Genomic DNA, 142,471 nt, shown 5'->3' on the forward strand with positions numbered 1-142,471 from the left:
AAGCCCAAGACAGCCACCTCCATTTTGTGAGCCTCATCATCTTCTGTATGTCCTGATACTGCCCAGTGTTCAAGGATTACAAAAGACCTAGCTGAGGAGCCCTGAGATTTTTCTGGGTAAATAGTATTATTTGTTCAAAAGTGTTTATTTCAGCTACATGTGTCTGTTTTACTGTGGACTCTCTGTGTTTCAGGCAGCCTCGCGTCTTTTAAAGTGGTGCTTTTTTAAAACTAGTTTTTGCCGTGATCCTGTGAATTGCCTTGCTAATTTGTGGCACATAACCCCCTCCCCTTTTCTCTTCTAAGTAAAAAGGCTACGTACATCTTGCAGAATGTGTTTTTAGGAGATTGTTTTAATCTCTTTCTGTGATTTAAATTGTGTTTAAAAACTGTCTGCCCCCTGTTTTTTGCCTTTAAAAATGCCTCATTTCAGAGTGCGCGCCCAGCAGTGCTCCAGTGTTTGTTTTTTTAAACAATCTCTACCTTACCTGGAAAGTAGACTCTGCTAGCTTGGAAGTGTGTATTAAGCCTGTCTGTATCCAAGGAGATTCTGAATAGAGCAGCAGCTGCCTTTCCCCCAGCCCACAGGGACTGGACTTAGCTGATTGGCTCTCTGAGTCCATGTTGCACCTGAGCCCTGCCCCCCCCACACATGCTCTGGCCCCTTAAGTTTGTGGAGGGAAGCCCAAGACAGCCACCTCCATTTTGTGAGCCTCAGCATCTTCCCTGTGTCCTGATACAGCCCAGTGTTCAAGGATTGCAAAAGACCTAGGTAAGGAGCCCTGAGATTTTTCTGGGTATATAGTATTATTTGTTCAAAAGTGTTTACTTCAGCTGCCTGTGTCTGCTTTACTGTGGACTCTCTGTGTTTCAGGCAGCATGGCCTTTTTTAAAGAGGTGTTTTTTTTTTATTTGTTTTTGCCGCGACTGTGTGAATTTCATTGCTAGTTTGTGGCACAGAACCTCCCCCCCCCCTTTATTCTTCTAAGTAAAAAGGCTACATACATCTTGCAGAGTGTGTTTTTAGGAGAGTGTTTTAATCTGCTTCTGTGATTTAAATTGTGTTTAAAAATTGGCTGACCCCTGTTTTTTGCCTTTAAAAAAGCCTGATTTGAGAGTGCGCGCCCAGCAGTATTCCAGTGTTTGTTTCTTAAACAATGTCTCCCTTACCTGGAAAGTAGACTCTGCTAGCTTGGAAGTGTGGATTCAGCCTGTTTGTATCCAAGGAGATTCTGAATAGAGCAGCAGCTGCCTTTCCCCCAGCCCACAGGGACTGGACTTAGCTGATTGGCTCTCTGAGTCCCTGTTGCACCTGAGCCCCGCCCCCCCACACCTGCTCTGGCCACTTAAGTTTGTGGAGGGAAGCCCAAAACATCCACCTCCTTTTTGAGAGCCTCAGCATCTTCCGTGTGTCCTGATACAGCCCAGTGTTCAAGGATTGCAAAAGACCTAGGTAAGGAGCCCTGAGGTTTTTCTGGGCAAATAGTATTATTTGTTCAAAAGTGTTTACTTCAGCTACCTGTGTCTGTTTTACTGTGGTCTCTCTGTGTTTCAGGCAGTCTGGCCTCTTTTAAAGTGGTGCTTTTTTTTTATTAGTTTTTGCCGTGACTGTGTGAATTGCCTTGCTAGTTTGTTGCACATAACACCCTCCCCTTTTCTCTTCTAAGTAAAAAGGCTACATACATCTTGCAGAGTGTGTTTTTAGGAGATTGTTTTAATCTGTTTCTGTGATTTTCAATTGTGTTTAAAAACTGTCTGCCCCCCTGTTTTTTGCCTTTAAAAATGCCTCATTTCAGAGTGCGCGCCCACCTGTGTTCCAATGTTTGTTTTTTAAACAATCTCTCCCTTTCCTGGAAAGTAGACTCTGCTAGCTTGGAAGTATGTATGAAGCCTGTCTGTATCCAAGGAGATTCTGAATAGAGCAGCAGCTGCCTTTCCCCCAGCCCACAGGGACTGGACTTAGCTGATTGGCTCTCTGAGTCCCGGTTCCACCTGAGCCCCCCACACCTGTTCTGGGCCCTTAAGTTTGTGGAGGGACACCCAAGACAGCCACCTCCATTTTGTGAGCCTCAGCATCTTCCCTGTGTCCTGATACAGCCCAGTATTCAAGCATTGCAAAAGAGCTAGGTAAGGAGCCCTGAGATTTTTCTGGGTAAATAGTATTATTTGTTCAAAAGTGTTTATTTCAGCTACCTGTGTCTGTTTCACTGCGGACTCTCTTTGTTTCAGGCAGCCTGGCCTCTTTTAAAGTGGTGTGTTTTTAAAATTCATTTTTGCTGTGAATGTGTGAATTGCCTTGGTAGTTTGTGGCACATAAACCCCCGATCTTTTATCTTCAAAGTAAAAAGGCTACATACATCTTGCAGAGTGTGTTTTTAGGAGACTGTTTTAATCTGTTTCTGTGATTTAAATTGTGTTTAAAAACTGTCTGCCCACCTGTTTTTTGCCTTTAAAATGCCCAATTTCAGAGTGCACGCCCAGCAGTGTTCCAGTGTTTGTTTTTTAAACAATCTCTCCCTTACCTGGAAAGTAGACTCTACCAGCTTGGAAGTGTGGATTCAGCATGTGTGTATCCAAGGAGATTCTGAATAGAGCAGCAGCTGCCTTTCCCCCTTCCCACAGGGACTGAACTTAGCTGATTGGCTCTCTGAGTCCCTGTTGCACCTGAGTCCCGTCCCCCACACCTGCTCTGACCCCTTACGTTTGTGGAGGGAAGCCAAGACAGCCACCTCCATTTTGTGAGCCTCAGCATCTTCCCTGTGTCCTGATACAACCCAGTGTTCAAGGATTGCAAAAGACCTAGGTAAGGAGCCGTGAGATTTTTCAGGGTAAATAGTATTATTTGTTCAAAAGTGTTTATTTCAGCTACCTTTGTCTGTTTTAATGTGGACTCTCTGTGTTTCAGGCAGCCTGGCATCTTTTAAAGTGGTGTTTTCTTCAAATTAGTTTTTGCTGTGACTCTATGAACTTCCTTGTTAGTTTGTGGCACATAAAACCCCCACCACCTCTTTACTTCTAAGTGAAAAGGCTACATACATCTTGCAGAGTGTGTTTTTATGAGACTCTTTTAATCTGTTTCTGTGATTTAAATTGTGTTTAAAAACTGTCTGCCCCCCCTGTTTATTGCCTTTAAAAAAGCCCGATTTCAGAGTGCGCGCCCAGCAGTGTTCCATTGTTTGTTTTTTAAACAATCTCTCCCTTACCTGGAAAGTAGCCTCTGCTAGCTTGGAAGTGTGGATTCAGCCTGTCTGTATCCAAGGAGATTCTGAATAGAGCAGCAGCTGCCTTTCCCCCTGCCCACAGGGACTGGACTTAGCTGACTGGCTCTCTGAGTCCATGTTGCACCTGAGCCCCGCCCACCCGCACCTGCTCTGGCCCCTTAAGTTTGTGGAGGGAAGCCCAAGACATCCACCTCCATTTTGTGAGCCTCAGCATCTTCCCTGTGTCCTGATACAGCACAGTGTTCAAGGATTGCAAAAGACCTAGGTAAGGAGCCCTGAGATTTCTCTGGGTAAATCATATTCTTTGTTCAAAAGTGTTTATTTCAGCTACCTGTGTCTGTTTTACCGTGTACTCTCTGTGTTTCATGCAGAATGGCCTCTTTTAAAGTGGTGGTTTTTTTTTATTTGTTTTTGCTGTGACTCTTGGAATTGCCTTGCTAGTTTGTGGCACATAGCCCCCCCCCCCTTTTCTCTTCTAAGTAAAAGGGCTACATACATCTTGCAAAGTGTGTTTTTAGGAGATTGTTTTAATCTGTTTCTGTGATTTAAATTGTGTTTAAAAACTGTCTGCCCCCCTTTTTTTTGCCTTTAAAAATGCACGATTTCAGAGTGCGCGCCCAGCAGTGTTCCATTGTTTGTTTTTTAAACAATCTCTCCCTTACCTGGAAAGTAGACTCTGCCAGCTTGGAAGTGTGTATTAAGCCTGTGTGTATCCAAGGAGATTCTGAATACAGCAGCAACTGCCTTTCTCCCTGCCCCAAGGGACTGGACGTAGCTGATTGGCTCTCTGTGTTCCTGTTGCACCTGAGCCCCGTCCCCCACAACTGCTCTGGCCCCTTAGGTTTGTGGAGGGAAGCCCAAGACAGCAACCTCCATTTTGTGAGCCTCAGCATCTTCCCTGTGTCCTGATACATCCCAGTGTTCAAGGATTTCAAAAGACCTAGGTAAGGAGTCCTGAGATTTTTCTGGGTAAATAGTATGATTTGTTCAAAAGTGTTTATTTCAGCTACCTGTGTCTGTTTTACTGTGGACTCTCTGTGTTTCTGGCAGCCTGGCCTGTTTTAAAGTCGTGTTTTTTTTTATTTGTTTTCGCTGCGACTGTGTGAATTGCCTTGCTAATTTGTGGCACATAAAACCCCCACCCCCTTTTTTCTTCTAAGTAAAATGGCTACATACATCTTGCAGAGTGTGTTTTTATGAGACTGTTTTAATCTGTTTCTGTGATTTAAATTGTGTTTAAAAACTGTCTGCCCCACCTGTTTTTTGCCTTTAAAAATGCCCGATTTCAGAGTGCGCGCCCAGAAGTGTTTGAGTGTTTGTTTTTTTAAACAATCTCTCCCTTACCTGGAAAGTAGATTCTGCTAGCTTGGAAGTGTGAATTCAGCCTGTCTGTATCCAAGGAGATTCTGAATAGAGCAGCAGCTGCCTTTCCCCCTTCCCACAGGGACTGAACTTAGCTGATTGGCTCTCTGAGTCCCTGTTGCACCTAAGTCCCGTCCCCCACACCTGCTCTGACCCCTTACGTTTGTGGAGGGAAGCCCAAGACAGCCACCTCCATTTTGTGAGCCTCAGCATCTTCCCTGTGTCCTGATACAACCCAGTGTTCAAGGATTTCAAAAGACCTAGGTAAGGAGTCCTGAGATTTTTCTGGGTAAATAGTATGATTTGTTCAAAAGTGTTTATTTCAGCTACCTGTGTCTGTTTTACTGTGGACTCTCTGTGTTTCTGGCAGCCTGGCCTGTTTTAAAGTCGTGTTTTTTTTTATTTGTTTTCGCTGCGACTGTGTGAATTGCCTTGCTAATTTGTGGCACATAAAACCCCCACCCCCTTTTTTCTTCTAAGTAAAATGGCTACATACATCTTGCAGAGTGTGTTTTTATGAGACTGTTTTAATCTGTTTCTGTGATTTAAATTGTGTTTAAAAACTGTCTGCCCCACCTGTTTTTTGCCTTTAAAAATGCCCGATTTCAGAGTGCGCGCCCAGAAGTGTTTGAGTGTTTGTTTTTTTAAACAATCTCTCCCTTACCTGGAAAGTAGATTCTGCTAGCTTGGAAGTGTGAATTCAGCCTGTCTGTATCCAAGGAGATTCTGAATAGAGCAGCAGCTGCCTTTCCCCCTTCCCACAGGGACTGAACTTAGCTGATTGGCTCTCTGAGTCCCTGTTGCACCTAAGTCCCGTCCCCCACACCTGCTCTGACCCCTTACGTTTGTGGAGGGAAGCCCAAGACAGCCACCTCCATTTTGTGAGCCTCAGCATCTTCCCTGTGTCCTGATACAACCCAGTGTTCAAGGATTGCAAAAGACCTAGGTAAGGAGCCGTGAGATTTTTCAGGGTAAATAGTATTATTTGTTCAAAAGTGTTTATTTCAGCTACCTTTGTCTGTTTTAATGTGGACTCTCTGTGTTTCAGGCAGCCTGGCCTCTTTTAAAGTGGTGTTTTTTTCAAATTAGTTTTTGCTGTGACTCTATGAATTGCCTTGTTAGTTTGTGGCACATAAAACCCCCACCACCTCTTTACTTCTAAGTGAAAAGGCTACATACATCTTGCAGAGTGTGTTTTTATGAGACTGTTTTAATCTGTTTCTGTGATTTAAATTGTGTTTAAAAACTGTCTGCCCCACCTGTTTTTTGCCTTTAAAAATGCCCGATTTCAGAGTGCGCGCCCAGAAGTGTTTGAGTGTTTGTTTTTTTAAACAATCTCTCCCTTACCTGGAAAGTAGATTCTGCTAGCTTGGAAGTGTGAATTCAGCCTGTCTGTATCCAAGGAGATTCTGAATAGAGCAGCAGCTGCCTTTCCCCTGTCCACAGGGACTGGACTTAGCTGATTGGAACTCTGAGTCCCAGTTCCACCTGAGCCCCCCACACCTGTTCTGGCCCCTTAAGTTTGTGGAGGGACGCCCAAGACAGCCACCTCCATTTTGTGAGCCTCAGCATCTTCCCTGTGTCCTGATACAGCCCAGTATTCAAGCATTGCAAAAGAGCTAGGTAAGGAGCCCTGAGATTTTTCTGGGTAAATAGTATTATTTGTTCAAAAGTGTTTATTTCAGCTACCTGTGTCTGTTTCACTGCGGACTCTCTGTGTTTCAGGCAGCCTGGCCTCTTTTAAAGTGGTGTGTTTTTAAAATTCATTTTTGCTGTGAATGTGTGAATTGCCTTGGTAGTTTGTGGCACATAAACCCCCGATCTTTTATCTTCAAAGTAAAAAGGCTACATACATCTTGCAGAGTGTGTTTTTAGGAGACTGTTTTAATCTGTTTCTGTGATTTAAATTGTGTTTAAAAACTGTCTGCCCACCTGTTTTTTGCCTTTAAAAAGCCTGATTTCAGAGTGCACGCCCAGCAGTGTTCCAGTGTTTGTTTTTTAAACAATCTCTTCCTTACCTGGAAAGTAGACTCTACCAGCTTGGAAGTGTGGATTCAGCATGTGTGTATACAAGGAGATTCTGAATAGAGCAGCAGCTGCCTTTCCCCCTTCCCACAGGGACTGAACTTAGCTGATTGGCTCTCTGAGTCCCTGTTGCACCTAAGTCCCGTCCCCCACACCTGCTCTGACCCCTTACGTTTGTGGAGGGAAGCCCAAGACAGCCACCTCCATTTTGTGAGCCTCAGCATCTTCCCTGTGTCCTGATACAACCCAGTGTTCAAGGATTGCAAAAGACCTAGGTAAGGAGCCGTGAGATTTTTCAGGGTAAATAGTATTATTTGTTCAAAAGTGTTTATTTCAGCTACCTTTGTCTGTTTTAATGTGGACTCTCTGTGTTTCAGGCAGCCTGGCCTCTTTTAAAGTGGTGTTTTTTTCAAATTAGTTTTTGCTGTGACTCTATGAATTGCCTTGTTAGTTTGTGGCACATAAAACCCCCACCACCTCTTTACTTCTAAGTGAAAAGGCTACATACATCTTGCAGAGTGTGTTTTTATGAGACTGTTTTAATCTGTTTCTGTGATTTAAATTGTGTTTAAAAACTGTCTGTCCCCCCTGTTTTTTGCCTTTAAAAAAGCCTGATTTCAGAGTGCGCGCCCAGCAGTGTTCCAGTGTTTGTTTTTTAAACAATCTCTCCCTTACCTGGAAAGTAGCCTCTGCTAGCTTGGAAGTGTGGATTCAGCCTGTCTGTATCCAAGGAGATTCTGAATAGAGCAGCAGCTGCCTTTCCCCCTGCCCACAGGGACTGGACTTAGCTGACTGGCTCTCTGAGTCCATGTTGCACCTGAGCCCCGCCCACCCGCACCTGCTCTGGCCCCTTAAGTTTGTGGAGGGAAGCCCAAGACATCCACCTCCATTTTGTGAGCCTCAGCATCTTCCCTGTGTCCTGATACAGCACAGTGTTAAAGGATTGCAAAAGACCTAGGTAAGGAGCCCTGAGATTTCTCTGGGTAAATCATAATATTTGTTCAAAAGTGTTTATTTCAGCTACCTGTGTCTGTTTTACCGTGTACTCTCTGTGTTTCATGCAGCCTGGCCTCTTTTAAAGTGGTGTTTTTTTTTAATTTGTTTTTGCTGTGACTCTTGGAATTGCCTTGCTAGTTTGTGGCACATAGCCCCCCCCCTTTTCTCTTCTAAGTAAAAGGGCTACATACATCTTGCAGAGTGTGTTTTTTGGAGATTGTTTTAATCTGTTTCTGTGATTTAAATTGTGTTTTAAAACTGTCTGCCCCCCTGTTTTTTGCCTTTAAAAATGCCCGATTTCAGAGCACGCGCCCAGCAGTGTTCCAGTGTTTGTTTTTTAAACAATCTCTCCCTTACCTGGAAAGTAGACTCTGCCAGCTTGGAAGTGTGTATTAAGCCTGTGTGTATCCAAGGAGATTCTGAATACAGCAGCAACTGCCTTTCTCCCTGCCCCAAGGGACTGGACGTAGCTGATTGGCTCTCTGTGTTCCTGTTGCACCTGAGCCCCGTCCCCCACACCTGCTCTGGCCCCTTAGGTTTGTGGAGGGAAGCCCAAGACAACAACCTCCATTTTGTGAGCATCAGCATCTTCCCTGTGTCCTGATACATCCCAGTGTTCAAGGATTTCAAAAGACCTAGGTAAGGAGTCCTGAGATTTTTCTGGGTAAATAGTATGATTTGTTCAAAAGTGTTTATTTCAGCTACCTGTGTCTGTTTTACTGTGGACTCTCTGTGTTTCTGGCAGCCTGGCTTCTTTTAAAGTGGTGTTTTTTTTTTATTTGTTTTTGCCGCGACTGTGTGAATTGCCTTGCTAATTTGTGGCACATAAAACCCCCACCCCCTTTTTTCTTCTAAGTAAAATGGCTACATACATCTTGCAGAGTGTGTTTTTATGAGACTGTTTTAATCTGTTTCTGTGATTTAAATTGTGTTTAAAAACTGTCTGCCCCCCCTGTTTTTTTGCCTTTAAAAATGCCCGATTTCAGAGTGCGCGCCCAGAAATATTCGAGTGTTTGTTTTTTTAAACAATCTCTCCCTTACCTGGAACGTAGATTCTGCTAGCTTGGAAGTGTGAATTCAGCCTGTCTGTATCCAAGGAGATTCTGAATAGAGCAGCAGCTGCCTTTCCCCTGTCCACAGGGACTGGACTTAGCTGATTGGATCTCTGAGTCCCGGTTCCACCTGAGCCCCCCACACCTGTTCTGGCCCCTTAAGTTTGTGGAGGGACGCCCAAGACAGCCACCTCCATTTTGTGAGCCTCAGCATCTTCCCTGTGTCCTGATACAGCCCAGTGTTCAAGGATTGCAAAAGACCTAGGTAAGGAGCCCTGAGATTTTTCTGGGTAAATAGTATTATTTGTTCAAAAGTGTTTATTTCAGCTACCTGTGTCTTTTTCACTGCGGACTCTCTGTGTTTCAGGCAGCTTGGCCTCTTTTAAAGTGGTGTGTTTTTAAAATTCATTTTTGCTGTGAATGTGTGAATTGCATTTGTAGTTTGTGGCACATAAACCCCGATCTTTTATCTTCAAAGTAAAAAGGCTACATACATCTTGCAGAGTGTGTTTTCAGGAGACTGTTTTAATCTGTTTCTGTGATTTAAATTGTATTTAAAAACTGTCTGCCCCCCTGCTTTTTGCCTTTAAAAAAGCCCGATTTCAGAGTGCGCGCCCAGCAGTGTTCCAGTGTTTGTTTTTTAAACAATCTCTCCCTTACCTGGAAAGTAGACTCTGCTAGCTTGGAAGTGTGAATTCAGCCGGTCTGTATCTAAGGAGATTCTGAAAAGAGCAGCACGGCCTTTCCCCCATCCCACAGGGACTGGACTTAGCTGATTGGCTCCCTGAGTCCCTGTTGCACCTGATCTCCGTCCCCCACACATGCTCTGGCCCCTTAAGTTTGTGGAGGGAAGCCCATAACAGCCACCTCCATTTTGTGAACCTCAGCATCTTCCCTGTGTCCTGATACAGCCGAATGTTCAAGGATTACAAAAGATCTAGGTGAGGAGCCCTGAGATTTTTCTGGGTAAATAGTATTATTTGTTCAAAAGTGTTTATTTCAGCTACCTTTGTCTGTTTTACTGTGGACTCTCTGTGTTTCAGCCAGCCTGGCCTCTTTTAAAGTGTTTTTTTTTTCAAATTAGTTTTTGCCGTGACTCTATGAATTGCCTTGTTAGTTTGTGGCACATAAAACCCCCACCACCTTTTTACTTCTAAGTAAAAAGGCTACATACATCTTGCAGAGTGTGTTTTTATGAGACTGTTTTAATCTGTTTCTGTGATTTAAATTGTGTTTAAAAACTGTCTGCCCCCCTGTTTTTTGCCTTTAAAAAAGCCGGATTTCAGAGTGCGCGCCCAGCAGTGTTCCAGTGTTTGTTTTTTAAACAATCTCTCCCTTTACGGGAAAGTAGACTCTGCTAGCTTGGAAGTGTGGATTCAGCCTGTCTGTATCCAAGGAGATTTTGAATAGAGCAGCAGCTGCCTTTCCCCCAGCCCACAGGGACTGGACTTAGCTGATTGGCTCTCTGAGTCCCTGTTGCACCTGAGCCTCCCCACACCTACTCTGGCCCCTTAGGTTTGTGGAGGGACGAGCAAGACAGCCACCTCCATTTTGTAAGCCTCAGCATCTTCCCTGTGTCCTGATACAGCCCAGTGTTCAAGGATTGCAAAAGACGTGGGTAAGGAGCCCTTAGATTTTTCTGGGTAAATAGTATTATTTGTTCAAAGGTGTATATTTCAGCTATCTGTGTCTGTTTTACTGTGGACTCTCTGTGTATTAAGCAGCCTGGCCTCTTTTAAAGTGGTGTTTTTTTTTTATTTGTTTTTGCCGCGACTGTGTGAATTGCCTTGCTAGTTTCTGGCACATAACCCCCCCCCCTTTATTCTTCTAAGTAAAAAGGCTACATACATCTTGCAGAGTGTGTTTTTAGGAGACTGTTTTAATCTGTTTCTGTGATTTAAATTGTGTTTAGAAACTGTCTGCCCCCCTGTTTTTTGCCTTTAAAAATGCCTGATTTCAGAGTGCGCGCCCAGCAGTGTTCCAGTGTTTGTTTTTTAAACAATCTCTCCCTTACCTGGAAAGTAGACTCTGCTAGCTTGGAAGTGTGGATTCAGCCTGTCTGTATCCAAGGAGATTCTGAATAGAACAGCAGCTGCCTTTCCCCCTGCCCACAGGGACTGGACTTAGCTGATTGGCTCTCTGAGTCCCTGTTGCACCTGAGCCCTGCCCCCCCACACCTGCTCTGGCCCCTTAAGTTTGTGGAGGGTAGCCCAAGACAGCCACCTCCATTTTGTGAGCCTCAGCATCTTCCCTGTGTCCTGATACAGCCCAGTGTTCAAGGATTGCAAAAGACCTAGAGAAGGAGCCCTGGGATTTTTCTGGGTAAATAGTGTTATTTGTTCAAAAGTGTTTACTTCAGCTACCTGTGTCTGTTTTACTGTGGACTCTCTGTGTTTCAGGCAGGCTGGCCTCTTTTATTTTTTTTTAATATTCAAATTTTTATTGTTTGAAGTAAATAAAACGTAACATCATATGCAACTTTCAACCAAGTGACATACAGTACTCTATAACGTCTTACCATGAAAAGGAAAAAAGAAGTAAGATCGGGTAGACTCACCTAAATTAAAATAAAGAAAGTAATGGGAGTGCTCCCAGTCCATGAGTGCTGAGTGGCGTTGGTTATAGGCGTTTGGGTTGTTCTAGTGTTGAAAGACCAGTTCTAAGCGAGGATTCAGCTTCCGGCTACTATACCTCACAGTAGTGGGAGATAGGTTTCTCGGGATCCCGGCACTTGACCGGGGGAGGGCTCAAGGTCCGTGCGGGTATGGACTCATTTGTGGGGTTGAAGTTTCAAATGTGTGTTAGGCTCTTCTATGCTCTAGTCACCCGTCAAAGCCTCCCATCCTCCCCAAATCTTATCGTATTTGCCCGGGCAGCCCCAGGCCTCATATACCAGTCTCTCCTGTTGTGCACACCAGTCTATTCCCTGCCTCCATTTGTTTAGGGATGGAACCCCTTCTGTCATCAATTTGGTCATAATATCTCTTTTTTCTACCAGGCATGCTATTCCCAGAAAGGTTCTTTTCGCTCTTCTTAGGTCAGTGTCCCCCATCACCCCCAATAGGAACAGAAGTGGGTCTGGCGTTAGATTAGTCTGTAGGGTTCTGGAGATCTGTGTTGCAATTGCTCTCCAGTAAGTCTCTATGACTGGGCATGACCATGTCATGTGATAGAAGTCTGCTTCCGGCTGGGGGCATCTTGGGCAGGTAGCCGTGGAGCGGAGACCTGCTTCGTGTAGTCTCTTGGGTGTCATGTATGCAGTGTGTAGAAAGTATGTCTGCACAAGACGGAGTTTGGTGGATATAGTTAGGGCTCCTGGCGCCACCAGGGCCTCTTCCAATCCTCCCTCTTCAATTTTCCCCACCCATCCCTCCCACCAGCCACAAAGTCTATCTAGAGGACTGGATGTGTTGGTTATTAGTGAGCGGTATATCTGCGAGATTCCTCCTCTGCCTAGGTTGTCCATTAGTACCTTCGCCTCCAATGGGAAGTGTTCTGGGACGAGCACGTCAGTTCGTAAGTGTGTCGCCAAGGCATGGCGGATCTGGAGGTACTTATAAAATTACACTTTGCTCCGGGAGAAGGTTCCTTGGAGATCTTCAAAGGACCTCACGTGTGATCCCTCCCAGACATCCCCCAGCGTGGAGATCCCGATGGCGTCCCATTTCTGGAACCCCTGTAGTCCTGTGACCTCGGCTAGAATGTTACCATACCACAGTGGGGGTTGTTTGGTAAGTCGTTTCCACCAACCGGTGATTCTCTGGGCGTCTCTCCACCCCAGTAGCGTCCCTTTAGTTACCTCAGGGGTGGAACTGGGAATTGGGCACCCGTAGAGGGTGTCGAATACTCCAGAGTAATTCAGTGTGCAGAGTTCTAGTCTGTAATCAGGATCTGACCAGCCGCCTCCGACCCAGTCATTGACAACGATAAGTTGCGTCACAAGGTGATAGTAGTGAAGGTTTGACATCACAAGACCTCCGTCGTGTATGCTTTGCTGGCACGTAGTGAGTGCCAGTCGAGGGTGGGACCCTTTCCATAGGAATTGGCAGATCGTTGAGTCAATGTTTTTAAACCATCTCTTGGGGATTGGGTGGGGGAAGTTCTGTAGCAGGTAGAGGAGTCTAGGGAGGACCATCATTTTGAAAAGTTCTATTCTCCCATGTAAGTTAAGAGGTAGGGTTTGGCAACGCTGGAGGTCGGCTTTGACTTTGGTTATGAGTGGCGTGACGTTGAGTTCCCATGTTAGTTCTGGTATGAGGGCAACAGAAACTCCTAAATACTTAAAACTGTTTCGACGGATGGGAATGGCCTGTTGCCAGTTGATGCAGTCCCTAGCAGAATGTATTGGGATCAGTAGGGATTTGCAGTGGTTTAAATTGAGGCCGGAGGCCTCTGAGAATAGGTCTAAGATCTGTACAATACGCGGGCCGCTTGCAGCCGGGTTAGCAATGTATAAGAGGACGTCGTCGGCGTAATGCGCCACGTGATCTTCTGGACCAGAGGGCCAGGACCATCCCTCGATCAGAGGGTCTTCCCTGAACAGTTTTGCAAGCAGTTCTATTACAAGCGCAAAGAGGAGTGGGTATAAAGGACAACCCTGGCGTGTGCCACGCCCTATGTGGAAAGGGTCCGACACAACTTCGTTTACCTGCACTCTGGCCGTTGGCTGGGAATACAGAAGTCCCACGAGTTTCCAAAATCTGGGACCTATCCCGTTCCTCTTTAGGACCTGGTGTGTCAAAGCCAAGCTCACCTGAGTCCTTGTTCAGTTCTGATGGAGGTTGAAGACAATCCGACCCCACCCTGAAACTGCTTGTTCCAGCACATTAGTTTTTAAAACAGTGCACTAAGAATAGAAGCTCAAGGGAAGGGGGGAAGTGGATAAAATAAAATAAAGAGACAACACCGTTCTTGCGTTTCCACTGTTGAAGTGCTGCACAAATCTGCGGCCCTCTCTGACTTCTGTAGAAACTGGTGCCTAATGAAACATAAACAAAGAACAGATAAGTACAACCTATTCCTAACTGGGTTCCTGACTATCCCTTTATTTATTAGAAATTTTCTTCTAAAAGTACCTCTTGGATCCTGGTCTCTAGTTTCCAGGTTTGGAATGTGTTACTGCTCTGGGATGTGCTTTCTATTACTCTAAAGCTTCTAAAACATTAAACAAATACCGTTATCAGAATTACCAATATCAAACATTCATCTTAATATAACTAAAGCCTAAATTCCCAATAGCAGACTCACTTTTCCCATATTTCCAGAATCTTTTATAAAACAAATACTGTACTTTTACGTCAAAATACAGCATGTAATTTGTGCAAGTCCTTGATTTACTGTTTGCCTTGCTGTTAATGGTTTCCACGGTTCGATTCTTAAAAGTTCCATAAAAAATGTTTGCTTCACAAAGTTCCGCAAAGTATTCTTGTAACAAAGAGTTTGAATCACAATGTTCGTGGAAGGTATCTTGTTTCCAGAAATTGTTGTCAAAGTTCTTTCAGGTAATAAAAGTTTTGCACTTACTTGTTGCTGGCAAGAGATACTGATCAGTCTAACCTTGTCTTCTTTCTCTTTTGCAGGTTGCTTGTAGGAGAGAGGCTGAGGCAAGGAGGAACCGGAAACCGGAAGAAGGAAGAGCCAGCAGCTGCGCCCACTGAAGCCAATGAAAGTCTGTAGAGAGCAGGAGTGCCAGCGCCGAGGGATCTGTCCTCAGGTAAGCGGGAGGTAGACGAGCACAAGCACTGGGTGAGGCTCGGGGGCTGCCTTTTATAGACAGGGCTGGGTGTGGTCCTCACATGCTGCACATGTTCTTGAAAGGTGTGCAGAGCTGGGTGTGGTTTGAAGAGCTGGGTGTGGTCCTCACATGCTGCACATGTTCTTGAAAGGTGTGCAGAGTTTCAGTTATTATGCAAATGAGTTAAATTAACACATGGCCTAGAGAGGAGTGTTTTAAAGAAGCCTTGGTAAAAGCAAGGCCCAATGTGTAAACAAAACAGCACATTAAACAACATACACAGAAGCCTAGGGGGGGGGGGAAGGTGAGATAACAAGAAAGGCTTTCAATAGAAGGTTTAAAAGGGAGCTATTACAGAACCCACTAGTGCAGTGAGAGGGGACATGCTCTTTGCTGTGCACAAACCCTAACAGTTGCCCCCCTCAAAGGCCCTCCTACAGGACGGGGTTTTCCTGGATTTTTTAAATAAAACCGTCTAATCAGCTGTGGGGCATGTACATATGATGCTGGTTCCCATGAATTCTCAGATTCATCATATCCTTTCCATTCTACTAAATAAAACAGACGTCCACTAATTCTTTTTGAGTCTTTTATGCTTTTCACTTCATATTCTAGATTTCCCTTAATTGGTGTGGGTGGAGGTGGTGGCTCAGGTCGGGTTTTTGGATTGTACGGCTTAAGCAAGGACACATGGAATGTAGTATGTACTGGATATTCTTTTGGTAAATCTAATTTTACTGTTACCGGGTTTACTATGGCAGTTATACTAAAGGGTCCAATGAAACGTGGTTGCAGCTTTCGGGATCCCTCTATGTTTAGGTTCTTTGTGGAGAGCCATACCTTGTCACCGATTTTATACATTGGGGCCTCAGATCTGTGTTTGTCTGCTTGTCTTTTCATGCTTTCCTTGTACTTTAATAAATGTTTCCTGGCTTTGTCTTGTATGTCACCTAACCTCGTTAGTCTATCCGTTACTGTAGGTAACAGAGAATCTTCTAACAAAATGGGTATAGCTCTTGGATGATACCCCTGCAAGAAATAGAATGGTGAGCAAAGTAGAGCTGAATGCTCAGTATTATTATAAACAAACTCCGCTACAGGGAGAGCTTCCAACCATTCACTAGAATAATCAGCCAATAAACAACGTAGCGTTTGAAGTAAGGTTTGGTTCAGTCGTTCAGTCTGTTCATCTGTCTCTGGGTGGAAAGCAGTGGATAATGCCACATCTATTTTCAGTTTTTTACATAATTTTTTCCAAAATTTAGAGTTGAACTGGCTCCCTCGGTCTGACACCACTTTGCTTGGCAAACCATGTAAACGCACAATTTCCCTTATAAAAATATCGGCAAATTCTGCCGCCGTGGGTAATTTCCGTAATGGTACAAAATGTGCCATTTTAGATAAAAAATCCACTATAACCAACACTGTTGTGAAAGATTTTACAGGTGGTAAACCTACAATAAAGTCTACGCTCACAGTGTGCCAAGGTTGCTTGGGTGTTGGCATTGGTATTAACAAGCCGTCAGGGGCCTTATGAGAAGATTTATGTCTTGCACAAATTGGACAGGTAGTGACAAATTGCTTAATGTCCCTTCTTATAGTGTCCCACCAAAAGTGTTTTTGCACATTTTCCAGGGTTTTTACCCAACCAGGATGACCTGCTAACGGTGAGGCGTGATGCCAAATTATCACCTGTGTTTGTAATTCAGAGGTGGGCACTAACAGCATGTTGTCGTGATACAATAAACATCGTTGTATTGTGTTATGGGAATCCTTTAACCAATCCTGAGGTGCTATTTGCATGTGTGCATTATATAGATCTGTGATGAAATCCTTCTGTTGTACTGGTGGCAAAAACTTTTGGGGAGGAATAATGGGTTCTCCTATTTTATCTTGTTTCATGTCTGAAGTATGTCCGTATCTAGATAACACATCAGATTGAATTTGTTGTGCACCTGGTCTATAGGTTATTTCAAAGTCAAATGTGCTAAAAAAAATTAACCAGCGCATCTGACGTGGTGTTAGTGCTTTAAGTGATCCAAAAAACTGTAGGTTCCTATGGTCAGAAAAGATTGTAACTGGGTACTTGGCTCCCATTAAATGGTGCCTCCATTCTGAAAAGGCTACTTTGATAGCTAGTAGTTCCCTTTCAGCCACAGTGTAATTTTGTTCAGCTGGTAATAACTTTTTGGGATAGAAGGCTATAGGATGTAACTGGCCATCTACTGCATCTCGTTGAGAGAGAACTCCTCCTAAAGCTACTTGTGAAGCATCCGCTTCAACAAAAAAAGGCAAGTCAGGATCAGGATGTTTCAGAATTGGGGCTGAAGTGAACTTTTGTTTTAGGAGTTGAAAGGCGTGTGCCGCCTCATCAGTCCAAAGAAATCGTTGCCCTTTCCGCAACAAGGTAGTTATTGGGGCCGCAATGTCTGCAAAATGTGCAATAAACCTCCTATAAAAATTGTCTAAACCCAGAAATTTCTGAATATCTTTTACAGAGGATGGTTCTGGCCAATCAGCAATAGCACTGATTTTCTTTACATCCATAGTTATTCCTTGAGGTAACAGGCAGTATCCTAAAAAGTCCACCTTGCTGACATTAAAAGTACACTTTTCTAACTTAGCAAAAAGATGATTTTCTTTTAACTTTGATAATACTGCACGAACATGTTGGGTATGTTCTTCTGAGGTCTTAGAGTAAATGAGGATGTCGTCTATGTATACTATGACACAAACGTCCAGGAATTCGTGTAGGACCTCATTTATAAAGAACTGAAAGGCCGCAGGGGCATTACATAACCCAAAGGGCATTACTGTGTACTCAAATAAACCAAACTTTGTCTTGAAAGCTGTCTTCCACTAATCCCCCTCTTTTACTCGGACCAGGTGGTAAGCTCCCCGCAGATCTAGTTTAGTGTATACAGTAGAATGTCTTAATTGATCCAACAACACAGGTATTAGAGGAAGAGGATATTTATTCTTTATTGTAGCCTTATTTAGTCCTCTATAATCGATACACGCGCGCAGGGATTTATCCGGCTTCGGGATAAAAAAGAGTGGAGATGACACCGGAGATGTGGAATGACGGATGAACCCAGACTGTAGTAGGTCATCTAGGTAGGTTCTTAAGTATTTGGTTTCTTCGTCAATCAAAGCATATACTCTGTTATTAGGTAAAGGGGCCCCTGGGATAAGATCTATACGACAGTCATAAGACCTATGTGGGGGCAGCACACTAGCCTTTACTGGATCAAAGACGTCTTTAAAGTCAGAATATTCAGGAGGGAGACTTGGTTTATCTTGTATAACACTAGCACAGTGTAATACTGTGCTCTGTTCTGTACCTGCTTCTTGATAGCAATTGGTTCTACAGAAAGAGGAATCCAAAGTAACATTTCTATTCACCCAATCAATTTTTGGGTTATGAGTTGTTAACCAGGGTAACCCGAGAATCAAACCAAAATTAGGAGTATCTATCAGATCAAAGCTAATCACCTCTGTGTGCCCGTTCTGACAGACCATAACAAGTGGACTTGTTTGTTTTGTGATTAATCCAGAGGTCAATTCTGACCCATCTACTGCACATACTGCTTCTGGACAAGGCTTTAGGCACATAGGAAGTCCTAAGTTTTCAGCTAACTTATTATCCACAAAATTTCCTGTTGCGCCTGAGTCCAGTAGGACAGGGAGAGAATGCCTCACTTGGGTAGTAACAATTAAAACGACCTGAATTATGAAATGTCTAGGTATGTGCGGTACCATGAAGGCTGCAGCATTAGAGGTTTGATTAAGATGTTTTCTCGAACAAGTAACCTCTCCCCTTGTCGAGCTTAATCGTTTCCCGATTCAGTTGAGGAGGTGGAGGAAACAGCACCCTTTCGTGGATTTTTAGGCTTTACTGGACATTCTCTGGCAAAGTGACCTGCCCTTCCACAATATAAACATAATTGAAGTTTTCTCCTTCTTTCTTTTTCCTCTGATGTGAGTGGACCTCTGAGTGTCCCTATTTGCATAGGCTCAGGTTCAGGGAGTTTATTATCTGGGTCTTTCTTCTCGTGTCTAATAAAAGTTAACCGTGATTCCAGTTTGTATTTATCTCCCTTTCTTTCTCCTAGTCTATGTTCTAATTTCACAACTAAATCTACAAAGTCCGAATAGTCTTCTGGCAAATCAACGATATGAGCCAGCGCGTCTTTTAACTCGTCTCTCAAACCTTTATAGAAAAGGGAGACACGCTTTTCTTCTGGCCACTGTGTCTCGGTGAGTAAACGATTAAAACTAGTGAGATAGGTCAATAAATCCTTGTTACCTTGTTTAAGATTTAAAAGCTCATTATCACTTGCCTGCATGAAAGTGTGTTTTGCAAAAAGGCTGGTCATGGTACGTTTAAATTGATTCCAATTATGGAGGATGGGATCATCTCTCTCCACGAAAGGAATTGACCAATTGGCTGCTGTGCCACCCAAATAAGACAAGACGAATGCCACTTTCGTAGCATCAGTAGGGAACTGTTGTGGCTTACAAACGAAGTGTAATTGACATTGATTGATAAAAACATGGAATTTGTTACTATCTCCATGAAAACGTTCAGGTGCTGCTAAGGGCACAGCATTAGGAACATTAACAGTGACCTCAACTGGGGGAGGCAAAGTTGTATGTTTTGATGGCGCCCCTGTCTCTGAGGAGGTTTTAAACAAAGGCGTAAAAGCTGTGTTCCACTGAGATACCCTAAATTTATACCTGCTTAAATCCTGTTTTAAAGAGGTATTCTCCATCTTTAATCTCTCTATTTCCTCTTGCATATGTTGCAAGATGCCAGACACTGATTCATTATGAGCCAAGTCCTCAATTAGGGCCTGCGCCATATCCGTGACGTCAATGCCCTCTATTTCTTCCCCGATATTCATCGTCCACCAGAACTGAATTTTTTTTTTTTTTTTTTTAAGGCTTGTGCTTCTGTCAAAGCCCAGTTCACCTGAGTCCTTGTTCAGTTCTGATGGAGGTTGAAGACAATCCGACCCCACCCTGAAACTGCTTGTTCCAGCACACTAGTTTTTAAAACAGTGCACTAAGAACAGAAGCTCAAGGGAAGGGGGGAAGTGGATAAAATAAAATAAAGAGACAACACCGTTCTTGCGTTTCCACTGTTGAAGTGCTGCACAAATCTGCGGCCCTCTCTGACTTCTGTAGAAACTGGTGCCTAATGAAACATAAACAAAGAACGGATAAGTACAACCTATTCCTAACTGGGCTCCTGACTATCCCTTTATTTATTAGAAATTTTCTTCTAAAAGTACCTCTTGGATCCTGGTCTCTAGTTTCCAGGTTTGGAATGTGTTACTGCTCTGGGATGTGCTTTCTATTACTCTAAAGCTTCTAAAACATTAAACAAATACCGTTATCAGAATTACCAATATCAAACATTCATCTTAATATAACTAAAGCCTAAATTCCCAATAGCAGACTCACTTTTCCCATATTTCCAGAATCTTTTATAAAACAAATACTGTACTTTTACGTCAAAATACAGCATGTAATTTGTGCACGTCCTTGATTTACTGTTTGCCTTGCTGTTAATGCTTTCCACGGTTCGATTCTTAAAAGTTCCATAAAAAATGTTTGCTTCACAAAGTTCCGCAAAGTATTCTTGTAACAAAGAGTTTGAATCACAATGTTCGTGGAAGGTATCTTGTTTCCAGAAATTGTTGTCAAAGTTCTTTCAGGTAATAAAAGTTTTGCACTTACTTGTTGCTGGCAAGAGATACTGATCAGTCTAACCTTGTCTTCTTTCTCTTTTGCAGGTTGCTTGTAGGAGAGAGGCTGAGGCAAGGAGGAACCGGAAACCGGAAGAAGGAAGAGCCAGCAGCTGCGCCCACTGAAGCCAATGAAAGTCTGTAGAGAGCAGGAGTGCCAGCGCCGAATGATCTGTCCTCAGGTAAGCGGGAGGTAGACGAGCACAAGCACTGGGTGAGGCTCGGGGGCTGCCTTTTATAGACAGGGCTGGGTGTGGTCCTCACATGCTGCACATGTTCTTGAAAGGTGTGCAGAGCTGGGTGTGGTTTGAAGAGCTGGGTGTGGTCCTCACATGCTGCACATGTTCTTGAAAGGTGTGCAGAGTTTCAGTTATTATGCAAATGAGTTAAATTAACACATGGCCTAGAGAGGAGTGTTTTAAAGAAGCCTTGGTAAAAGGAAGGCCCAATGTGTAAACAAAACAGCACATTAAACAACATACACAGAAGCCTAGGGGGGGGGAGGTGAGATAACAAGAAAGGCTTTCAATAGTAAGTTTAAAAGGGAGCTATTACAGAACCCACTAGTGCAGTGAGAGGGGACATGCTCTTTGCTGTGCACAAACCCTAACAGTGTGCAGGTATGACCAGTCCACAGTGTTGAATGCCTTTTCAAAGTCAAGGAGGAGTAGAGCTTTGGGTGACTCAGTTAGGGCACCACGGTGTGCCAGGGCCAAATGCAGGTGTCTAATGCAGTGCCTGGTGCTCCGGGAGGGCATAAAGCCACATTCATCAGGGTGGATTAATGGTGTGAGGGCGGGTTTTAATCTTGTTGCCAGAGTTGAGGAGAGTATCCTAACTTCAATATTCAAAAGGGAAATGGGCCGGTATTCCGCACAGTTTTGTGATGGAGGCTGGGTTTTAGTAATCACTGCAATTGTAGCTTGATCAATGCCTTGGGAAAAGTGTCCCGTATTCTCGGCTTCCTCATACATGTTAAGGAGGTGGTGCCCTATTATGTCGCTGCATCCCTTATATAGCTCTGTTGGAAAGCCGTCCGGGCCAGGGGTCTTTTCTGGGGCCAATGCAGCTATTGCAGTTGTTACCTCCCTTAGGGTTAACGGTTCATCGAGCATGTCTCTTATTATAGGAGACACTCTGGGGAGAGTGATTTCGCAGAGAAGGGGGGAGTCTCTCTCCACCTGGGGCCGAGGGCGTTCTTTGTATAGGTGCGCATAATAGGTCGCAAATCTCAGTGCAATGTCTTTAGGGGTTCTGGCGAGTGCTCCGGACTCATCCAAGATTTCGGATATGATTCTGTTGGCCATTGGCCGAATGGCCAGCTAATGCAGGACTTTTCCATTTTTGTCTCCCTACCCGTATATTTGGGCGGTGGAAGCCCTCCACATATGTTTGGCGGATTCCAGGGTGAGGGCTTTGATCTCCTCACACACCTTCAGGAGCCGGCAGAGCTCCTGGTTTGAGGGGGAGGCAAGGTGTCTGCGCTCTTGGAGCATTGCTTGTGATTCTAGTTCAGCTATTTGGGAGATACGGGTGCGTTCTCTCACTCGGATGAGATGCTTGGCATGACCTCTAACTGTCACCTTACATGCTGCCCAGATCGTGCCCAGAGATTGCACTGATCCTATGTTTTCATCAAAGTATTGTGTCAATCGAACTCTCACTGCTTCCCTGTATCCCTCATCCTGCAAGTACCAGGTGTTTAGTCTCCAAGTAGGTCTGCTAGTTGGCTCGGTTCCGCCCAGGCGTACCTGCATAGGTGAATGGTCGGAAACCCCATGGGGAAGGATCTTGACTCCCGTAACACTACCCATGTCTAACGCTGGGGAGAATATGAGCTTGATCTTAGCGTGTGACCCATGCGCAGCTGATGTGTGTGTGCATTGTCTGGTTCTGAGGTGCGAGGCTCTCCATACTTCGCACAGGCCGAGGCTGTCAGCCCAGTCCCTAAGTGTCGATGCTCTGGATGACCGGTTGGCTGTTCTATTTCCTGATATGTCCAACTCGGGGTGCAGTACTGCGTTGAAATTGCCTCCTATCAATGTGATACCTTGGGGGAGGTCCACTATGGTCTGCCCGAGAGAGGTCAGGAAAGTCTCTAGTCCTGCTAGGGGGGCGTATATGCTCACCAGGTTAAGGGGTCGTCCATGTAGAAGCCCAGTTACCACCATATATCTACCTAGTGGGTGGGCGTGTGTGGCCGTTATTGTTATAGGTAGTGAGCAGTGAAGTAAGATAGCTACTCCTGTGGAGCCTCTGGAGAAGCCCGCGTGGTAGACTCTGTCGTATCCCCCTCTGGCTAGCATGGGGCATTTGGTCCCAAGGAAATGTGTCTCCTGCAACAGGATCACAGCGGGCGTGTATCTGCGCAAAGTGTTATATATCGGTTATCTTTTAATTTTGTCCAGGAGGCCATTTACGTTCCAGGACAGAATTTTAATCATTGGGAGCAACACGTGGGAAGGGTAGCGTGTGTAGTAGCCGGGCCTCTCCCTGAATGTATCTGTCTAAGCACTTCACGTCATGGAGCAAGAAAGAAAGAGAAGAAGAAAAAGAAAAACCCTTATGTTTAAGAAAACCAGTGGATACATTAACTTGTAACTGAGATATAAACGTAGTTCCCCCCAACTCCCCCCACCCCATACTTCCACACAAGAAGCCTCTGTCGCCCTAATGCCCATTTTAACCAGTTTAACGACTAAAACTGGCTATATAGTGGAGTGGTGGACCCCTCCTGGTGCACGGATCTTCTGCAATATATGTTTGGAAAGTTAACCGTAATACACCCATTAAGCTTTGGGGCTTTGCCTCTAAGCGGTTGTTCAGCTCGCGCTCGTCTTGTCTGGATCGAGCCCAGTCCATCAGGGCTCGGCAGTTTAGTACGGGTCGGTTAGTTCTTGTCAGCCCAGTGTTGGGGACTGACTTAGACTGTCCTCCTTAGTTCCTTGTGTCAAGTCGGCATCACTTGGGGTGGCTCTCGGTGCTTCTCCCAAGTCGGTCCCCAGATCACCCTCTTGCCCCCGTGTGCTAAGTCTATGGGGTCCGCTCGATCCCGGCGCCTGGGTCCAGCGCATCTTCGGCTTCTTTTCCGCTCCCTTCAGGGGAGGGAATGGTCCCCTGCCGAGGTGTCCGTCTGTTCTCTGGGTTCTCTACGGTATTTCGGAGCCTCTTCCGTCAGCCAGGCCCATGCCTCCTCCGGGGTGTCGAAGAAGTAGGTCTTTCCAGTCATGATGACTTTTAGGCATGTGGGGAACAGCAACATATAGGAGAGCTGAATGGCTCTAAGCTTTTGTTTGACTCGCTCATAGGACCGACACCTGTTCTGCACTTCCCGGGTATAGTCAGGGAACACTACGATTTTGTGATTGTCCCAGAGGAGGTCGGCTGTGCGTCTGGCTTCTGCAAGGACTCTGTCCCGGTCTTTGAAGTTGATAAAGGGAGCGATCACTGGCCTGCGTGGGCACCCGGGAGGTGGTGTGGGGGCCAGTGACCGGTGTGCCCGTTCGATCGAGAACCATGGCGACAGTGTCTGGTCGGGCATCCAGGACTTGATCCAGATCTCTACGAATTTGAATGCTTTGTTCTCTTCCACTCACTCCGGGAAACCCACCAAGCGCAGGTTGTTTCTCCTGGAACGATTTTTAGCATCTTTGGCCCTTCGGTGGAGCTCGCCAGTCCGGGTTTGTAATTGGGATACCTTAGTTTTAAGTTCGGCGAGGTCGTCTTCTGTTTGTGAGACTGCGGTTTCCACCGCCGTTATGCGGCCCACTGCGTTTCTGAGGTCTTGTCTAATGAGGCCCATGTCCACGCGCACCTCTCCTATTTTAGATTCTACTGCCAGCTGCGAGGACTGGAAAGCCAGGAGGATTGCGTTTACTCTGTCAGGTGCGGAGGCTCCCAGCGGCACTGCGGCATCTCCCCGGGGGGTCGCGGGGATGGTGTATTGCTCGATTTTCTGTTGTGAGGCAGGGGGTTGCCTGGCAGCCTTGTCTTTTCCCATTGTGGCTCTGGACCCCCTCCGATCCGAGGGGGATGCCCACCGAAGCACCGGAGTTGAGGTGCCGCGCCGCACTGCGACGAAGGGCCAAGAAGGGGGGGAATGGGCCCCCTCTCCGGTCTGGCTTCTTTGGTCCGGGCACGCACCACTCCAGTGCGCAATCTGCGAGCGTGGCCCCAGGGGCCCCCACGGTAGGCCGGGTCCGATGTTTCTTGGTGTTGGGGCCCCCCCAAGGCACCCCCGGGGTAGGTGTAGTAGGGTCCACAACTCCTCAAAACCGAGTCGCTCGCACGATTCGTCAGCGGGATCCGGCGCAGCCCCTTCACATCTCCGGCTCCACCGGGACGAGATCCGGCCCCTCGCGGCAGGCACTCCCCTTCGCTCGCCGTCTGAACCGCTCAGCCTGACCCTACCCGGGGGGCGAGCTCTCTTGTGATCGCCTCTCTCTTATCTTGTCGGATCCAAGTTTTGGTCCAGCCCGTTTCTCCACGGGGTTGTGTCTGGTGAGCGCCGACACTGCCAGTCTCACAGCCCGGCCCCGGTCCGCCTCGGGCCGATTCCGGAGTTGGATTTTCTCCAGCTCTTCAGCTCTCAGTATAGCAGTGCCTACAGACCTCCGGAGGGTCATTTAATCTGTCTCTTCGGGTGTGGAACGGCTTGGCCTTCTAGGCGGATGACGGAGGGGTCCAGAGCACTCTGAGTGCGACCGCCATCTTGACGCCCGTGGCCATGCCCTCCACCTGGCCTCTTTTAAAGTGGTGTTTTTTTTTAATTTGTTTTTGCCGTGACTGTGTGAATTGCCTTGCTAGTTTGTGGAACATAAACCATCCCTCTTTTTTCTTGTAAGTAAAAAGGCTACATACATCTTGCAGAGTGTGTATTTAGGAGACTGTTTTAATCTATTTCTGTGATTTAAATTTTGTTTAAAAACTGTCTGCCCCCGTTTTTTGCCTTTAAAAAGCCCGATTTCAGAGTGCACGCCCAGCAGTGTTCCAGTGTTTGTTTTTTAAACAATCTCTCCCTTACCTGGAAAGTGGACTCTGGTAGCTTGGAAGTGTGTATTAGGCCTGTCTGTATCCAAGGAGATTCTGAATAGGGCAGCAGCTGCCTTTCCCCCTGCCCACAGGGACTGGACTTAGCTGATTGGCTCTCTGAGTCCCTGTTGCTCGTGAGCCCCCCCACACCTTCTCTGGCCCCTTAAGTTTGTGGAGGGACGCCCAAGACAGCCACCTCCATTTTGTGAGCCTCAGCATCTTCCCTGGGTCCTGATACAGCCCAGTGTTCAAGGATTGCAAAAGAACTAAGTAAGGAGCCCTGAGATTTTTCGGGGTAAATAGTATTATTTGTTCAAAAGTGTTTATTTCAGCTACCTGTGTCTGTTTTACTGTGGACTCTCTGTGTTTCATGCAGCCTGGCCTCTTTTAAAGTGGTGTTTTTTTTTTATTCGTTTTTGCCGTGATTCTTTGAATTGCCTTGCTAGTTTGTGGCATATAAAACCCCCACCCCCTTTTTTCTTCTAAGTTAAAAGGCTACATACATCTTGCAGAGTGTGTTTTTAAGAGACTGTTTTAATCTATTTCTGTGATTTCAATTGTGTTTAAAAACTGTCTGCCCCCCTGTTTTTTGCCTTTAAAAAAGCCCGATTTCAGAGTGCGCGCCCAGCAGTGTTCCATTGTTTGTTTTTTAAACAATCTCTACCTTACCTGGAAAGTAGACTCTGCAAGCTTGGAAGTGTGAATTCAGCCTGTCTGTATCCAAGGAGATTCTGAATAGAGCAGCAGCTGCCTTTCCCCCAGCACACAAGGACTGGACTTAGCTGATTGGCTCTCTGATTCCCTGTTGCACCTGAGCCCCCCAACACCTGCTCTTTTCCCTTAAGTTTGAGGAGGGACGAGCAAGACAGCCACCTCCATTTTGTGAGCCTCAGCATCTTCCCTGTGTCCTGATACAGCCCAGTGTTCAAGGATTGCAAATGACCTAGGAAAGGAGCCCTGAGATGTTTCTATGTAAATAGTATTATTTGTTCAAAAGTGTTTATTTCAGCTACCTGTGTCTGTTTTACTGTGGACTCTCTGTGTTTCATGCAGCCTGGCCTCTTTTAAAGTGGTGTTTTTTTTTATCTGATTTTGCCGTGACTGTGTGAATTGCCTTGCTAATTTGTGGCACATAAACCTCCCCCCCCCCCCCTTTTTTCTTCAAAGTAAAAAGGCTACATACATCTTGAAGAGTGTGTTTTTAGGAGACTGTTTTAATCTGTTTCTGTGATTTAAATTGTGTTTAAAATTGTCTGCCACCTTGTTTTTTGCCTTTAAAAAAGCCCGATTTCAGAGTGCGCGCCCAGCAGTATTCCAATATTTGTTTTTTAAACAATCTCTCCCTTACCTGGAAAGTAGCCTCCGCTAGCTTGGAAGTGTGGATTCAGCCTGTCTGTATCCAAGGAGATTCTGAATAGAGCAGCAGCTGCCTTTCGCCCTGCCCACAGGGACTGAACTTAGCTGATTGGCTCTCTGAGTCCCTGTTGCTCCTGAGCCTCGTCCCCCACACCTGCTCTGGCCCTTAAGTTTGTGGAGGGAAGCCCAAGACAGCCACCTCCATTTTGGAGCCTCAGCATCTTCCCTGTGTCCTGATACAGCCCAGTGTTCAAGGATTGCAAAAGAACTAGGAAAGGAGCCCTGAGATGTTTCTGGGAAAATAGTATTATTTGATCAAAAGTGTTTATTTCAGCTACCTGTGTCTGTTTTACTGCGGACTCTCTGTGTTTCATGCAGCCTGGCCTCTTTTAAAGTGGTGTTTTTTTCAAATGTGTTTTTGCCGTGACTGTGTGGATTGCCTTGGTAGTTTGTGGCACATAACCCCCCCTTTATTCTTCTAAGTAAAAAGGCTACATACATCTTGCAGAGTATGTTTTTAGGAGACTGTTTTAATCTATTTCTGTGATTTAAATTGTGTTTAAAAATAGTCTGCCTTGCTGTTTTTTCCCTTTAAAAAAGCCCGATGTCAGAGTACGCGCCCAGCAGAATTCCAATGTTTGTTTTTTAAACAATCTCTCCCTTACCTGGAAAGTAGCCTCTGCTAGCTTGGAAGTGTGGATTCAGCCTGTCTGTATCCAAGGAGATTCTGAATAGAACAGCAGCTGCTTTTCCCCCTTCCCACAGGGACTGGGCTTAGCTGATTGGCTCTCTGAGTCCCTGTTGCACCTGAGCGCCACCCCCCCCACAACTGCTCTGGCCTTTTAAGTTTGTGGAGGGAAGCCCACAACAGCCACCTCCATTTTGTGAGCCTCAGCATCTTCCCTGTGTCCCGATACAGCCCAGTGTTCAAGGATTGCAAAAACCTAGGTAAGGAGCCCTGAGATTTTTCTGGGTAAATAGTATTATTTGTTCAAAAATATATATTTCCGCTACCTGTGTCTGTTTTACTGTGGCTCTCTGTGTTTCAGGCAGCCTGGCCTCTATTAAAGTGTTTTTTTTTTTTAATTAGGTTTTGGTGCGACTGTGTGAATTGCCTTGCTAGTTTTTGGCACAAACCCCCCCCCCCTTTATTCTTCTAAGTAAAAAGGCTACATACATCTTGCAGAGTCTGTTTTTAGGAGACTGCTTTAATCTGTTTCTGTGATTTAAATTGTGTTTAAAAATTGTCTGCCTCGCTGTTTTTTCCCTTTAAAAAAGCCAGATTTCAGAGTGTGTGCCCAGCAGTATTCCAATGTTTGTTTTTTAAACAATCTCTGCCTTACCTGGAAAGTAGCCTCTGCTAGCTTGGAAGTGTGGATTCAGCCTGTCTGTATCCAAAGAGATTCTGAATAGAACAGCAGCTGCCTTTCCCCCTTCCCACAGGGACTCGACTTAGCTGATTGGCTCTCTGAGTCCCTGTTGCACCTGAGCGCTGCCCCCCCACACCTGCTCTGGCCCCTTAAGTTTGTGGAGGGAAGCCCAAGACAGCCACCTCCATTTTGTGAGCCTGAGTATCTTCTGTGTGTCCTGATACAGGCCAGTGTTCAAGGATTGCAAAAGACGTAGGTAAGGAGCCCTGAGATTTTTCTGGGTAAATAGTATTATTTGTTCAAAAGTATTTATTTCTGCTACCTGTGCCTGTTTTACTCTGGCTCTCTGTGTTTCAGGCAGCCTGGTATCTTTTAAAGTGGTGTTTTTTAAAAATGTGTTTTTGCCGCGACTGTGTGAATTGCCTTGTTAGTTTGTGGCACATAACCCCCCCTTTATTCTTCTAAGTAAAAAGGCTACATACATCTTGCAGAGTATGTTTTTAGGACACTGTTTTAAGCTGTTTCTGTGATTTAAATTGTGTTTAAAAATTGTCTGCCCCCTTGTTTTTTGCCTTTAAAAAAGCCCGATTTCAGAGTGCGCGCCCAGCAGTATTCCAATATTTGTTTTTTAAACAATCTCTCCCTTACCTGGAAAGTAGCCTCTGCTAGCTTGGAAGTGTGGATTCAGCCTGTCTGTATCCAAGGAGATTCTGAATAGAGCAGCAGCTGCCTTTCCCCCTGCCCACAGGGACTGGACTTAGCTGATTGGCTCTCTGAGTCCCTGTTGCACGTGTGCCCCGCCCCCCCACACCTGCTCTTGCCCCTTAAGTTTGTGGAGGGAAGCCCACAAAAGCCACCTCCATTTTGTGAGCCTCAGCATCTTCCCTGTGTCCTGATACAGCCCAGTGTTCAAGGATTGCAAAAGACCTAGGTAAGGAGCTGTGAGATTTTTCTGGGTAAATGGTATTATTTCTTCAAAAGTGTTTATTTCAGCTACCTTTGTCTGTTTTACTGTGGACTCTCTGTGTTTCAGGCAGCCTGGCCTCTTTGAAAGTGGTGTTTTTCTCAAATTTGTTTTTGCTATGACTCTATGAATTGCCTTGCTAGTTTGTGGCACATAAAACCCCAACCACCTTTTTACTTCTAAGTAAAAAGGCTACATACATCTTGCAGAGTGTGTTTTTATGAGACTGTTTTAATCTGTTTCTGTGCTTTAAATTGTGTTTAAAAACTGTCTGCCCCCCTGTTTTTTGCCTTTAAAAAAGCCCGATTTCAGAGTGCGCCCCCAGCAGTATTCCAGTGTTTGTTTTTTTAAACAATCTCTCCCTTACCTGGAAAGTAGCCTCTGCTAGCTTGGAAGTGTGGATTCAGCCTGCCTGTATCCAAGGAGATTCTGAATAGAGCAGCAGCTGCCTTTCCCCCAGCCCACAAGGACTGGATTTAGCTGATTGGCTCTCTCATTCCCTGTTGCACCTGAGCCCCCCCAACACCTGCTCTGGCTCCTTAAGTTTGTGGAGGGACGAGCAAGACAGCCACCTCCATTTTGTGAGCCTCAGCATCTTCCCTGTGTCCTGATACAGCCCAGTGTTAAAGGATTCCAAAAGACCTAGGTAAGGAGCCATGAGATTTTTCTGGGTAAATGGTATTATTTGTTCAAAAGTGTTTATTTCAGCCACGTTTATCTGTTTTACTGTGGACTCTCTATTTCAGGCAGCCTGGCCTCTTTTGAAGTGGTGTTTTTCTCAAATTTGTTTTTGCTGTGACTCTATGAATTACCTTGCTAGTTTGTGGCACATAAAACCCCCACCACCTTTTACTTCTAAGTAAAAAGGCTACATACATCTTGCAGAGTGTGTTTTTATGAGACTGTTTTAATCTGTTTCTGTGATTTAAATTGTGTTTAAAAACTGTCTGCCCCCTGTTTTTTGCCTTTAAAAAAGCCCAATTTCAGAGTGCGCGCCCAGCAGTATTCCAATGTTTGTTTTTTAAACAATCTCTCCCTTACCTGGAAAGTAGCCTCTGCTAGCTTGGAAGTGTGGATTCAGCCTGTCTGTATCCAAGGAGATTCTGAATAGAACAGCAGCTGCCTTTCCCCCTTCCCACAGGGACTGGACTTAGCTGATTGGCTCTCTAAGTCCCTGTTGCACCTGAGCGCCGCCCCCCCACACCTTCTCTGGCCCCTTACGTTTGTGGAGGGAAGCTCAAGACAGCCACCTCCATTTTGTGAGCCTCAGCATCTTCCGTGTGTCCTGATGCAGCCCAGTGTTCAAGGATTGCAAAAGACCTAGGTAAGGAGCCCTGAGATTTTTATGGGTAAATAGTATTATTTGTTCAAACGTGTTTACTTCAGCTACCTGTGTCTGTTTTACTGTGGACTCTGTGTTTCAGGCAGCCTGGCCTCTTTTAAAGTGGTGTTTTTTTTAAATTTGTTTTTGCCGTGACTGTGTGAATTGCCTTGCTAGTTTGTGGCACATAATCCTCCCCCCCTTATGCTTCTAAGTAAAAAGGCTACATACATCTTGCAGAGTTTGATTTTAGGAGACTGTTTTAATCTGTTTCTGTGATTTAAATTGTGTTTAAAAATTGTCGGCCCCCTGTTTTTTTACTTTAAAAAAGCCCGATTTCAGAGTGCGTGCCCAGCAGTATTCCAATATTTGTTTTTTAAACAATCTCTCCCTTACCTGGAAAGTAGCCTCTGCTAGCTTGGAAGTGTGGATTCAGCCTGTCAGTATCCAAGGAGATTCTGAATAGAGCAGAAGCTGCCTTTCCCCCTGCCCACAGGGACTGACTTAGCTGATTGGCTCTCTGAGTCCCTGTTGCACCTGAGCCCTCCGGCCCCCACACCTGCTCTTGCCCCTTAAGTTTGTGGAGGGAATCCCACAACAGCCACCTCCATTTTGTGAGCCTCAGCATCTTCCCTGTGTCCTGATACATCCCAGTGTTAAAGGATTGCAAAAGACCTAGGTAAGGAGCCATGAGATTTTTCTAGGTAAGTGGTATTATTTGTTCAAAAGTGTTTACTTCAGCTACCTGTGTCTGTTTTACTGTGGACTCTCTGTGTTCCAGGCAGCCTGGCCTCTTTTAAAGTGGTGTTTTTTTTTATTTGTTTTTGCCGTGACTGTTTGAATTGCCTTGCTAGTTTGTGGCACATAACCCTCCCCTTTTCTCTTCCAAGTAAAAAGGTTACATATATCTTGCAGAGTGTGTTTTTAGGAGATTGTTTTAATATGTTTTTGTGATTTAAATTTTGTTTAAAACCTGTCTGCCCCCCTGTTTTTTGCCTTTAAAAAAAGCCCGATTTCAGAGTGCGCCCCCAGCAGTATTCCAGTGTTTGTTTTTTTAAACAATCTCTCCCTTACCTGGAAAGTAGCCTCTGCTAGCTTGGAAGTGTGGATTCAGCCTGTCAGTATCCAAGGAGATTCTGAATAGAGCAGCAGCTGCCTTTCCCCCAGCCCACAAGGACTGGACTTAGCTGATTGGCTCTCTCATTCCCTGTTGCACCTGAGCCCCCCCAACACCTGCTCTGGCTCCTTAAGTTTGTGGAGGGACGAGCAAGACAGCCACCTCCATTTTGTGAGCCTCAGCATATTCCCTGTGTCCTGATACAGCCCAGTGTTAAAGGATTGCAAAAGACCTAGGTAAGGAGCCATGAGATTTTTCTGGGTAAATGGTATTATTTGTTCAAAAGTGTTTATTTCAGCCACGTTTATCTGTTTTACTGTGGACTCTCTATTTCAGGCAGCCTGGCCTCTTTTGAAGTGGTGTTTTTCTCAAATTTGTTTTTGCTGTGACTCTATGAATTACCTTGCTAGTTTGTGGCACATAAAACCTCCACCACCTTTTACTTCTAAGTAAAAAGGCTACATACATCTTGCAGAGTGTGTTTTTATGAGACTGTTTTAATCTGTTTCTGTGATTTAAATTGTGTTTAAAAACTGTCTGCCCCCTGTTTTTTGCCTTTAAAAAAGCCCAATTTCAGAGTGCGCGCCCAGCAGTATTCCAATGTTTGTTTTTTAAACAATCTCTCCCTTACCTGGAAAGTAGCCTCTGCTAGCTTGGAAGTGTGGATTCAGCCTGTCTGTATCCAAGGAGATTCTGAATAGAACAGCAGCTGCCTTTCCCCCTTCCCACAGGGACTGGACTTAGCTGATTGGCTCTCTAAGTCCCTGTTGCACCTGAGCGCCGCCCCCCCACACCTGCTCTGGCCCCTTACGTTTGTGGAGGGGAGCCCAAGACAGCCACCTCCATTTTGTGAGCCTCAGCATCTTCCGTGTGTCCTGATGCAGCCAAGTGTTCAAGGATTGCAAAAGACCTAGGTAAGGAGCCCTGAGATTTTTATGGGTAAATAGTATTATTTGTTCAAACGTGTTTACTTCAGCTACCTGTGTCTGTTTTACTGTGGACTCTGTGTTTCAGGCAGCCTGGCCTCTTTTAAAGTGGTGTTTTTTTTTTATTTGTTTTTGCCGTGACTGTGTGAATTGCCTTGCTAGTTTGTGGCACATAATCCACCCCCCCTTATGCTTTTAAGTAAAAAGGCTACATACATCTTGCAGAGTTTGATTTTAGGAGACTGTTTTAATCTGTTTCTGTAATTTAAATTGTGTTTAAAAATTGTCTGCCCCCCTGTTTTTTTACTTTAAAGAAGCCCGATTTCAGAGTGCGTGCCCAGCAGTATTCCAATATTTGTTTTTTAAACAATCTCTCCCTTACCTGGAAAGTAGCCTCTGCTAGCTTGGAAGTGTGGATTCAGCCTGTCAGTATCCAAGGAGATTCTGAATAGAGCAGAAGCTGCCTTTCCCCCTGCCCACAGGGACTGACTTAGCTGATTGGCTCTCTGAGTCCCTGTTGCACCTGAGCCCCCAGCCCCCCACACCTGCTCTTGCCCCTTAATTTTGTGGAGGGAATCCCACAACAGCCACCTCCATTTTGTGAGCCTCAGCATCTTCCCTGTGTCCTGAAACAGCCCAGTGTTAAAGGATTGCAAAAGACCTAGGTAAGGAGCCATGAGATTTTTCTGGGTAAGTGGTATTATTTGTTCAAAAGTGTTTACTTCAGCTACCTGTGTCTGTTTTACTGTGGACTCTCTGTGTTCCAGGCAGCCTGGCCTCTTTTAAAGTGGTGTTTTTTTTAAATTTGTTTTTGCCGTGACTGTTTGAATTGCCTTGCTAGTTTGTGGCACATAACCCTCCCCTTTTCTCTTCCAAGTAAAAAGGTTACATATATCTTGCAGAGTGTGTTTTTAGGAGATTGTTTTAATATGTTTTTGTGATTTAAATTTTGTTTAAAACCTGTCTGCCCCCATGTTTTTTGCCTTTAAAAATGCCCAATTTCAGAGTGCGCGCCCAGCAGTGTTCCAGTGTTTGTTTTTTAAACAATCTCTCCCTTACCTGGAAAGTAGACTCTGCTAGCTTGGAAGTGTGGATTCAGCCTGTCTGTATCCAAGGAGATTCTGAATAAAGCAGCAGCTGTATTTCCCCCTGCCCAGAGGGACTGGACTTAGCTGATTGGCTATCTGAGTCCCTGTTGCACCTGAGCCCAGCCCCCCACAACTGTTTTGTCCCTGAAGTTTGTGGAGGGAAGCCCACAACAGCCACCTCCATTTTGTGAAGCTCAGCATCTTCCCTTTGTCCTGATACAGCCCATTATTCAAGGATTGCAAAAGACCTAGGTAAGGAGCCCTGAGATTTTTCTGGGTAAATAGTATTATTTGTTCACAAGTGTTAAATTCAGCTACCTGTGTCTGTTTTACTGTGGACTCTCTCTGTTTCAAGCAGCATGACCTTTTTTAAAGAGGTGTTTTTTTTAATTTGTTTTTGCCGTGTATGTGTGAATTTCCTTGCTAGTTTGTGGCACATACCCACCCCCCACCTTTATTCTTCTAAGTAAAAAAGGATACATACATCTTGCAGAGTGTGTTTTTAGGAGAGTGTTTTAATCTGTTTCTGTGATTTAAATTGTGTTTAAAAATTGTCTGCCCCCATGTTTTTTGCCTTTTAAAAAAGCCCGATTTCAGAGTGTGCGCCCAGCAGTATTCCAGTGATTGTTTCTTAAACAATCTCTCCCTTACCTGGAAAGTAGACTCTGCTAGCTTAGAAGTGTGGATTTATCCTGTCTGTATCCAAGGAGATTCTGAATAGAGCAGCAGCTGCCTTTCGCCCTGCCCACAGGGACTGAAATTAGCTGATTGGCTCTCTGAGTCCTTGTTGCTCCTGAGCCTCGTCCCCCACACCTGCTCTGGCCCCTTGAGTTTGTGAAGGGAAGCGCAAGACAGCGACCTCCATTTTGGGAGCCTCAGAATCTTCCCTGTGTCCTGATACAGCCCAGTGTTCAAGGAATGCAAAAGACCTAGGTAAGGAGCCATGAGATTTTTCTGGGTAAATAGTATTATTTCTTCACAAGTGTTTATATCAGCTACCTGTGTCTGTTTTACTGTGGACTCCCTGTGTTTCATGCAGCCTGGCCTTTTTTAAAGTGGTGTTTTTTTTTAATTCATTTTTGCCGTGAATGTGTGAATTGCCTTGGTAGTTTGGGGCACATAACCCCCAACCTTTTCTCTTCAAACTAAAAAGGCTACATACATCTTGCAGAGTGTGTTTTTAGGAGAATGTTTTAATCTGTTTCTGTGATTTAAATTGTGTTTAAAAACTGTCTGCCCATTCCCGTTTTTTGCTTTAAAAAAAATCCCGATTTCAGACCGCACGCCCAGCAGTATTCCAGTGTTTGTTTTTTAAACAATCTCTCCCTTACCTGGAAAGTAGACTCTGCAAGCTTGGAAGTGTGGATTCAGCCTGTCTATATCCAAGGAGATTCTGAATAGAGCAGCAACTGCCTTTCGCCCTGCCCACAGGGACTGAACTTAGCTGATTGGCTCTCTGAGTCCTTGTTGCCCCTGAGCCTTGTCCCCCACACCTCCTCTGGCCCCTTAAGTTTGTGGAGGGAAACCCAAGACAGCCACCTCCATTTTCGGAGCCTCAGCATCTTCCCTGTGCCCTGATACAGCCCAGTGTTCAAGGATTGCAAAAGACCTAGGTAAGGAGCCATGAGATTTTTCTGGGTAAATAGTATTATTTCTTCACGAGTGTTTATTTCAGCTACCTGTGTCTGTTTTACTGTGGACTCTCTGTGTTTCATGCAGCCTGGCCTCTTTTAAAGTGGTGTTTTTTATTTTTCATTTTTGCCGTGAATGTGTGAATTGCCTTGGTAGTTTGGGGCACATAAACCCCGATCTTTTCTCTTCAAAGTAAAAAGGCTACATACATCTTGCAGAGTGTGTTTTTAGGAGACTATTTTGATCTGTTTCTGTGATTTGAATTGTGTTTAAAAATTGTCTGCCCCCTGTTTTTTGCATTTAAAAAAGCCCGATTTCAGAGTGCGCACCCAGGAGTATTCCAATATTTGTTTTTTAAACAATCTCTCCCTTACCTGGAAAGTAGCCTCTGCTAGCTTGCCAGTGTGGATTCAGCCTGTCTGTATCCAAGGAGATTCTGAAGAGAGCAGAAGCTGCCTTTGCCCCTGCCCACAGGGACTGGACTTAGCTGATTGGCTCTCTGAGTCCCTATTGCACCTGAGCCCCACCCCCCACACCTGCTCTTGCCCCTTAAGTTTGTGGAGGGAAGCCCACAACAACCACCTCCATTTTGTGAGCCTCAGCATCTTCCCTGTGTCCTGATACAGCCCAGTGTTCAAGGATTGAAAAAGACCTAGGTAAAAAGCCCTGAGATTTTTCTGGGTGAATAGTATTATTTGTTCAAAAGTGCTTATTTCAGCTACCTTATTTCTGTTTTAGTGTGGACTATGTGTGTTTCATGTAGCCTGGCCTCTTTTCAAGTGGTGTTTTATTTTTTATTCGTTTTTGCCTTGACTCTGTAAATTGCCTTGCTAGTTTGTGGCATATAAACCCCCCCCCTTTTCTCTTCTAAGTAAAAAGGCTCCATACATCTTGCAGAGTGTGCTTTTAGGAGACTGTTTAATCTGTTTCTGTGATTTAAATTGTGTTTAAGAACTGTCTTCCCCCCTGTTTTTTGCATTTAAAAATGCCCGATTTCAGAGTACGCGCCCAGCAGTGTTCCAGTGTTTGTTTTTTAAACATTCTCTCCCTAACCTGGAAAGTAGACTCTGCTAGCTTGGAAGTGTGTATTAGGCCTGTCTGTATCCAAGTAGATTCTGAATAGAGAAGCAGCTGCCTTTCCCCCTGCCCACAGGGACTGGACTTAGCTGATTGGCTCTCTGAGTCCCCTGTTGCACCTGAGCCCCCCCACACCTTCTCTGGCCCCTTATGTTTGTGGAGGGAAGCCCAAGACAGCCACCTCCATTTTGTGAGCCTCAGCATCTTCCGTGTGTCCTGATAGAGCCCAGTGTTCAAGGAATGCAAAAGACCTAGGTAAGGAGCCCTGAGATTTTTCTGGGTAAATAGTATTATTTGCTCAAAAGTGTTTATTTAAGCTACCTGTGTCTGTTTTACTGTGGAATCTCTGTGTTTCAGACAGCCTGGCCTCTTTTAAAGTGGTGCTTTTTTTAAATTAGTTTGTGCCGTGACTGTGTAAATTGCCTTCCTAGTTTGTAGCACATAAACCTCCCCCCCTTTTTTCTTCAAAGTAAAAAGGCTACATACATCTTGCAGAGTGTGTTTTTAGGAGATGGTTTTAATCTGTTTCTGTGATTTAAATTGTGTTTAAAAACTGTCTGCCCCCTGTCTTTTGCCTTTAAAAATGCCCGATATCAGAGTGCGCGCCCACCAGTGTTCCAGTGTTTGTTTTTTAAACAATCTCTCCCTTACCTGGAAAGTAGACTCTGCTAGCTTGGAAGTGTGTATGAAGCCTGTCTGTATCCAAGGAGATTCTGAATAGAACAGCAGCGGCCTTTCCCCCAGCCCACAGGGACTGGACTTAGCTGATTGGCTCTCTGAGTCCCTGTTCCACCTAAGCCCCGCCCTCCCACACCTGCTCTGGCCCCTTAAGTTTGTGGAGGGAAGCCCACAACAGCCACCTCCATTTTGTGAGTCTCAGCATCTTCCCTATGTCATGATACAGCCCAGTGTTCAAGGATTGCAAAAGACGTAGGTAAGGAGCCCTGAGTGTTTTCTGGGTAAATAGTATTATTTGTTCAAAAGTATTTATTTCAGCTACCTGTGTCTGTTTTACTGTGGACTCTCTGTGTTTCACGCAGCCTGGCCTCTTTTAAAGTGGTGTTTTTTTTATATATTTTTTTACTGCGACTCTGTGAATTCCCTTGCTAGTTTGTGGCACATACCCCCCCTTTTTTCTTCTAAGTAAAAAGGCTACATACATCTTGCAGAGTGTGTTTTTAGGAGACTGTTTTAATCAGTTTCTGTGATTTAAATTGTGTTTAAATAAATTGTCTGCCCCCGTGTTTTTTGCCTTTAAAAAATCCGACTTCAGATTCCGCGCCCAGCAGTATTCCAATGTTGGTTTCTTAAACAATCTCTCCCTTACCTGGAACGTAGCCTCTGCTAGCTTGGAAGTGTGGATTCAGCCTGTCTGTATCCAGGGAGATTCTGAATAGAACAGCAGCTGCCTTTCCCCCTGCGCACTTGGACTGGACTTAGCTGATTGGCTCTCTGAGTCCATGTTGCACCTGAGCCCCCCCCCCCCCACACCTGCTCTGGCCCCCTAAGTTTGAGGAGGGAAGCCCAAGACATCCACCTCCATTTTGTGAGCCTCAGCATCTTCCGTGTGTCCTGATACAGCCCAGTGTTCAAGGATTGCAAAAGACCCTGGTAAGGAGCCCTGAGATTTTTCTGGGTAAATAGTATTAATTGTTCAAAAATGTTTATTTCAGCTACCTGTGTCTTTTGTACTGTGGACTCTCTGTGTTTCAGGCAGCCTGGCCACTTTTAAAGTGGTGTTTTTTATTAATTCATTTTTGCCGTGACTCTATGAATTGCCTTGTTAGTTTGTGGCACATAAACCTCCCCCCCCCCTTTATTCTTCTAAGGAAAAAGGCCACATACATCTCGCAGAGTCTGTTTTTAGGAGACTGTTTTAATCTGTTTCTGTGATTTAAATTGTGTTTAAGAACTGTCTGCCCCCCTGTTTTTTGCCTTTAAAACATCCGATTTCAGATTGCGCGCCCAACAGTATTCCAATGTTGGTTTCTAAAACAATCTCTCCCTTACCTGGAACGTAGCCTCTGCTAGCTTGGAAGTGTGGATTCAGCCTGTCTGTTTCCAGGGAGATTCTGAATAGAACAGCAGCTGCCTTTCTCCCTGCCCACTTGGACTGGACTTAGCTGATTGGCTCTCTGAGTCCCTGTTGCACCTGAGCCCCACCCCCCCACACCTGCTCTGGCCCCTTAGGTTTGTGGAGGGAAGCCCAAGACATCCACCTCCATTTTGTGAGCCTCAGCATCTTCCGTGTGTCCTGATACAGCCCAGTGTTCAAGGATTGCAAAAGACCTAGGTAAGGAGCCCTGAGATTTTTCTGGGTAAATCGTATTATTTGTTCAAAAGTGTTTATTTCAGCTACCTGTGTCTGTTTTACTGTGGACTCTCTGTGTTTCATGCACCCTGGCCTCTTTTAAAGTGTTTTTTTTTTAAATTCATTTTTGCTGTGAATGTGTGAATTGCATTGGTAGTTTGTAGCACATAATCCACTGATCTTTTATCTTCTTACTAAAAAGGCCACATACATCTTCCAGAGTGTTTTTTTTTAGGAGACTGTTTTAATCTGTTTCTGTGCTTTAAATTGTGTTTAAAAATTGTCTGTCCCCTCTTTTTTTTCCTTTAAAAAAGCCAGATTTCAGAGTGCACGACCAGCAGTATTCCAGTGTTTCTTTTTTAAACAATCTCTCCCTTACCTGGAAAGTAGACTCTGCAAGCTTAAAAGTGTGGATTCAGCCTGTCTGTATCCAAGGAGATTCTGAATAGAGCAGCAGCTGCCTTTCCCCCTGCCCACAGGGACTGAACTCAGCTGATTGGCTCTCTGAGTCCCTGTTGCACCTGAGCTCTGTCCCCCACACCTGCTCTGACCCCTTACGTTTGTGGAGGGAAGCCCAAGACAGCCACCTCCATTTTGTGAGCCTCAGCATCTTCCCTGTGTCCTGATATAGCCCAGTGCTCAAGGATTGCAAAAGACCAAGGGAAGGAGCCCAGAGATTTTTCTGGGTAAATAGTATTATTTGTTCAAAAGTATTTATTTCAGCTACTTGTGTCTCTTTTACTGTGGACTCTCTATGTTTTATGCAGCCTGGCCTTTTTTAAAGTGGTGTTTTTTTTTTTAATGTGTTTTTGCCGTGACTGTGTGAATTGCCTTGCTAGTTTATGGCACATAAACCTCCCCCCACTTTTTCTTCCAAGTAAAAAGGCTACATACATCTTGCAAAGTGAGTTTTTAGGAGACTGTTTCAATCTGTTTCTGTGATTTAAATTGTGTTTAAAAATTGTCTGCCCTCCTGTTTTTTGCCTTTAAAAAAGCCCGATTTCAGAGTGCGCACCCAGCATTATTCCAATATTAGTTTTTTAAACAATCTCTCCCTTACCTGGGAAGCAGCCTCTGCTAGCTTGGAAGTGTGTATGAAGCCTGTCTGTATCCAAGGAGATTCTGAATGGAGCAGCAGCTGCCTTTCCCCCTGCCCACAGGGACTGGACTTAGTTGATTGGCTCTCTGAGTCCCTGTTACACCTGAGCCCAGCCCACCCACACCTGCTCTGGCCCCTTAAGTTTGTGGAGGGAAGCCCACAACAGCCACCTCCATTTTATGAGCCTAAGCATCTTCCCTGTGTCCAGATACAGCACAGTGTTCAAGGATTGCAAAAGACCTAGGTAAGGAGCCGTGAGATTTTTCTGGGTAAATAGTATTATTTGTTCAATAATATTTATTTCCGCTACCTGTGTCTGTTTTACTGTGGCTCTCTGTGTTTCAGGCAGCCTGGCATCTTTTAAAGTGGTGTTTTTTTCTAAATTCATTTTTGCTGCTACTGTGTGAATTGCCTTGCTAGTTTGTGGCACATAACCCCCCCTTTATTCTTCTAAGTAAAAAGGCTACATACATCTTGCAGAGTATGTTTTTAGGAGACTGTTTTAATCTGTTTCTGTGATTTAAATTGTGTTTAAAAATTGTCTGCCCCACTGTTTTTTCCCTTTAAAAAAGCCCGATTTCAGAGTGCGCGCCCAGCAGTATTCCAATGTTTGTTTTTTAAACAATCTCTCCCTTACCTGGAAAGTAGCCTCTGCTAGCTTGGAAGTGTGCATTCAGCCTGTCTGCATCCAAGGAGATTCTGAATAGAACAGCAGCTTCCTTTCCCCCTTCCCACAGGGACTGGACTTAGCTGATTGGCTCTCTGAGTCCCTGTTGCACCTGAGCCCCGCCCCCCCACACCTGCTCTGGCCCCTTATGTTTGTGGAGGGGAGCCCAAGACAGCCACCTCCATTTTGTGAGCCTCAGCATCTTCCCTGTGTCCTGATACACCCCAGTGTTCAAGGATTGCAAAAGACCTAGGTAAGGCGCCCTGAGATGTTTCTGGGTAAATAGTATTATTTGTTCAAAAGTGTTTATTTCAGCTACCTGTGTCTGTTTTATTGTGGACTCTCTGTGTTTCAGGCAGCCTGGCCTCTTTTAAAGTGGTGCTTTTTTAAAATTAGTTTTTGCCGTGACTGTGTGAATTGTCTTGCTAGTTTGTGGCACATAACCCCCTCCCCTTTTCTCTTCTAAGTAAAAAGGCTACATACATCTTGCAGAGTGTGTTTTTAGGAGACTGTTTTAATCTGTTTCTGTGATTTAAATTGTGTTTAAAAATTGTCTGCCCCCCTGTTTTTTGCCTTTAAAAAATCCGATTTCAGATTGCGCGCCCAGCAGTATTCCAATGTTGGTTTCCTAAACAATCTCTCCCTTACCTGGAACGTAGCCTCTGCTAGCTTGGAAGTGTAGATTCAGCCTGTGTGTATCCAAGGAGATTCTGAATAGAACAGCAGCTGCCTTTCCCCATTCCCACAGGGACTGGACTTAGCTGATTGGCTCTCTGAGTCCCTGTTGCACCTGAGCGCTGCCCCCCCACACCTGCTCTTGTCCCTTATGTTTGTGCAGGGAAGCCCAAGACAGCCACCTCCATTTTGTGAGCCTCAGCATCTTCCGTGTGTCCTGATACAGCCCAGTGTTCAAGGATTGCAAAACACCTAGGTAAGGAGCCCTGAGATTTTTCTGGGTAAATCGTATTATTTGTTCAAAAGTGTTTATTTCAGCTAGCTGTGTCTGTTTTACTGTGGACTCTCTGTGTTTCATGCACCCTGGCCTCTTTTAAAGTGGTTTTTTTAAATTCATTTTTGCCGTGAATGTGTGAATTGCATTTGTAGTTTGTAGCACATAAACCACTGATCTTTTATCTTCTTAGTAAAAAGGCCACATACATCTTCCAGAGTGTTTTTTTTAGGAGACTGTTTTAATCTGTTTCTGTACTTTAAATTGTGTTTAAAAATTGCCTGCCCCCTCTTTTTTTTCCTTTAAAAAAGCCCGATTTCAGAGTGCACGCCCAGCAGTATTCCAATATTTGTTTTTTAAACAATCTCTCCCTTACCTGGAAAGTAGCCTCTGCTAGCTTGGAAGTGTTGATTCAGCCTGTCAGTATCCAAGGAGATTCTGAATAGAGCAGCAGCTGCCTTTCCCCCTGCCCACAGGGACTGAACTTAGCTGATTGGCTCTCTGAGTCCCTGTTGCACCTGAGCCCTGTCCCCCACACCTGCTCTGACCCCTTACGTTTGTGGAAGGAAGCCCAAGACAGCCACCTCCATTTTGTGAGCCTCAGCATCTTCCCTGTGTCCTGATATAGCCCAGTGCTCAAGGATTGCAAAAGACCCAGGGAAGGAGCCCAGAGATTTTTCTGGGTAAATAGTATTATTTGTTCAAAAGTGTTTATTTCAGCTACCTGTGTCTCTTTTACTGTGGACTCTCTATGTTTCATGCAGCCTGGCCTCTTTTAAAGTGGTGTTTTTTTTTTAATGTGTTTTTGCCGTGACTGTGTGAATTGAGTTGCTAATTTATGGCACATAAACCTCCCCCCACTTTTTCTTCCAAGTAAAAAGGCTACATACATCTTGCAAAGTGAGTTTTTAGGAGACTGTTTCAATCTGTTTCTGTGATTTAAATTGTGTTTAAAAATGGTCTGCCCCCCTGTTTTTTCCCTTTAAAAAAGCCCGATTTCAGAGTGCGTGCCCAGCAGTATTCCAATATTTGATTTTAAAACAATCTCTCCCTTACCTGGAAAGTAGCCTCTGCTAGCTTGGAAGTGTGGATTCAGCCTGTCTGTATCCATGGAGATTCTGAATGGAGCAGCAGCTGCCTTTCCCCCTGCTCACAGGGACTGGACTTAGCTGATTGGCTCTCTGAGTCCCTGTGGCACCTGAGCCCCGCCCACCCACACCTGCTCTGGCCCCTTAGGTTTGTGGAGGGAAGCCCACAACAGCCACCTCCATTTTGTGAGCCTCAGCATCTTCCCGGTGGCCTGATACAGCCCAGTGTTCAAGGATTGCAAAAGACCAAGGTAAGGAGCTGTGAGATTGTTCTGGGTAAATGGTATTATTTGTTCAAAGGTGTTTATTTCAGCTACCTTTATCTGTTTTACTGTGGACTCTCTGTGTTTCAGGCAGCCTGGCCTCTTTTAAAGTGGTGTTTTTCTCAAATTCATTTTTGCCGTGACTCTATGAATTGCCTTGCTAGTTTGTGGCACATAAAACCCCCACCACCTTTTTAGTTCTAAGTAAAAAGGCTGCATACATCTTGCAGAGTGTGTTTTTATGAGGCTGTTTTAATCTGTTTCTGTGATTTAAATTGTGTTTAGAAACTGTCTGCCCCCCTGTTTTTTGCCTTTAAAAAAGCTCGATTTCAGAGTGCGCGCCCAGCAGTATTCCAATGTTTGTTTTTTAAACAATCTCTCCCTTACCTGGAAAGTAGCCTCTGCTAGCTTGGAAGTGTGGATTCAGCCTGTCTGTATCCAAGGACTTTCTGAATAGAACAGCAGCTTCCTTTCCCCCTTCCCACAGGGACTGGACTTTGCTGATTGGCTCTCTGAGTCCCTGTTGCACCTGAACCCCGCCCCCCCACACCTGCTCTGGCCCCTTATGTTTGTGGAGGGGAGCCCAAGACAGCCACCTCCATTTTGTTAGCCTCAGCATCTTCCGTGTGTCCTGATAGAGCCCAGTGTTCCAGGATTGCAAAAGACCTAGGTAAGGAGCCCTGAGATGTTTCTGGGTAAATAGTATTATTTGTTCAAAAGTGTTTATTTCAGCTTCCTGTGTCTGTTTTACTGTGGACTCTCTGTGTTTCAGGCAGCCTGGCCTCTTTTAAAGTGGTGCTTTTTTAAAATTAGTTTTTGCAGTGACTGTGTGAATTGTCTTGCAAGTTTGTGGCACATAACCCCCTCCCCTTTTCTCTTCTAAGTAAAAAGGCTACATACATCTTGCAGAGTGTGTTTTTATGAGACTGTTTTAATCTGTTTCTGTGATTTAAATTGTGTTTAAAAATTGTCTGCCCCCCTGCTTTTTTCCTTTAAAAAAGCCCAATTTCAGAGTGCGCGCCCAGCAGTATTCCAGTATTTGTTTCTTAAACAATCTCTCCCTTACCTGGAAAGTAGACTCTGCTAGCTTGGAAGTGTGGATTCAGCCTGTCTGTATCCAAGGAGATTCTGAATAGAGCAGCAGCTGCCTTTCCCCCAGCCCACAGGGACTGGACTTAGCTGATTGGCTCTCTAAGTCCCTGTTGCACCTGAGCCCCGCCCACCCGCACCTGCTTTTGCCCCTTAAGTTTGTGGACGGAAGCCCAAGACAGTCACCTCCATTTTGTGAGCCTCAGCATCTTCCCTGTGTCCTGATACAGCCCAGTGTTCAAGGATTGCAAAGGACCTAGGTATGGAGCCCTGAGATCTTTCTGAGTAAATAGTATTATTTGTTCAGAAGTGTTTATTTCAGCTGCCTGTGTCTGTTTTACTGTGGACTCTCTGTGTTTCAGGCAGCCTGGCCTCTTTTAAAGTGGTGCTTTTTTAAAATTAGTTTTTGCAGTGACTGTGTGAATTGTCTTGTTAGTTTGTGGCACATAACCCCCTCCCCTTTTCTCTTCTAAGTAAAAAGGCTACATACATCTTGCAGAGTGTGTTTTTAGGAGACTGTTTTAATCTGTTTCTGTGATTTAAATTGTGTTTAAAAATTGTCTGCCCCCCTGTTTTTTGCCTTTAAAAAATCCAATTTCAGATTGCGGGCCCAGCAGTATTCCAATGTTGGTTTCTTAAACAATCTCTCCCTTACCTGGAACGTAGCCTCTGCTAGCTTGGAAGTGTAGATTCCGCCTGTGTGTATCCAAGGAGATTCTGAATAGAACAGCAGCTGCCTTTCCCCATTCCCACAGGGACTGAACTTAGCTGATTGGCTCTCTGAGTCCCTGTTGCACCTGAGCGCTGCCCCCCCCCCACACCTGCTCTTGCCCCTTATGTTTGCGGAGGGAAGCCCAAGACAGCCACCTCCATTTTGTGAGCCTCAGCATCTTCCGTGTGTCCTGATAGAGCCCAGTGTTCGAGGATTGCAAAAGACCTAGGTAAGGAGCCCTGAGATTTTTCTGGGTAAATAGTATTATTTGTTCAAAAGTGTTTATTTCAGCTTCCTGTGTCTGTTTTACTGTGGACTCTCTGTGTTTCAGGCAGCCTGGCCTCTTTTAAAGTGGTGCTTTTTTAAAATTAGTTTTTGCAGTGACTGTGTGAATTGTCTTGTTAGTTTGTGGCACATAACCCCCTCCCCTTTTCTCTTCTAAGTAAAAAGGCTACATACATCTTGCAGAGTGTGTTTTTAGGAGACTGTTTTAATCTGTTTCTGTGATTTAAATTGTGTTTAAAAATTGTCTGCCCCCCTGTTTTTTGCCTTTAAAAAATCCAATTTCAGATTGCGGGCCCAGCAGTATTCCAATGTTGGTTTCTTAAACAATCTCTCCCTTACCTGGAACGTAGCCTCTGCTAGCTTGGAAGTGTAGATTCCGCCTGTGTGTATCCAAGGAGATTCTGAATAGAACAGCAGCTGCCTTTCCCCATTCCCACAGGGACTGAACTTAGCTGATTGGCTCTCTGAGTCCCTGTTGCACCTGAGCGCTGCCCCCCCCCACACCTGCTCTTGCCCCTTATGTTTGCGGAGGGAAGCCCAAGACAGCCACCTCCATTTTGTGAGCCTCAGCATCTTCCGTGTGTCCTGATAGAGCCCAGTGTTCGAGGATTGCAAAAGACCTAGGTAAGGAGCCCTGAGATTTTTCTGGGTAAATAGTATTATTTGCTCAAAAGTGTTTATTTCAGCTACCTGTGTCTGTTTTACTGTGGACTATCTTTGTTTCAGACAGCCTGGCCTCTTTTAAAGTGGTGCTTTTTTAAAATTAGTTTGTGCCGTGACTGTGTCAATTGCCTTGGTAGTTTGTAGCACATAAACCCCCCCCTTTTTTCTTCAAAGTAAAAAGGCTACATACATCTTGCAGAGTGTGTTTTTAGGAGATGGTTTTAATCTGTTTCTGTGATTTAAATTGTGTTTGAAAACTGTCTGCCCCCATGTTTTTTGCCTTTAAAAATGCCGATGTCAGAGTGCTCGCCCACCAGTGTTCCAGTGTTTGTTTTTTAAACAATCTCTCCCTTACCTGGAAAGTAGACTCTGCTAGCTTGGAAGTGTGTATGAAGCCTGTCTGAATCCAAGGAGATTCTGAATAGAACAGCAGCGGCCTTTCCCCCAGCCCACAGGGACTGGATTTAGCTGATTGGCTCTCTGAGTCCCTGTTGCACCTAAGCCCCGCCCTCCCACACCTGCTCTGGCCCCTTAAGTTTGTGGAGGGAAGCCCACAACAGCCACCTCTATTTTGTGAGTCTCAGCATCTTCCCTATGTCATGATACAGCCCAGTGTTCAAGGATTGCAAAAGACGTGGGTAAGGAGCCCTGAGTTTTTTCTGGGTAAATAGTATTATTTGTTCAAAAGTATTTATTTCAGCTACCTGTGTCTGTTTTACTGCGGACTCTCTGTGTTTCACGCAGCCTGGCCTCTTTTAAAGTGGTGTTTTTTTATATTTTTTTTTACTGCGACTGTGAATTGCCTTGCTAGTTTGTGGCACATACCCCCCCTTTTTTCTTCTAAGTATAAAGGCTACATACATCTTGCAGAGTGTGTTTTTAGGAGACTGTTTTAATCCCTTTCTGTGATTTAAATTGTGTTTAAAAATTGTCTGCCCCCGTGTTTTTTGCCTTTAAAAAATCCGACTTCAGATTGCGCGCCCAGCAGTATTCCAATGTTGGTATCTTAAACAATCTCTCCCTTACCTGGAAAGTAGACTCTGCTATCTTGGAAGTGTGGATTCAGCCTGTCTGTATCCAGGGAGATACTGAATAGAACAGCAGCTGCCTTTCTCCCTGCCTACAGGGACTGGACTTAGCTGATTGGCTCTCTGAGTCCCTGGTGAACCTGAGCCCCACCCCCCCACACCTGCTCTCGCCCCTTAAGTTTGAGGAGGGAAGCCCAAGACATCCACCTCCATTTTGTGAGCCTCAGCATCTTCCGTGTGTCCTGATACAGCCCAGTGTTCAAGGATTGCAAAAGACCCAGGTAAGGAGCCCTGAGATTTTTCTGGGTAAATAGTATTATTTCTTCAAAAATGTTTATTTCAGCTACCTGTGTCTTTTTTACTGTGGACTCTCTGTGTTTCAGGGAGCCTGGCCTCTTTTAAAGTGGTGTTTTTTATTAATTCGTTTTTGCCGTGACTCTATTAATTGCCTTGCTAATTTGTGGCCATAAAACCCCCACCCCCTTTTTTCTTCTATGTAAAAAGGCTACATACATCTTGCAGAGTGTGTTTTAATGAGACTGTTTTAATCTGTTTCTGTGATTTAAATTGTGTTTAAAAACTGTCTGTCCCCCTGTTTTTTTACTTCAAAAAAGCCCGATTTCAGAGTGCACACCCAGCAGTGTTCCAGTGTTTGTTTTCTAAACAATCTCTCCCTTACCTGGAAAGTAGACTCTGCTAGCTTGGAAGTGTGAATTCAGCCTGTCTCCATCCAAGGAGATTCTGAATAGAGCAGCAGCTGCCTTTCCCCCTGCCCACAGGGACTGGACTTAGCTGATTTTCTCTCTGAGTCCCTGTTGCACCTGAGCTCCCCCCACACCTTCTCTGGCCCCTTAGGTTTGTGGGGGGAGGCCCAAGACAGCCACCTCCATTTTGTGAGCCTCAGCATCTTCCCTGTGTCCTAATACAGGCCATTGTTCAAGGATTGCAAAAGACCTAGGTAAAGAGCCCTGTGATTTTTCTGGATAAATAGTATTATTTGTTCAAAAGTGTTTATTTCAGCTACCTGTGTCTGTTTTACTGTGGACTCTCTATGTTTCATGCAGCCTGGCCTCTTTTAAGGTGGTGTTTTTTTTAAATGTGTTTTTGCCGTGACTTTGTGAATTGCCTTGCTAGTTTGTGGCACATAAACCTCCCCCCCCCCCTTTATTCTTCTAAGTTAAAAGGCTACATACATCTCGCAGAGTGTGTTTTTAGGAGACTGTTTTAATCTGTTTCTGTGATTTAAATTGTGTTTAAAAATTGTCTGCCCCCCTGTTTTTTGCCTTTAAAAAAGCCCGATTTCATAGTGCGCGCCCAGCATTATTCCAATATTTGTTTTTTAAACAATCTCCCCCTTACCTGGGAAGTAGCCTCTGCTAGCTTGGAAGTGTGTATGAAGCCTGTCTGTATCCAAGGAGATTCTGAATGGAGCAGCAGCTGCCTTTCCCCCTGCCCACAGGGACTGGACTTAGCTGATTGGCTCTCTGAGTCCCTGTTGCACCTGAGCCCCGCCCACCCACACCTGCTCTGGCCCCTTAAGTTTGTGGAGGGAAGCCCACAACAGCCACCTCCATTTTATGACCCTAAGCAACTTCCCTGTGTACAGATAAAGCCTAGTGTTCAAGGATTGCAAAAGACCTAGGTAAGGAGCCCTGAGATTTTTCTGGGAAAATAGTATTATTTGTTCAAAAATATTTATTTCCACTACCTGTGTCTGTTTTACTGTGGCTCTCTGTGTTTCAGGCAGCCTGGCATCTTTTAAAGTGGTGTTTTTTCAAAATTAGTTTTTGCTGCGAATGTGTGAATTGCCTTGCTAGTTTGTGGCACATAACCCCCCCTTTATTCTTCTAAGTAAAAAGGCTACATACATCTTGCAGAGTATGTTTTAAGGAGACTGTTTTAATCTGTTTCTGTGATTTAAATTGTGTTTAAAAATTGTCTGCCCCACTGTTTTTTCCCTTTAAAAAAGCCCGATTTCAGAGTGCGCGCCCAGCAGTATTCCAATGTTTGTTTTTTAAACAATCTCTCCCTTACCTGGAAAGTAGCCTCTGCTAGCTTGGAAGTGTGGATTCAGCCTGTCTGTATCCAAGGGGATTCTGAATAGAGCAGCAGCTGCCTTTCCCCCAGCCCAACAATCTCTCCCTTACCTGGAACGTAGCCTCTGCTAGCTTGGAGGTGTAGATTCAGCCTGTATGTATCCAAGGAGATTCTGAATAGAACAGCAGCTGCCTTTCCCCATTCCCACAGGGACTGGACTTAGCTGATTGGCTCTCTGAGTCCCTGTTGCACCTGAGCGCTGCCCCCCACACCTGCTCTGGACCCTTATCTTTGTGGAGGGAAGCCCAAGACAGCCACCTCCATTTTGTGAGCCTCAGCATCTTCCGTGTGTCCTGATAGAGCCCAGTGTTCAAGGATGCAAAAGACCTAGGGAAGGAGCCTCTGAGATGTTTCTGGGTAAATAGTATTATTTGTTCAAAAGTGTTTATTTCAGCTACCTGTGTCTGTCTTTCTGTGGACTCTCTGTGTTTCAGGCAGCCCGGCCTCTTTTAAAGTGGTGCTTTTTTTTCATTCATTTTTGCCGTGACTGTGTGAATTGCCTTGCTAGTTTGTGGCATATAACCCCCTCCCCTTTTCTCTTCTAAGTAAAAAGGCTACATACATCTTGCCGAGTGTGTTTTTAGGAGATTGTTTTAATCTGTTTCTGTGATTTAAATTGTGTTTGAAAATTGTCTCCCCCCCCTGTTTTTTGCCTTTAAAAAAGCCCAATTTCAGAGTGCGCCCCCAGCAGTATTCCAGTATTTTTTTCTTAAACAATCTCACCCTTACCTGGAAAGTAGACTCTGCTAGCTTGGAAGTGTGGATTCAGCCTGTCTGTATCCAAAGAGATTCTGAATAGAGCAGCAGATGCCTTTTCCCCAGCCCACAGGGACTGGACTTAGCTGATTGGCTCTCTAAGCCTGGCCTCTTTTAAAGTGGTGTTTTTCTCAAATTCATTTTTGCCGTGACTCTATGAATTGCCTTGCTAGTTTGTGGCACATAAAACCCCCACCACCTTTTTAGTTCTAAGTAAAAAGGCTGCATACATCTTGCAGAGTGTGTTTTTATGAGGCTGTTTTAATCTGTTTCTGTGATTTAAATTGTGTTTAGAAACTGTCTGCCCCCCTGTTTTCTGCCTTTAAAAAAGCCCGATTTCAGAGTGCGCGCCCAGCAGTATTCCAATGTTTGTTTTTTAAACAATCTCTCCCTTACCTGGAAAGTAGCCTCTGCTAGCTTGGAAGTGTGGATTCAGCCTGTCTGTATCCAAGGACTTTCTGAATAGAACAGCAGCTTCCTCTCCCCCTTCCCACAGGGACTGGACTTAGCTGATTGGCTCTCTGAGTCCCTGTTGCACCTGAGCCCCGCCCCCCCCCACACCTGATCTGGCCCCTTATGTTTGTGGAGGGAAGCCCAAGACAGCCACCTCCATTTTGTGAGCCTCAGCATCTTCCGTGTGTCCTGATAGAGCCCAGTGTTCAAGGATTGCAAAAGACCTAGGGAAGGAGCCCAGAGATGTTTCTGGGTAAATAGTATTATTTGTTCAAAAGTGTTTATTTCAGCTACCTGTGTCTGTTTTACTGTGGACTCTTTGTGTTTCATGCAGCCTGGCCTCTTTTAAGGTGGTGTTTTTTAAAAATGTGTTTTTGCCATGACTTTGTGAATTGCCTTGCTAGTTTGTGGCACATAAACCTCCCACCCTTTATTTTTCTAAGTAAAAATGCTACATACATCTCGCAGAGTGTCTTTTTAGGAGACTGTTTTAATCTGTTTCTGTGATTTAAATTGTGTTTAAAAATTGTCTGCCCCCCTGTGTTTTGCCTTTAAAAAATCCGATTTCAGATTGCCCGCCCAGCAGTATTCCAATGTTGGTTTCTTAAACAATCTCTCCCTTACCTGGAACGTAGCCACTGCTAGCTTGGAAGTGTGGATTCAGCCTGTGTGTATCCAAGAAGATTCTGAATAGAACAGCAGCTGCCTTTCCCCATTCCCACAGGGACTGGACTTAGCTGATTGGCTCTCTAAGTCCCTGTTGCACCTGAGCCCCGCCCACCCGCACCTGCTCTGGCCCCTTAAGTTTGTGGATGGAAGCCCAAGACAGTCACCTCCATTTTGTGAGCCTCAGCATCTTCCGTGTGTCCTGATAGAGCCCAGTGTTGAAGGATTGCAAAAGACCTAGGTAAGGAGCCCTGAGATGTTTCTGGGTAAATAGTATTATTTGTTCAAAAGTGTTTATTTCAGCTACCTGTGTCTGTTTTACTGTGGACTCTCTGTGTTTCAGGCAGCCTGGCCTCTTTTAAAGTGGTGCTTTTTTAAAATTAGTTTTTGCAGTGACTGTGTGAATTGTCTTGCTAGTTTGTGGCACATAACCCCCTCCCCTTTTCTCTTCTAAGTAAAAAGGCTACATACATCTTGCAGAGTATGTTTTTAGGAGACTGTTTTAATCTGTTTCTGTGATTTAAATTGTGTTTAAAAATTGTCTGCCCCCCTGTTTTTTGCCTTTAAAAACTCCGATTTCAGATTGCGCGCCCAGCAGTATTCCAATGTTGGTTTCTTAAACAATCTCTCCCTTACCTGGAACGTAGCCTCTGCTAGCTTGGAAGTGTGGATTCAGCCTGTGTGTATCCAAGGAGATTTTGAATAGAACAGCAGCTGCCTTTCCCCATTGCCACAGGGACTGGACTTAGCTGATTGGCTCTCTGAGACCCTGTTGCACCTGAGCACCGCCCCCCCCCCCCACACCTGCTCTGGCCCCTTATGTTTGTGGAGGGAAGCCAAAGGCAGCCACCTCCATTTTGTGAGCCTCAGCATCTTCCGTGTGTCCTGATAGAGCCCAGTGTTCAAGGATTGCAAAAGACCTAGGGAAGGAGCCCAGAGATGTTTCTGGGTAAATAGTATTATTTGTTCAAAAGTGTTTATTTCAGCTACCTGTGTCTGTTTTACTGTGGACTCTCTGTGTTTCATGCAGCCTGGCCTCTTTTAAGGTGGTGTCTTTTTTAAATGTGTTTTTGCCGTGACTTTGTGAATTGCCTTGCTAGTTTGTGGCACATAAACCTCCCCCCCTTTATTTTTCTAAGTAAAAAGGCTACATACATCTCGCAGAGTGTGTTTTTAGGATACTGTTTTAATCTGTTTCTGTGATTTAAATAGTGTTTAAAAATTGTCTGCCCCCCTGTTTTTTGCCTTTAAAAAATCCGATTTCAGATTGCTCGCCCAACAGTATTCCAATGTTGGTTTCTTAAACAATCTCTCCCTTACCTGGAACGTAGCCTCTGCTAGCTTGGAAGTGTGGATTCAGCCTGTCTATATCCGGGGAGATTCTGAATAGAACAGCAGCTGCCTTTCTCCCTGCCCACTTGGATTGGACTTAGCTGATTGGCTCTCTGAGTCCCTGTTGCACCTGAGCCCCACCCCCCCACACCTGCTCTGGCCCCTTAACTTTGTGGAGGGAAGCCCAAGACATCCACCTCCATTTTGTGAGCCTCAGCATCTTCCGTGTGTCCTGATACAGCCCAGTGTTCAAGGATTGCAAAAGACCTAGGTAAGGAGCCCTGAGATTTTTCTGGGTAAATCGTATTATTTTTTCAAAAGTGTTTATTTCTGCTACCTGTGTCTGTTTTACTATGGACTCTCTGTGTTTCATGCACCCTGGCCTCTTTTAAAGTGGTGTTTTTTTTAAATTCATTTTTGCCGTGAATGTGTGAATTGCATTGGTAGTTTGTAGCACATAAACCCCCAATCTTTTATCTTCTTAGTAAAAAGGTCACATACATCTTGCAAAGTGAGTTTTTAGGAGACTGTTTCAATATGTTTCTGTGATTTAAATTGTGTTTAAAAATTGTCTGCCCCCCCTGTTTTTTGCCTTTAAAAAAGCCCGATTTCAGAGTGCGCGCCCAGCATTATTCCAATATTTGTTTTTTAAACAATCTCTCCCTTACCTGGGAAGTAGCCTCTGCTAGCTTGGAAGTGTGTATGAAGCCTGTCTGTATCCAAGGAGATTCTGAATGGAGCAGCAGCTGCCTTTCCCCCTGCCCCCAGGGACTGGACTTAGCTGATTGGCTCTCTGAGTCCCTGTTGCACCTGAGCCCCGCCCACCCACACCTGCTCTGGCCCCTTAAGTTTGTGGAGGGAAGCCCACAACAGCCACCTCCATTTTATGAGCCTAAGCATCTTCCCTGTGTCCAGTTACAGCCCAGTGTTCAAGGATTGTAAAAGACCTAGGTAAGTAGCCCTGAGATTTTTGTGGGTAAATAGTATTATTTGTTCAAAAATATTTATTTCCGCTACCTGTGTCTGTTTTTACTGTGGCTCTCTGTGTTTCAGGCAGCCTGGCATCTTTTAAAGTGGTGTTTTTTCAAAATTTGTTTTTGCTGCAAATGTGTGAATTGCCTTGCTAGTTTGTGGCACATAACCCCCCCTTTATTCTTCTAAGTAAAAAGGCTACATACATCTTGCAGAGTATGTTTTTAGGAGACTGTTTTAATCTGTTTCTGTGAATTAAATTGTGTTTAAAAATTGTCTGCCCCACTGTTTTTTCCCTTTAAAAAAGCCCGATTTCAGAGTGCGCGCCCAGCAGTATTCCAATGTTTGTTTTTTAAACAATCTCTCCCTTACCTGGAAAGTAGCCTCTGCTAGCTTGGAAGTGTGGATTCAGCCTGTCTGTATCCAAGGAGATTCTGAATAGAGCAGCTGCTGCCTTTCCCCCAGCCCAACAATCTCTCCCTTACCTGGAACGTAGCCTCTGCTAGCTTGGAAGTGTAGATTCAGCCTGTGTGTATCCAAGGAGATTCTGAATAGAACAGCAGCTGCCTTTCCCCATTCCCACAGGGACTGGACTTAGCTGATTGGCTCTCTGAGTCCCTGTTGCACCTGAGCGCTGCCCCCCCACACCTGCTCTTGCCACTTATGTTTGTGGAGGCAAGCCCAAGACAGCCACCTCCATTTTGTGAGCCTCAGCATCTTCCGTGTGTCCTAATAGAGCCCAGTGTTCAAGGATGCAAAAGACCTAGGGAAGGAGCCTCTGAGATGTTTCTGGGTAAATAGTATTATTTGTTCAAAAGTGTTTATTTCAGCTACCTGTGTCTGTTTTACTGTGGACTCTCTGTGTTTCAAGCATCCCAGCCTCTTTTAAAGTGGTGCTTTTTTTTAATTCATTTTTGCCGTGACTGTGTGAATTGCCTTGCTAGTTTGTGGCATATAACCCCCTCCCCTTTTCTCTTCTAAGTAAAAAGGCTACATACATCTTGCAGAGTGTGTTTTTAGGAGATTCTTTTAATCTGTTTCTGTGATTTAAATTGTGTTTGAAAATTGTCTGGCCCCCCCTGTTTTTTGCCTTTAAAAAAGCCCAATTTCAGAGTGCGCGCCCAGCAGTATTCCAGTATTTGTTTCTTAAACAATCTCACCCTTACCTGGAAAGTAGACTCTGCTAGCTTGGAAGTGTGGATTCAGCCTGTCTGTATCCAAGGACTTTCTGAATAGAACAGCAGCTTCCTTTCCCCCTTCCCACAGGGACTGGACTTAGCTGATTGGCTCTCTGAATCCCTGTTGCACCTGAGCCCCGCCCCCCCACACCTGCTCTGGCCCCTTATGTTTGTGGAGGGGAGCCCAAGACAGCCACCTCCATTTTGTGAGCCTCCGCATCTTCTGTGTGTCCTGATAGAGCCCAGTGTTCAAGGATTGCAAAAGACCTAGGTAAGGAGCCCTGAGATGTTTCTGGGTAAATAGTATTATTTGTTCAAAAGTGTTTATTTCAGCTACCTGTGTCTGTTTTACTGTGGACTCTCTGTGTTTCAGGCAGCCTGGCCTCTTTTAAAGTGGTGCTTTTTTAAAATTAGTTTTTGCAGTGACTGTGTGAATTGTCTTGCTAGTTTGTGGCACATAACCCCCTCCCCTTTTCTCTTCTAAGTAAAAAGGCTACATACATCTTGCAGAGTGTGTTTTTAGGAGACTGTTTTAATCTGTTTCTGTGATTTAAATTGTGTTTAAAAATTGTCTGCCCCCCTGTTTTCGCCTTTAAAAAATCCAATTTCAGATTGCGCGCCCAGCAGTATTCCAATGTTGGTTTCTTAAACAATCTCTCCCTTACCTGGAACGTAGCCTCTGCTAGCTTGGAAGTGTGAATTCAGCCTCTGTGTATCCAAGAAGATTCTGAATAGAACAGCAGCTGCCTTTCCCCATTCCCACAGGGACTGGACTTAGCTGATTGGCTCTCTAAGTCCCTGTTGCACCTGAGCCCTGCCCACCCGCACCTGCTCTGGCCCCTTAAGTTTGTGGATGGAAGCCCAAGACAGTCACCTCCATTTTGTGAGCCTCAGCATCTTCTGTGTGTCCTGATAGAACCCAGTGTTCAAGGATTGCAAAAGACCTAGGTAAGGAGCCCTGAGATGTTTCTGGGTAAATAGTATTATTTGTTCAAAAGTGTTTATTTCAGCTACCTGTGTCTGTTTTACTGTGGACTCTCTGTGTTTCAGGCAGCCTGGCCTCTTTTAAAGTGGTGTTTTTTTTAATTAGTTTTTGCAGTGACTGTGTGAATTGCCTTGCTGGTTTGTGGCACATAACCCTCCCCTTTTCTCTTCCAAGTAAAAGCCTACATACATCTTGCAGAGTGTGTTTTTAGGAGACTGTTTTAATCTGTTTCTGTGATTTAAATTGTGTTTAAAAATTGTCTGCCCCCCTGTTTTTTTCCTTTAAAAAAATCCGATTTCAGATTGCGCGCTCAGAAGTATTCCAATGTTGGTTTCTTAAACAATCTCTCCCTTACCTGGAACTAGCTAGCCTCTGCTAGCTTGGAAGTGTGGATTCAGCCTGTGTGTATCCAAGAAGATTCTGAATAGAACAGCAGCTGCCTTTCCCCATTTCCACAGGGACTGGACTTAGATGATTGGCTCTCTAAGTCCCTGTTGCAACTGAGCCCCACCCACCTGCACCTGCTTCGGCCCCTTAAGTTTGTGGATGGAAGCCCAAGACAGTCACCTCCATTTTGTGAGCCTCAGCATCTTCCCTGTGTCCTGATACAGCCCAGTGTTCAAGGATTGCAAAAGACCTAGGTTGGAGCCCTGGGATCTTTCTGAGTAAATAGTATTATTTGTTCAGAAGTGTATATTTCAGCTACCTGTGTCTCTTTTAATGTGGACTCTCTGTGTTTCAGGCAGCCTGGCCTCTTTTAAAGTGGTGTTTTTCTCAAATTCATTTTTGCCGTGACTCTATGAATTGCCTTGCTAGTTTGTGGCACATAAAACCAACACCACTTTTTTAGTTCTAAGTAAAAAGGCTGCATACATCTTGCAGAGTGTGTTTTTATGAGACTGTTTTAATCTGTTTCTGTGATTTAAATTGTGTTTAGAGACTGTCTGCCCCCCTGTTTTTTGCCTTTAAAAAAGCCCGATTTCAGAGTGCGCGCCCAGCAGTGTTCCAGTGTTTGTTTTTTAAACAATCTCTCCCTTACCTGGAAAGTAGACTCTGCTAGCTTGGAAGTGTGAATTCAGCCTGTCTGTATCCAAGGAGATTCTGAATAGAGCAGCAGCTGCCTTTCCCCCAGCCAACAAGGACCGGACTTAGCTGATGGCTCTCTGACTCCCTGTTGCACCTTAGCCCCCCTCACACCTGCTCTGGCCCCTTAAGTTTATGGAGGGAAGCCCAAGACAGTCACCTCCATTTTGTGAGCCTCAGCATCTTCCGTGTGTCCTGATAGAGCCCAGTATTCAAGGATTGCAAAAGACCTAGGTAAGGAGCCCTGAGATGTTTCTGGGTAAATAGTATTATTTGTTCAAAAGTGTTTATTTCAGCTACCTGTGTCTGTTTTACTGTGGACTCTCTGTGTTTCATGCAGCCTGGCCTCTTTTAAAGTGGTGTTTTTTTTTTAATGTGTTTTTGCCGTGACTGTGTGAATTACCTTGCTAGTTTGTGGCACATAAACCTCACCACCCCCCCCCCCCCCTTTTTCTTCAAAGTAAAAAGGCTACAGACATCTTGCAGAGTGTGTTTTTAGGGGACTGTTTTAATCTGTTTCTGTGATTTAAATTGTGTTTAAAAACTGTCTGCCCCCGTTTTTTGTCTTTAAAAAAGCCAGATTTCAGAGTGCGCTCCCAGCAGTATTCCAGTGTTTGTTTTTTGAACAATCTCTCCCTTACCTGGAAAGTAGAATCTGCTAGCTTGGAAGTGTGGATTAAGCCTGTCTGTATCCAAGGAGATTCTTAATAGAGCAGCAGCTGCCTTCCGCCCTGTCCACAGGGACTGAAGTTAGCTGATTGGCTCTCTGAGTCCCTGTTGCTCCTGAGCCTCGTCCGCCACACCTGCTCTGGCCCCTTAACTTTGTGGAGGGAAGCCCACAACAGCCACCTCCATTTTGTGAGCCTCAGCATCTTCCCTGTGTCCTGATACATCATATTGTTCAAGGATTGCAAAAGACCTAGGTAAGGAGCCATGACGTTTTTCTGGGTAAATACTATTATTTCTTCAGAAGTGTTTATTTCAGCTACCTGTGTCTGTTTTACTGTGGACTCTCTGTGTTTCATGCAGCCTGGCCTCTTTTGAAGTGGTGTTTTTTTTAATTCATTTTTGCCGTGAATGTGTGAATTGCCTTGGTAGTTTGGGGCACATAAACCCCCGATCTTTTCTCTTCAAAGTAAAAAGGCTACATACATCTTGCAGAGTGTGTTTTTAGGAGACTGTTTTAATCTGTTTCTGGGATTTAAATTGTGTTTAAGAACTGTCTGCCCCCCTGTTTTTTGCCTTTAAAAAAGCCCGATTTCAGAGTGCGCGCCCAGCAGTGTTCCAGTGTTTGTTTTTTAAACAATCTCTCCCTTACCTGGAAAGTAGACTCTGCCAGCTTGGAAGTGTGGATTCAGCCAGTCTGTATCCAAGGAGATTCTGAATAGAGCAACAGCTGCCTTTCCCCCTCCCCACAGAAACTGGACTTAGCTGATTGTCTCTCTAAGTCCCTGTTGCACCTGAGCCCCGCCCACCCACACCTGTTCTGGCCCCTTAATTTGTGGAGGGAAGCCCACAACAGCCACCTCCATTTTGTGAGCCTCAGCATCTTTCCTGTGTCCAGATACAGCACAGTGTTCAAGGATTGCAAAAGACCTAGGTAAGGAGCCCTGAGATTTTTCCGGGTAAATAGTATTATTTGTTCAAAAATATTTATTTCCGCTACCTGCGTCTGTTTTACTGTGGCTGTCTGTGTTTCAGGCAGCCTGGCCTCTTTTAAAGTGGTGTTTTTTTTTTAATTTGTTTTTGCTGCGACTGTATGAATTGCCTTGCTACTTTGTGGCACATAACCCCCCCCCCTTTATTCTTCTAAGTAAAAAGACTACATACATCTTGCAGAGTATGTTTTTAGGAGACTGTTTTAATCTGTTTCTGTGATTTAAATTGTGTTTAAAATTGTCTGCCCCACTGTTTTTTCCCTTTATAAAAACCTAATTTCAGAGTGCGCGCACAGCAGTATTCCAATGTTTGTTTTTTAAACAATCTCTCCCTTACCTGGAAGTAGCCTCTGCTAGCTTGGAAGTGTGGATTCAGCGTGGCTGTATCCAAGGAGATTCTGAATAGAACAGCAGCTGCCTTTCCCCCTTCCCACAGGAACTGGACTTAGCTGATTGGCTCTCTGAGTCCCTGTCGCACCTTTTTGCCGCCCCCCACACCTGCTCTGGTCCCTTAAGTTTGTGGAGGGAAGCCCAAGACAGCCACCTCCATTTTATGAGACTCAGCATCTTCCGTATGTCCTCATACAGCCCAGTGTTCAAGGATTGCAAAAGACCTAGGTAAGGAGCCCTGAGATTTTTCTGGGTAACTAGTATTATTTGTTCAAAAGTGTTTACTTCAGCTACCTGTGTCTGATTTACTGTGGACTCTCTTGGTTTCAGGCAGCCTGGCCTCTTTTAAAGTGGTGTTTTTTTTTATTTATTTTTTCTGTGACTGTGTGGATTGCCTTGCTAGTTTGTGGCACATAACCCCCCCCCCCCTTTTTTCTTCAAATTAAAAAGGCTACATACATCTTGGAGAGTGTGTTTTTAGGAGACTGTTTTAATCTGTTTCTGTGATTTAAATTGTGTTTAAAAATTGTCTGCCCCCCTGTTTTTGCCTTTAGAAAAGCCTGATTTCAGAGTGCGTGCCCACCAGTATTCCAATATTTGTTTTTTAAACAATCTCTCCCTTACCTGGAAAGCAGCCTCTGCTACCTTGGAAGTGTGGATTCAACCTGTCTGTGTTCAAGGAGATCCTGAATAGAGCAGCAGCTGCCTTCCCCCCTGCCCACAGGGACTGGACTTAGGTGATTGGCTCTCTGAGTCCCTGTTGCACCTGAGCCCCGCCCCCCACACCTGCTCTGGCCCCTTAAGTTTATGGAGGGACGAGCAAGACAGCCACCTCCATTTTGTGAGCCTCAGCATCTTCCCTGTGTCCTGATACAGCCCAGTGTTCAAGGATTGCAAAAGACCTAGGTAAGGAGCCCTGAGATTTTTCTGGGTAAATAGTATTATTTGTTCAAAAGTGTTTATTTCAGCTACCTGTGTCTGTTTTACTGTGGACTCTCTGTGTTTCAGGCAACCTGGCCTCTTTTAAAGTGGTGCTTTTTTAAAATTAGTTTTTGCCGGGAGTGTGTGAATTGCCTTTCTAGTTTGTGGCACATAACCCCCTCCCCTTTTCTCTTCTAAGTAAAAAGGCTACATACATCTTGCAGAGTGTGTTTTTAGGAGTTTCTTTTAATCTGTTTCTGTGATTTAAATTGTGTTTAAAAACTGTCTGCCCCCTGTTTTTTGCCTTTAAAAATGCCCGATTTCAGAGTGCGCGTCCACCAGTGTTCCAGTGTTTGTTTTTTAAACAATCTCTCCCTCACCTGGAAAGTAGACTCTGCTAGCTTGGAAGTGTGTATAAAGCCTGTCTGTATCCAAGGAGATTCTGAATAGAGCAGCAACGGCCTTTCCCCCTGCCCACAGGGACTGGACTTTCTCTCTGAGACCCTGTTGCACCTAAGCCCCGCCCCCAACACCTGCTCTGGCTCCTTAAGTTTGTTGAGGGAAGCCCACTGCAGCCACCTCCATTTTGTGAGCCTCAGCATCTTCCCTGTGTCCTGATACATCCCAGTGTTCAAGGATTGCAAAAGACGTAGGTAAGGAGCCCTGAGATTTTTCTGGGTACATAGTATTATTTGTTCAAAAGTATTTATTTCTACTACCTGTGTCTGTTTTACTCTGGCTCTCTGTGTTTCAGGCAGCCTGGCCTCTTTTAAAGTTGTGTTTTTTTAAAATTTGTTTTTGCTGTGACTGTGTGAATTGCCTTGCTAGTTTGTGGCACATGCCCCCCTCTTTTTACTTCTAAGTAAAAAGGCTACATACATCTTTCAGAGTGTGTTTTTAGGAGACTGTTTTAATCTGTTTCTGTGATTTAAATTGTGTTTAAAAATTGTCTGCCCCCCTGTTTTTTGCCTTTAAAAAAGCCCGATTTCAGATTGCGCGCCCAGCAGTATTGCAATGTTGGTTTCTTAAACAATCTCTCCCTTACCTGGAACGTAGCCTCTGCTAGCTTGGGTGTGTGGATTCAGCCTGTCTGTATCCAGGGAGATTCTGAATAGAACAGCAGCTGCCTTTCCCCCTGCCCACAGGGACTGGACTAAGCTGATTGGCTCTCTGAGTCTCTGTTGCACCTGAGCCCCACCCCCTACACCTGCTCTGGCCCCTTAAGTTTGTGGAGGGAAGATCAAGACATCCACCTCCTTTTTGTGAGTCTCATCATCTTCCGTGTGTCCTGATACAGCCCAGTGTTCAAGGATTGCAAAAGACCTAGGTAAGGAGCCCTGAGATTTTTCTGGGTAAATCCTATTATTTGTTCAAAAGTGTTTATTTCAGCTACCTGTGTCTGTTTTACAGTGGACTCTCTGTGTTTCATGCAGCCAGGCCTCTTTTAAAGTGGTGTTTTTCTTTTAATTCGTTTTTGCTGTGACTCTTTGAATTGCCTTGCTAGTTTGTGGCACATAACCCCCCACCCCTTTTCTCTTCTAAGTAAAAAGGCTACATGCATCTTGCAGAGTGTGTTTTTAGGAGATTGTTTTAATCTGTTTCTGTGATTTAAATTGTGTTTAAAAACTGTCTGTCCCTCTGTTTTTTGCCTTTAAAAATGCCTGATTTCAGAATGCGCGCCCAGCAGTGTTCCAGTGTTTGTTTTTTAAACAATCTCTCCCTTACCTGGAAAGTAGTTTCTGCTAGCTTGGAAGTGTGTATTAAGCCTCTCTGTATCCAAGGAGATTCGGAATAGAGCAGCAGCTGCCTTTCACCCTGCCCACAGGGACTGGACTTAGCTGATTTGCTCTCTGAGTCCCTGTTGCACCTGAGTCCCGCCCCCCACACCTGCTCTGGCCACTTAAGTTTGTTGAGGGAAGACCACTACAGCCACCTCCATTTTGTGAGCCTCAGCATCTTCCCTGTGTCCTGATACAGCCCAGTGTTCAAGGATTGCAAAAGACGTAGGTAAGGAGCCCTGAGATTTTTCTGGGTAAATAGTATTATTTGTTCAAAAGTATTTATTTCTGCTACCTGTGTCTGTTTTATTCTGGCTCTCTGTGTTTCAGGCAGCCTGGCCTCTTTTAAAGTGGTGTTTTAAAAAAAATAGTTTTTGGCGTGACTGTGTGATTTGCCTTGCAAGTTTGTGGCACATAACCCCCCCCCCTTATTCTTCTAAGTAAAAAGGCTACATACATCTTGCAGAGTATGTTTTTAGCAGACTGTTTTAATCTGTTTCTGACCCCCTGTTTTTTGCCTTTGAAAAAGCCCGATTTCAGATTGCGCGCCCAGCAGTATTCCAATGTTGGTTTCTTAAACAATCTCTCCCTTACCTGGAACGTAGCCTCTGCTAGCTTGGAAGTGTGGATTCAGCCTGTCTGTATCCAGGGAGATACTGAATAGAACAGCAGCTGCCTTTCCCCCTCCCCACAGGGACTGCACTTAGCTGATTGGCTCTCTGAGTCCCTGTTGCACCACAGCCCCACCCCCCCACACCTGCTCTGGCCCCGTAAGTTTGTGGAGGGAAGTCCAAGACATCTACCTCCATTGTGTGACCCTCAGCATCTTCCGTGTGTCCTGATACAGCCCAGTGTTCAAGGATTGCAAAAGACCTAAGTAAGGAGCCCTGAGATTTTTCTGGGTAAATCCTATTATTTGTTCAAAATTGTTTATTTCAGCTACCTGTGTCTGTTTTACTGTGGACTCTCTGTGTTTCATGCAGCCAGGCCTCTTTTAAAGTGGTGTTTTTTTAAAATGTGTGTTTGCTGTGACTCTTTGAATTGCCTTGCTAGTTTGTGGCACATACTCCTCCCCCTTTTCTCTTCTAAGTAAAAAGGCTACATTCATCTTGCAGAGTGTGTTTTTAGGAGATTGTTTTAAACTGTTTCTCTGATTTAAATGGTGTTTAAAAACTGTCTGCCCCTCTGTTTTTTGCCTTTAAAAAAGCCCGATTTCAGAGTGCGCGCCCAGCAGTTTTCCAATGTTTGTTTTTTAAACAATCTCTCCCTTACCTGGAAAGTAGTGTCTGCTAGCTTGGAAGTGTGGATTCAGCCTGCCTGTATCCAAGGAGATTCTGAATAGAACACCAGCTGCCTTACCCCCTGCCCACAGGTACTGGACTTAGCTGATTGGCTCTCTGAGTCCCTGTTGCACCTGAGCCCCCCCACACCTGCTCTGGCCCCTTAAGTTTGTTGAGGGAAGCCCACTACAGCCACCTCCATTTTGTGAGCCTCAGCATCTTCCCTGTGTCCTGATACAGCCCAGTGTTCAAGGATTGCAAAAGACGTAGGTAAGGAGCCCTGAGATTTTTCTGGGTAAATAGTATTATTTGTTCAAAAGTATTTATTTCTGCTACCTATGTCTGTTTTATTCTGGCTCTCTGTGTTTCAGGCAGCCTGGCCTCTTTTAAGGTGGTGTTTTTAAAAAAATCATTTTTGGCGTGACTGTGTGAATTGCCTTGCTAGTTTGTGGCACATAACCCCCCCCCCTTATTCTTCTAAGTAAAAAGGCTACATACATCTTGCAGAGTATTTTTTTAGCAGACTGTTTTAATCTGTTTCTGTGATTTAAATTGTGTTTAAAAATTGTCTGCCCCCCTGTTTTGTGCCTTTAAAAAAGCCCGATTTCAGATTGCGCGCCCAGCAGTATTCCAATGTTGGTTTCTTAAACAATCTCTGCCTTACCTGGAACGTAGCCTCTGCTAGCTTGGAAGTGTGGATTCAGCCTGTCTGTATCCAGGGAGATACTGAATAGAACAGCAGCTGCCTTTCCCCCTGCCCACATGGACTGGACTTAGCTGACTGGCTCTCTGAGTCCCTGTTGCACCTGAGCCCCACCCCCCACACCTGCTCTGGCCCCTTAGGTTTGTGGAGGGAAGTCCAAGACATCCACCTCCATTTTGTGACCCTCAGCATCTTCCGTGTGTCCTGATACAGCCCAGTGTTCAAGGATTGCAAAAGACGTAGGTAAGGAGCCCTGAGATTGTTCTGGGTAAATCCTATTATTTGTTCAGAAGTATGTATTTCTGCTACCTGTGTCTGTTTTACTCTGGCTCTCTATGTTTGAGGCAGCCTGGCCTATTTTAAAGTGTTTTTTTTTTTTAATTTGTTTTTGGCGCGACTGTGTGAATTGCCTTGCTAGTTTGTGACACATAACCCTCACCCCTTTATTCTTCTAAGAAAAACGGCTACATACATCTTGCAGAGTATGTTTTTAGGAGACTGTTTTAATATGTTTCTTTGATTTAAATTGTGTTTAAAAATTCTCTGCCCCCCTGTTTTTTGCAATAAAAGAAGCCGGATTTCAGAGTGCGGGCACAGCAGTATTCCAATGTTGGTTTCTTAAACAATCTCTGCCTTACCTGGAACGTAGCCTCTGCTAGCTTGGAAGTGTGGATTCAGCCTGTCTGTATCCAGGGAGATACTGAATAGAACAGCAGCTGCCTTTCCCCCTGCCCACAGGAACTGGACTTAGCTGATTGGCTCTCTGAGTCCCTGTTGCACCTGAGCCCCGCCCCCCACACCTGCTCTGGCTCCTTAAGTTTGTTGAGGGAAGCCCACTGCAGCCACCTCCATTTTGTGAGCCTCAGCATCTTCCCTGTGTCCTGATACAGCCCAGTGTTCAAGGATTGCAAAAGACGTAGGTAAGGAGCCCTGAGATTTTTCTGGGTATATAGTATTATTTGTTCAAAAGTATGTATTTCTGCTACCTGTGTCTGTCTTACTCTGTCTCTCTGTGTTTCAGGCAGCCTGGCCTCTTTTAAAGTGTTGGTTTTTTTTTATTTGTTTTTGCTGCGACTGTGTGAATTGCCTTTCTAGTTTGTGGCACATACCCCCCCCCCTTTTTTCTTCTAAGTAAAAAGGCTACATACATCTTGCAGAGTGTGTTTTTAGGAGACTGTTTTAATCTGTTTCTGTGATTTAAATTGTGTTTAAAAATTGTCTGCCCCCCTGTTTTTTGCCTTTAAAAAAGCCTGATTTCAGATTGGGCGCCCAGCAGTATTCCAATGTTGGTTTCTTAAACAATCTCTCCCTTACCTGGACCGTAGCCTCTGCTAGCTTGGAAGTGTGGATTCAGCCTGTCTGTATCCAGGGAGATTCTGAATAGAACAGCAGCTGCCTTTCCCCCTGCCCACAGGGACTGGTCTTAGCTGATTGGCTCTCTGAGTCCCTGTTGCACCTGAGCCCCACCCCCCACACCTGCTCTGGCCCCTTAACTTTGTGGAGTGAAGATCAAGACATCAACCTCCTTTCTGTGAGCCTCATCATCTTCCGTGTGTCCTGATACAGCCCAGTGTTCAAGGATTACAAAAGACCTAGGTAAGGAGCCCTGAGATTTTTCTGGGTAAATCCTATTATGTGTTCAAAAGTGTTTATTTCAGCTACCTGTTTCTGTTTTACAGTGGACTCTCTGTGTTTCATGCAGTCAGGCCTCTTTTAAAGTGGTGTTTTTTTTTTAATTCGTTTTTGCTGTGACTCTTTGAATTGCCTTGCTAGTTTGTGGCACAGAACCCCCCCCCCCTTTTCTCTTCTAAGTAAAAAGGCTACATACATCTTGCAGAGTGTGTTTTTAGGAGATTGTTTTAGTCTGTTTCTGTGATTTAAATTGTGTTTAAAAACTGTCTGTCCCTCTGTTTTTTGCCTTTAAAAATGCCTGATTTCAGAATCCGCGCCCAGCAGTGTTCAGGTGTTTGTTTTTTAAACAATCTCTCCCTTACCTGGAAAGTAGTTTCTGCTAGCTTGGAAGTGTGTATTAAGCCTCTCTGTATCCAAGGAGATTCTGAATAGAGCAGCAGCTGCCTTTCCCCCTGCCCACAGGGACTGGACTTAGCTGATTTGCTCTCTGAGTCCCTGTTGCACCTGAGCCCTGCCCCCCACACCTGCTCTGGCCACTTAAGTTTGTTGAGGCAAGACCACTACAGCCACCTCCATTTTGTGAGCCTCAGCATCTTTCCTGTGTCCTGATACAGCCCAGTGTTCAAGGATTGCAAAAGACGTAGGTAAGGAGCCCTGAGATTTTTCTGGGTAAATAGTATTATTTGTTCAAAAGTATTTATTTCTGCTACCTATGCCTGTTTTATTCTGGCTCTCTGTGTTTCAGGCAGCCTGGCCTCTTTTAAAGTGGTGTTTTTAAAAAAATCGTTTTTGGCGTGACTGTGTGAATTGCCTTGCTAGTTTGTGGCACATAACCCCCCCCCCCCCCTTTATTCTTCTAAGTAAAAAGGCTACATACATCTTGCAGAGTATGTTTTTAGCAGACTGTTTTAATCTGTTTCTGTGATTTAAATTGTGTTTAAAAATTGTCTGCCCCCCTGTTTTTTGCCTTTAAAAAAGCCCGATTTCAGAGTGCGGGCCCAGCAGTATTCCAATGTTGGTTTCTTAAACAATCTCTCCCTTACCTGGAACGTAGCCTCTGCTAGCTTGGAAGTGTGGATTCAGCCTGTCTGTATCCAGGGAGATACTGAATAGAACAGCAGCTGCCTTTCCCCCTGCCCACAGGGACTGGACTTAGCTGATTGGCTCTCTGAGTCCCTGTTGCACCTGAGCCCCACCCCCCCACACCTGCTCTGGCCTCTTAAGTTTGTGGAGGGAAGTCCAAGACATCCACCTCCATTTTGTGACCCTCAGCATCTTCCGTGTGTCCTGATACAGCCCAGTGTTCAAGGATTGCAAAAGACCTAGGTAAGGAGCCCTGAGATATTTCTGGGTAAATCCTATTATTTGTTCAAAATTGTTTATTTCAGCTACCTGTGTCTGTTTTACTGTGGACTCTCTGTGTTTCATGCAGCCAGGCCTCTTTTAAAGTGGTGTTTTTTTAAAATGTGTTTTTGCTGTGACTCTTTGAATTGCCTTGCTAGTTTGTGGCACATACTCCTCCCCCTTTTCTCTTCTAAGTAAAAAGGAAACATACATCTTGCAGAGTGTGTTTTTAGGAGATTGTTTTAATCTGTTTCTGTGATTTAAATGGTGTTTAAAAACTGTCTGCCCCTCTGTTTTTTGCCTTTAAAAAAGCCCGATTTCAGAGTGCTCGCCCAGCAGTTTTCCAATGTTTCTTTTTTAAACAATCTCTCCCTTACCTGGAAAGTAGTGTCTGCTAGCTTGGAAGTGTGAATTCAGCCTGTCTGTATCCAAGGAGATTCTGAATAGAGCAGCAGTTGTCACGGTTTTCAATGGGCTTACCGTCGAAGTTGAGAAGAGTTGGGGAACGGCCCCGGTTCCGGCAGGTTCTGCTTTGGCCGAGGTAGGGGCGACCCCTTCCTGTAGCCACGGTGCTGTTTGACAATAGCAAGCCACTACAGTCCGTGCCCTCCAGAAGGAGTCCCAGAGGAAAAACCCCAATAGGGTAAAAAACCTCCAACAGGAACTCCCTGAAATAGAAGGAAGACACCAAGGCGTTAGAGCTGAAGATCCGGAGTACAGGAAGACTGGAAAACGAAAACAGGTCAGGAAATACTGGATTCACAGGAAGAAACCAGTCAAAGTGTGACTACCACCAAGGTGACTACCACCAGTCAAAGTGTGACTACCACCAAGGTATGTAGCCTTTTTACTTAGAAGTAAAAAGGTGGTGGGGGTTTTATGTGCCACAAACTAGCAAGGCAATTCATAGAGTCACGGCAAAAACGAATTTGAGAAAAACACCACTTTAAAAGAGGCCAGGCTGCCTGAAATACAGAGAGTCCACAGTAAAACAGACAAAGGTAGCTGAAATAAACACTTTTGAACAAATAATACTATTCTAGACGGGCATATTCGGACTTGACTTGGTCTAGGAAAGTCTGTACTACTCCAATGATCTTGTTATTGTCAAATAGGTTCTGTACAGTAGAATCGCTGCACTCAGGGTAACGTCGGGACAAGGCATCCGCCAGGATGTTCTGAGAACCAGGGATGTAAGTGATATAGAAGTCGTATTGGCTGAAAAAGAAAGCCCATCGAGCCTGCCGGCTATTTTGACACTGAAAGTTTCTTAAGCACTGTAGATTTCTCTGGTCTGTCCGTGCTTCAAAAGGTTCCTTTGAGCCCATCAAAAATTGTCTCCATTCTGTGCAAGCGGTTTTTAAGGCGAGTAATTCACGTTCTAACATGGAATAGTTCCGTTCAGAATCGGATAAATTGTGTGACAGGTAGAATACAGGGTGTTCTAAATCATCATCGTCTTGTCTTTGCAATAAGGCAGCCCCAATGGCTCTTTCTGAGGCGTCTGCGACAACAATGAATTGTTTGCTTGTGTCTGGGTGTCGTAGAATAGGGGCTTGAATAAAAGCTGTCTTTAAATCCTGAAAGGCTAACTCTGCGTCTTGTGTCCAACAAAAGCCCTTCTTTAGATGTTCTTTTTTAAGGGTTTGAGTAATGTAGCTGGTTCTCTGAGCAAAGTCTGCTATGAATTTTCGATAGAAGTTGGCTAATCCCAAAAAACATTGAGTCTCCTTGATAGAAGAAGAAGATGGCCAATTCAATATAGCTTGCACCTTGTCTGAATCCATGGCGACTCCAGTTTGGTTTATGCAATATCCCAAGTATTTTACTTCCGACTGATCAAACTCGCACTTTTCAGGTTTACAGAATAAATGGTGTTGTCGGAGTCTCTCTAAAACTTGGTGAACATGCTTAGAGTGTTCCTCTGGATGAACGGAAAAGATTAAAATGTCGTAGAGATACACCACTACTGTTTGTTGCAAAAGATCAGAAAAGATAGAATCCATGAACCTTTGAAAAATGGAAGGGGCATTGGTGAGTCCGAATGGCATTACTCTATATTCATAGTGACCAAAGGGTGTTCTAAAAGCGGTCTTCCACTCATCACCCTTTTTAATTCTTAGAAGATGATAGGCTCCTCGGAGATCCAGCTTAGTGAAACTTTTTGCCCCTCTGACTGCTTCTAGGATGTCCTTTATGAGGGGTAGCGGGTACCAATCTTTAATAGTGATCTTGTTTAATCCTCTGAAATCGATACAGGGACGCAAATCTTTAGTTTTCTTAGGCACAAAGAAGAGAGGATCCCCAGCAGGTGAAGAAGAGGGAGCAATCAACCCGCTTTGTAGGTTCTCATCAAGGTATTCTTTAAGAATCTGCTTCTCCGGTTCTGTGAGAGAGTACATTCGCCCGAAAGGAACCACTGTATCTGGTTCTAAAGGAATGGCGTAATCGTATTCTCTATGGGGTGGCAGTTCAGGTTTTTCTGGCTTCTGGAATACATCGGCATATTCCTGATAATGCCTGGGAACTCCATGCAGGACGTTAATAGAGCATCCCACCTTATGGGGTGCTGCGAAAAGACCTTTTGGGGACCAATAATCCCCTGCGAGATAGCAGTGGTGTTGGCAAAAGTGAGAGGATAAGGAAATAGTTCTTGTTTCCCAGTTGATGTAAGGGTTGTGCTGTGTGAGCCATGGAATTCCCAGGATCATGACATGGTGTGGTGATGAAATTAAATCAAACGAAAGATTTTCTTGGTGTTTCCCAAACTCTAGACAGAAGGTAGGGGTGGTATATTGTACGGGTCCTGAGGCCAAGAGTGATCCATCCACCGTGTGTACTTGTTCTGGTACTTCCTTAGGTATTTGTGCTATCTGTCGTTCTTTTGCCAATGCTTCATCTAAGTAGATACCACTGGCTCCGCAGTCCAATAAGGCCAAGGTTCTTTCTTCCCGGCCATCAGTTAAATGAAGGATAACTGGTAAAAGAAAAAGAGCAGTTCCTTCCTCCCTGGAAGAACAAATGGAAGGTATTTCACGATATCCCGTCCTGACCCTTCTCACTGAGGACGGGAGTTGGCGTTTCCCAAGGGCTTGGTTGGGCGAATGGGGCAGGTGCGAATTAGGTGACTAGCTGCACCACAATATAGACAAAGCCCCTTTCTTCGTCTATGTTCTCTTTCACTAGCTGATAAAGGTCCTCGAGCCATGTCAATTTGCATTGGTTCTTCCTCAGTATTCCCCTTAGGTTCAGGACGGACTTCCTCGGTACGATGAGAGAAGGTGCGAGACGTCACTGAGTGAGATGGCAAACGACTCTTCTTTTTCTCCATTCGGCGTTCGTTCAACCGATATTCTATCGTCAGAGTCTGATCCATCAATCCTTTAAGGTTCTCTATTCTAGCAGAGTGCACCAATTCGTCCTTAATGTCCTCTCTGAGACCTCTACGGAACAGTGTCACCAAGGTACGTTCCACCCAGGACGTTTCTGCTGTTAATTGTCTGAATCAGGTGATGTATTGTAATACATCTTGATTCCCTTGTTGGATTTCGCAAAGAGCTTCTTCTGCTGACGCCTCGAGTCCAGGACGTTCAAACATCTGTTTAAAAGTAGTGATAAAGGTGGAATAATTAGACAGGCAAGGATCATTTCTTGTCACTAAGGGAGTGGCCCAAGCCAATGCTGACCCCGATAAGGCGCTAATCAAATACCCCACCTTGGTCTTGTCTTGTATAAATTGCGAGGGGCGAAAGGCAAAATAAACCGTCAAGGCATCCAGGAATTCCTTTAATTTGTTAGGATCCCCGGAGAAATGAGGTGTAGTGGCAGCTACTGAGGGTACATCTGTGGACCTGGATGCAAAGGCTTGTCGATAGACGGTATTTTCAGTACGTAGCTGTTGGAGTTCTTGAGCCTGTTGTTGTATCGTCATAAGCAGGGTCTGGCTCGTAGGTTCCGTATTTGCCACTGGATTATCCATGGTACCGGACTGCAACTGGAGTTTTGGGCGTTGCAATCTGTCACGGTTTTCCATGGGCTTACCGTCGAAGTTGAGAAGAGTTGGGGAACGGCCCCGGTTCTGGCAGGTTCTGCTTTGGCCGAGGTAGGGGCGACCCCTTCCGGTAGCCACAGTGCTGTTTGACAATAGCAAGCCACTACAGTCCGTGCCCTCCAGAAGGAGTCCCAGAGGAAAACCCCCAATAGGGTAAAAAACCTCCAACAGGAACTCCCTGAAATAGAAGGAGGACACCAAGGCGTTAGAGCTGAAGATCCGGAGTACAGGAAGACTGGAAAACAAAAACAGGTCAGGAAATACTGGATTCACAGGAAGAAACCAGTCAGAGCGTGACTACCACCAAGGAGTGTTGCAACGCAATGAACAAGCAGCTGAATTCCCCTTATATACCTCTAGACAGGAAGTAGGAAACAGGAAGTAGAAACACCACCATCTTGGATTGGGGAAAAGAGTGTAATAGTGAATCAGGTACATGCGTCCAAACAAGAGAAACAATGCATGCTGGGAAGAGAGGAAGTGGGTAGCATGCTGGGAAAGGAAAAGGCAGGCATAAAAACACCACCATGTGCAAGGGTTCGGCTTTTGCCTGGAAACATTGGTAAGTGGTGAGCAGATGTTAATTTCAGTAATACAGGAAGACTGGATGTAAAGCGCACTAAATGCACTATGCGCGGTCAGGCCTGAAACCCACTCGGGGTCTCAAGCCCTGCCGTGTCTGCCTTTAACTTAAAGAAAGGGGTGCGGCGAGTGCCGCGACCCCTGACCAGGCCCCTTGATCTTCCCGCGGCTTCTCCCGCGGCCTGCGCGCCAGCCGCGGCCCCTCCCGCGGCTCGCACACAGGCCGCGGCATGAAGGGAATGCTGCGCCGCGGCGACCCGAGCCCGCGGCTGCGGCCGCCGTAAGAGCCGCGGCGGCCGTGGCGTGACAGCAGTTGCCTTTCCCCCTGCCCACAGGGACTGGACTTAGCTGATTGGCTCTCTGAGTCCCGGTTGCACCTGAGCCCCCCACACTTGTTCTGGCCCCTTAAGTTTGTGTAGGGTCGCCCAAGACAGCCACCTCCATTTTGTGAGCATCAGCATCTTCCCTGTGTCCTGATACAGCCCAGTGTTCAAGGATTGCAAAAGACGTAGGTAAGGAGCCCTGAGATTTTTCTGGGTAAATAGTTTTATTTGTTCAAAAGTATTTATTTCTGCTACCTATGTCTGTTTTATTCTGGCTCTCTGTGTTTCAGGCAGCCTGGCCTCTTTTAAAGTGGTGTTTTTAAAAAAATCGTTTTTGGCGTGACTGTGTGAATTGCCTTGCTAGTTTGTGGCACATAAACCTCCCCCCCTTTTTTCTTCAAAGTAAAAAGGCTACATACATCTTGCAGAGTGTGTTTTTAGGAGACTGTTTTAATCTGTTTCTGTGATTTAATTGTGTTTAAAAACTGTCTGCCCCCCTGTTTTTTGCCCTTAAAAAAGCCTGATTTCAGAGTGCACGCCCAGCAGTATTCCATTGTTTGTTTTTTAAACAATCTCTCCCTTACCTGGAAAGTAGACTCTGCCAGCTTGGAAGCGTGGATTCAGCCTGTCTGTATCCAAGGAGATTCTGAATAGAGCAGGAGCTGCCTTTCCCCCTGCCCACAGGGACTGGACTTAGCTGATTGGCTCTCTGGGTCCCTGTTGTACCTGAGCCCCGCCCCCCCACACCTGCTCTGGCCCCTTAAGTTTGTGAAGGGAAGCCCACAACAGCCACCTCCGTTTTGTGGGCCTCAGCATCTTCCCTGTGTCCTGATACAGCCCAGTGTTCAAGGATTGCAAAAGACGTAGGTAAGGAACCCTGAGATTTTTCTGGGTAAATAGTATTATTTGTTCAAAAGTATTTATTTCTGCTACCTGTGTCTGTTTTACTGTGGCTCACTGTGTTTCAGGCAGCCTGACCTCTTTTAAAGTGGTGTTTTTTAAAAGTTCGTTTTTGCCGCAACTGTGTGAATTGCCTTGCTAGTTTGTGGCACATAACCCCCCCTTTATTCTTCTATGTAAAAAGGCTACATACATCTTGCAGAGAATGTTTTTAGGAGACTGTTTTAATCTGTTTCTGTGATTTAAATTGTGTTTAAAAATTGTCTGCCCCCCTGTTTTTTGCCTTTAAAAAAGCCCGATTTCAGAGTGCGCGCCCAGCAGTATTCCAATGTTTGTTTTTAAACAATCTCTCCCTTACCTAGAAAGTAGCGTCTGCTAGCTTGGAAGTGTGTATTAAGCCTGTCTGTATCCAAGGAGATTCTGAATAGAACAGCAGCTGCCTTTCACCCTGCCCACAGGGACTGGACTTAGCTGATTGGCTCTCTGAGTCCCTGTTGCACCTGAGCCCCGCCCCCGAAGTTTGTGAAGGGAAGCCCACAACAGCCACCTCCATTTTGTGAGCCTCAGCATCTTCCCTTTGTCCTGATACAGCCCAGTGTTCAAGGATTGCAAAAAAACATCTCTTGGGGATTGGGTGGGGTAAGTTCTGTAGCAGGTAGAGGAGTCTAGGGAGGACCATCATTTTGAAAAGTTCTATTCTCCCAAGTAAGTTAAAAGGCAGGGTTTGCCAACGCTGGAGGTCGGCTTTGACTTTGGTTATGAGTGGTGTGACGTTGAGTTCCCATGTTAGTTCTGGTATGAGGGCAACAGAAACTCCCAAATACTTAAAACAGTTTTGACGGATGGGAATGGTCTGTTGCAGTTGGTGCAGTCCCTAGCAGGATGTATTGGGGTCAGTAGGGATTTGCAGTGGTTTAAAGTGAGGCCGGAGACCTCTGAGAATAGGTCTAAGATCTGTAGAATACATGGGACGCTTGCAGCCAGGTTAGCAACGTATAAGAGGACGTCGTCGGCGTAAAGCGCCACGCGATCTTCTGGACTAGAGGGCCAGGACCATCCCTCAATCAGAGGGTCTTCCCTGAACAGTTTTGCAAGCAGTTCTATTACAAGCGCAAAGAGGAGTGGGGATAAAGGACAACCCTGGCATGTGCCACGCCCTATGTGAAAAGGGTCCGACACAACTCCGTTTACCTGCACTCTGGCCGTTGGCTGGGAGTACAGAAGTCCCACGAGTTTCCAAAATCTGGGACCTATCCCGTTCCTCTTTAGGACCTGGTGCAGGTATGACCAGTCCATAGTGTTGAATGCCTTTTCAAAGTCAAGGAGGAGTAGAGCTTTGGGTGACTCAGTTAGGGCACCACGGTGTGCCAGGGCCAAGTGCAGGCGCCTAATGCAGTGCCTGGTGCTCCAGGAGGGCATAAAGCCACATTGATCGGGGTGGATTAATGGTGTGAGGGCGGGTTTTAATCTTGTTGCCAGGATTGAGGAGAGTATCTTCACTTCAATATTCAAAAGGGAAATGGGCAGTATTCCGCACAGTTTCGTGATGGAGGCTGGGTTTAAGGAATCACTGCAATTGTAGCTTGATCAATGCCTGGGGGGAAGTGTCCGGTACTCTCGGCTTCCTCATACATGTTAAGGAGGTGTTGCCCTATTAAGTTGCTACATTCCTTACATAGCTCTGTTGGAAAGCAGTCTGGGCCAGCGGTCTTGTCTGGGCCCAATGCACCTATTGCAGTTGTTACCTCCCTTAGGGTTAACGGTTCATGCCTGGGGCTGAGTGCGTTCTTTGTATAGGTGCGCATAATAGGTCGCAAAGCTCCGTGCAATGTCTTTAGGGGTTCTGGCGAGTGCTCCGGACTCATCCGAGATTTCGGATGTGATTCTGTTTCCCATTGGCCGCATGGCCAGCCAATGCAGGAGTTTTCCATTTTTGTCTCCCCACCAGTATATTTGGGCAGTGGAAGCCCTCCACATATGTTTGGTGAATTCCAGGGTGAGGGCTTTCATCTCCTCATGCACCTTCAGGAGCTGGCAGAGGTCCTGGGTTGAGGGGGAGGCAAGGTGTCTGCACTCTTGGAGCATTGCTTGTGATTCTAGTTCAGCTATTTGGGAGATACGGGCGCATTCTCTCACTCGGATGAGATGCTTGGCATGACCTCTAACTGTCGCCTTACATGCTGCCCAGATCGTGCCCAGAGATTGCACTGAGCTTATGTTTTCTTCAAAGTATTGTGTCAATCAAACTCTCACTGCTTCCCTGTATCCCTCATCCTGCAAGTACCAGGCGTTTAGTCTCCAAGTAGGTCTGCTAGTTGGGTCGGTTCCGCCCAGGCGTACCTGCATTGGTGTATGGTCGGAAACCCCATGGGGAAGGATCTCGACTCCCGTAACACTAGCTATGTCTAATGCTGGGGCGAATAGGAGCTCGATCTTAGCGTGTGACCCATGCGCAGTTGATGTGTGTGTGTATTGTCTGGTTCTGAGGTGCCAGGCTCTCCATACTTCGCACAGACCGAGGCTGTCAGCCCAGTCCCTAAGTGTCAACGCTTTGGATGACCGGTTGGCCGTTCTATTTCCTGATATGTCCAACTCGGGGTGCAGCACTGCGTTGAAATTGTCTCCTATCAATGTGATACCTTGGGGGAGGTCCGCTATGGTCTGCCCGAGAGAGGTCAGGAAAGTCTCTAGTCCTGCTAGGGGGGCATATATGCTCACCAGGTTAAGGGGTCGTCCGTGTAGTAGCCCAGTTACCACCATATATCTACATAGTGGGTGGGCGTGTGTGGCCGTTATTGTTATGGGTAGTGAGCAGTGAAGTAAGATAGCTACTCCTCTGGAGCCTCTGGAGAAGTCCGCGTGGTAGACTCTGTCGTATCCCCCTCTGGCTGGCATGGGGCATTTGGTCCCAAAAGGGATGTGTCTCCTGCAACAGGATCGCAGGGGGCGTGTATCTGCACAAAGTGTTATATATCGATGATCTTTTAATTTTGTCCAGGAGGCCATTTACGTTCCAGGACAGAATTTTAATCATTGGGAGCAACACGTGGGAAGGGTAGCGTGTGTAGTAGCCGGGCCTCTCCCCGAGTGTATCTGTCTAAGCACTTCACGTCATGGAGCAAGAAAGAACGAGAAGAAGAAAAAGAAAAACCCTTATGTTTAAGAAAACCTATGAATACATTAACTTGTAACTGAGATATAAACGTAGTTCCCCCACACTCCCCCACCCCATACTTCCACCCAAGAAGCATCTGTCGCCCTAATGCCCATTTTAACCAGTTTAACTACTAGAGCTGGCTCTAAACTGGAGTGGTGGACCCCTCCTGGTGCACAGATCTTCTGCAATGTATGTTTGGAAAGTTAACCGTAATACACCCATTAAGCTTTGGGGCTCTGCCTCGAAGCGGGCGTTCAGCTCGCGCTCGTCTTGTCTGGATTGAGCCCAGTCCATCAGGGCTCGGCAATTTGGTACGGGTCGGGTAGTTCTTGTCAGCCCAGTGTTGGGGACTGACTTAGACTGTCCTCCTTAGTTCCTTTTGTCGAGTCGCCACCACTTGGGTTGGCTCTCGGTGCTTCTCCCAAGTCGGTCCACGGATCACCCTCTTGCCCCGTGTGCTAAGTCTATGGGGTCCGCTCGATACCGGCGCAAGGGTCCAGCGCGTCTTCAGCTTCTTTTCCGCTGCCTTCGGGGGAGGGAATGGTCCCCCGCCGAGGTGTCCGTCTGTTCTCTAGGTTCTCTACGGGATTTCGGAGCCTCTTCTGTCAGCCAGGCCCATGCCTCCTCCGGGGTGTCGAAGAAGTAGGTCTTTCCAGTCATGATGACTTTTAGGCGTGCCGGGAACAGCAACATATAGGAGAGCTGCATGGCTCTAAACTTTTGTTTGACTCGCTCGTAGGACCGACGCCTGTTCTGCACCTCCCGGGTGTAGTCAGGGAACACTACGATTTTGTGATTGTCCCAGAGGAGGTCGGCTGTGCATCTGGCCTCTGCAAGGACTCTGTCCTGGTCTTTGAAGTTGATAAAGCGAGCGATCACCGGCCTGCGTGGGCCCCCGGGAGGTGGTCGGGGGCCAGTGACCGGTGTGCCCGTTCGATCGAGAACCATGGCGACAGTGTCTGGTCGGGCATCAGGACTTTATCCGGCTCTCTAGGAATTCAGACGCTTTGTTCTCTTCCACTCCCTCCGGGAAACCCACGAAGCGCAGGTTGTTTCTCCTGGAACGATTTTCAGCGTCTTCGGCCCTTCGGTGGAGCTCGCCACTCCGGGTTTGTAATTGGGATACCCCAGTTTTAAGTTCGGCGAGGTCGTCTTCTGTTTGTGAGACTCCGCTTTCCACCTCCGTTATGCGGCCCACTGCGTTTCTGAGGTCTTGTCTAATGAGGCCAATGTCCACGCGCACCTCTCCTATTTTAGATTCTACTGCCAGCTGCGAGGACTGCATAGCCAGGAGGATTGTGTTTACTCTGTCAGGTGCGGAGGCCCCCAGCGGCACGGCGGCATCCCCCCGGGGGGTCGCGGGGATGGTGTATTACTCGATTTTCTGTTGTGAGGCAGGGGGTTGCCTAGCAGCCCTGTCTTTTCCCTTTGTGGCTCCGGACCCCCTCCGATCCGAGGGGGATGCCCCCGAAGCACCGGATCTCAGGTGCCGTACCGCACTGCGGTGAAGGGCCAAGAAGGGGGGGAATGGGCCCCCAATCCATTCTGGCTTCTTTGGCCGGGCACGCAACACTCCGGTGCGCAATCTGCGAGCGTGGCCCCAGGGGCCCCCACATTAGGCCGGGTCCGATGTTTCTTGGTGTTGGGGCTCACCCAAGGCACCCCCGGGGTAGGTGTAGTAGGGCCCACAGCTCCTCAAAACCGAGTCGCACGCACGATTCGTCAGCGGCATCCAGCGCAGCCCCTTCACATCTCTGGCTCCACCGGGACAAGATCCGGCCCCTCGCGGCAGGCGCTCCCCCTTGCTCGGCATCTGAACTGCTCAGCCCGAACCCACCCGGGGGGCGAGCTCTCTTGTGTTCGCCTTTCTCTTATCTTGTCGGATCCAAGTTTTGGTCCAGCCCGTTTCTCCACGGGGTTGCGTCTGATGAGCGCCGACACTGCCAGTCTCACAGCTCCCGTCCGATTCCGGAGTTGGATTTTCGCCAGCTCTTCAGCTCTCAGTCTAGCAGCGCCTACAGACCTCCGGAGGGTCATTTAATCTGTTTCTTCGGGTGTGGAATGGCTTGGCCTGCTAGGCGGATGACGGAGGGGACCAGAGCACTCTGAGTACGACCGCCATCTTGACGCCCGTGGCCATGCCCTCCGCCTGGCCTCTTTTAAGTGGTGGATTTTTTTTATTTGTTTTTGCCGTGACTGTGTGAATTGCCTTGCTAGTTTGTGGCACATAAACCATCCCCCTTTCTTCTTGTGAGTAAAAAGGCTACATACATCTTGCAGAGTGTGTTTTTAGGAGACTGTTTTAATCTGTTTCTGTGATTTAAATTGTGTTTAAAAACTGTCTGCCACCCTGTTTTTTGCCTTTAAAAAACCCAATTTCAGAGTGCGCGCCCAGCAGTGTTCCAATGTTTGTTTTTTAAACAATCTCTCCCTTACCTGGAATGTAGACTCTGCTAGCTTGGAAGTGTGAATTCAGCCTGTCTGTATCGAAGGAGATTCTGAATAGAGCAGCAGCTGCCTTTCCCCCAGCCCACAGGGACTGGACTTAGCTTATTGGCTCTCTGAGTCCCTGTTGCTCCTGAGCCCCCCCACACCTGCTCTGGCCCATTAAGTTTGTGGAGGGACGAGCAAGACAGCCACCTCCATTTTGTGAGCCTCAGCATCTTCCCTGTGTTCCGATACAGCCCAGTGTTCAAGGATTGCAAAAGACCTAGGTAAGGAGCCCTGAGATTTTTCTGAGTAAATAGTATTATTTGTTCAAAAGTGTTTATTTCAGCTACCTGTGTCTGTTTTACTGTGGACTTTCTGTGTTCCAGGCAGCCTGGGCTCTTTTGTTGTGGTGTTTTTTTTTAATGTATTTTTGTCTCAACTGTGTGAATTGCCTTGCTACTTTGTGGCACATAACCCCCCCTTTATTCTTCTAAGTAAAAAGGCTATATACATCTTGCAGAGTGTGTTTTAAGGAGACTGTTTTAATCTGTTTCTGTGATTTAAATTGTGTTTAAAAATTGTCTGCCCCCCTGTTTTTTGCCTTTAAAAAAGCCAGATTTCAGAGTGCGCGCTCAGCAGTATTCCAGTGCTTGTTTTTTAAACAATCTCTCCCTTACCTGGAAAGTAGACTCTGCTAGCTTGGAAGTGTTTATTAAGCCTGTCTGTATCCAAGGAGATTCTGAATAGAGCAGCAGCTGCCTTTCCCCCAGCCCACAGGGACTGGACTTAGCTGATTGGCTCTCTGAGTCCCTGCTGCACCTGAGCGCCGCCCCCCCACCTGCTCTGGCCCCTTAAGTTTGTGGAGGGAAGCCCAAGACAGCCACCTCCATTTTGTGAGCCTTAGCATCTTCCGTGTGTCCTGATACAGCCAAGTGTTCAAGGATTGCAAAAGACCTAGGTAAGGAGCCCTGAGATTTTTCTGGGTAAATAGTATTATTTGTTCAATAGTGTTTATTTCAGCTACCTGTGTCTGTTTTACTGTGGACTCTCTGTGTTTCAGGCAGTCTGGCCTCTTTTAAAGTGGTGCTTTTTTAAAATTCGTTTTTGCCGTGACTGTGTGAATTGCCTTGCTAGTTTGTGGCACATGATCCCCTCCCCTTTTCTCTTCTAAGTAAAAAGGCTACATACATCTTGCAGAGTGTGTTTTTAGGAGACTGTTTTAATCTGTTTCTGTGATTTAAATTGTGTTTAAAAATTGTCTGCCCAACTGTTTTTTGCCTTTAAAAAAGCCCGATTTCAGAGTGCGCTCCCAGCAGTATTCCAGTGTTTGTTTTTTAAACAATCTCTCCATTACCTGGAAAGTAGACTCTGCTAGCTTGGAAGTGTGTATTAAGCCTGTCTGTATCCAAGGAGATTCTGAATAGAGCAGCAGCTGGGACTGGACTTAGCTGATTGGTTCTCTGAGTCCCTGTTGCACCTGAGCGCCACTCCCCCACACCTGCTCTTGCCCCTTACGTTTGTGGAGGGAAGCCCAAGACAGCCACCTCCATTTTGTGAGCCTCAGCATCTTCCCTGTGTCCTGATACAGCCCAGTGGTCAAGGATTGCAAAAGACCTAGGGAAGGAGCCGTGAGATTTTTCTGGGTAAATAGTATTATTTGTTCTAAAGTGTTTATTTCAACTACCTTTGTCTGTTTTACTGTGGACTCTCTGTGTTTCAGGCAGCCTGGCCTCTTTTAAAGTGGTGTTTTTTTTAAATGTGTTTTTGCCGCAACTGTGTGAATTGCACTGCTAGTTTGTGGCATATAACCCCCCCCCTTTATTCTTCTAAGTAAAAAGGTTATATACATCATGCAGAGTGTGTTTTTAGGAGACTGTTTTAATCTATTTCTGTGATTTAAAGCGTGTTTAAAAATTGTCTGCCCCCCTGTTTTTTGCCTTTAAAAAAGCCCGATTTCAGAGTGCGCGCCCAGCAGTATTCCAATATTTGTTTTTTAAACAATCTCTCCCTTACCTGGAAAGTAGCCTCTGCTAGCTTGGAAGTGTGGATTGAGCCTGTCTGTATCCAAGGAGATTCTAAATAGAGCAGCAGCTGCCTTTCCCCCTGCCCACAGGGACTGGACTTAACTGATTGGCTCTCTGAGTCCCTGTTGCACCTAAGCCCCGCTCTCCCACACCTGCTCTGGCCCCTTAAGTTTGTGGAGGGAAGCCCACTACAGCCACCTCCATTTTGGGAGCCTCAGCATCTTCCCTATGTCCCGATACAGCCCAGTGTTCAAGGATTGCAAAAGATCTAGGTAAGGAGCCCTGAGATTTTTCTGGGTAAATAGTATTATTCATTCAAAAGTGTTTATTTCAGCTACCTATGTCTGTTTTACTGCGGACTCTCTGTGATTCAGGTAGCCTGGCCTCTTTTAAAGTGGTGTGTTTTTTTTAATTCATTTTTGCTGTGACTGTGTGAATTGCCTTGGCAGTTTGTGGCACATAAACCCCCGATCTTTTCTCTTCAAAGTAAAAAGGCTACATATATCTTGCAGAGTGTGTTTTTAGGAGACTGTTTTATTCCGTTTCTGTGATTTAAATTGTGTATAAAAACTGTCTGCCCCCCCGTTTTTTGCCTCTAAAAAATCCAGATTTCAGAGTGCATGCCCAGCAGTATTCCAGTGTTTGTTTTTTAAACAATCTCTCCCTTACCTGGAAAGTAGCCTCTGCTAGCTTGGAAGTGTGGATTCAGCCTGTCTGTATCCAAGGAGATTCTGAATAGAGCAGCAGCTGCCTTTCACCTTGCCCACAGGGACTGGACTTAGCTGATTGGCTCTCTGAGTCCCTGTTGCACCTGAGCGCCACCCCCCCCACCTGCTCTGGCCCCTTAAGTTTGTGGAGGGAAGCCCAAGACAGCCACCTCCATTTTGTGAGCCTTAGCATCTTCCGTGTGTCCTGATACAGCCAAGTGTTCAAGGATTGCAAAAGACCTAGGTAAGGAGCCCTGAGATTTTTCTGGGTAAATAGTATTATTTGTTCAATAGTGTTTATTTCAGCTACCTGTGTCTGTTTTACTGTGGACTCTCTGTGTTTCAGGCAGTCTGGCCTCTTTTAAAGTGGTGCTTTTTTAAAATTCGTTTTTGCCGTGACTGTGTGAATTGCCTTGCTAGTTTGTGGCACATGATCCCCTCCCCTTTTCTCTTCTAAGTAAAAAGGCTACATACATCTTGCAGAGTGTGTTTTTAGGAGACTGTTTTAATCTGTTTCTGTGATTTAAATTGTGTTTAAAAATTGTCTGCCCAACTGTTTTTTGCCTTTAAAAAAGCCCGATTTCAGAGTGCGCTCCCAGCAGTATTCCAGTGTTTGTTTTTTAAACAATCTCTCCATTACCTGGAAAGTAGACTCTGCTAGCTTGGAAGTGTGTATTAAGCCTGTCTGTATCCAAGGAGATTCTGAATAGAGCAGCAGCTGGGACTGGACTTAGCTGATTGGTTCTCTGAGTCCCTGTTGCACCTGAGCGCCACTCCCCCACACCTGCTCTTGCCCCTTACGTTTGTGGAGGGAAGCCCAAGACAGCCACCTCCATTTTGTGAGCCTCAGCATCTTCCCTGTGTCCTGATACAGCCCAGTGGTCAAGGATTGCAAAAGACCTAGGGAAGGAGCCGTGAGATTTTTCTGGGTAAATAGTATTATTTGTTCTAAAGTGTTTATTTCAACTACCTTTGTCTGTTTTACTGTGGACTCTCTGTGTTTCAGGCAGCCTGGCCTCTTTTAAAGTGGTGTTTTTTTAAAATGTGTTTTTGCCGCAACTGTGTGAATTGCACTGCTAGTTTGTGGCATATAACCCCCCCTTTATTCTTCTAAGTAAAAAGGTTATATACATCTTGCAGAGTGTGTTTTTAGGAGACTGTTTTAATCTATTTCTGTGATTTAAAGCGTGTTTAAAAACTGTCTGCCCCCCTGTTTTTTGCCTTTAAAAATGCCCGATTTCAGAGTGCGCGCCCAGCAGTGTTCCAGTGTTTGTTTTTTAAACAATCTCTCCCTTACCTGGAAAGTAGACTCTGCTAGCTTGGAAGTGTGAATTCGGCCTGTCTGTATCCAAGGAGATTCTGAATAGAGCAGCAGCTGCCTTTCCCCCAGCCCACAGGGACTGGACTTAGCTGATTGGCTCTCTGAGTCCCTGTTGCACCTGAGCCCCCTCCCCCACACCTACTCTGGCCCCTTAAGTTTGTGGAGGGAAGCCCAAGACAGCCACCTCTATTTTGTGGGCCTCAGCATCTTCCCTGTGTCCTGATACAGCCCAGTGTTCAAGGATTTCAAAAGACCTAGATAAGGAGTCCTGAGATTTTTCTGGGTAAATAGTATGATTTGTTCAAAAGTGTTTACTTTAGCTACCTGTGTCTGTTTTACTGTGGACTCTCTGTGTTTCTGACAGCCTGGTCTCTTTTAAAGTGCTGTTTTTTTTTTATTTGTTTTTGCCGCGACTGTGTGAATTGCTTTGCTAGTTTGTGGCACATAGCCCCCCCCCCCTTATTCTTCTAAGTAAAAAGGCTATATACATTTTGCAGAGTGTGTTTTTAGGAGATTCTTTTAATCTGTTTCTGTGATTTAAATTGTGTTTAAAAATTGTCTGCCCCCCTGTTTTTTGCCTTTAAAAAAGCCCGATTTCAGAGTGCGGGCCCAGCAGTATTCCAATATTTGTTTTTTAAACAATCTCTCCCTTACCTGGAAAGTAGCCTCTGCTAGCTTGGAAGTGTGGATTCAGCCTGTCTGTATCCAAGAAGATTCTAAATAGAGCAGCAGCTGCCTTTCCCCCTGCCCACAGGGACTGGACTTAGCTGATTGGCTCTCTGAGTCCCTGTTGCACCTAAGCCCCGCTCTCCCACACCTGCTCTGGCCCCTTCAGTTTGTGGAGGGAAGCCCACTACAGCCACCTCCATTTTGGGAGCCTCAGCATCTTCCCTATGTCCCGATACAGCCCAGTGTTCAAGGATTGCAAAAGATCTAGGTAAGGAGCCCTGAGATTTTTCTGGGTAAATAGTATTATTCATTCAAAAGTGTTTATTTCAGCTACCTATGTCTGTTTTACTGCGGACTCTCTGTGATTCAGGTAGCCTGGCCTCTTTTAAAGTGGTGTGTTTTTTTAAATTCATTTTTGCTGTGACTGTGTGAATTGCCTTGGCAGTTTGTGGCACATAAACCCCCGATCTTTTCTCTTCAAAGTAAAAAGGCTACATATATCTTGCAGAGTGTGTTTTTAGGAGACTGTTTTATTCAGTTTCTGTGATTTAAATTGTGTATAAAAACTGTCTGCCCCCCCGTTTTTTGCCTCCAAAAAATCCAGATTTCAGAGTGCATGCCCAGCAGTATTCCAGTGTTTGTTTTTTAAACAATCTCTCCCTTACCTGGAAAGTAGCCTCTGCTAGCTTGGAAGTGTGGATTCAGCCTGTCTGTATCCAAGGAGATTCTGAATAGAGCAGCAGCTGCCTTTCACCTTGCCCACAGGGACTGGACTTAGCTGATTGGCTCTCTGAGTCCCTGTTGCACCTGAGCCCCGCCCCCCACACCTGCTCTTGCCCCTTAAGTTTGTGGAGGGAAGCCCACAACAGCCACCTCCATTTTGTGAGCCTCAGCATTTTCCCTGTCTCCTGATACAGCCCAGTGTTCAAGGATTGCAAAGACCTAGGTATGGAGCCGTGAGATTCTTCTGGGTAAATTGTATTATTTGTTCAAAAGTGTTTATTTCAGCTACCTGTGTCTGTTTTAATGCGGACTCTCTGTATTTCAGGCAGCCTGACCTCTTTTAAAGTGGTGTTTTTTTAGATGTGTCTTTGCCGTGACTGTGTGAATTGCCTTGCTATTTTGTGGCACATAAACCTCCCCCGCCTTTTTTCGTCAAAGTAAAAAGGCTACATACATCTTGCAGAGTGTGTTTTTATGAGACTGCTTTAATCTGTTTCTGTGATTTAAATTGTGTTAAAAAACTGTCTGCCCCCCTGTTTTTTGCCTTTAAAAAAGCCCGATTTCAGAGTGCGCGCCCAGCAGTGTTCCAGTGTTTTTTTTTTTAAACAATGTCTCCCTTACCTGGAAAGTAGACTCTGATAGCTTGGAAGTGTGAATTCAGCCTGTCTGTACCCAAGGAGATTCTCAATAGAGCAGCAGCTGCCTTTCCCCCTGCCCACAGGGACTGAACTTAGATGATTAGCTCTCTGAGTCCCGGTAGCACCTGAGGCCACCACACTTGCTCTGGCCCCTTCAGTTTGTGGAGGGACGCCCAAAACAGCCACCTCCATTTTGTGAGCCTCAGCATCTTCCCTGTGTCCTGATACAGCCCAGTCCTCAAGGATTACAAAAGACCTATGTAAGGAGACTGTTTATATCTGTTTCTGTGATTGAAATTGTGTTTAAAAACTGTCTGCCCCCCTGTTTTTTGCTTTAAAAAAAACAATTTCAGAGTGCGCGCCCAGCAGTGTTCCAATGTTTGTATTTAAACCATATCTCCCTTACCTGGAAAGTAGACTCTGCTAGCTTGGAAGTGTGTATTAAGCCTGTCTGTATCCAAGGAGATTCTGAATAGAGCAGCAGCTGCCTTTCCCACTGCCCACAGGGACTGGAGTTAGCTGATTGGCTCTCTGAGTCCCTGTTGCGCATGAGCGCCGCCCCCCCCTAATCTGCTCTGGCCCCTTAAGATTGTGGAGGGAAGCCCAAGACAGCCACCTCCATTTTGTGAGCCTCAGCGTCTTCCCTGTGTCCTGATACAGCCCAGTGTTCAAGGATTGCAAAAGACCCAGGGAAGGAGCCCAGAGATTTTTCTGGGTAAATAGTATTATTTGTTCAAAAGTATTTATTTCAGCTACCTGTGTCTGTTTTACTGTTGACTCTCTGTGTTTCATGCAGCCTGGCCTCTTTTAAAGAGGTGTTTTTCTCAAATTCGTTTTTGCTGTATCTCTATGAATTGCCTTGCTAGTTTGTGGCACATGAAAACCCCCACCACCTTTTTACTTCTAAGTAAAAAGGTTACATACATCTTTCAGTGTGTTTTTATGAGACTGTTTTAATCTGTTTCTGTGATTTAAATTGTGTTTAAAAACTGTCTGCCCCCCTGTTTTTTGCTTTTAAAAGAGCCCGATTTCAGAGTGTGCGCCCAGCAGTTTTCCAGTGTTTGTTTTTTAAACAATCTCTCTCTTACCTAGAAAGTAGACTCTGCTAGCTTAGAAGTGTGTATTACGCCTGTGTGTATCCAAGGAGATTCTGAATACAGCAGCAGATGCCTTTCCCCCAGCCCACAGGGACTGGACTTAGCTGATTGGCTCTCTGAGTCCCTGTTGAACCTGAGCCCTGTCCCCCACACCTGCTCTGACCCCTTACATTTGTGGAGGGAAGCCCAAGACAGCCACCTCCATTTTGTGAGCCTCAGCATCTTCCCTGTGTCCTGATACAGCCCAGTGTTCTAGGATTTTAAAAAACTTAGGTAAGGAGTCCTGAGATTGTTCTGGGTAAATAGTAGAATGTGTTCAAAAGTGTTTACTTCACATACCTGTGTCTGTTTTACTGTGGACTCTCTGTGTTTCAGGCAGCCTGGCCTCTTTTAAAGTGATGTTTTTTTTTAAATGTGTTTTTGCTGCGACTGTGTGAATTGCCTTGCTAGTTTGTGGCACATAAACCTCCCCCCTTTTTTTCTTCAAAGTAAAAAGGCTACATACATCTTGCAGAGTGTGTTTTTAGGAGACCGTTTTAATCTGTTTCTGTGATTTAAATTGTGTTTAAAAACTGTCTGCCCCTCTGTTTTTTGCATTTGAAAAAGACCGATTTCAGAGTGCGCGCCCATCAGTATTCAAGTGTTTGTTTTTTAAACAATCTCTCCCTTACCTGGAAAGTAGACTCTGCTAGCTTGGAAGTGTGGATTCAGCCTGTCTGTGTCCAAGGAGATTCTGAATAAAGCAGCAGCTGCCTCTCCCCCTGCCCAGAGGGACTGGACTTAGCTGATTGGCTATCTGAGTCCCTGTTGCACCTGAGCCCCGCCCCCCACAACTGCTTTGTCCCTGAAGTTTGTGGAGGGAAGCCCACAACAGCCACCTCCATTTTGTTAGCCTCAGCATCTTCCATGTGTCCTGATACAGCCCATTGTTCAAGGATTGCAAAAGACCTAGGTAAGGAGCCCTGAGATTTTTCTGGGTAAATAGTGGAATTTGTTCACAAGTGTTAAATTTAGCTACCTGTGTCTGCTTTACTGTGGACTCTCTGTGTTTCAAGCAGCATGGCCTTTTTTAAAGAGGTGTTTTTTTTTAATTTGTTTTTGCCGCAACAGTGTGAATTGCGTTGCTAGTTTGTGGCACATAACCGCCCCCCTTTATTCTTCTAAGTAAAAAGGCTACATACATCTTGCAGAGAATGTTTTTAGGAGACTGTTTTAATCTGTTTCTGTGATTTAAATTGTGTTTAAAAATTGTCTGCCCCTCTGTTTTTTGCCTTTAAAAAAGCCCAATTTCAGAGTGCGCGCCCAGCAGTATTCCAATGTTTGTTTTTTAAACAATCTCTACCTTACCTGGAAAGTAGGTTCTGCTAGCTTGGAAGTATGGATTCAGCCTGTCTGTATCCACGGAGATTCTGAATAGAACAGCAGCTGCCTTTCGCCCTGCCCACAGGTACTGGACTTAGCTGATTGGCTTTCTGAGTCCCTGTTGCACCTGAGCCCCACCCCCCTACACCTGCTCTGGCCCCTTAAGTTTGTGGAGGGACGAGCAAGACAGCCACCTCCATTTTGTAAGCCTCAGCATCTTCCCTGTGTCCTGATACAGCCCAGTGTTCAAGGATTACAAAAGACCTAGCTGAGGAGCCCTGAGATTTTTCTGGGTAAATAGTATTATTTGTTAAAAAGTGTTTTTTTCAGCTACCTGTGTCTGTTTTACTGTGGACTCTCTGTGTTTCAACCAGCCTGGCCTCTTTTAAAGTGGTGTTTTTTTCAAATTAGTTTTTGCCGTGACTCTATGAATTGTCTTGTTAGTTTGTGGCATATAAAACCCCCACCACCTTTTTACTTCTAGGTAAAAAGGCTACATACATCTTGCAGAGTGTGCTTTTATGAGACTGTTTTAATCTGTTTCTGTGATTTAAATTGTGTTTAAAAACTGTCTGTCCCCCTGTTTTTTGCCTTTAAAAAAGCCCGATTTCAGAGTGCACGCCCAGCACTATTCCAGTGTTTGTTTTTTAAACAATCTCTCCCTTACGTGGAAAGTAGACCTTGCTAGCTTAGAAGTGTGAATTCAGCCTGTCTGTATCCAAGGAGATTCTGAATAGATCAGCAGCTGCCTTTCCAGCAGCCCACAGGGACTGGACTTAGCTGATTGGCTCTCTGAGTTCCTATTGCACCTGAGCCTCCCCTACACCTGCTCTGGCCCCTTAAGTTTGTGGAGGGACGAGCAAGACAGACACCTCCATTTTGTAAGCCTCAGCATCTTCCCTGTGTCCTGATACAGCCCGGTGTTCAAGGATTGCAAAAGACGTAGGTAAGGAGCCCTGAGATTTTACTGGGAAAATAGTATTATTTGTTCAAAAGTGTATATTTCAGATACCTGTGTCTGTTTTACTGTGGACTCTCTCTATGTTTCAGGCAGCCTGCCCTCTTTTAAAGTGGTGTTTTTTTTTTATTTGTTTTTGCCGCGACTGTGTGAATTGCCCTGCTAGTTTGTGGCACATAACCCCCCCTTTATTCTTCTAAGTAAAAAGGCTATATACATTTTGCAGAGTGTGTTTTTAGGAGACTGTTTTAATCTGTTTCCGTGATTTAAATTGTGTTTAAAAATTGTCTGCCCCCCTGTTTTTTGCCTTTAAAAAAGCCCGATTTCACAGTGCGCGCCCAGCAGTATTCCAGTGTTTGTTTTTTAAACAATCTCTCCCTTACCTGGAAAGTAGACTCTGCTAGTTCGGAAGTGTGTATTAAGGCTGTCTGGATCCAGGGAGATTCTGAATAGAGCAGCAGCTGCCTTTCCCACTGCCCTCAGGGACTGGACTTAGCTGATTGGCTCTCTGAGTCCCGGTTCCACCTGAGGCCCCCCACACCTGCTCTGGCCCCTTAAGTTTGTGGAGGGACGAGCAAGACAGCCACCTCCATTTTGTGAGCCTCAGCATCTTCCCTGTGTCCTGATACAGCCCAGTGTTCAAGGATTACAAAAGATCTAGATAAGGAGCCCTGAGATTTTTCTGGGTAAATAGTACTATTTCTTCAAAAGTGTTTATTTCAGCTACCTTTGTCTGTTTTACTGTGGACTCTCTGTGTTTCAGCCAGCCTGTCCTCTTTTAAAGTGTTTTTTTTTTTTTCAAATTAGTTTTTGCCGTGACTCTATGAATTGCCTTGTTAGTTTGTGGCACATAAAACCCCCACCACCTTTTTACTTCTAAGTAAAAAGGCTACATACATCTTGCAGAGTGTGTTTTTAGGAGATTGTTTTAATCTGTTTCTGTGATTTAAATTGTGTTTAAAAACTGTCTGCCCCCCTGTTTTCTTCTTTAAAAATGCCTCATTTCAGAGTGCGCGCTCAGCAGTGTTCCAGTGTTTGTTTTTTGAACAATCTCTCCCTTACCTGGAAAGTAGACTCTGCTAGCTTGGAAGTGTGTATTAAGCCAGTGTGTATCCAAGGAGATTCTGAATACAGCAGCAGCTGCCTTTCCCCCTGCCCGCAGGGACTGGACGTAGCTGATTGGCTCTCTGAGTCCCTGTTGCACCTGAGCCTCGTCCCCCACACCTGCTCTGGCCCCTTAGGTTTGTGGAGGGAACCCAAGACAGCCACCTCCATTTTGTGAGCCTCAGCATCTTCCCTGTGTCCTGATACAGCACAGTGTTCAAGGATTTCAAAAGACCTAGGTAAGGAGTCCTGAGATTTTTCTGGGTAAATAGTATTATTTGTTCAAAAGTGTTTATTTCAGCTAACTGTGTCTGTTTTACTGTGGACTCTCTGTGTTTCAGGAAGCCTGGCCTCTTTTAAAGTGGTGGTTTTTTTTAAATTAGTTTTTGCCGTGACTCTGTGAATTGCCTTGCTAATTTGTGGCACATAAAACCACCACCCCCTTTTTTCTTCTAAGTAAAAAGGCTACATACATCTTGCAGAGTGTGTTTTTATCAGACTGTTTTAATATGTTTCTGTGATTTAAATTGTGTTTAAAAACTGTCTGCACCCCTGTTTTTTGCCATTAAAATAGCCCGATTTCAGAGTGCGCGCCCAGCAGTGTTCGAGTGTTTGTTTTTTTAAACAATCTCTCCCTTACCTGGAAAGTAGACTCTGCTAGCTTGGAAGTGTGAATTCAGCCTGTCTGTATCCAAGGAGATTCTGAATAGAGCAGCAGCTGCTTTTCCCCCGCCCACAGGGACTGGACTTAGCTGATTGGCTCTCTGAGTCCCTGTTGCACCTGAGCCCCCCCCACACATCCTCTGGCCCCTTAAGTTTGTGGAGGGACGCCCAAGACGGCCACCTCCATTTTGTGAGCCTCAGCATCTTCCCTGTGTCTTGATACAGCCCAGCGTTCAAGGATTGCAAAAGACCTAGGTAAGGAGACCTGAGATTTTTCTGGGTAAATAGTATTATTTGTTCAAAAGTGTTTATTTCAGCTACCTGTGTCCGTTTTACTGCGGACTCTCTGTGTTTCATGCAGCCTGTCCTCTTTTAACCCCTTCGCTGCCAGGCCTTTTCCCCCTCCTGTGCCAGGCCTTTTTTTGGCTATTTGGGGCAGTTTGCGCTTAGGCCCTCATAACTTTTTGTCCACATAAGCTAGCCAAGCCAAATTTGCGTGCTTTTTTTCCAACATCCTAGGGATTCTAGGGGTACCCAGACTTTGTGGGTTCCCCTGAAGGCGGCCAAGTAAATAGCCAAAATACAGTGAAAATTTAGTTTTTTTCAAAAAAATGGGAAAAAGTGGCTGCAGAAGAAGGCTTGTGGTTTTTTTCCCTGATAATGGCATCAACAAAGGGTTTGTGGTGCTAAAATCACCAGCTTCCCATCTTTCAGGAACAGGCAGACTTGAATCAGAAAACCCAATTTTTCAACACAAATTTGGCATTTTACTGGGACATACCCCATTTTTACATTTTTTTTGTGCTTTCAGCCTCCTTCCAGTCAGTGACAGAAATGGGCATGAAACCAATGTTGGGTCCCAGAAACCTAAACATTTCTGGAAAGTAGACAAAATTCTAAATTCAGCAAGGGTTCATTTGTGTAGATCCTACAAGGGTTTCCTACAGAAAATAACAACTGAAAAATAAAAATATTGAAATTGAGGTGAAAAAAAAAAGCAGTTTTTCTCTACGTTTTAGTCTGTAACTTTTTCCTGCAATGTCAGATTTTTAAAAGCAATATACCGTTACATCTAGTGGACGCCCCTGGTTGCGGGGATATATAGGGCTTGTAGGTTCATCAAGAACCCAAGGTACCCAGAGCCAATAAATGAGCTGCACCCTGCAGTGCGTTTTCATTCTATACCGGGTATAAAGCAATTCATTTGCTGAAATATAAAGAGTCAAAAATAGCTATCAAGAAAACCTTTGTATTTCCAAAATGGGCACAAGATAAGGTGTTGAGGAGCAGTGGTTATTTGCACATCTCTGAATTCCAGGGTGACCATACTAGCATGTGAATTACAGGGCATTTCTCAAATAGATGTCTTTTTTACACACTCTCTTATATTTGGAAGGAAAAAATGTAGAGAAAGACAAGAGGCAATAACACTTGTTTTGCTAATCTATGTTCCCCCAAGACTCCCGATAAAAATGATACCTCACTTGTGTGGGTAGGCCTAGCGCCCGCGACAGGAAATGCCCCAAAACGCAACGTGGACACATCACATTTTTTGAAAGAAAACAGAGGTGTTTTTTTGCAAAGTGCCTACCTGTAGATTTTGGCCTCTAGCTCAGCCGGCAACTAGGGAAACCTACCAAACCTGTGCATTTTTGAAAACTAGAGACCCAGGGGAATCCAAGATGGGGTGACTTGTGGGGCTCTGACCAGGTTCTGTTACCCAGAATCCTTTGCAAACCTCAAAATCTGGCTACAAAAACACATTTTCCTCACATTTTGGTGACAGAAAGTTCTGGAATCAGAGAGGAGCCACAAATTTCCTTCCACCCAGCGTTCCCCAATGTCTCCCGATAAAAATGATACCTCACTTGTGTGGGTAGGCCTAGCGCCCGCGACAGGAAATGCCACAAAACGCAACGTGGACACATCACATTGTTTTTTAAGAAAACAGAGGTGTTTTTTGCAAAGTGCCTACCTGTAGATTTTGGCCTCTAGCTCAGCCGGCACCTAGGGAAATCTACAAAACCTGTGCATTTTTGAAAACTAGAGACCTAGGGGAATCCAAGATGGGGTGACTTGTGGGGCTCTGACCAGGTTCTGTTACACAGAATCCTTTGCAAACCTCAAAATTTGGCTAAAAAAACACATTTCCTCACATTTTGGTGACAGAAAGTTCTGGAATCAGAGAGGAGCCACAATTATCCTTCCACCCAGCGTTCCCCCAAGTCTCCCGATAAAAATGATACCTCACTTGTGTGGGTAGGCCTAGCGCCCACGAAAGGAAATGGCCCAAAACACAACGTGGACACATCACATTTTTTCATAGAAAACAGTGCCTACCTGTGGATTTTGGCCTGTAGCTCAGCCGGCACCTGGGGAAACCTAGCAAACCAGCGCATTTTTGAAAACTAGAAACCCAGGGGAATCCAAGATGGGGTGACTTGCGGGGCTCTAACCAGGTTCTGTTACCCAGAATCCTTTGCAAACATCAAAATTTGGCCAAAAAAACACTTTTTCCTCTCATTTCGGTGACAGAAAGTTCTGGAATCTGAGAGGAGCCACAAAATTCCTTCCACCCAGCGTTCCCCTAAGTCTCTCGATAAAAATGGTACCTCACTTCTGTGGGTAGGCCTATCGCCCACAAAAGGAAATGGCCCAAAACACAACATGGACACAACACATTTTTTCACAGAAAACAGAGGTGTTTTTTGCAAAGTGCCTACCTGTGGATTTTGGCCTCTAGCTAAGCCGGCCCCGGGGGGGGGGCAGAAATGGCCTAAAATAAATTTGCCCCCCAACCCCCCCGAGAGCGACCCTAGCCTACGGGGTCGCTCCACCTGCGTGACATTGGCGCCAAAAAAAAAATCCCCGGTGCCTAGTGGTTTCTGCCCCCTTGGGGGCAGATTGACCTAAAATCAGCCAATCTGCCCCCAAGGGGGGCAGAAATGGTCTAAATACAATTTGCCCCCAGGGGAGCGACCCTTGCCTAATGGGTCGTTCCCCATCTCTAAAAAAAACAAACAAACAAAAAAAAACACAAAAAAAACATTTGCCCTGGCGCCTAGTGGTTTCTGCCCCCCTTGGGGGCAGATCGGCCTAATCAAAATAGGCTGATCTACCCCCCATGGGGGCAGAAATGGGCTAAAATAATTCCCCCCCCCCCAGGGGAGCGACCCTTGCCTAAGGGATCGCTCCCCTTGTGTGAAATTCACGAAAACAAAAAAAGCTCCCTGGTGTCAAGTGGTTTCTGCCCCCCTTGGGGCAGATTGGCCTCATCAAAATAGGCCAATCTGCCCCCAAGGGGGGCAGAAATGGCCTAAATATAATTTGCCCCCTGGCGAGCGACCCTTGCCTAAGGGGTCGCTCCCTGTAGTGCTTTCCTCTTATTTAGTTTCTAAGCACTAACATAACACAACAGAAATGCACTTCTGAGGTCAAAGAAGACTTTTATTGTTATTTTATTCTTCCCCAACCACAATGTTTATGAATGAATGACGAATTAGTAGCTTTCAAGTCCGCGTTAATCAAACAAAATATATCAGTTTGCAATATACACAGCAGGTTATATTTATAAGATATTGAATGCAAAGCAAAACAAATACTTCACCGTGTGGGAACTATTTACAGCTACATCTTTCTAAGGTCTGCAAGCTGATGACCCCTGTCAGCCGCGAGAAAGAGTGTCATCTACCCACACGGGATGCTGGCAGCTGGCGCCAAGCTCCAGCACGAGGTCCGGCAGATTCGAATCTGACTCTCTGCAGCCTGTTACATTCGTTACAAAGGTGTGCCCCCTCCTCTCAGACCCGGGAAACTGAGCAAGCCTTTTGGAGACTGGCCAGGTCTCCAAGACTACTCCTGTTCCCAAGCTCAAGGGAAGAGAAACGACGCCCATGTACTCTCTCTTATCAGGTCTAGTCTACTGTGAGAGCAAAACATCTTGGTTCTCTGGTGCAAAAACACAGCTTGGAAAAATACAGCTTAGATTCTCAACTGCCATGTCTAACTCCACGTTAAAGGCAATGGGCAGCTAACCTAAATATCAAATGCAATGTCATGTTAAAGGCAATAGGCAGCTAACCTAAATATCAAATGCAATGTCTAGTGTCATGTCAAAGCCAATAGGCATCTAAGCTGAATACAAAATGCAATGTCTAATATCATGTCAAAGCCAATAGGCAGTTAAGCTGAATATCATGTCAAAGCCAATAGGCAGTTAAGCTGAATATCATGTCAAAGCCAATAGGCAGTTAAGCTGAATACAAAATGCAATATATAATATCATGTCAAAGCCCATAGGCAGAATATCTAATAGCATGTCAAAGTCAATAGGCAGCTAAATTGAATACATCATGTCAAAGTCAATAGGCATGCAATGTCAAAGCCAATAGGCGTCTAGACTGGATACAGCATGTCAAAGCCAATAGGCGGCTCAACTGAATACAGAAAGTAATGGCTAATGCCATGTCAAAGCCAAAAGGCACAATACAGAATGTAATGACTAATGCAATGTCAAAGCCCATAGGCGGCTAAACTGAACAAAACATACCATGTGCTACTGGTGAACATTGAGCAACTAATATGCGCAGTGGTGAAACACAAAGTCATTGGTCAAAACAAAACTTTATCAAATGGCAGGACATTCCGCCCTTTGACCAATGAATTTTTGTTTCACATATCTCATATTTCCAAAAAAAAAAAAAAAAAAAAAACATCAGCACAAAAAAAAACATTATGATCAAAGCAATCCCTGTAAATCAATAGAAGTGAATTAACACATTGATTTCATAACCTTTCACATCAGATACATCTACATAGAAAAGACTGGGCAATTTTTTTTTTTTTCTGAATGAGTCTCTAATTCAACAGTGTTAGCAATTTGATGTGGCATGAGTTCTGCTCATGTAAAGGTGCACGGTCCACCTGAAAGGTTTGCTGGAAGATAAGCAAAAGTCAGAGTTCCATACGAGAGGGGAAAAAAAAAAAACCACAGCAAACAAGTTGAACTTGAACTGAAGGCGCAGTTTGCGCAAAATGGATCCATGGTGCTGGCACTTTACTCAGCCAGGTTCAGGTTGGGGATTCGGTCCCTTCCCCGACCCCACACGCACACACCGGAAGGGGGACCACACAGCGCACTCAGGGACAGTGGCGAAACGTGGTCGGATCTGCAAAAGAAACAAGTATGACTTTTCTTGCAAATAACATTTTTCATTTAAACTGCACCCTTCCTCTTTCTTTCCCTGTTTTATAATCAGCAGGACGTTTTTGGGGCCCTTTGTTATATTTTCTGCAGGTTCTGGAGGGTCACTTGGGGCTTCAGCCCACACATCAGCACTGAGGTTTTTATCTGCTGCACCACAGCTTCCCTTTTCTTGCACTGTCAGAAGGGCTGGGGCAGACTCCTTCTTTACCAAACCTCCATTCACTGCATTTTTGCCAAGTTGGGCCATTCTGTCTCCAATTTGTATGAATGAATCAGATTCTTTTCTAGGTATCAGCATAATTTCGATTTTTCCTTGGTAATTTGCAGCAATCACTCTCCCTAAAACCTGATCAATTTGCCATTTCTGTTCTGGCAACTTTCCTCTCCCCAACTGCTCTGTGACTGCTTGCATGACAGATTGCTTTTGTGCGTGCTGCACAGTTTTTATCAAATCTAGGGGAATGTGCATCTCTCTCATCTCTGCCCACCTGTAAGTGGCCTTTTCACATTTCTGGGGCACCCACATAGCCATCCCCACTAAGGCAGAATTCTGGGTGTACACTTCTCTCTCTGAATTTTTCTCATTAACATCTGCAAGGTAATTGAACCAGTTAGGTACAAGCCAAGTGGCTAAAACATTATCAAAGAACAAAAAATCAGCATAAAAATGACACATCTCACGTAGCTCTTGCGTTAAAATCTGACACACATTATACAACGCTGTTCCTTCTACGGTGCCAGAAAACAACATTTCAGTCAATGAATCATTAGTAAAACAAACATGCTTTTTATCTTCAGTAGACACGAATTCAAATGGTGCACACAACTTCATTGATAATTCTTTTATCTGTGGTACTCTAGCCCAGTCTTGCAAGTACCAGATCCATTGTATGATTCTAGCTAGGGGCACTATTTTCTTCCCTTGTTCATGATTTAAATGTACATAAGTATTTCCTTCTTGCACTGCGCAGAAACCTAAAGTCTGCATTATTTCATTTGCCAAATCACAAGCGCGCAGCTGCATATTATTTTTCACAGTGACCATGTACAAAAGTGTTAGGATTTCTCTCAAATGAGGGCTATTCTTTTTCCAAAAATCAAACAAGCTAATGAAACTCGGGGTGTCTTGCTCTAAAATCTTTCGTTTTACTTGTGCATTTTGCAACGGTAACTCGTAAATCACATTCTGGTCTCTCTCCTCCGTGTTATCAGTTAAGGAATGCATTTTGGCTGCCAAAAACCCTGGCTCACACGGAAACTCAGTGCAGCTCGGACCTGTCTTAACCCCCTCATTACTGGAATGGGACAAGAAAGATTCTTCAAAAACAGCCTTTTTATAACTTTCAGTCGGGCTAATTTGCTCACGTAAATTCCTATTTTCATGTTCCAACTTCCTACATTTCTCCTGCATTTCTCTGTAAGCAGATAAAGGTATCCAGACCTTTCTGTCATCATTACTTCCAAAACACACGTTTTCTACATATATACAACAGGAATTATTTCTCAAAACATTATCAGGCCTTTTAGCTACACATGCATTTTCTTCTGTAATTCCCCAAACAGAAAACAATTCACAGTTTTTCTTAGCACCATCAGGCAGTTCATCAACACATGTATTCTCAGACATGGTCTGCCGTGCTACTGTGATTCTCCAAACAGAAAACAATTTCTGTAATTCTCCAAACAACAAAAAAACAATTACACTTTTAAAGTGTGCACTTAGAAATCTACTAACTCCTCAAACCCTTTAATCACCTCTTAATGACCGACCCCACTCCTGGTACCAATTGTAGTGCTTTCCTCTTATTTAGTTTCTAAGCACTAACATAACACAACAGAAATGCACTTCTGAGGTCAAAGAAGACTTTTATTGTTATTTTATTCTTCCCCAACCACAATGTTTATGAATGAATGACGAATTAGTAGCTTTCAAGTCCGCGTTAATCAAACAAAATATATCAGTTTGCAATATACACAGCAGGTTATATTTATAAGATATTGAATGCAAAGCAAAACAAATACTTCACCGTGTGGGAACTATTTACAGCTACATCTTTCTAAGGTCTGCAAGCTGATGACCCCTGTCAGCCGCGAGAAAGAGTGTCATCTACCCACACGGGATGCTGGCAGCTGGCGCCAAGCTCCAGCACGAGGTCCGGCAGATTCGAATCTGACTCTCTGCAGCCTGTTACATTCGTTACAAAGGTGTGCCCCCTCCTCTCAGACCCGGGAAACTGAGCAAGCCTTTTGGAGACTGGCCAGGTCTCCAAGACTACTCCTGTTCCCAAGCTCAAGGGAAGAGAAACGACGCCCATGTACTCTCTCTTATCAGGTCTAGTCTACTGTGAGAGCAAAACATCTTGGTTCTCTGGTGCAAAAACACAGCTTGGAAAAATACAGCTTAGATTCTCAACTGCCATGTCTAACTCCACGTTAAAGGCAATGGGCAGCTAACCTAAATATCAAATGCAATGTCATGTTAAAGGCAATAGGCAGCTAACCTAAATATCAAATGCAATGTCTAGTGTCATGTCAAAGCCAATAGGCATCTAAGCTGAATACAAAATGCAATGTCTAATATCATGTCAAAGCCAATAGGCAGTTAAGCTGAATATCATGTCAAAGCCAATAGGCAGTTAAGCTGAATACAAAATGCAATATATAATATCATGTCAAAGCCAATAGGCAGTTAAGCTGAATATCATGTCAAAGCCAATAGGCAGTTAAGCTGAATACAAAATGCAATATATAATATCATGTCAAAGCCCATAGGCAGAATATCTAATAGCATGTCAAAGTCAATAGGCAGCTAAATTGAATACATCATGTCAAAGTCAATAGGCATGCAATGTCAAAGCCAATAGGCGTCTAGACTGGATACAGCATGTCAAAGCCAATAGGCGGCTCAACTGAATACAGAAAGTAATGGCTAATGCCATGTCAAAGCCAAAAGGCACAATACAGAATGTAATGACTAATGCAATGTCAAAGCCCATAGGCGGCTAAACTGAACAAAACATACCATGTGCTACTGGTGAACATTGAGCAACTAATATGCGCAGTGGTGAAACACAAAGTCATTGGTCAAAACAAAACTTTATCAAATGGCAGGACACTCCCCACCTAAAAAAAAACAAACAAAAAAACAAATAGAAAAAAATAAAATTATCCCTGGTGCCCTAGAGGTTTCTGCCCCGGGGGGGCAGAAAAGGCCTTCCTAAAAAATGACCCCCGTTGGGAGCGACCCTTGCCCAAGGGGTCGCTCCCTTATGTCTATTTCAATTTTAAAAAAACATCCCTGGTGTCTAGTGGGCATTTCAAAAGGCGGATTGCAGGCAATCCGGCTTTTGAAACGCTTGGAGAGACTTCAAAGGGAAGGAAATACATTTCCTTCCCTTTGAAGCCTCTCCGGGCCTCCCCCACATGATTGAAAGAGAAATGCTGAGCATTTCTCTTTCAATCGCGCTGGAAGCAGAGCTTCCAGCGCGATGGGGGAGACCTCTGACAAATCAGCGTGCGCTTGCGTGCTGACGTCACAGGGGGGGTCGGGGTGGAAGGGGAACGGCTTCCCCTTCCATCCCGGCCTTGGGGGGGTGGGTGGGGTGCACAGGGGGGGAGCGCTAGCGCTCCCCCCAGTTCCTGTGCCTTGGACGAGGTGACCTCGCCCAAGGCACACTGGAACTGTAGCCTTGGACGAGGTCACCTCGTCCAAGGCACAGAAGCGGTTAAAGTGGTGTTTTTTTAAAATTAATTTTTGCCGTGAATGTGTGAATTGCCATGGTAGTTTGTGGCACATAAACCCCCGATCTTTTATCTTCAAAGTAGAAAGGCTACATACATCTTGCAGAGTGTGTTTTTAGGAGACTGTTTTAATCTGTTTCTGTGATTTAAATTGTGTTTAAAAATTGTCTGCCCCCCTGTTTTTTGCCTTTAAAAAAGCCCGATTTCAGAGTGCGCGCCCAGCAGTATTCCAGTGCTTGTTTTTTAAACAATCTCTCCCTTACCTGGAAAGTAGACTCTGCTAGCTTGGAAGTGTGTATTAAGCCTGTCTGTATCCAAGGAAATTCTGAATAGAGCAGCAGCTGCCTTTCCCCCAGCCCACAGGGACTGGACTTAGCTGATTGGCTCTCTGAGTCCCTGTTGCACCTGAGCGCCGCCCCCACACCTGCTCTGGCCCCTTAGGTTTGTGGAGGGAAGCCCACGACAGCCACCTCCATTTTGTGATCATCAGCATCCTCCCTGTGTCCTGATACAGCCCAGTGTTCAAGGATTACAAAAGATCTAGGTAAGGAGCCCTGTTATTTTTCTGGGGAAATAGTATTATTTGTTCAAAAGTGTTTATTTCAGCTACCTTTGTCTGTCTTACTGTGGACTCTCTGTGTTTCAGCCAGCCTTGCCTCTTTCAAAGTGGTGTTTTTTTCAAATTAGTTTTTGCCGTGAATCTATGAATTGCCTTGTTAGTTTGTGGCACATAAATCCCCCACCACCTTTTTACTTCTAAATAAAAAGGCTACATACATCTTACAGAGTGTGTTTTTATGAGACTGTTTTAATCTGTTTCTGTGATTTAAATTGTGTTTAAAAACTGTCTGCCCCCCTGTTTTTTGCCTTTAAAAATGCCCGATTTCAGAGTGCGTGCCCAGCAGTGTTCCAGTGTTTGTTTTTTAAACAATCTCTCCCTTACCTGGAAAGTAGACTCTGCTAGCTTGGAAGTTTGAATTCAGCCTGTATGTATCCAAGGAGATTCTGAATAGAGCAGCAGCTGCCTTTCCCGCAGCCCACAGGGACTGGATTTAGCTAATTGGCTCTCTGAGTCCCTGTTGCACCTGAGCGCCGCACCTCACACCTGCTCTGGCCCCTTAAGTTTGTGGAGGGAAGCCCACGACAGCCACCTCCATTTTGTGAACCTCAGCATCTTCCCTGTGTCCTGATACATCCCAGTGTTCAAGGATTACAAAAGATCTAGGTAAGGAGCCCTGAGATTTTGCTGGGTAAATAGTATTATTTGTTCAGAAGTGTTTATTTCAGCTACCTTTGTCTGTTTTACTGTGGACTCTCTGTGTTTCTGGCAGCCTGGCCTCTTTTAAAGTGGTGTTTTTTTAAAAGTGTTTCTGCTGCGACTGTGTGAATTGCCTTGCTAGTTTGTGGCACATAAACCTCCCCCTCTTTTTTCTTCAAAGTAAAAAGGCTACATACATCTTGCAGAGTGTGTTTTTAGGAAACCGTTTTAATCTGTTTCTGTGATTTCAATTGTGTTTAAAAACTGTCTGCCCCTCTGTTTTTTGCCTTTAAAATAGACCGATTTCAGAGTGCGCGCCCAGCAGTATTCAAGTGTTTGTTTTTTAAACAATCTCTCCCTTACCTGGAAAGTAGACTCTGCTAGCTTGGAAGTGTGAATTGAGCCTGTCTGTATCCAAGGAGATTCTGAGTAGAGCAGCAGCTGCCTTTCCCTCAGCCAACAGGGACTGGACTTAGCTGATTGGCTCTCTGAGTCCCTGTTGCACCTGAGCCCCCCCACACCTACTCTGGCCCCTAAACTTTGTGGAGGGACGAGCAAGACAGACACCTCCATTTTGTAAGCCTCAGCATCTTCCCTGTGTCCTGATACAGCCCAGTGTTCAAGGATTGCAAAAGACGTAGGTAAGGAACCCTGAGATTTTTCTGGGTAAATAGTATTATTTTTTCAAAAGTGTACATTTCAGCTACCTATGTCTGTTTTACTGTGGACTCTCTGTGTTTCAGGCAGCCTGGCCTCTTTTAAAGTGGTGTTTTTTTTTTGTTTTTTTTTGCCGCAACTCTGTGAATTGCCTTGCTAGTTTGTGGCACATAACCCCCCCTTTATTCTTCTAAGTAAAAAGGCTTTATACATCTTGCAGAGTGTGTTTTTAGGAGACTGTTTTAATCTGTTTCTGTGATTTAAATTGTGTTTAAAAATTGTCTGCCCCCCTGTTTTTTGCCTTTAAAAAAGCCCGATTTCAGAGTGCGCGCCCAGCAGTATTCCAGTGCTTGTTTTTTAAACAATCTCTCCCATACCTGGAAAGTAGACTCTGCTAGCTTGGAAGTGTGTATTAAGCCTGTCTGTATCCAAGGAGATTCTGAATACAGCAGCAGCTGCCTTTCCCCCAGCCCACAGGGACTGGACTTAGCTGATTGGCTCTCTGAGTCCCTGTTGCACCTGAGCGCCGCCCCCACACCTGCTCTTGCCCCTTACGTTTGTGGAGGGAAGCCCAAGACAGCCACCTCCATTTTGTGAGCCTCAGCATCTTCCCTGTGTCCTGATACAGCCCAGTGTTCAAGGATTGCAAAAGATCTAGGTAAGGAGCCCTGTGATTTTTCTGGGTAAATAGTATTATTTGTTCAAAAGTGTTTATTTCAGCTACCTTTGTCTGTCTTACTGTGGACTCTCTGTGTTTCAGCCAGCCTTGCCTCTTTCAAAGTGGTGTTTTTTTCAAATTAGTTTTTGCCGTGAATCTATGAATTGCCTTGTTAGTTTGTGGCACATAAAACCCCCACCACCTTTTTACTTCTAAGTAAAAAGGCTACATACATCTTACAGAGTGTGTTTTTATGAGACTGTTTTAATCTGTTTCTGTGATTTAAATTGTGTTTAAAAACTGTCTGCCCCCCTGTTTTTTGCCTTTAAAAATGCCCGATTTCAGAGTGCGTGCCCAGCAGTGTTCCAGTGTTTGTTTTTTAAACAATCTCTCCCTTACCTGGAAAGTAGACTCTGCTAGCTTGGAAGTTTGAATTCAGCCTGTATGTATCCAAGGAGATTCTGAATAGAGCAGCAGCTGCCTTTCCTGCAGCCCACAGGGACTGGATTTCAGCTGATTGGCTCTCTGAGTCCCTGTTGCACCTGAGCGCCGCACCCCACACCTGCTCTGGCCCCTTAAGTTTGTGGAGGGAAGCCCACGACAGCCACCTCCATTTTGTGAACCTCAGCATCTTCCCTGTGTCCTGATACATCCCAGTGTTCAAGGATTACAAAAGATCTAGGTAAGGAGCCCTGAGATTTTTCTGGGTAAATAGTATTATTTGTTCAAAAGTGTTTATTTCAGCTACCTTTGTCTGTTTTACTGTGGACTCTCTGTGTTTCTGGCAGCCTGGCCTCTTTTAAAGTGGTGTTTTTTTAAATGTGTTTCTGCTGCGACTGTGTGAATTGCCTTGCTAGTTTGTGGCACATTAACCTCCCCCTCTTTTTTCTTCAAAGTAAAAAGGCTACATACATCTTGCAGAGTGTGTTTTTAGGAGACCGTTTTAATCTGTTTCTGTGATTTCAATTGTGTTTAAAAACTCTCTGCCCCTCTGTTTTTTGCCTTTAAAATAGACCGATTTCAGAGTGCGCGCCCAGCAGTATTCAAGTGTTTGTTTTTTAAACAATCTCTCCCTTACCTGGAAAGTAGACTCTGCTAGCTTGGAAGTGTGAATTCAGCCTGTCTGTATCCAAGGAGATTCTGAGTAGAGCAGCAGCTGCCTTTCCCTCAGCCAACAGGGACTGGACTTAGCTGATTGGCTCTCTGAGTCCCTGTTGCACCTGAGCCCCCCCACACCTACTCTGGCCCCTAAACTTTGTGGAGGGACGAGCAAGACAGACACCTCCATTTTGTAATCCTCAGCATCTTCCCTGTGTCCTGATACAGCCCAGTGTTCAAGGATTGCAAAAGACGTAGGTAAGGAGCCCTGAGATTTTTCTGGGTAAATAGTATTATTTTTTCAAAAGTGTATATTTCAGCTACCCATATCTGTTTTACTGTGGACTCTCTGTGTTTCAGGCAGCCTGGCCTCTTTTAAAGTGGTGTTTTTTTTTTGTTTTTTTTTTGCCGCAACTCTGTGAATTGCCTTGCTAGTTTGTAGCACATAACCCCCCTTTATTCTTCTAAGTAAAAAGGCTATATACATCTTGCAGAGTGTGTTTTTAGGAGACTGTTTTAATCTGTTTCTGTGATTTAAATTGTGTTTAAAAATTGTCTGCCCCCCTGTTTTTTGCCTTTAAAAAAGCCCGATTTCAGAGTGCGCGCCCAGCAGTATTCCAGTGCTTGTTTTTTAAACAATCTCTCCCTTACCTGGAAGGTAGACTCTGCTAGCTTGGAAGTGTGTATTAAGCCTGTCTGTATCCAAGGAGATTCTGAATACAGCAGCAGCTGCCTTTCCCCCAGCCCACAGGGACTGGACTTAGATGATTGGCTCTCTGAGTCCCTGTTGCACCTGAGCGCCGCCCCCACACCTGCTCTGGCCCCTTAAGTTTGTGGAGGGAAGCCCACAACAGCCACCTCCATTTTGTGATCATCAGCATCCTCCCTGTGTCCTGATACAGCCCAGTGTTCAAGGATTACAAAAGATCTAGGTAAGGAGCCCTGCGATTTTTCTGGGTAAATAGTATTATTTGTTCAAAAGTGTTTATTTCAGCTACCTTTGTCTGTTTTACTGTGGACTCTCTGTGTTTCAGCAGCCTGGCCTCTTTTAAAGTGGTGTTTTTTCAAATTAGTTTTTGCCGTGACTCTATGAATTGCATTGTTAGTTTGTGGCACATAAAACCCCCACCACCTTTTTACTTCTAAGTAAAAAGGCTACATACATCTTGCAGAGTGTGCTTTTAGGAGACTGTTTTAATCTGTTTCTGTGATTTAAATTGTGTTTAAAAACTGTCTGCCCCCCTGTTTTTTGCCTTTAAAAGAGCCGGATTTCAGAGTGCGCGCCCAGCAGTGTTCCAGTGTTTGTTTTTTAAACAATCTCTCCCTTACCTGGAAAGTAGACTCTGCTAGCTTGGAAGTTTGAATTCAGCCTGTATGTATCCAAGGAGATTCTGAATAGAGCAGCAGCTGCCTTTCCCTCAGCCCACAGGGACTGGATTTAGCTGATTGGCTCTCTGAGTCCCTGTTGCACCTGAGCGCCGCCCCCCACACCTGCTCTGGCCCCTTAAGTTTGTGGAGGGAAGCCCACGACAGCCACCTCCATTTTGTGAACCTCAGCATCTTCCCTGTGTCCTGATACAGCCCAGTGTTCAAGGATTACAAAAGATCTAGGTAAGGAGCCCTGAGATTGTTCTGGGTAAATAGTATTATTTGTTCAGAAGTGTTTATTTCAGCTACCTTTGTCTGTTTTACTGTGGACTCTCTGTGTTTCAGCCAGCCTGGCCTCTTTTAAAGTATTTTTGTTTTCAAATTAGTTTTTGCCATGACTCTATGAATTGCCTTGTTAGTTTGTGGCACATAAAACCCCCACCACCTTTTTACTTCTAAGTAAAAAGGCTACATACATCTTGCAGAGTATGTTTTTATGAGACTGTTTTAATCTGTTTCTATTATTTAAATTGTGTTTAAAAACTGTCTGCCCCCCGTTTTTTGCCTTTAAAAAGTCCGATTTCAGAGTGCACACCCAGCAGTGTTCCAGTGTTTGTTTTTTAAACAATCTCTCCCTTACCTGGAAAGTGGACTCTGGTAGCTTGGAAGTGTGTATTAGGCCTGTCTGTATCCAAGGAGATTCTGAATAGAGCAGCAGCTGCCTTTCGCCCTGCCCACAGGGACTGAAATTAGCTGATTGGCTCTCTGAGTCCTTGTTGCTCCTGAGCCTCGTCCCCCACACCTGCTCTGGCCCCTTGAGTTTGTGAAGGGAAGCCCAAGACAGCCACCTCCATTTTGTGAACCTCAGCATCTTCCTTGTGTCCTGATACAGCCCAGTGTTCAAGGATTACAAAAGATCTAGGTAAGGAGCCCTGAGATTTTTCTGGGTAAATAGTATTATTTGTTCAGAAGTGTTTATTTCAGCTACCTTTGTCTGTTTTACTGTGGACTCTCTGTGTTTCAGCCAGCCTGGCCTCTTTTAAAGTATTTTTGTTTTCAAATTAGTTTTTGCCATGACTCTATGAATTGCCTTGTTAGTTTGTGGCACATAAAACCCCCACCACCTTTTTACTTCTAAGTAAAAAGGCTACATACATCTTGCAGAGTATGTTTTTATGAGACTGTTTTAATCTGTTTCTATGATTTAAATTGTGTTTAAAAACTGTCTGCCCCCCCGTTTTTTGCCTTTAAAAAGTCCGATTTCAGAGTGCACGCCCAGCAGTGTTCCAGTGTTTGTTTTTTAAACAATCTCTCCCTTACCTGGAAAGTGGACTCTGGTAGCTTGGAAGTGTGTATTAGGCCTGTCTGTATCCAAGGAGATTCTGAATAGGGCAGCAGCTGCCTTTCCCCCTGCCCACAGGGACTGGACTTAGCTGATTGGCTCTCTGAGTCCCTATTGCACCTGAGCCCCCCACACCTTCTCTGGCCTCTTAAGTTTGTGGAGGGATGCCCAAGACAGCCACCTCCATTTTGTGAGCCTCAGTATCTTCCCTGGGTCCTGATACAGCCCAGTGTTCAAGGAATGCAAAAGAACGAGGTAAGGAGCCCTGAGACTTTTCTGGGTAAATGGTATTATTTGTTCAAAAGTGTTTATTTCAGCTACCTGTGTCTGTTTTACTGTGGACTCTCTGTGTTTCATGCAGCCTGGCCTCTTTTAAAGTGGTGTTTTTTTTAAATTCGTTTTTGCCGTGACTCTTTGAATTGCCTTGCTAGTTTGTGGCATATAAAACCCCCACCCCCTTTTTTCTTCCAAGTAAAAAGGCTACATACATCTTGCAGAGTGTGTTTTTAGGAGATTGTTTTAATATGTTTCTGTGATTTAAATTGTGTTTAAAATCTGTCAGCCCCCCTGTTTTTTGCCTTTAAAAAAGCCCGATTTCAGAGTGCGCGCCCAGCAGTGTTCCAGTATTTGTTTTGTAAACAATCTCTACCTTACCTGGAAAGTAGACTCTGCTAGCTTGGAAGTGTGAATTCAGCCTGTCTGTATCCAAGGAGATTCTGAATAGAGCAGCAGCTGCCTTTCCCCCAGCACACAACTACTGGACTTAGCTGATTGGCTCTCTGATTCCCTGTTGCACCTGAGCCCCCCAATACCTGCTCTTTCCCCTTAAGTTTGAGGAGGGACGAGCAAGACAGCCACCTCCATTTTGTGAGCCTCAGCATCTTCCCTGTGTCCTGATACAGCCCAGTGTTCAAGGATTGCAAAAGACCTAGGTAAGGAGCCCTGAGATTTTTCTGGGTAAATAGTATTATTTGTTCTAAAGTGTTTATTTCAGCTACGTTTATCTGTTTTACTGTGGACTCTCTGTGTTTCAGGCAGCCTGGCCTCTTTTGAAGTGGGGTTTTTCTCAAATTTGTTTTTGCCGTGACTCTATGAATTGCCTTGCTAGTTTGTGGCACATAAAACCCCAACCACCTTTTTACTTCTAGGTAAAAAGGCTACATACATCTTGCAGAGTGTGTTTTTATGAGACTGTTTTAATCTGTTTCTGTGATTTAAATTGCGTTTAAAAACTGTCTGCCCCCCTGTTTTTTGCCTTTAAAAAAGCCCGATTTCAGAGTGCGCGCCCAACAGTGTTCCGGTGTTTGTTTTTTTAAACAATCTCTCCCTTACCTGGAAAGTAGACTCTGCCAGCTTGGAAGTGTGAATTCAGCCTGTCTGTATCCAAGGAGACTCTGAATAGAGCAGCAGCTGCCTTTCCCCCAGCCCACAAGGACTGGACTTAGCTGATTGGCTCTCTGATTCCCTGTTGAACCTGAGCCCCCCAACACCTGCTCTGGCTCCTTAAGTTTGTGGAGGGACGAGCAAGACAGCCACCTCCATTTTGTGAGCCTCAGCATCTTCCCTGTGTCCTGATACAGCCCAGTGTTAAAGGATTGTAAAAGACCTAGGTAAGGAGCCCTGAGATTTTTCTGGGTAAATGGTATTATTTGTTCAAAAGTGTTTATTTCAGCTACGTTCATCTGTTTTACTGTGGACTCTCTGTTTCAGGCAGCCTGGCCTCTTTTGAAGTGGTGTTTTTCTCAAATTTGGTTTTGCTGTGACTCTATGAATTACCTTGCTAGTTTGTGACACATAAAACCCCCACCACCTTTTACTTCTAAGTAAAAAGGCTACATACATCTTGCAGAGTGTGTTTTTATGAGACTGTTTTAATCTGTTTCTGTGATTTAAATTGTGTTTAAAAACTGTCTGCCCCCCTGTTTTTTGCCCTTTAAAAAGCCCGATTTCAGAGTGCGCGCCCAGCAGTATTCCAATGTTTGTTTTTTAAACAATCCCTCCCTTACCTGGAAAGTAGCCTCTGCTAGCTTGGAATTGTGGATCCAGCCTGTCTGTATCCAATAGATTCTGAATAGAGCAGCAGCTGCCTTTCCCCCTGCCCACAGGGACTGGACTTAGCTGATTGGCTCTCTCAGTCCCTGTTGCACCTGAGCGCCGCCCCCCACACCTGCCCTGGCCCTTTAAGTTTGTGGAGGGAAGCCCACTACAGCCACCTCCATTTTGTGAGCCTCAGCATCTTCCCTGTGTCCTGATACAGCCCAGTGTTCAAGGATTGCAAAAGACGTAGGTAAGGAGCCCTGAGATTTTTCAGGGTAAATAGTATTATTTGTTCAAAAGTATTTATTTCTGCTACCTGTGCCTGTTTTACTCTGACTCTCTGTGTTTCAGGCAGTCTGGCCTATTTTAAAGTGGTGTCTTTTAAAGATGTGTTTTTGCCACCACTGTGTGAATTGCCTTGTTAGTTTGTGGCACATAATCCCCCCTTTATTCTTCTAAATAAAAAGGCTACATACATCTTGCAGAGTATGTTTTTAGGAGACTGTTTTAAGCTGTTTCTGTGATTTAAATTGTGTTTAAAAATTGTCTGCCCCCTTGTTTTTTGCCTTTAAAAAAGCCCGATTTCAGAGTGCGCCCCCAGCAGTGTTCCAGTGTTTTTTTTTTTAAACAATCTCTCCCTTACCTGGAAAGTAGCCTCCGCTAGCTTGGAAGTGTGGATTCAGCCTGTCTGTATCCAAGGAGATTCTGAATAGAGCAGCAGCTGCCTTTCCCCCTGCCCACAGGGACTGGACTTAGCTGATTGGCTCTCTGAGTCCTTGTTGCTCCTGAGCCTCGTCCCCCACACCTGCTCTGGCCCCTTAAGTTTATGGAGGGAAGCCCACAACAGACACCCCTATTTTGTGAGCCTCAGCATCTTCCGTGTGTCCAGATACAGCCCAGTGTTCAAGGATTGCAAAAGACCTAGGTAAGGAGCCATGAGATTTTTCTGGGTAAATAGTATTATTTGTTCAAACGTGTTTATTTCAGCAACCTGTGTCTGTTTTACTGTGGACTCTCTGGGAGTCATTCCAACCCTGGCGGTCGGTGTTAAAGCGGCGGCCAACCCGCCAACAGGCAGGCGGTCAAAAAAATGGAATTCTGACCCTGGCGGGAACCGCCAACACAGCCCGCCACTTTAACACTCCGACCGCCACGGCGGGACAAACAAACAGCGCGGCGGTCACCGCCAACAGACAGGTGGCAGACAATGTACCTCCCACCCTATCACAACTCACCAATCCGCCACCTTTTCCGGGGCGAGAGCTCCGGCGATAAAAACACAGCGGAAACAGACTACGAACGGGAAAACGCTCACCTCTATACACTCCACGAGGAATCTGGACAGCATGGAACCCGAATTAAACATCCTACCAGCTATTGTCTACCTGCTCCTCTACCAGGAGCACGAACGCCGGTGCAGACGACAACGGTGAGTACTGCACCTACGACACAGGGGAGGGGGGAGGAGAAAATATTACGGGGACACACATACGCGATACACCCACCCTCCCCAAATACCTACACACCAATGCAGAGCAACAAGTCAGAGTGACACCCCCCAAACCCCACGGAATAATGCAAAGACAAAATAAAATTATCATAAAAAATGAAGTATATTATAGCAAATTTTAAGCAATGTGAAATATGAAATATATAAATTAAATAAAAAACATCATTAACAATATATACATAGGGCAAAAGTCCGGCACATTTTGGCAACCTTCCATTGTTCGTGGGCCAATGTGCATAAACACATGGGCAAAGCCCAAACACGAGACCCGATTCCATTGGAGAGAACACTGCTGGGGCATCAGATAGTAAAACTACAGGCACCTCAGGGGGAAGGGAAGGGGGGGCACCTCAGCCACATGAGTCCACGACGCCAGATCCACGAGGGGCCTCCATGCCCACTGTACCATCCTGGGGAGTGCAAAGCCACAGTCTCTCAAGTCTCTACAGTGGGTGGGTTGCCCACTGTACCATCCTGGGGAGTGCAAAGCCACAGTCTCTCAAGTCTCTACAGTGGGTGGGTTGCCCACTGTACCATCCTGGGGAGTGCAAAGCCACAGTCTCTCAAGTCTCTACAGTGGGTGGATTGCCCACTGTACCATCCTGGGGAGTGCAAAGCCACAGTCTCTCAAGTCTCTACAGTGGGTGGGTTGACCACTGTACCATCCTGGGGAGTGCAAAGCCACAGTCCATCAGGTGGATTACAGACTCCACTGGTTATGGAGGAGGCATGGTGGCCAGAGTGCTTCGTGAAGCCCTGCCCGACACAGATCCGGCCCTGCCAATGGGCCAGCGGTGCGTGAGATGAAGGGCCCAGCGGAGCGGTGCAGAGACGGCGGTGCCCAGCGGAGCGGTGCTTGAGAGGAAGGGCCCAGCGGAGCGGTGCTTGAGAGAAAGGGCCCAGCGGAGCGGTGCTTGAGATGAAGGGCTTAGCGGAGCGGTGCAGCGACGGCGGTGCCCAGCGGAGCGGTGCTTGAGAGGAAGGGCCCAGCGGAGCGGTGCTTGAGATGAAGGGCCCAGCGGAGCGGTGCAGAGACGGCGGTGCACAGCGGAGCGGTGCTTGAGAGGAAGGGCCCAGCAGAGCGGTGCCCAGCGGAGCGGTGCTTGAGAGGAAGGGCCCAGCTGAGCGGTGCTTGAGATGAAGGGCCCAGCGGAGCAGTGCTTGAGATGAAGGGCCCAGCGGAGCGGTGCTTGACAGGAAGGGCTCAGCAGCGCGGTGCTTGACAGGAGGGGCCCAGCGGAGTGGTGCTTGACAGGAAGGGCCCAACGGAGCGCTGCTTGACAGGAAGGGCCCAGTGGAGCGGTGCTTGACAGGAAGGGCCCAGCGGAGTGCTGCTTGACAGGAAGGGCCCAGCGGAGCGGTGCTTGACAGGAAGGGCCCAGCGGAGCGGTGCTTGACAGGAAGGGCCCAGCGGAGCGGTGCTTGACAGGAAGGGCCCAGCGGAGCGGTGCTTGAGATGAAGGGCCCAGCGGAGCGGTGCTTGTCTTGCTGGGGCCCTGTTCAGCGGTGCTTGTCATGGCGGGCCCTGTTCAGCGGTGCTTGTCTTGCCGGGGCCCTGTTCAGCGGTGCTTGTCACGGCGGGCCCTGTTCAGCGGTGCTTCTCACGGCGGGCCCTGTTCAGCAGTGCTTGTCTTGGTGGGGCCCTGTTCAGCGGTGCTTGTCATGGCGGGCCCTGTTCAGCAGTGCTTGTCTTGCCGGGGCCCTGTTCAGCGGTGCTTGTCACGGCGGGCCCTGTTCAGCGGTGCTTCTCACGGCGGGCCCTGTTCAGCAGTGCTTGTCTTGGTGGGGCCCTGTTCAGCGGTGCTTGTCTTGGCGGGGCCCTGTTCAGCGGTGCTTGTCTTGGCGGGCCCTGTTCAGCGGTGCTTGTCTTGGCGGGGCCCTGTTCAGCGGTGCTTCTCACGGCGGGCCCTGTTCAGCGGTGCTTGTCACGGCGGGCCCTGTTCAGCGGTGCTTCTCACGGCGGGGCCCTGTTCAGCGGTGCTTCTCACGGAGGGCCCTGTTCAGCGGTGCTTGTCTTGGCGGGCCCTGTTCAGCGGTGCTTGTCTTGGCGGGGCCCTGTTCAGCGGTGCTTGTCTTGGCGGGCCCTGTTCAGCGGTGCTTGTCTTGGCGGGGCCCTGTTCAGCGGTGCTTCTCACGGCGGGCCCTGTTCAGCGGTGCTTCTCACGGCGGGCCCTGTTCAGCGGTGCTTGTCTTGTGTTCCTAGGGAACCAGATCTGGCCAATAGTTCCCGCTCAGTCGCCATCCGACCTTTCGCTTGCGGGGCCCTCCTGTGCTGGAGTCCTGGGCCCGTGGGTGTCCTCCGTCACACCCGGAATGGGGCTGGTGGGGCCCTCCTGGGCAGCTCGCCTGCTGCCGGACTTGTCCGCCCTGCTGCCCTTGCCCTCCTTCGCAGAATCTCTGGGGCCCTTGCCTCCCTTTGTTGATGTGCCAGGTGACGGGGCAAGGCTAGTGTCCTTGGGGGCAGCCGTCTCAGGCCTGTCGCGCCGGGCCTTCACTTTTTTGGTCCTCTTCCCAGGGGGTGGGCTGGCTGTCCCCTTGCTGTTGGCCGATGTTCCTGCCCTAGGAGCTGGTGGACTCCAATAGCCCTGAACTATGGTCCTAGTAGATGCAGGGCTTGTGGTGGCTGAGGTGCTGTTTGGACTCTTACGAGATGGAGGGGGTGGGTCAGTTGTTGGAAAGAGGTCAAGGTTGGAAAGGAAAATCAATTTAGAAAGACAGGGACGGGTAGGTGTAGTGGGTATGGGAGTGGAGGAAGAGGATGTGGTTGTAGGAGAGTCAAGTGTGCTGTCTTTGGGTGCAGGTGCTTGTGGCGGAGGCTGTCGTGAGGTGGATGGCTGTTGGGTGGGTGGCTGCCTGCGTTTGTGTGGTTTGGAAGAGGGGGTGACAGACACACTGGGAGAGGACACAGGGGACGTGTAAATGGCAGTGGGGGTGGTGACTGCACGTGTGCTGACTGTTCTGGAGGGTGTGCTGGTGATGGACGTACTGGCTGATGGTGGTGTGCATGCAGGTGTGAGTGGAGACGTCACAGGGAGGGAGGAGGGAGACGAGGAGGAGGGGGACACAGAGGAGGCAGTGGCTGTTGGCATGTCTGCATGTGGATGTTGCTTGGGTGAATGCTTGTGTGATCTGTGGTGCTTATGTCTGGATGAGCTGCCCTTGGGTGTTGAGGTGTGTGCAGGCTGGTCTGTAGGTGTGGCTGGGATAGGCAGACGAACAGGGGAGTGGGACTGGGTGGATGGAGTTGGAGGAGGGAGGCTGGAGACAGGGACAATGGCTGCCGTCAGTGCTGAGGCCAGAGCGTTGAACGATCGCTGATGGGCAGCCTGACCCGAATGAATGCCCTCCAGGTATGCATTGCTCCGATGCACCTCCCTTTCTACACCCTGGATGGCATTCAAAAGGGTAGACTGCCCAACAATGATGGTCCTCAGGAGGTCAATGACCTCCTCACTGAGGGCAGCAGGGGTAACTGGGGCAGGGCCTGAGGTGCCTGGGGCGAAGGAGATGGCCGGCTTCCTGGCTGAGCGGGCACGGGGTGAACACTGAGGGGCTGGTGGGAGGGCGGAGCTGGTGCGCTGGGTGGCGGCTGTACCTGTTGTAGCGGTGGGCACGGATGTTGCCGCCACCACAAGGGAGCTCCCTTCCAAGGACGTGTTGGTGTCGCTGACGTCTCCACGGGTCCCCGTTGTGGAGCTCCCCTCGCCCTCCGTCTCACTGGTGTACTCGGAGTCGGTTGCATGGCCCTCCGGGGCCATGTGAGATGCAGCTCCCTCGTGCGCTGATGCTACTTCTCCTCCGCCTGATGATGCTAATGCACACATGAACAGGAAGACCAAAAAAAAGGGGGGGGGAACAAATAAAGACATGTTGAGTGCATGCATTGGCGACACCGTTGGCGGAGAGGACAGACACAGAAGCCCACTGCACTATGCCGCGCACTTGGGGTACACTACTCAATCAGTGGGACATGGCCTACAAGCCTATGGACGACAACTGCCCACATAGATGACACAGGGCCATGAATAGCTGTACTAGGCACCCTACAGAGGTGGGAGGCGGGGGCACAGGGCCATGCCTCACGGAGGGGCCTAGCCTACAGAAATCGCCCTGGCCTAGGGATACCCACAGCCCTCCTCCCCCACCCAGGCACCTCCACTGCGCGCAAAGATAGCAGTATGTGCTGGTACTCACCCCCTTGTGTCTGCTGTGATGTCCTCACGCGCCCATCCAAATCGGGGTAGGCCACCGGCAGGATCCGGGACATCAGGGGGGTCATTTGCCGTGTGGCACCCCTCCTAGGTTGGGAGGCCATCCCCAGCAGAGCCTCGGCAGTCTTTCTGCTCCCGCGGCGGATGTCCTCCCACCTCTTGCGGCAGTGGGTGCCCCGTCTGTTGTGGACCCCCAGGGCCCGGACGTCCTTGGCGATGGCACGCCAAATGTCGATCTTCTGATGGGCGCTAACCTATGTGACATGTACAGGGTGGGAAAAGAAACATCATCACTTTTCTGCATGGTGGATGTGAGTGGCCCCCCCCTCCCCAACCTTGCCATGTGGCACATTCTCTCATCTGTCGTGCAATGCATTCCTCATTCGCTCCCCTCACCACCATCGATCATTCACCCCACTCAACCCAGGCATTGCCCACTAAGCATGGTCCCAGTGTACTCACCTGTTGGTCCGGAGGACCGTAGAGTAGCGCATCCTGGGGGAGGACCCCATCCACAAGTGTCTCCAACACTTCTGAAGTGAAGGCAGGGGCCCTTTCCCCAGTCGCAGCAGCCATTGTCACTTCCAGACCGAGGTCACAGCAGCACTTGCAGTATAGGTCCTCTCCTGTGGATGATCAGGTCTCGAGTGATTAAGCAGATAGAAAATGGCGGTTACGCCCGCGGCGGTGCGTACCGCGACCGCGCGTACCGCGACCGCCGGCGCACATCCTCATTGGCTCCTGAAACCCATAGGGTTCAATGTTAACCAATGCGGCTTTGCACCGCGGTCTTCGACCGCCTACCGCCACGGTGTGCCACGCCAGCGCAATGACCTCACATCACATTGTCACACTTCACAGGTCAGGCAGCCGCCATTTCAAAGGCCCACATGGCTTAATTTCTACTGCGTCACACAGGCCTAGGCCTTGCATTGCCACTCATACAAGCCATTCAATGCATAGAGAATCGTGTACAGTGCAAGCTGTGTGAACGTACCTGTGGGTTGATTGACTCTGTGCTCCATGTTGTCCTTCCTAGGCACCGTCCACAGGGACTTGTGAGGAGATGGAGGGCTGTTCCCGTGTATAGACCGCTGGTGGACCTGTCGACAATGGAAGAACGACATGTCATACTCACCTACAGACTTGACCGTGCCACTATACAGAACTGTGTGCCCAGCTGGAGCCAGACCTGATGTCACCCATCCGCCAACCCACAGGGATCCCCCCTCTAGTGCAGGTTCTGTCAGTACTCCATTTTTTGGCTAGTGCATCATTCCAAACAACAGTGGCCATTTCATCTGGGATGTCTCAGCCTATGTTTTCTAAGGTTTTATCCAGAGTGTTGTCTGCCCTGATGAAATACATGCGGAGCTACATTGTTTTCCCTGAGGTGGAGGAATTGGCTACAGTGAAGGGTGATTTCTATACCCTTGGACATTTTCCCAACGTCATTGGTGCCATTGATGGGACCCATGTGGCTTTGGTACCCCCCAGAGGAAGTGAACAGGTGTACAGGAACAGAAAAAGGTTTTCATTCGATGAATGTCCAGGTGGTCTGTTTGGCAGACCAGTACATCTCCCATGTAAATGCCAAGTACCCGGGGTCAGTGCATGACGCGTACATCATGCGAAATAGCAGCATCCCTTACGTGATGGAACTACTTCAGAGACACCGTGTGTACCTAATTGGTGACTCTGGTTACCCCAACCTGTCCTGGCTACTGACCCCAGTAAGGAATCCCAGGACAAGGGCAGAGGAACGGTATAATGAGGCCCATGGGCGCACTAGGAGGGTGATCGAGCGGACCTTCGGCCTCCTGAAGGCCAGGTTTAGGTGCCTGCATCTGACAGGTGGATCCCTAATGTACTCACCAAAGAAGGTGTGTCATATCATCGTGGCCTGCTGTATGCTTCACAACCTGGCTTTGCGACGCCAGGTGCCTTTCCTGCAGGAGGATGGTCCAGATGGTGGTGTTGTGGCAGCGGTGGAACCTGTGGAGAGTGAAGAGGAGGAAGACGACAGGGACGACACAGACAACAGGGACACAGTGATACTACAGTATTTTCAATAACACACAGGTAAGATTCAACACCGGCATTTTACAATTACTTACAGTCTCCTGCCTCTCTACTGTCTGGCCTATTCCCCAAGTGTATGTTAACTGAGTTGTGACTTTCCCTTCCAATTTCAGCGATGTGGCCCCCACTGCGTGACCTCTGCTTTGTTTCCCCATGGACTACAGCTGTATGACATTGGTATGTTTTCATCACTGTGTAGCAGGACATTTTGGCAGCATTATGTTCAATACATTTGTTCACAATACAGGCAGACTCCAGTTTGTTTTTGTGCAATAAGTGTTTTTATTAAAATGCTGAATTTAGGGACATGGTGGGAAATCGGTGATGGGTGATGGTGGAGGAATGTCCATGGCAGAGTCCAGCTTTTCAGTCTCACAGGTGCATTGTCCATATGCCTGTGGAAGGTGGAGCAGCGGCAGTTAGAGGTTGGACAGGGTGACAATGTGGGACAGTGGGATGACATCAGGGGGTATCCTTAGCTGGCGGGGGTCTTGACATCCTACTCTGTCTTCTTACGAGATCTCATGTTGTGTGGGGGCCTCCTGTCCACTAGCGCCGGCGGAGGTGGTTGCCTGTTCTTGGTCCATGCTAGTGAGAGGGGCCCTTTGTGGTGCCACATGGTCCCGCAATGTGGTGACAATCAGGTTGAGTGCCCCTACGATGGTGCCCATTGCGGAATTGATGCTTCTAAGTTCTTCCCTGAACACCAAGTACTGTTGCTCCTGCATGACCTGGATCTCCTGGAACCTGGCCAGTACCGTCGCCATCGTCTCCTGGGAGTGGTGGTATGCTCCCATGATGGAGGATAGGGCCTCGTGGAGAGTGGGTTCCCTGGGCCTGTCCCCCCCCTGTCGCACAGCAGCCCTCCCAGTTCCCCTGTTTCCAGGTGCCTCTGTCCCCCGGACTGTGTGCCCACTACCACTGCCCCCAGGTCCCTGTTGTTGTTGGGGTGGTGGGTCAACCTGGGTGCCCTGTAGTGGTGGACACACCGCTGATTGACGTGTCCTGGAGACAGAGGCATGGGCCCGCTGGGTGGGAGCTGTGCTGGTGTTCCCAGAGGGGGTTGGGTCTGCTGTGGCCTGTGGCTGTGTGAGGGGAACCGACTGTCCCGAGGTCCCCGATGGTCCGGGCTGGTCATCTGGGTCCAGGGAGACAGAGCTGCTGTCATCACTGGTGGCCTCTTCTGAGGGTGGGATGGACATTTCTGGACCCTCCTGGGCGGTGTGGTGGCGTTCGGGTCCTGCAGGGGTATAGAGGTATGGTTATTGCTTCAGTATGTGCCATATCAGTAAATGGGTGGGTGCCCGTGTACCCCAGGGCTGGCATTCCTGTGTGTGGGCGTTTGTGAGGGTGGCTTGTGGGGGAGATGTGTATGTGCAGTGGGCATGCTTTGGTGATGGGTGTACATGCTTTGTGGACGCATGCAGGTCTTGGTGTTGGGATGGGAGGGTTGTGATGGTGAGCCATTTGCAGGGAGAAGGGGTGATGGGGTGGGGGTGAGGGTGGGGGTATGATTTGGGATGCAGGTGGGGTGGGGGTGGGAAGAAGTAGTTGAGATTTGACTTACCAGAGTCCATTCCTCCAGATACTCCTGCGAGGCCCTCAGGATGCAGGATGTGCAAGACTTGCTCCTCCCATGGTGTAAATTCTTGGGGAGTAGGTGGGGGTCCGCCGCCAGTCTTCTGCACCGCAATGTTGTGCCTTGATACCATGGAACGCACCTTCCCCCGTAGGTCGTTCCAGTGCTTCCTGATGTCATCCCGATTTCGTGGATGCTGTCCCACAGCGTTGACCCTGTCGACTATCCTTTGCCATAGCTCCATCTTCCTGGCAATGGTGGTGTGCTGCACCTGTGTCCCGAAGAGCTGGGGCTCTACCCGAACTATTTCCTCCACCATGACCCGGAGTTCAGCGTCTGAGAACCGGGGGCGTCTTTGGGGTGCCATATGGTGATGTGGATGGGGTGTGGGGTGGTGTATGTGTTGATGAGTGTGGTGAGTGTGGTGATGTGTGGTGTTTTATGCGTGGATATTGTGTAGGTGATGGTGTGGTTTGCCTCTGTGTGATGGTGTTGTCTAAGCAGTGCTGTCTATCTCTGGCTTTCTGTCGAATTTTTTTTAGAAGGGGTTTGTGGGTGATGTGGGTGTGTGTTTTATATTGTATTGGGTGTGTGGGAGTGTTGTTTGCATGTGTATCAGGTGTGTGTGTTTCAAATTGTCCAATGTGGTTGTGTTTTGTAAGGGTGTGTGTATTTTGACCGCGGCGGTGTGTACCGCCAATGGAATACCGCAGTTGAAATACCGCCGCGTGGATTCGTGGGTCGTAATGGCAGGGGTGTTTTTCTGTTGGCGTGACGGTGGAGGTTTGGTCATCGCCAGTTTATCGCTGACCTTTGGTGTGGCGGACTTTTGTGGATGTCGGGTTTTTGGCGGTTTGCCAGTTGCGGGTCAGAATGACCCTGGCGGTTTGCCGCGACGGTGTTATGGCGGTCTTTTGACCGGCGGTAAGCGCCTTTTACCGCCGAGGTCAGAATGACCCCCTCTGTGATTCAGGCAGCCTGGCCTCTTTTAAAATGGTGTTTTTTTTTTATTTGTTTTTGCTGCAACTGTGTGAATTGCCTTGCTAGTTTGTGGCACATAACCCCCCCCCCCTTTATTTTTCTAAGTAAAAAGGCTACATACATCTTGCAGAGTGTGTTTTTAGGAGACTGTTTTAATATGTTTCTGTGATTTAAATTGTGTTTAAGAACTGTCTGCCCCCCTGTTTTTTGCCATTAAAAATGCCCAATTTCAGAGTTCGCGCCCAGCAGTGTTCCAATGTTTGTTTTTTAAACAATCTCTCCCTTACCTGGAAAGTAGACTCTGCTAGCTTGGAAGTGTGTATTAAGCCTCTCTGTATCCAAGGAGATTCTGAATACAGCAGCAGCTGCCTTTCCCCCTGCCCACGGGGACTGGACTTAGCTGATTGGCTCTCTGAGTCCCTGTTGCACCTGAGCCACGCCCCCCCACACCTGTTCTGGCCCCTTATGTTTGTGGAGGGAAGCCCACAACAGCCACCTCCATTTTGTGAGCCTCAGCATCTTCCCTGTGTCCTGATACAGCCCATTGTTCAAGGATTGCAAAAGTCGTAGTTAAGGAGCCCTGAGATTTTACTGGGTAAATAGTATTATTTGTTCAAAAATATTTATTTCCGCTACCTGTGTCTGTTTTACTGTGGCTCTCTGTGTTTCAGGCAGCCTGGCCTCTTTTAAAGTGGTGTTTTTTTTAAATTTGTTTTTGCCTCGACTGTGTGAATTGCCTTGCTAGTTTGTGGCCCATAACCCCCCCCCATTTATTTTTCTAAGTAAAAAGGCTACATACATCTTGCAGAGTGTGTTTTTAGGGGACTGTTTTAATATGTTTCTGTGATTTAAGTTGTGTTTAAAAATTGTCTATCCAACTGTTTTTTGCCTTTAAAAAAGCCCGATTTCAGAGTGCGCGCCCAGCAGTATTCCAGTGTTTGTTTTGTAAACAATCTGTCCCTTACCTGGAAAGTAGACTCTGCTAGCTTGGAAGTGTGTATTAAGCCTGTCTGTATCCAAGGAGATTCTGAATACAGCAGCAGCTGCCTTTCCCCCTGCCCACAGGGACAGGACTTAGCTGATTGGCTCTCTGAGTCCCTGTTGCACCTGAACCCCACCCCCCCACTCCTGCTCTGGCCCCTTAAGTTTGTGGAGGGAAGCCCAAGACTGCCACCTCCATTTTGTGAGCCTCAGTCTCTTCCCTGTGTCCTGATACAGCCCATTGTTCAAGGATTGCAAAAGACCTAGGTAAGGAGCCCTGAGATTTTTCTGGGTAAATAGTATTATTTGTTCAAAAGTGTTAAATTCAGATACCTGTGACTGTTTTACTGTGGACTCTCTGTGTTTCAGGCAGCCTGGCCTTTTTTAAAGAGGTGTTTTTTTTTTATTTATTTTTGCCGCGACTGTGTGAATTGCCTTGCTAGTTTGTGGCACATAACTCCCCCCCCCTTCATTCTTCTAAGCAAAAAGGCTATATACATCTTTCAGAGTGTGTTTTTAGGCGACTGTTTTAATCTGTTTCTGTGATTTAAGTTGTGTTTAAAAATTGTCTGCCCCCCTGTTTTTTGCCTTTAAAAAAGCCCGATTTCAGAGTGCGCGCCCAGCAGTATTCCAGTGTTTGTTTTGTAAACAATGTGTCCCTTACCTGGAAAGTAGACTCTGCTAGCTTGGAATTGTGGATTCAGCCTGTCTGTATCCAAGGAAATTCCGAATATAGCAGCTGCCTTTCCCCCTGCCCACAGGGACTGGACTTAGTTGATTGGCTCTCTGAGTCCCTGTTGCACTTGAGCCCCGCCCCCCACAACTGCTTTGTCCCTGAAGTTTGTGGAGGGAAGCCCAAGACAGCCACCTCCATTTTGTGAGCCTCAGTCTCTTCCCTGTGTCCTGATACAGCCCATTGTTCAAGGATTGCAAAAGACCTAGGTAAGGAGCTCTGAGATTTTTCTGGGTAAATAGTATTATTTGTTCAAAAGTGTTAAATTCCGATACCTGTGACTGTTTTACTGTGGACTCTCTGTGTTTCAGGCAGCCTGGCCTTTTTTAAAGAGGTGTTTTTTTTTTATTTATTTTTGCCGCGACTGGGTGAATTTCCTTGCTAGTTTGTGGCACATAACCCCCCCTTTATTCTTCTAAGTAAAAAGGCTACATACATCTTGCAGAGTGTTTTTTTAGGAGACTGTTTTAATCTGTTTCTGTGATTTAAATTGTGTTTAAAAACTGTCTGCCCCCCTGTTTTTTGCCTTTAAAAAAGCCCGATTTCAGAGTGCGCGCCCAGCAGTGTTCCAGTGTTTGTTTTTTAAACAATCTCTCCCTTACCTGGAAAGTAGACTCTGCTAGCTTGGAAGTGTGTATTAAGCCTGTCTGTATCCAAGGAGATTCTGAATAGAGCAGCAGCTGCCTTTCCCCCTACCCACAGGGACTGGACTTAGCTGATTGGCTCTCTGAGTCCCGGTTGCACCTGAGCCCCCCACACTTGCTCTGGCCCCTTATGTTTGTGGAGGGAAGCCCAAAACAGCCACCTCCATTTTGTGAGCCTCAGCATCTTCCCTGTGTCCTGATACAGCCCACTGTTCAAGGATTGCAAAAGACCTACGTAAGAAGCCCTCAGATTTTTCTGGGTAAAAAGTATTATTTGTTCAAAAGTGTTTATTTCAGCTGCCTGTGTCTGTTTTACTGTGTACTCTGTGTTTCAGGCAGCCTAGCCTCTTTTAAAGGGGTGTTTTTTTAATTTGTTTTTGCTGTGACTGTGTGAATTGCCTTGCTAGTTTGTGGCACATAACTCCCCCCCCCTTCATTCTTCTAAGCAAAAAGGCTATATACATCTTTCAGAGTGTGTTTTTAGGCGACTGTTTTAATCTGTTTCTGTGATTTAAGTTGTGTTTAAAAATTGTCTGCCCCCCTGTTTTTTGCCTTTAAAAAAGCCCGATTTCAGAGTGCGCGCCCAGCAGTATTCCAGTGTTTGTTTTGTAAACAATGTGTCCCTTACCTGGAAAGTAGACTCTGCTAGCTTGGAATTGTGGATTCAGCCTGTCTGTATCCAAGGAAATTCCGAATATAGCAGCTGCCTTTCCCCCTGCCCACAGGGACTGGACTTAGTTGATTGGCTCTCTGAGTCCCTGTTGCACTTGAGCCCCGCCCCCCACAACTGCTTTGTCCCTGAAGTTTGTGGAGGGAAGCCCAAGACAGCCACCTCCATTTTGTGAGCCTCAGTCTCTTCCCTGTGTCCTGATACAGCCCATTGTTCAAGGATTGCAAAAGACCTAGGTAAGGAGCTCTGAGATTTTTCTGGGTAAATAGTATTATTTGTTCAAAAGTGTTAAATTCCGATACCTGTGACTGTTTTACTGTGGACTCTCTGTGTTTCAGGCAGCCTGGCCTTTTTTAAAGAGGTGTTTTTTTTTTATTTATTTTTGCCGCGACTGGGTGAATTTCCTTGCTAGTTTGTGGCACATAACCCCCCCTTTATTCTTCTAAGTAAAAAGGCTACATACATCTTGCAGAGTGTTTTTTTAGGAGACTGTTTTAATCTGTTTCTGTGATTTAAATTGTGTTTAAAAACTGTCTGCCCCCCTGTTTTTTGCCTTTAAAAAAGCCTGATTTCAGAGTGCGCGCCCAGCAGTGTTCCAGTGTTTGTTTTTTAAACAATCTCTCCCTTACCTGGAAAGTAGACTCTGCTAGCTTGGAAGTGTGTATTAAGCCTGTCTGTATCCAAGGAGATTCTGAATAGAGCAGCAGCTGCCTTTCCCCCTACCCACAGGGACTGGACTTAGCTGATTGGCTCTCTGAGTCCCGGTTGCACCTGAGCCCCCCACACTTGCTCTGGCCCCTTATGTTTGTGGAGGGAAGCCCAAAACAGCCACCTCCATTTTGTGAGCCTCAGCATCTTCCCTGTGTCCTGATACAGCCCACTGTTCAAGGATTGCAAAAGACCTACGTAAGAAGCCCTCAGATTTTTCTGGGTAAAAAGTATTATTTGTTCAAAAGTGTTTATTTCAGCTGCCTGTGTCTGTTTTACTGTGTACTCTGTGTTTCAGGCAGCCTAGCCTCTTTTAAAGGGGTGTTTTTTTAATTTGTTTTTGCTGTGACTGTGTGAATTGCCTTGCTAGTTTGTGGCACATAAAACTTCCCCCCCTTTTTTTTTCTAAGTAAAAAGGCTAAATACATCTTGCAGAGTGTGTTTTTAGGAGACTGTTTTAATCTGTTTCTGTGATTTAAATTGTGTTTAAAAACTGTCTGCCCCCCTGTTTTTTGCCTTTAAAAAAGCCCGATTTCAGAGTGCGCGCCCAGCAGTATTCCAGTGTTTTTTTTAAAACAATCTCTCCCTTACCTGGAAAGTAGACTCTGCTAGCTTCGAAGTGTGGATTCAGCCTGTCTGTATCTAAGGAGATTCTGAATAGAGCAGCAGCTGCCTTTCCCTCTGTCCACAGGGACGGGACTTAGCTGATTGGCTCTCTGAGTCCCTGTTGCACTTGAGCCCCACCCCCACACCTGCTCTGGCCCCTAAAGTTTGTGGAGGATACCCCTAGACAGAAACCTCCATTTTGTGAGCCTCAACATCTTCCCTGTGTCCTGTAACCACCCAGTGTTAAAAGATTGCAAAAGACCTAGGTCAGGAGTCCTGAGATTTTTCTGGGCAAATAGTATTATTTGTTCAAAAGTGTTTATTTCAGCTACCTGTGTCTGTTTTACTGTGGACTCTCTGTGTTTCAGGCAGCCTGGCCTCTTTTAAACTGGTGTTTTTTTTTAATGTGTTTTTGCCGTGACTGTGTGAATTGCCTTGCTATTTTATGGCACTTAACCCCCCCCCCCCCTTTTTCTTCTAAGTATAAATGCTACATACATCTTGCAGAGTGTGTTTTTAGGACACTGTTTTAATCTGTTTCTGTGATTTAAATTGTGTTTAAAAACTGTCTGCCCCCCTGTTTTTTGCCTTTAAAAAAGCCAGATTTCAGAGTGCCCGGCCAGCAGTATTCCAGTGTTTGTTTTTTAAACAATCTCTCCCTTACATGGAAAGTAGACTCTGCTAGCTTGGAAGTGTGGATTAATCCTGTCTGTATCCAGGAAGATTCTGAATAGAGTAGCAGCTGCCTTTCCCCCTGCCCACAGAGACTGAATTAGCTGATTGGGTCTCTGAGTCCCTGTTGCACCTGAGCCCCGCCCCCCACACCTGCTCTGGCCCCTTAAGTTTGTGGAGGGAAGCCCAATACACCCACCTCCGTTTTGGGAGCCTCAACATCTTCCCTGTGTCCTGATACAGCCCAGTGTTTAAGGATTGCAAAAGACTGAGGTAAGGAGCCATTAGATTTTTCTGGGTAAATAGTATTATTTCTTCACAAGTGTTTATTTCAGCTACCTGTGTCTGTTTTACTGTGTACTCTCTGTGTTTCAGGCAGCCTGGCCTCTTTTAAAGTGGTATTTTTTTTTATTTTTTTTTGCTGTGAATGTGTGAATTGCCTTACTAGTTTGTGGCACATAACCCCCCCTTTTTTCTTCTAAGTAAAAATGCTACATACATTTTGCAGAGTGTGTTTTTAGGAGACTGTTTTAATCTGTTTCTGTGATTTAAATTGTGTTTAAAAACTATCTGCCCCCCCTGTGTTTTGCATTTAAAAAAGCCCGATTTCAGATTGCGCTCCCAGCAGTATTCCAGTGATTGTTTTTTAAACAATCTCTCCCTTACCTGGAAAGTAGACTCTGTTAGCTTGGAAGGAAGTGTGGATTCAGCCTGTCTGTATCCAGGGAGATTCTGAATAGAGCAGCAGCTGCCATTCCCCCTGCCCACAGGGACTGAACTTAGCTGATTGGCTCTCTGAGTCCCTCTTGCATCTGAGCCCCGCCCCCACACACCTACTCTGGCCCCTTAAATTTGGGGAAGGAAACCCAAGACAGCCACCTCCATTCTGTGAGCCTCAGCGTCTTCCCTGTGTCCTGATACAGCCCAGTGTTCAGGGATTGCAAAAGACCTACGTAAGGAGCCCTGAGATTTTTCTGGGTAAATAGTATTATTTGTTCAAAAGTGTTTATTTCAGCTGCCTGTGTCTGTTTTACTGTGGACTCTGTGTTTCAGGCAGTCTGGCCTCTGTTAAAGAGGTTTTTTTTTTTAATTTGTTTTTGCTGTGACTGTGTGAATTGCCTTGCTAGTTTGTGGCACATAAAACTCCCCCCCCCCCTTCTTTCTTCTAAGTAAAAAGGCTAAATACATCTTGCAGAGTATGTTTTTAGGAGACTGTTTTAATCTGTTTCTGTGATTTAAATTGTGTTTAAAAACTGTCTGCCCCCCTATTTTTTGCCTTTAAAAAGCCCGATTTCAGAGTGCGCGCCCAGCAATATTCCAGTGTTTGTTTTTTAAACAATCTCTCCCTTACCTGGAAAATAGACTCTGCTAGCTTGGAACTGTGGATTCTGCCTGTCTATGTACAAGGAGATTCTGAATAGAGCTGCAGCTGCCTTTCCCCCTGCCCACAGGGATTGGACTTAGCTGATTGGCTCTCTGTGTCCCTGTTGCACCTGACCCGTGCCCCCCCACACCTGCTCTGGCCCCTTAAGTTTGTGGAGGGAAGCCCAAGACAGCCACCTCCATTTTGTGAGCCTCAGCATCTTCCCTGTGTCCTGATACAGCCCAGTGTTCAAGGATTGCAAAAGACCTAGGTAAGGAGGCGTGTGAGATTTTTCCGGGTAAATAGTATTTTTTGTTTAAAAGTGTTTTATTTCAGCTACCTGTGTCTATTTTACTGTGGACTCTCTGTGTTTCAGGCAGCCTGGCCTCTTTTTAACTGGTGTTTTTTTTCTTGATTTTTGCCGTGACTGTGTGAATTGCCTTGCTAGTTTGTGGCACATAAAACCCCCGATCTTTTCTCTTCTAAGTACAAAGGCTATATACATCTTGCAGAGTGTGTTTTTAGGAGACTGCTTTAATCTGTTTCTGTGATTTAAATTGTGTTTACAAACTGTCTGCCCCCTGTTTTTTGCCTTTAAAAAAGCCAGATTTCAGAGTGAGCACCCACCAGTATTCCAGTGTTTGTTTTTAAAACAATCTCTCCCTTAACTCGAAATTAGACTCTGCTAGCTCGGAAGTGTGGATTCAGCCTGTCTGTATCCAAGGAGATTCTGAATAAAGCAGCAGCTGCCTTTCCCCCTGCAAAACAGGGACTGGACTTAGCTGATTGGCTCTCTCAGTCCCTGTGGCAACTGAGCCCCGCCCCCACACACCTGCTCTGGGCACTTAAGTTTGTGGAGGGAAGCCCAAGACAGCCACCTCCATTTTGTGAGCCTCAGCATCTTCCCTGTGTCCTGATACAGCCCAGCGTTCAAGGATTGCAAAAGACCTAGGTAAGGAGCCCTGAGATTTTTCTGGGCAAATAGTATTTTTTGTTTAAAAATGTTCATCTCAGCTACCTGTGTCTGTTTTACTGTGAACTCTCTGTGTTTCAGGCAGCCTGGCCTCTTTTTAACTGGTGTTTTTTTTTTATTGATTTTTGCCGTGACTGTGTGAATTGCCTTGCTAGTTTGTGGCACATAAAACCCTGATCTTTTCTCTTCTAAGTACAAAGGCTACATACACCTTGCAGAGTGTGTTTTTAGGAGACTGTTGTAATCTGTTTCTGTGATTTAAATTGTGTTTAAAAACTGTCTGCCCCCTGTTTTTTGCCTTTTAAAAAGCCTGATTTCAGAGTGCACGCCCAGCAGTATTCCAGTGTGTGTTTTTTAATCAATCTCTCCCTTACCTGGAAAGTAGACTGCTAGCTTGGAAGTGTGGATTTAGCCTGTCTGTATCTAAGGAGATTCTGAATAGAGCAGCATCTGCCTTTCCCCCTGCCCACAGGGACTGGACTTAGCTGATTGGCTCTCTGAGTCCCTGTTGCACCTGAGCCCCGCCCCCCCCACACCTGCTCTGGCGCCTTAAGATTGTGGAGGGAAGCCCAAGACAGAAACCTCCATTTTGTGAGCCTCAGCATCTTCCCTGTGTCCTGATACAGCTTAGTGTTCAAGGATTGCAAAAGACCTAGGTAAGGAGACGTGAGATTATTCTAGGTAAATAGTATAATTTGTTCAAAAATATTTATTTCAGCTACCTGTGTCTGTTTTACTGTGGACTCTCTGTGTTTCAGGCAGCCTGGCCTCTTTTAAAGTGGTGTTTTTTTTTTAAATTCGTTTTTGCAGTGACTCTGTGAATTGTTTTGCTAGTTTGTGGCACATAAAACCCACACACCCCTTTTTCTTCTAAGTAAAAAGGTGACATACATCTTGCAGAGTGTGTGTTTTAGGAGACTGTTTTATTCTGTTTCCGTTATTTAAATTGTGTTTAAAAACTGTCTGCCCCCCTGTTTTTTGCCTTTAAAAATGCCCGATCTCAGAGTGCACGCCCAGCAGTGTTCCAGTGTTTGTTTTTTAAACAATCTCTCCCTTACCTGGAAAGTAGACTCTGCTAGCTTGGAAGTGTGGATGCAGCCTGTCTGTATCCAAGGAGATTCTGAATAGAGCAGCAGCTGCCTTTCCCCCTGCCCACAGGGACTGGACTTAGCTGATTGGCTCTCTGGGTCCCTGTTGCACCTGAGCCCCGCCCCCCACACCTGCTCTGGCCCCTTCAGTTTGAGGAGGGAAGCCCAAGACAGCCACCTCCATTTTGTGAGCCTCAGCATCTTCCCTGTGTCCTGATACAGCCCGGTGTTCAAGGATTCCAAAAGACCTAGGTAAGGAGCCCTAAGATTTTTCTGGGTAAATAGTATTATTTGTTCAAAAGTGTTTACTTCAGCTACCTGTGTTTGTTTTACTGTGTACTCTCTGTGTTTCTGGCAGCCTGGCGTCTTTTAAAGTGGTGTTTTTTTTTTAATTGTTTTTGCCGCAACTGTGTGAATTGCCTTGCTAGTTTGTGGCACATAACCCTCCCCTTTATTCTTCTAAGTAAACGGCTACATACATCTTGCAGAGTGTGTTTTTAGGAGACTGTTTTAATCTGTTTCCGTTATTTAAATTGTGTTTAAAAACTGTCTGCCCCCCTTTTTTTTGCCTTTAAAAATGCCCGATTTCAGAGTGCACGCCCAGCAGTGTTCCAGTGTTTGTTTTTTAAACAATCTCTCCCTTACCTGGAAAGAAGACTCGGCTAGCTTGGAAGTGTGGATTCAGCCTGTCTGTATCCAAGGAGATTCTGAATAGAGCAGCAGCTGCCTTTCCCCCGCCCACGGGACTGGACTTAGCTGATTGGCTCTCTGAGTCCCTGTTGCACCTGAGCCCTGCCCCCCCACACCTGATCTGACCCCTTAAGTTTGTGGAGGGAAGCCCAAGACACCCACCTCCATTTTGTGAGCCTCAGGATCCTCCCTGTGTCCTCATACAGCCCAGGGTTCAAGGATTGCAAAAGACCTAGGTAAGGATCCCTAAGACTTTTCTGGGTAAATAGTAGTATTTGTTCAAAAGTGTTTATTTCAGCTACCTGTGTCTGTTTTACTGTGGACTCTCAGTGTTTCAGGCAGCCTGGCCTGGTTTAAAGTGGTGTTTTTTTTTAATTTGTTTTTGTCGTGACTGTGTAAAATGCCGTGCTAGTTTATGGCACATAACCCACCCCCCCTTTTTTCTTCTATGTAAAAAGGCTACATATATCTTGCAGAGTGTGCTTTTAGGAGACTGTTTTAATCTGTTACTGTGATTTAAATTGTGTTTTAAAAACTGTGTGGCCCCCTGTTTTTGCCTTTAAAAAAGCCTGATTTCAGAGTGCGCGGCCAGCAGTATTCCATTGTTTGTTTTTTAAACAATCTCTCCCTTACCTGGAAAGTAGACTCAGCTAGCTTGGAAGTGTGGATTCAGCCTGTCTGTATCCAAGGAGATTCTGAATAGAGCAGCAGCTGCCTTTCCCCCTGCTCACAGGGACTGCACTTAGCTGATTGGCTCTCTGAGTCCCTGTTGCACCTGAGCCCTGCCCCCCCACACCTACTTTGGTCCATTAAGCTTGAGGAGGGAATCCCAAGACACCCACCTCCATTTTGTGAGCCTCAGCATCCTCCCTGTGACCTGATACAGCCCACTATTCAAGGATTGCAAAAGACCTAGGTAAGGATCCCTAAGACTTTTCTGGGTAAATAGTACTATTTGTTCAAAAGTGTTTATTTCAGCTACCTGTGTCTGTTTTACTGTGGACTCTCAGTGTTTCAGGCAGCCTGGCCTCTTTTAAAGTGGTGTTTTTTTTTATTCATTTTTTCCCGTTACTGTGTGAATTGCCTTGCTAGTTTGTGGCATATAAACCCCCCACCCCCTGTTTTTTTCTTCTAAGTAAAAAGGCTACATACATCTTGCAGAGTGTGCTTTTAGGAGACTCTTTTAATCTGTTACTGTGATTTAAATTGTGTTTAAAAACTGTCTGGCCCCCTGTTTTCTGCCTTTAAAAAAGCCCGATTTCAGAGTGTGCGCCCAGCAGTATTCCATTGTTTGTTTTTTAAAGAATCTCTCCCTTACCTGGAAAGTAGACTCGGCTAGCTTGGAAGTGTGGATTCAGCCTGTCTGTATCCAAGGAGATTCTGAATAGAGCAGCAGCTGCCTTACTTCTGCCCACAGGGACTGGACTTAGCTGATTGGCTCTCTGAGTCCCTGTTGCACCTGAGCCCTGCCCCCCCACACCTGCTCTGGCCCCTTAAGTTTGTGGATGAAAGCCCAAGACACCCACCTCCATTTTATGAGCCTCAGCATCCTCTTTGTGTCCTGATACAGCCCAGTGTTCAAGTATTGTAAAAAACCTAGGTAAGGAGCCCTGAGATTGTTCTGGGTAAAAAGTACTATTTGTTAAAACGTGTTATTTCAGCTTACCTGTGTCTGTTTTACTGTGGACTCGCTGTGTTTCAGGCAGCCTGGCCTCTTTTAAAGTGGTGTTTTTTTTAAATGTGTTTTTTCCGTGTCTGTGTGAATTGCCTTGCTAGTTTGTGGCACATAAACCCTCCCCCCCTTTTTTTCTTCTAAGTAAAAAGGCTACATACAACTTGCAGAGTTTGTTTTTAGGAGACATTTTTAATCTGTTTCTGTGATTTAAATTTTGTTTAAAAACTATCTGCCCCCCTGTTTTTTCGCCTTTGAAAAAGCCCGATTTCAGAGTGCGCGCCCAGCAGTATGCCATTGTTTGTTTTTTAAACAATCTCTCCCTTACCTGGAAAGTAGACTCTGCTTGCTTGGAAATGTGGATTCAGCCTGTCTTTATAACAAGGAGATTCTGAATAGAGCAGCAGCTGCCTTTCCACCTGCCCACAGGGTCTGAGATAGCTGATTGGCTCTCTGAGTCCCTGTTGCACCTGAGCCCCGCCCCCCCACACCTGCACTGGCCACTTAAGTTTGTGGAGGGAAGCCCAAGACACCCTCCTCCATTTTGTGAGCCTCAGCATCTTCCCTGTGTCCTGATACAGCCCAATGTTCATGGATTGCAAAAGACCTAGGTAAGGAGCCTTGAGATTTTTCTGGGTAAATAGTATTATTTGTTTAAAAGTGTTTATTTCAGCTACCTGTATCTGTTTTACTGTGTACTCTCTGTGTTTCAGGCAGCCCTGGCCTCTTTTAAAGTGGTGTTTTTTTAAATTCATTTTTTCCGTGACTGTGTGAATTGCCTTGCTAGTTTGTGGCACACAAACCCCCCCCCCCTTTTTTCTTCTAAGTAAAAGGGCTACATACATCTAGCAGAGTGTGTTTTTAGGAGACAGTGTTAATCTGTTTCTGTGATTTAAATTGTTTTTAAAACTGTCTGGACCCCTGTTTCTTGCCTTTAAAAAAGCCTGCTTTCAGAGTGCGCGGCCAGCAGTATTCCAGTGTTTGTTTTTTAAGCAATCTCTCCCTTACCTGGAAAGTAGACTCTGCTAGCTTGGAAGTGTGGATTCAGCCTGTCTCTATCCAAGGAGAATCTCAATAGAGCAGCAGCTGCCTTTCCCCCACCCACAGGGACTGGACTTAGCTGATTGGCTCTCTGAGTCCCTGTTGCACATGAACATTCCCCCCCCCCCACACCTGCTCTGGCCCCTTAAGTTTGTGGAGGGAAGCCCAAGACAGCCACCTCCATTTTGTGAGCCTCAGCATCTCCCCTGTGTCCCGATACAGCCCAGTGTTCAATGATTGCAAAAGACCTAGGTAAGGAGCCCTGAGATTTTTCTGGGCAAATAGTATTATTTGTTCAAAAGTGTTTATTTCAGCTACCTGTGTCTGTTTTACTGTGGACTCTCAGTGTTTCAGGCAGCCTGGCCTCTTTTAAAGTGGTGTTTTTTTTTATTCATTTTTTCCCGTTACTGTGTGAATTGCCTTGCTAGTTTGTGGCATATAAACCCCCCACCCCCTGTTTTTTTTCTTCTAAGTAAAAAGGCTACATACATCTTGCAGAGTGTGCTTTTAGGAGACTCTTTTAATCTGTTACTGTGATTTAAATTGTGTTTAAAAACTGTCTGGCCCCCTGTTTTCTGCCTTTAAAAAAGCCCGATTTCAGAGTGTGCGCCCAGCAGTATTCCATTGTTTGTTTTTTAAAGAATCTCTCCCTTACCTGGAAAGTAGACTCGGCTAGCTTGGAAGTGTGGATTCAGCCTGTCTGTATCCAAGGAGATTCTGAATAGAGCAGCAGCTGCCTTACTTCTGCCCACAGGGACTGGACTTAGCTGATTGGCTCTCTGAGTCCCTGTTGCACCTGAGCCCTGCCCCCCCACACCTGCTCTGGCCCCTTAAGTTTGTGGATGAAAGCCCAAGACACCCACCTCCATTTTATGAGCCTCAGCATCCTCTTTGTGTCCTGATACAGCCCAGTGTTCAAGTATTGTAAAAAACCTAGGTAAGGAGCCCTGAGATTGTTCTGGGTAAAAAGTACTATTTGTTAAAACGTGTTTATTTCAGCTACCTGTGTCTGTTTTACTGTGGACTCGCTGTGTTTCAGGCAGCCTGGCCTCTTTTAAAGTGGTGTTTTTTTTAAATGTGTTTTTTCCGTGTCTGTGTGAATTGCCTTGCTAGTTTGTGGCACATAAACCCTCCCCCCCCTTTTTTCTTCTAAGTAAAAAGGCTACATACATCTTGCAGAGTTTGTTTTTAGGAGACATTTTTAATCTGTTTCTGTGATTTAAATTTTGTTTAAAAACTATCTGCCCCCCTGTTTTTTCGCCTTTGAAAAAGCCCGATTTCAGAGTGCGCGCCCAGCAGTATGCCATTGTTTGTTTTTTAAACAATCTCTCCCTTACCTGGAAAGTAGACTCTGCTTGCTTGGAAATGTGGATTCAGCCTGTCTTTATCCAAGGAGATTCTGAATAGAGCAGCAGCTGCCTTTCCACCTGCCCACAGGGTCTGGAGATAGCTGATTGGCTCTCTGAGTCCCTGTTGCACCTGAGCCCCGCCCCCCCACACCTGCACTGGCCACTTAAGTTTGTGGAGGGAAGCCCAAGACACCCTCCTCCATTTTGTGAGCCTCAGCATCTTCCCTGTGTCCTGATACAGCCCAATGTTCATGGATTGCAAAAGACCTAGGTAAGGAGCCTTGAGATTTTTCTGGGTAAATAGTATTATTTGTTTAAAAGTGTTTATTTCAGCTACCTGTATCTGTTTTACTGTGTACTCTCTGTGTTTCAGGCAGCCTGGCCTCTTTTAAAGTGGTGTTTTTTTTAAATTCATTTTTTCCGTGACTGTGTGAATTGCCTTGCTAGTTTGTGGCACACAAACCCCCCCCCCCTTTTTTCTTCTAAGTAAAAGGGCTACATACATCTAGCAGAGTGTGTTTTTAGGAGACTGTGTTAATCTGTTTCTGTGATTTAAATTGTTTTTAAAAACTGTCTGGACCCCTGTTTCTTGCCTTTAAAAAAGCCTGCTTTCAGAGTGCGCGGCCAGCAGTATTCCAGTGTTTGTTTTTTAAGCAATCTCTCCCTTACCTGGAAAGTAGACTCTGCTAGCTTGGAAGTGTGGATTCAGCCTGTCTCTATCCAAGGAGAATCTCAATAGAGCAGCAGCTGCCTTTCCCCCACCCACAGGGACTGGACTTAGCTGATTGGCTCTCTGAGTCCCTGTTGCACATGAACATTGCCCCCCCCCCCACACCTGCTCTGGCCCCTTAAGTTTGTGGAGGGAAGCCCAAGACAGCCACCTCCATTTTGTGAGCCTCAGCATCTCCCCTGTGTCCCGATACAGCCCAGTGTTCAATGATTGCAAAAGACCTAGGTAAGGAGCCCTGAGATTTTTCTGGGCAAATAGTATTATTTGTTCAAAAGTGTTTATTTCAGCTACCTGTGTCTGTTTTACTGTGGACTCTCTGTGTTTCAGGCAGCCTGGCCTCTTTTAACCTCTTAAGTGCGGGCGTCAGCCACTGGCCGACGCCCACACTACCTCCCTGGTGCGGGTCACGACCAGTGGCCAACACCAGGGAGTGGGTTAATAAATCCGATTTATATATATATTTTTTTGTTCCCTGGGAGACACGGAAGCTCTTCCATGTCTCCCCCTGCCCCCCTGCCCCCCACCCGCCCCTTTGTGACGTCAGTGCACCGCGAAGCGCGCTGACGTTACTATGTGGATTTCCTCATCCTATGTGGTTGGGGAAAACGGCCACAAACGTCCTTCCCCACGTTCGGGAAGGCCGCGTAAGAAAGGGGAGAGTCTCCCCTTTCTTACAAAGCCTTCCTGAAAGTGTTTCCTGGCCCCTGATCGCAGCACAGCTGCGATCCGGGGCCAGGAAACACCACTAGACACCAGGGATTTCACTTGGGGGGGGTCGGCCTCCTCGGTAACGGGTAGGTGCCTCCGGGGGGGGGCGCGATTGCGCCGGGGCTAAATTTCTACTTTTTAAAAAAAAGAAAAATAAATGGACAGGGGGTCGCCTGTGGGCAGGGAACGCCCTATGGGGGCAATATTTTTTTAGTTGTTGTAGGGTTTCCCTGGGGGCCATTTTGGCCCCCAAGGAAACCATACAACAAATTTAAAAAAATAGATCTAAATATATATATATATATATATATTTAGATCTATCCATAGATATATCTATGTAGATATATATATGTATATAGAGATAGATCTATATATATATATATATATATATATATATATATATCACTTTTGTCAATATGTGTGTGGTTTCCCTGGGGGCTGCGATCGGCCCCCAGGAGAACCAGACCCACATAGAAAAGTGATATATATATATATATATATATATATATATTTGCCACCAGTTGTCTTGCAGTTGCAGCTTGCGTCTTCAAAGCAATGCACATACTTCAACTGACGCTTTTCAACTGTAGCTTTTAGGAAGCAATAAAAAAGTCAAGTAAGTATTGTGATTATGTTTCTGCTACAAAAGGGTCAGACTTGTCTAGTGGCAGTTTTAGACCTTCCGGTTGCCCACCGCAAATCTTTAAGAACATTCTTCTATCTACTTCTGCTGCCACAACTGTACGAAGAATCATCAACAACTCTTTAACTACAGGAACTTTTCCGGTAGACCTGAAAAAGGCATACATACGACTGTTATTAAAGAAAACAAACCTAGACCCGCAAGACCCCAACAGCTTCAGACCAATCACAAATGGACCTTTCCTAGGCAAATTGATAGAAAGAGCAGCATTCGCCCAGATGTCACAATTCATTGAAGACAATTCTATACTTTTAGACTTCCAAACTGGATTGCGCCCAGGAAGAAGCACTGAATCGGCACTCATAGCAATCTGGGAAGATCTTAAAAAAACAGTCGACCGCAATGGAGTTGCTGCACTACTTCTCTTGGACCTCTCAGCTGCCTTCGATACGGTTGACCATGACACCCTAATTCAAAGACTCCACGAAGCCAGCATACAAGGGATTGCTCTTGACTGGATTACTTCCTATCTTCAAAATAGATCTAATATCATCCACTCGCCCCCCCTTCCCATCCGAACCCTACCTCACAAAATCAGGAGTCCCCCAAGGATCAATCATCTCACCTTTGCTTTTCAACATCTACATGATATTTGTACCAGAACTGATCAATGATTTCCATCTCACGTGCTACAACTATGCAGATGACACACAAATACTACTTAAATCAGAATGCCCCAAAAACATTGAAAACTCACAAATCTTCAGTTGCCTCAGAGCCGTTGATCAGTGGATGACCTGGAGCCATCTCAAACTAAATACCTCCAAAACAGAAATACTCATATGTGGTGACTGGAAAAATGATGACCCTCTGTGCGTCTGGCCTGACGATCTCGGACCACCTCCTCAATTATCCAAGGAAGTTAAAAACCTAGGAATCACCATGGATTCCAAGTTAACTATGAATGCCCAAGTGGACAAATTAGCACAAACAAGCTTCATCACCTTGAAGATTTTAAGATGCATCTTCCCCCACTTCGGATTTCCACACAAAGTGCAAGCTATCTCGCTTGTACTATCCAAACTGGATTATGCCAATGGCTTCTACCATGGATCATCTGTATCTATTATGAAAAAACTACAACGTATGCAGAATTCTGCAGGCAGGTTGCTATTACATGTAAAGCCGCAAGCCCACATCTCCCCTGCCTTGAGAGCACTACACTGGTTACCCGTTGCCAGAAGATGCACTTACAAGCTGCTTTGTATCACCCACAAAGCTATACATGGAACAGGACCACTTTTTATCAGAAACAAAATAACCAAATACATCCAACAAAAGAAACCTCCGCTCAAGATTGGCACCCCGCCTTGGAACACCACCATACAAGAAAAAGACTATAGGTGGTACATCCTTCTCCGTTCAAGCAGCCAAACTATGGAAGTCATTACCCCCAACTATAAGAGCCACAGATAACTTTCTTGTCTTCAGAAAACTACTCAAGATTTGGCTCTTTCCTTCATAACCTCTATATTCAATCAACTATGGACTGCATATGCCTATGTTGATAAATATTTTTTTCTGATTATGTGTATTTCTAGTTATGTATAGTTCTTTAGAAAATATGTATCGCTACTATGTCATAACAATAAAATACACACACACTCTTTAAACCTGTTTGACTAAGTATATTTACCCATGGTTCTAATTATGTATTGTATGTGCATATGTGTGTGTATTCATGTGTGTTTGTATGTGTGTATGTATATATATATATATATATATGTATGTGTATATGTTGTTTCTGTGCTTGCCATGTTCGTGGGTCATTGCATGGCTCCTGGGTGGGTTGTTATACTAGATATCTATGAATTCCTGCTCTCATCTTATCACACTTATCTACCCATCATCATATGTCATGTCTCTATCAAACTATTCTCCATTCCCACTCAGACTCATCCCAAATCCTTTCTACTACTTTCATCTCCTAAATAACTCTGCCTAAGCTCTTCCCTCCGGTTCCACATCTAACTCACCAAAACTCACTCTACTACTGTGACCTCCCACACAGCCCTACTAAATTCTCCCTCATTTATCTCACCCTGCTACTATGCTCTCCCTAACCCTTCCACACACTCTTCCCTCCTCCATCCCCCTTTACTCATCCCAAGCCTTTGGGTTGAGTAAATGAAGGATATACTCCCAAATAACACTTCTGGATTTATTTCCTCCTCCACCCCTCCATTACTCCAGTCAATCTAACTAACAAACTCTCATATCAGTGGGTCAAATTACCTCATAATAATACTAAAACTGTACTCATTATTTCCCGATACTAATCCATCACTAATTCTTGTTGGGTTCCAGAGTAGCGTGCTACTCACGGAAAAGCACTTTGACGCCTCGTCAGGGGTAGTAAGCGTTATATAAATACTATTACAATACAATACAATACACTTAGCATATAGTACAGGTGACCCTAAATGGGTGACAGAGGTTAAAGTAATGACCCTAAATGCTTTCTCTTGTGGTAACAGAGGGTAGTGCTAAGCATTTGTTGAACACACAAAGTTAATAAATGAGGCACACTCAAGAAAAAAAAACTTGAGGCCAATTTTAGAAAAACAACACTTATTTTGATATTTATATTAACACCAAGAAGTTCGTAATTAGGTAAGTACTGTTCAGTTTATCAATTTTTGCAGGTAAGTAAAAATGTCACTCAAATGCTTTTTTACGCGGCAATGCTTTCCTATGGAGAAATAAAAATATACCTCTTACAGGTAGTTGCAAATGTTTCCTGGGGTTCACCATTAGGACTTAAGGTGATAGGAGGCCAAGGTCCAAAGTAACACCAGCAGTTCAACTGTACCTGCTCTGGCGTGTAGGCGTTGTAGTACGGTTTGAACTCAAACAAGCTTTGGATGCCGCAAGAGGTCCGGAACCCTGGACACTAATGCAGGGTTACTCTGTTTGGTCCTGGCATCTTCTCATTAGGTGAGGAAATGGAGCTCTTGGAGCATGGTGACCTCCACCTGTGCAGCTACTGCGTTGGTGGACCTGGTAAACAGCAGAACGGTGAAACAGGCATTGCTGTTGGTGCCTGCAGGGAAGAGGCTCCTCCATTTCAAATGGGGATGTTGATGGCTTGGCAAAGTGCTGGAGGTCCTCCAAGACTCTTGAAGGATGCAAAGCTGCAGGATGAGTCTGCTCTTTGAAACTGTCAGGAGAGGAAAAGGCAGGCAGGGTTTTGGACCAAGTCCACAGCTAGTTCACAGTTCTTGCGTCTTCAGCTCTTCCTTGTCCTTCTTTTTTAGTCAGGCGAATCTGAATTCCTGGGATCGGGGGCACCTAAATACTGAATTTAGGGTTGTTTAGGGGCATGTATGAAAGTAGCCAATGGGCTACTTACCCCTGGGTTGACTACACCCCCTGTATGACCATTTCCTGGGCATAACCCTGCCCTGAGTTCCTAGCTCTACCACAAACAAAATGGTGAAATCCTTCCTTCATACAGCACATGTGGCAGCCTACCTTAGGGGTGAGACTAGCCATGTAGTGCAACAACCCTACCTGCATAACTAATTTCCCGCCTGTCCTGGTCCAAATGGGCATCAGGGTAGAGGGTAACATTCCCCCAGTCTGGCAAAAGCCAGAATTGCATATCTGCAATAGTAGCATTAAGTTTTAACTCAGTTATGCACGCCTTCTCAGGCCCTTTTGAGTTTCTCTGCTTTCAGTTAATTTGCGTCACCTTGGCTATGTACCTTTAATGTCATTGGTCTATGAGTGTTTACGTTTCATCAGCGTTCTTTATTCTTTGGATGGTTCAGAGTCAGTTGCTCTGCCGCTCTTCCTGTACATGGATGCTCCAATAAAGTTCTCTCTACGTTTACTCTGGTAGTCATTACTACCACATTTTGGCGACGAGGATGGGATTTTTCAGAAAGGGAGCATCGATGGAAGCTTTAAATTAATTTTTACCTGCAACAGATGGAGGTATCGAGTCTGCGGGGTAATCGTAGTTTGGAAACGTATCGGGTCGTATTTTGAGGGTGCTCGTCATACTTTCAAGTGGCCTGTAGTAGATGTGCGTATTCGGAAGCATGTCCGATCGCAAAGTGCTGTGCGATTTATAACACCCTGACATCCACTGCACCACAATAGGAACCACTGCTGATCGATGTTCCTGGCGTCCTGGCTTACAGTTTGCTGTGTTGGGAAACTGCGGAGCCAATACCGTGTATTTAGGGAACTCCAGCACCAGTTGAGTACACTGAGTGCCTGTGCGAGAACAGTGCGGTGCAGTGTCTTGTTCAGCCGATCCCCCACCTCATGTAAGTGCACAAGAGACGCTTGCACACCGAAAGACAGTACGACTCTCAGGATTGGCCATGCTGAAGAATGATACAACGCTCAGGATTGGCCATCATTTGACATCTGTGACACATTCGGTGACACGCACACTATCTACTGTGGAAATAGAAAAAAAGACTTTCAGTGATGTGCACACTTGGTCAATCATGCCACGACTTCCAGTGACACACACACTTGGGTAATTATGGCACGATTATAGTGATGTGCTCATTTTGTTAATCATGCGCACACGTGCACCGTTTACGGTGCAACCGCCAGAGTCACATTCTATTTGAAAACAACAGTAATGTGGGAAGCGACATAGGGACAAGTTTATGAACGAACGTAGGTGTATACCACGGTAACCTGTCTTATTATTATTCTGCCTGCATTGTGTATTATTGTCTTTGTTTTATAATTTTTCAACAGGAGTAATGTATGTGGAAATCATCCACCTCCATTTTTTAAAAGACCTAATCAACCGGGTATGAAATGGAAAAAGCGGCTAAGATATTTCTATAACTATCTATGAGCTATTAATGGATATATTTTTACTCTACAAAGAAAAAAGGCATTACTTTTAAGCTTAATGGGCACAGATGCTGAAGATATTTTTGAGCATTTGCCTCCATTGCCAACTCCACAGGGAATGGAAGCAGGGGACTATGATTGTTTTAAAGAGACCCTAGATAGACCTAAGAAGAGATTCATAGAACAACCACATATTGGGGGTGATTCTGATTCTGGCGGGCGGCGGAGGCCGCCCGCCAGAATTCCGCCCCCATTATACCGCTCCGCGGTCAGAAGACCGCGGAGGGTATTATGAGTTTTTCCCTGGGCTGGCGGGCGGTCTCCAAAAGACCGCCCGCCAGCCCAGGGAAAAACTCCCTTCCCACGAGGATGCCGGCTCGTAATCGAGCCGGCGGAGTGGGAAGGTGCGACGGGTGCAGTGGCACCCGTCGCGTATTTCAGTGTCTGCAAGGCAGACACTGAAATACTTTGCGGGGCCCTCTTACGGGGGCCCCTGCCGTGCCCATGCCATTGGCATGGGCACGGCAGGGGCCCCCAGGGGACCCGCGACCCCCCCTACCGCCATCCTGTTCATGGCGGCTTTCCCGCCATGAACAGGATGGCGGTAGGGGGGGTCAGAATCCTCATGGCTGCGGAGCGCGCTCCGCAGCCATGGAGGATTCAAACGAGCAGCGGAAAGTCAGCGGGAGACCGCTGACTTTCCGCTTCTGACCGCGGCTGAACCGCCGCGGTCAGAATGCTCGTTGGAGCACCGCCAGCCTGTTGGCGGTGCTCCCGTGGTCGGTGGCCCTGGCGGCCACCGGCCGCCAGGGTCAGAATGACCCCCATTGTTTTGGAGAGGTTTCATTTATATACACTACATGATTGGTGAATCTATAGATGCATATATATCCAGATTGAGAATTCTGGCGGCAGATTGTGAATTTGGTGTGCAGATGGATACCTATATTAGGGATCAATTGATTATTCGTTGTGCAAACAAGAAACTTCAAGAACTACTTTTAAGGAGGTAGCTGCACTATCAACAAAGAGTGACACTAAGCCAATTACATCTACAGGAAAAATAGTTAAACCTAATATTGCTCTTCTAATAATAGAGCAAAATGTACTCATTATCATTCTAAATAACTTTAATTTCAGTTTAAAAACTGCCCTAAAAAAGGTAAGTAATGTTTCAAATATAAGAAAATGGGACATTCTGGGAAAATGTCAGAGCACAAATAAGGGTGTCTCCAGTGTATCTAATGAAACTGGGGAAAATGTCTGGGAAGATGAGACTGTGGTAGAAAACACTATACTCTGAGAGAAGATGATATGAGTGGTAAAATATATGGTCATTTTGCATGTTATACTACATATACAAATTAAATTGGCAAATAACCCTAATGTGCCTCCCAGGTGTGTTATTAACATTGATGGAAAAAGCACTGACGTTAAGGCGTATTCTGGTTTCCCATACACAATTATTTCTGAATTCTTTTACAAAAATTGGGAAAACAAAATCTTGGAACCTAATGATATTCAAGTGTAAAGGAAAACATCCAGATGCTAGGGCATTTTTTGTCTGAGATATCCTTCAAACACAAATCCATTTTTGGAAAAGTTTAAGTAGCTGTGGATGGGCTACAAGTACTGCGGTGGAAACATCAAGGCAAGTTTGATATAACATTATGCACTAATGCCAAAGTTCAGGTACGTATGGCTGAGGATTCGTTGTCAGCTCAGAATGACAATGAGAACAACAGTAGGGAAGTGGAGGACATTTTGAATAAATATAAGGTACTGCTCAGGAAGGAATTAGGGAAAGTCAAAGGATTTTCTCACAAAATTCAATTAAAGAAGAATGCTGTCCCAACTAAGCATCAACTAAGGAATGTACCATTGTCTGTGAAACGAGAATTGGCTGAAATGATTAAGAAGTTTTGCAAGGATGGTGTCATTGAGCCACTCAATGCATCGGAATGGGTTTCCCTAATTGTTTTGGTTAAAAACAATGGGGAGCTCAAAATGTGTATTGACGTGAGGTCTGTAAACAAACAAATTGTCAAGGAATGTCATCCCTTACCTAAAGTTCAGGAGTTGCAGCCGAAATTAGATGGGGATACATTTTTTAGTAATATTGATCTGAAAGTGGCATACCATCATATAGAGCTAATAGAGGATTATAGAAATCTAACCACATTTATAACACCTGAAGGCACTTTTAGGTATGTTACAATGCCGTCTGGATTGTCTTCTGCTCATCAGTGTTTTAGAAGTTGATGAACTGTTTGTTTGGAAACACTGATGGAGAGGTGGCATTTCAAAATGATATTTTAATTTACTCGGATACAGATGTAAAAGATTGTGAAACCCTGGAAGAAGTTTTATCAGTTTTGAAAAGAAGGGAATGACTATTTGATTTTTTGCGACAGAGTTAGACTATTTGGGACATCAGTTTAAAGGTACAGGTATTCTATCCAAAGAAAGGTCTTCTGAAATCCATTGAAAACATGAATAAACTGCAGAATAAAGGTCAACTCACATCAATTTTGGGTCTATGTGAATATTATTCTAGTTTTGTGTCCAATTTCTCAGACATTGTATTACCTTAAGATCATTGTTAAAAAAGGGAGTTAAGTTTGAAAGAACGAATGAACATATCCAGGCAATAAAGTATATCAAGAATGCCATTGTTGAATGCAAACCATTATCCCCGTTTTCACAGTCAGCTGAAAATGTAGTTACTGTTGATGCCAGCGCAATGGGGTTAAGGGCAGTGTTAAGCCAATTGAAGGGAGGAATTGAAAAAACCCTTGCATTTGCTTCTAGGCTGCTTACTTTAACTGAGACCAAGTATTCCACCATAGAACGAAAGGCACTTGGATATTCATGGGCAGTAGAGCATTTTAGAATATATTTGTGGTGCAAACCTTTTAAATTAAGGATCGATCACAAACCTTTAATATCTGTGTTGTCAAAAAATGGAGTAGGAAAAGCACCCACTAGGCTTGTCCGGCTACTGGCTAAGTTATATGACTATAACTTTACAGTGGTCTTTTTCACAGGACCGCAAAATGTTAGAGCGGACTGCCTGTCCAGGCTGTAGGAATTACAATCTGTGAGTAAAGTATGTCATCAAGACGAATGTATTGTAGCATCTTTAGAAGATGCTATACTCTTCATAGCACAAGCTGTATCCAAGGAAGATGGGGTGATGGCCATGTCAGCGGATGAAACCATGGATGTCTTAAGAAAATGCATTGCCAATGGTTGGCCGTCAGAGAAACAGTTGTCCACGGAATTTGGTGTGTACTGGAAAGTTTGTGATGAGTTGACATTCAACAATGAGTTGATCTTGAAGGGTGTATCATTTGTGTCACCAGTTGGCATAGGGAGAAAACTTATTTTGATTGCTCATTTGGGTCAGTTAGGCCAAATGAACAGTAAAAGGAAAGTGAGGGATTTATTTTGGTGACCGTACATGGACAATAGAGGGTAAAGTTTGTAAAAGGTTGTTCACTTTGTGCAAATTCAGATAAAGTTTTAAAATGCAGCATTCCAATTCTATACAGTCTTCTATGCCTGAAAGACCATGGGAGAAACTTACTATTGATATTTTAGGTCCATATGCAGGGCTCGAAAAATCATAAAAATGTTACTAGACCTGCAGGTTGAGTAACTTAAGTAATCTACTCGACCTAACTATAATGTACTTGACCCGTAAACGGGTCTCAAATTGTGTGACCCAAGGCAAATAGTTTACAGAGTCGCCTTTTTTTTAATTCTCACATATGATTGCATCTTCAAATATGTGAGCTCAGCATTTCTGCATTACTAAAAAACCTCTTTTGTTTAAGTCGACTAAAGTTTGCTGCATGCATCACAAGAATCTAGCCCACATACCCATGAGGTCTAGCCCACATAACCTAGGACTTCTTTTAGTTTACTACCAACATTGCCACCAGTTTTTCTCAGTTTGTTTAAACACTCAATTTTAATAAATATATTACTAAACCACAATGTGGTAACATATTGTCATCTACACACAGTAACTTTCCAAGAAATGTCCAAAACCCTCTCCACTAACTTGCAGCTTTACCGATAAAACTATATAGGTGGCCATTACAACCCTGGCGGACAGTGTTAAAGCGGCGGTAAGACCGCCAAGAGGCCGGCGGTGAAGAATTTGCAATTATAACCGTGGTGGAAACCACCAACAAAGACAGCCACTTTAACACTTCAACCGCCACGGTGGTACAAACAAACAGCTTGGCGGTCACCACTAACAGACAGGCGGGAAACAATGTACCGCCCACACTATTATGACAGGCCAATCCGCCACCTTTTCTGGGGCGGATTCACTGCGGATAAAAACACAGCGGAAACAGGAATTTCGAAGGGAAAACGTTCACCTCTACACACCCCACGAGGAACGAGGACACCATGGACCCGGAACTCCAAATTCTACCTGCGATAGTCTTCCTGCTCCTCTACCAGGAGCACGAACGCCGGCGGCGAAGACCACGGTGAGTACTGCACCTATGACACAGGGGGGGGGGAGGCAAAAAACGGGGACACACACACACGCAACACCCCCACCCTCACCCTCACCCACTACAACACACACACACTAATACATGTTGATACATTACAGTAACACCCCCCAAGCCCCCCGTAAGAATGCAAAGACAAAAGGAAATGATTGTAATCTATTAAAATCCAGTACTCCAAAACATATATACACAATAAACAAATATATACACCAATAATACAAGTCCAGGTATTGCACCATTTATAGTCCGTGGACCATTGGGCCCAAAATGTATGGGCGAGGCCCACACCCGATACCAGATCAAAACAGAGAGAACACTGCAGGGGCATCAGATACAAATACAACAGGCACCTCAGGGGGAAGGGAAGGGAAGGGGGGGCACCTCAGCCGGATGAGTGCACAACACCTTATCCACTAGGGGGCCCAATACCCACTGTTCAATCCTGGGGAGTGCAAAGCCACCGTCTCTCAAGTCTCACAAGTGGGTGGCTTGCCCGCTGCCATACCCTGGGGAGTGCAATGCCACAGTCTCTCAAGTCTCACAAGTGGGTGGGTTGCCCACTGTCCAATCCTGGGGAGTGCAAAGCCACAGTCTCTCAAGTGGATAACAGTCTCCACTGGTTCTGGAGGGGGACTGGTGCCCAGAGTGCTTCATCCTGTGAAGGACAGAGGTAGTAGATGGATGTCTCCACTGGTTCTGGAGGGGGACTGGTGCCCAGAGTGCATCACTCACCCCGTGACGAACCCAGTTGTGTCAGTGCCCCTGCCGCTCATGGGCTAGCAGTGCTTGAGTTGGCGGTGCCCTGTTCAGCGGTGCTTGAGTTGGCAGTGCCCTGTGCAGCGGTGCTTGAGTTGGCGCTGCCCTGTTCAGCGGTGCTTGAGTTTGCGGTCCTTCATGGCCCAGCGGGGCTGGGGCTGGCGGTGGCCTCCTGGGCAGCTGGTGTGGGGCTGGCGTTGGCCTCCTGGGCAGCTGGGCTGGGGCTGACGGTGGCCTCCTGGGCAGCTGGGCTGGGGCTGGCGGGGCCATCCTGGGTAGCGGAGATGATGGCGGTCTTCTCCGGCGTGCTGCTTGCTCTTCCCAGACTTGCTGGGTTTCTTGTGGCCCTTCCCCACCTTGGGAGGTGTCACAGCTGACTCCACACTCCCACCGGGACCCCTGGGAGCGGCTTTGGTGGCTGGAGTCTTCCCCCTCTCCCGCCGGGCACTGGCCAACTTCTGATGCTTCACAGGGGGGGGGGGGACTGGCTGTGCTGTGATTCAGTGCCACACTGGCTGTCCTGGTGGCCGGTGCACTCCACATACCTGTGACAACAGGCACCACTGGCCCCGGAGATGTTGTGGCTGAGATGCTACTTCGGGACCTATGAGATGGACGGGGTGGGGGAGGTGGGGGAAAAAGGTCAAGGCTGGACAGGAAAATTATTTTGGACACACTGGGACGGGTAGCTGGAGGGGGTTTGGGAGTGGAGGAAGAGGTGGTGGTAGTAGGAGGTGTACGTTTGGTGACTTTGGGTGCAGGTGTATGCACTGGAGGCTGTCGTGAGGTGGACGGCTGTTGGGTGGGTGGGTGGATGCATTTGTGTATCTTCGGAGGGGGCGTCACAGACACACTGGGAGAGGACACAGGGGATGTGTGAATGGTAGTGGGGGTAGTGACTGCACGTGAGCAGGGTGTGCTGGTGGGTGTGCTGGTGATGGCCGCAGTGGCTGTAGAGGTAGTGCATGCAGGTGTGTGTGTAGACGAGACTGGGAGGGAGGAGGGAGACGACGAGGAGGGGGACACAGTGGAGGCAGTGGATGTTTGTGTGTCTGCATGTGTGTGAAGCTTGCGTGAGTGCCTGTGGGATGTGTGGTGCTTATGTTTGCCTGAGCTTCCCTTGTGTGGTGAGGTGTGTGCAGGCTGGTCTGATGGTATGCTTGGGATAGGCAGAGGTAC

The sequence above is a fragment of the Pleurodeles waltl genome, chromosome 10, assembly GCF_031143425.1.
Source record: "Pleurodeles waltl isolate 20211129_DDA chromosome 10, aPleWal1.hap1.20221129, whole genome shotgun sequence".
NCBI lineage: Eukaryota > Metazoa > Chordata > Amphibia > Caudata > Salamandridae > Pleurodeles > Pleurodeles waltl.